Source organism: Brassica napus, chromosome C8, assembly GCF_020379485.1.
Source record: "Brassica napus cultivar Da-Ae chromosome C8, Da-Ae, whole genome shotgun sequence".
NCBI lineage: Eukaryota > Viridiplantae > Streptophyta > Magnoliopsida > Brassicales > Brassicaceae > Brassica > Brassica napus.
This window is the reverse complement of record NC_063451.1, coordinates 16,330,790-16,474,968: the sequence shown is the minus strand read 5'-3', so window position 1 is coordinate 16,474,968 and position 144,179 is coordinate 16,330,790. Positions and strand designations below refer to the sequence as shown.

The following is a 144,179-nucleotide window of genomic DNA, read 5'->3' as shown; positions in this document are numbered from 1 at the left end:
GCTGAGCCAAGCATGTTCAGGCCCTGCAAAAATGACAAACGTAAAGAAAAAGATAAGCGCATGATTCTATCCGCAAAGTTCCTAAAAAAGAAAGAGACTAACCCCGTTGATTATGCGTGATCCTTCCGCGACTACCTTGGACCTTCCCAATTTTTCCTTGGACGAAGGAGGATCGAAACTCAAGGGTAAGCCGGCAAAGAACTCGTCAAAATCCGGAATAGGTACCTCGCTCGAACCACTACTGTCACCATAAGCAAGGTCTGGATCCCATCCTGGAAGAATAGAGTCATCTACAGAAAAATCTATATCACCGAGATCAATGCCTTTACCCTTGGAGGACCTCACGTTCGTCTCCTCCGTGGGAACGTCGCGAGAAGCATGATCATTGGACTCAGAATCACTATCGCTTCTACACCCATTCCAAGATCGGGATGCACAAGTCTCAACGCCTTGCGGACTCTCCTCGGCGTTAATAAGGTCCAGAAAAACGGACCATTCCTAAGGAGATCTCTCATTTCGATCACGTCTTCGGGGAATGGGAAAAGCGGGTTGATGAAGGGACTGTCATTCGGCTTGCTCCGAAACAATGGGATGCAATTCTCTTCGACGGATGCAGCGTTTATACGGAAAAAGAAGAAGAACTTTGTCCACGAGTTAGAGTTGGAAATAAGCCCCTTAATCACCTTCATATATTTTCGAGGGACCAACCGGTAGAGGTGCGGTTTCGAAACAAGGTGCAGCCTAAAAATCGCTTCAAAGTGGTCAGTGGTAAGGGAGAGACCATGCTCATAGCTTAGGATCACGACGCCAATGAGATGCTGAAAACTGGTGGGATTCAGCTGGCTAATCGATACCTCAAAACGGTCCAACACACGGACTATGATTTCAGGGATCGGAAACCACAGACGACAGCGCACCAAGAATGACTCGTAGCAGGTAAAATAACCCTCCGGGGGATTATCAGCACTTTCCCCTCGACAAGGAATCTAAAACTCTACTGCGTCTGAAATCCGGCAGAACGCCCAAACGGCCTTAAGGAATTCGCCTTTTTCGACCAAACGCTGGCTCATGACAGGAAATGACTTCTCGCTGGGGAGAGTAATCGAACCATATCTCGCTATCCAGTGCGCCTCACCATCGGCAGGATCTATCGAGTGAGGCAAGGACTCGGCCTTCGGGACAAGAATATCGTCATCGTGAACACCCTCGGATGATGAACCACGGGAGGTACCTCTTTTCAAAGTCTATTTTCTGCTAAACATCTTTTAAACTTAAAGAAGAAAGAGAAAGAGAGGGAAATAAATTCTTTTCTCAATAAACTTCTTATGAAAATAAGTGAGTGAAAATTATGAGGAAAATTACCTCCCTTCTTATAGGCATTAAAAGTTACTATTTGTCTACAGATTCTTGGATATAAACTTCGTCCAAATACGCCTATCTTGCCTAAATCGCCAAACCACGCGCTAGAATCTCATCGCAATCCACGATTCTAACGGGCTGGGGGCTACCTGTTGGGGTCAAAAACGAACACGACGAAGTTAACATCCAAATATCAGTAAAAGTCAGCATGAACGTCTTTATGAAAAGTATTCTTCGTAAAGAAATATTTACAAGGAACTTTGAGGAGAAACCTTGCACTAATCTCAGTTGATCCATCGAAACTAAACTCCCATAGTCCAAGAACACATTCATAAAACATTGGAAAATCATCCAAACAAGGTCGCCACGTAACGACCGGTCCAAAACGAGCCAGTCGCTACGTGGCGACCGACCAAGCTAATCGGTCGGTCGCTACGTAGCGACCGACCAAGCCCCTCGGTTTGTTGCTACGTAGCGACCGACCCGCGACCGACCAAGCCATTCGTTCGGTCGCTACGTAGCAACCGAACTGTCTCAAACGTCGATCAACAGTACGACCCAAATTCGTGCATTCTCGTATGTTCCTTGATGCTAGCTTCTATGTACCGCAGCCATATCGTTTCTCACTCTCATCTATTGGAGTTATCAATTAAACTTTACGATAAAAATCGTGGAAAGTTTAGTTTTATCGATAAACATCGTAATAAACGTTTCGAGTCGAAAGACGGCCCAAATGGTCTAAAACGTGATTAGAAACCCACTTATGATTTTTTTAAGAAAAAGCCCATAGATACTATGGCGGTTTATGCTTAGTCTGCAAGAAAAGATAAATGTCAAATTTCTGCAGATAAATGTTAAGTTTCCGCGGATAATCATGAATATCTAGAAAAATGGAATATCTCCATTTCTAAGTTATGACGGCTTAAAGGTAGAAGAGTGACGCTCAAACCGACATTGGAGGGAGTATATAAGGAGTCCTAGGCGAGAGGCACAAGAGGAGAACTTTTTCAGAGCAAACTTAGCACTTAGAGAAATTAGGCAACTTTCTGTTTTTGTTATTCCGAGCTGCGACTCAACTAGGTTATGCAGTATTAGGTTATTAGAACTAGGGAACTCGCCGATAGCTCTCGTAGCCGAGGCTCCTACCTTGTTGTAAACGCTCATAGGCAAATTCGGAATAAGACTTCTTTTTGCTCTCTTTTTACGATTTCTTATTTTTCTTGTCTTTATTTCGTGTTCTGATTGCTTGGCGCGTGGTTTAGCAGATATCCGGGACCTCTGGGAAATTAGGGTTTTCCTAACTTTCCAAATTTAAACGGAAATCGACAGTGTGAATTTTGGTTCCCACAATCCCGCTGATCGGAAAAGAATATCAGAATATAATGCGAATCAAAAGAATGAGGTAATCATAATATCTTTGATGAGAGGTCCTTGTCAACCTCGTGGTCATATTTTCAAACAATCAATGAAAGGAGGCGTGCTAAGACGCTTTAATCCTGCTTGGTTTGATCAGTTTCCAAATTGGTTAGAATACAATGTGAAGAAAGATGCAACTTTTTGTCTATATTGTTACTTGTTCAGAGACAATGCTGGTAAAGGTGGAAGAAATGATGCATGGACCATTGACGGTTTTTCTAGCTGGAATAAAGCTAAAAATATATCAGAGCATGTAGGAGATGTTAACAGTTTTCACAACAATGCAGCAATGAAGTGTGAAAACGTGATGAATCAAGGCCAGTCTATCAAACATGCTTTGCATAAACAAGATGATATCGCGAAAAATGAGTATCGCGTTCGATTAAATGCTTCTATTGATGCTTCAAGATTCTTGTTGCGCCAAGGGTTACCTTTTCGTGGGCATGAAGAGAAAGAAGAAACTGATAATAATGGTAACTTTGTTGAACTCTTGAAATACACTGCCGAGCAAAATGAAGATATGAGTAAGGTTGTTTTAAGAAATGCTCCTGGAAACAATCAGATGACTTCTCCAAAGATTCAGAAAGATATTGTCCATTGTTTTGCAGAAGAGCTAATCAAAAGCATTATTGATGAAATTGATCATGATGTATTTGGATTGTTGGTGGATGAGTCTACTGATGTTTCTTATAAAGAAAAAATGGCAGTTGTGTTTCGGTATGTGGAAAAGAGTGGGATAGTCAAAGAGAGATTCATAAGTCTTACTCATGTAAGTGATACATCTTCATCATCTTTGAAATCTGCAATTGATTCTTTGTTTACTAAGTATGGATTATGCATTACAAAGGTGAGAGGGCAAGGTTATGATGGTGCAAGTAACATGAAGGGTGAGTTCAATGGGCTAAGGTCATTTTCTGAATCGAATTGGAGATCAGTTTCTGAATGATTGCTTAATTTGTTTTATCGAGAAAGATGTATTTGAGAAAATTATGAATGTGACTGTGATGAAAACATTTCAGGATATGAAAGATCGGTGCTTTTATAAAATATTTGTTTTATCTTTTTGAATATTTTTTTTTACTTATATACCGACACATGTTAAAAAAATTCATGGGTACGCCACTGCCTATAGCGAACATCCTAAAGGGAAAGGGAGGACGAGGGGCTACACCACCGCTGGGAGACATTAAAATCTTAGCGCTATTGGATGGTTTGGAAAGAATGGAGTAAGTAATTCACTCTGGTTATTATGAATGAAATCAACGAACAGATAGACAATTGAATATAAAAGAGGACTTGGAACGACTTTTCGAGAATCGATGAATTTTGGATTTGAGGAAATATTTTTTTTAAAAAAATTCAATTTGTCTGACATAAGAAATTTTATGTAAACTTGGATTATCAGAAATAAAATATAAAACGAAGATTTGGGCTACAAGCGAACTGTAGTATAACATCGAGATGTATGTAATAGGGGTATAACGGTCATAAAAATTTCGTCAAAAACAAAGAAAACTCTAAATGTGTATATACCTAATTATGCAATATTGTACAAGTCCGGTTTTTCATCTTAGATGTATACGTATATTTTAATAATATTTTTAAATAAGAATATTATTTGTGAACTTTTCTTCATATAAATTATATTATACATATATATATTTTTTTTTAAAAATCGTTTAAAACTTTATAAATTTTTCCTTATTATTATTATAAGTTATAAATTTAGTTTGGAAAAATTTTAAAAATTAAAATATAATTAATAGATACTCCTGAATATAAAGGAAAAAAATAATAAAATTTCATTTTTATTATATATGTTATTTAAAAAAATATAAAAAGGAACTAAAGTAAAATCTAATTAACAGAAAATACTAAATAAAAAATAATTTGTTTTAATAAATGTAAATTATAATTCATTAAGGGTACCTATGTAATCAATCATCGTAAAAACTAATATGCGTGTGACACATAGGAAACTGACTTCTCAAATAATATTATAGAGACAAGTGAATATTGGTTATAAAAATATAATAGGTGTAGTAAGAGGGGTTGTAAAATGATAATTATTCCATTAATGAAAATTATACCATTAATGAAAATATTAGTTTAATTTTCAGTGGCGAAACTTGTAATGTAAGACCCGATCCTGGATTCCCCAATCCAACCAGACCGCAGCCTCACCAAACAATGCAACCAGTTTCATTTACATATTCAAGTTCAAGTGTTAAATAATTCTAAGTCTTTTTCAGAGTTTTGAGGTTCCAACATTCACACTCAAACCATCCAACATCGACTAGGGCAAATAGATATTTCATAGATAATAACCAAGGTTCATACATCATTCATTATCCTAATAAATAGATCACACACTAGAATCGCATAAGTTCACAAGTTGCACAATAGGCTACAATAATTACACAATTTTCCGAATCAACCCAATCACCACACATCTTCCCGTGACCGCGGTCCTCATGGTGCTTTTCCCTTACCACGGTCCATTTCTGGTCCTGGATCCAACACAGACAAACACACAATCACAAGGTTAGATTACAAAACAAGAATCAGTTCACATTGCATGGTCGGATCCAATCTAGTCAAGAACAATCATCAAAAATGTCAAATCTGACCCCTTTAAAAAGAGATCCAAATACCAAATAAAATTCATGATAAAACATGACAATTCAGAATAAAAATATTCCCATAATCAGATTCAAAAGAACCGGCTCAGGTCATAGTGATCTCGGCCATGATCAGCCCACACAAGAACAAGGGGCTTTCATGGGGATTTGATCAGGCCGAGGCCTTAAGATCGATAGATCCTTCCCTGTAATATCATAAAACAATCCATAGTACAATATATATGAAGAAACAGAGTAGAAGAAGTCAGAGTAAGGAGTGGCCAATCGATCCAAACCGGCCAGACTCACACGGCCATCATCTGCGGCCTCGTCCGGTTACTCTTGGCCACACCTCTCACCTTAGGGTTACGATCTCCAGGGGCCGTCTCCTTCTCCTTCTCAATCTCCTTCTCCTTGTCTTTCTGCCTAGTATCCATCCTCTTGATCTCACAAACAAACTCCACCAGAAACAACCAGGAACCACCACGGATCAGATCGTCCAACCGTCGGTTTGCCTCTCTTTTCTCTCTGGAAGTTTGTCTGAGTTTTCTATCTTCTCTGTAATGATATTTTCGACCAGAGACCAGAAAAATGAAGAAGAATTCGGTCATAACCTCCCCCCTAACTGTCTGGACGAGCAGTTACCAAAAAGGTACCAAAAGGGGCAGTTTTTCCCATAACCGCCACCAAGTAACTGCCCATGGCGGTTATTCTTCTTTTTCCTTCCTTTTCAAACGAAACCTGAGCCTTAGCTCACACTCTGGAAGCTTGCCCACTCCCTGTCCCAAGCATAAGACCAATTTGGTCGAACCGTCCCGCACCCGGACCATCGGCTCGCCCAGTAACCGTCCCAGACTCGTCCACACTGATCCGAACCAGAACGCACCGTTCACCGGATTGAGCTTACCTCCAGCAGTTCCCAGCTGAGTGAGCTAGTCCACCAGCTCCCGTGAGCTGAACAGATCTTATTGAACTGAATACCAGCTGAACCGAGCTGATTGAACTCAAACCAACACTCGTTGAGCTGCCTAAACACTCACACAACTCCTTTAACCTTGTTTCCATCCTATCCTGGTTAAGTCTCAGCTGACTGATGCCCTTAACCTTCATTTAGGGCCATGATACGCTTGTCTCAAGGTCCAATGACCTGACTGGTGCGTCTCCCCGCACCATGGCCCGTCCCCCGATCCTATCTAGGATCGGGGACATGACATGTAATATCCCATTTGATTATAAGGTTATTTTCCAAATGTACTTCTATTTTAATAGAGAAGATTTTAATTAGTCAATATTAAAATGTATAATAAAACGTAAAGACTTTTTTACTTCATCACATATATGAAATGAAAAAACTCAAATGAATACATAGCTGTAAGAAATTAGAGAGTAATCACCACATAAATTTATAGTTGTAAAATATACATGCTCGTTATGTTAAAAATATTATATTATTTTCTCACAAACACATGTTATATAATCCATAGAATAATTCCAAAATAACCAAAGGAAAAACAATCCTGCTACATTTCGGAAAATATGATATTTATATGGTATAGATATTTATATGGTATGAAACTAAACTCATTGACTGTGAAACTGAATATAAACTAGGGGGATTGTTCCAGCGCAAGCGCTGAGTGAAAGAATTTTTGTTTCATCTCAATATTTGCTATGGTTATTGTAGCTGTGAATTTTGTGTTTTGGGTTGATCATTGTTTTTCAAGTTTTTTATTGTTATAAGGCTAGAGTTGTGATGATGGACTGTGTATGCATTATTCACTACTTATGAAGAACTAAACTGTGTTAGTAAGGTGATTGACATAGTTTGTTGTGTTGTTTGCTGTGTCATTGAGACTTATTGTTTGTTTGTCTTTTTAATTTGTTTATTGTACTGTTGAGAGTACATAAATTATATTAAGGTTGTTGAGAGTACCTTTTGTTTTTGGATATTTTTTCTCTAATTTAATTGTGTAAGTTGTGTGTATTAAATAATAATTTTTATTATCCTTATTATGTTTGTTATATGTTTTTTTTTACACTTATTGCTTTTACCGGACCTTTAAAACAAATATATGAAGACTTGTAGAAATAACAATAAAATGAGTGACAATTCTGGGTATTTGGGCCTTAATGAGTTTTAAACGAATATATGTATTTCTCATAAGAATACAATAGCATTGGCCTGTTGAGATTGGGCATGTAAGCTATTTTCATAAGACAAGAAAAGTGAGCAGGTGGAGATGTTGTTGCCGCCTTTGTGTCTGTCGGGATTGTCTCTTGTATCTCCTGATGTGTGGATGTGTTTGTTTCTTCTTTATTTGATGGGTAATATGTAAAAAAAAAAATCATTGTTAGTTGTATTTATCAGAGTTCATAACTTACTCTGCTTTTTTTGTTTAGGTCATTTCACTGATTTTGGTTGTCGTCTTCGTCTTCATCGTAAACATCTGCGAAAGTAAGTTTGTAAACTGTTAAATAATTGGTCGTGTAGTTTGTATTTGTTTAGCTGACTCGATGTATGTGTCGTTGAGTTTTAGTTGAGGTGATTGGTTTGGTATATTTGTTTTGAAGTGTATTTATAAGATTAGAAAAAAAAAGAGAAGTGATCATTAATGATTCGTCTTTTTTGAGATTTTAGTTTTTGCTGTTTTGATTGTTTGGGTTGTTGTGGTTTCTTTTAAGCTGTAAAATAAAGGTTTGTGTAAAATTAGTTTGATAAGTAAGGGAGATATATAGACGACCACAGATCTTGGGTAGGAAGTAGTTTTTATTATTGATGTTAGCACAATATAGACAATAATATAAAGGGAATTGTATGTTGATTATTTCTTACGGATCAATGAGCAGATGGGTAACGACTCGAGTTGTTTCTTTGGTGAGGTCAGAGCCCTGGACAGAACGGATTTGCCCAACCACATCTGCGAGTTTATATATCAGCTATGATATCAAAACATAATATAAACCCATATGCAATATGATAATATACCTGGAAGTTCTAGGTTTGTGTTCACAATCACTTGGAGATTGTCGAACAGTCTAATCATGACTGGAGATTGTTCTCAGGAGCACATGTGATGACTTCATCAATAATGGTTGGTGAGATGAATCGAATGAGGAATGGATAATCAGTTATATTGTACATGCTTGAGCACCTAGCAACCTCAAAAATGATCTACTTTCACAATAGAACCGGCTTTCAAAGATGGCATGTAATGATTAGTACGTCCAGCGGAAATAAACCCATGAATCACGGAATCTGCAAATAATATTATTCAACAAAAAATCAGGAAATCAATTAAAAAATTATGTTAAATAAGTATGATAGATCGAAGATTAACTTACATTTTCATCAAGGAAGAGAATTGTGATTCCCATAAACTCCCTGTCTTTCTTGAAGTTTAGAGAATCCCAGAAGCAGAGGAGGCCAGAGGCTATGCTATGACTACTACGACCAAGACGGAGAGACCCGAAGGTTGAGTGACGGACGCCGGAGACACCGGTTTGAGGAACTGGAGAGGCAGAGAAAAACATTTTCTAGAAGATGGTTAAAGCTAAGAGGAATCAATGAATTTTGTGGAGATGCAAATTGGATTCATCAAAGATGAGAATCATATATATATATGGTTTACAGAGGGGCTACAAATCAGGAACATTTATGATCAAGCGATTTAAGATGGGGAGATGAAGAGTTCACCGGTGAAAAAGTAGATTACGAACAAATACACGGCGCAACTCTGTAACTCAGACTTGTCTGAGACAATGATGAAAAGAACCCTAACTCATGTTAAACGACGACAATTTACAATATGGGAAAACTATAATTGTTGCAAACTTGAGGTTTTTTTTTCATATAACGTGATGAATCTCATTTAAAAATGAAACCCATAATACACTTGTAGGTTCGGCCCTCAGAAGAAGCCGAAGAAGCAAGGGATTCCGACCTTCATAAATATATATTAGTTTCAGCCATAAAGTAATAAAGTATCCTTTTGTTTATTGGTATAAATGTTGGTGTTTATATCTCAATAACCCGGGTTCGAGCCATAGACTTGACACTTTTTCACATTTTTTAAAAGTGGAGCCCACAAAACGCTGACGTGGCGCGCTGATGAGTGAGCAAAGTGCCTCATTATAATGTAGATTCTAGTTAATTGAATTTTTTAAAAAATATTGACATTTATTTATTTAAAGAATATTACTTTTAATTCCTCTAAAATCTTCTTAGGATACCTTAAGAAATTTATATTTAAGATTTTATTTTTATATATTACGAGTATATTTAATATGAAGGAATTGTCTTTAACTATATATAAAATTTAAGTTCAAAATTTGATGGCACATTCTATAATATACCAGTAGATGCAAGATAAATTATAAATATAACGATTCTATTTTAATAGAACAAATGCTACAAAATATACATCCAAAATAGATATCTGAAAAAACATGGACTAAGATCATATTGTAACTTCATTTCCATGCTAGAATGGATTGAAATAAACATTGCATTTTTAATAATAAAAACTACATGAAAAAAAATCCCAAAAGATAAAAAAAGTGATTGTTTTTCAGTGATATATAGAAATTGGTGTTCAATATATTATAATCTAAATATTTATATGGTATCACTACAAGAAAACACATGCTTAACGAGGAAAATTAACGAGGAAAAACAATCCTCGTAAATTTGCGTCGAGTTTACGACGAATTTACGTGAAAAACTAAAGTCATCGTTATTTCCTCGTAACGTAACGACAAAACTGTTTCGTCGTAAAGTGGATGTAATTTTACGAGTATTTTACGAGGAAAAACTATTTCCTCGTAAATACGACGTAAACTTTGCGTGGTATTTACGAGGTAATAGTTTACGTGTATTTAGCGAGGAAATTTTTGAATCCACCAACTTTATAGGTGTTACACGTTTTTTTTGCCCACCTAATTAATTTTCGTCGTAAATTCATAGCAAAATTACAACTACCAGATTCGAATTTTCCTATAAATATGGATGTTTGAACATCATTTTAAACACACCAACAACAAAAAACGTGAAAGAAAAAAAATGGCTGGCTCCGGGACTATTTACGAGTTGCGGAAGTGGATGTATATGCATAGAGATGCTAACGGGAGAGTGACGAAAGAATACCTTGCGGGTCTGGAGACATTTATGCATCAAGCAGATTCAACACCGCTCGCCCAAGAAAGTGGTAAGATGTTCTGTCCTTGTCGGAAATGCAACAATTCGAAACTGGCAAATCGTGAAAATGTTTGGAAGCATTTAATAAATAGAGGTTTCACGGCAAATTACTATATCTGGTTTCAACATGGAGAAGGTTTTAATTATGATCAGAATGAAGCAAGTAGTAGTAATAGCAATTTTCAGGAAAAAGAACCGGTTGATCATCATTTGCATAATGAACATAGTTACCATCAGGAGGAGATGGTAGATTATGATAGGGTTCATGATATGGTAGCTGATGCATTCGTAGCTCATGATGAAGATGAAGAACCTAATATAGATGCAAAAAAGTTTTACGAAATGTTAAACGCGGCGAATCAACCACTTTACAGTGGTTGTAGAGAAGGTCTCTCTAAATTGTCGTTAGCTGCTAGAATGATGAATATTAAAACTGATCACAATCTACCTGAAAGTTGCATGAACGAATGGGCGGACTTGTTTAAAGAGTACTTGCCGGAAGACAATGTGTCTGCTGATTCTTATTATGAGATTCAGAAACTGGTTTATAGTCTTGGGTTGCCTTCGGAGATGATAGATGTTTGCATCGACAACTGCATGATCTATTGGGGAGATGATGAGAAGCTAGAAGAATGTCGATTCTGCAAGAAGCCACGATTCAAGCCGCAAGGACGGGGACGTAATAGGGTACCGTACCAAAGGATGTGGTACCTACCAATTACAGATAGATTGAAAAGATTGTATCAATCAGAGCAGACTGCTGGAAAGATGAGATGGCATGCCGAGCATACTCAGACGGATGGTGAGATGACTCATCCATCAGATGCAAGAGCCTGGAAACATTTCAACAAAGTACATCCAGATTTCGCTAGCAATATCCGGAATGTGTATCTCGGATTATGCACAGATGGATTTAGTCCGTTCGGAATGTCAGGGAGACAATATTCATTGTGGCCAGTCTTTCTTACTCCATACAACCTGCCACCGGAGATGTGCATGCAACGGGAGTTACTATTCTTGACCATATTAATACCTGGTCCGAACCATCCAAAAAGGTCCCTGGATGTTTTCCTACAACCACTGATAAAAGAGTTGAAGGATTTGTGGTCAACAGGGGTGAGGACGTATGACTGTTCAACGAAGACGAATTTTACGATGCGAGCGATGCTTTTGTGGACCATAAGTGATTTTCCTGCCTATGGGATGTTGTCTGGATGGACTACACATGGGAGATTAGCTTGTCCATATTGTAATGGAACGACAGATGCGTTTCAACTGAAGAATGGTAGGAAGACAAGTTGGTTTGATTGTCACCGTCGATTTCTTCCCATTGGCCATCCTTACCGAAGAAACAAGAATTTGTTTAGGCACAAAAGGGTTGTGAGAGACACTCCTCCTCCATATCTAACTGGAGAACAAATTGAAGCGCAAATCGACTACTACGGAGCTAACGAAACAGTTCGTTGGGGTGGTAATTGGCATGTCCCTCGTAATATGCCAGATTCTTACGGTGTTCATCACAACTGGCACAAGAAGAGTATATTTTGGGAGTTGCCATATTGGAAGGATCTTCTTCTGCGCCACAACCTCGATGTGATGCATATAGAGAAGAATTTCTTTGAGAACATCATGAATACAATATTGAATGTCCCAGGGAAGACAAAAGACAACATAAAATCGAGGTTGGACTTGCCGGATATTTGCTCAAGAAGCGAGTTACATATTAAAAGCAATGGACAAGTTCCCGTTCCGATATTCAGATTATCTTCAGAAAAAAAGTCGGTGTTGTTCAACTGGGTGGCATCAGAAGTGAAGTTCCCCGATGGGTATGTTTCGAATCTCTCTAGATGTGTTGAAAAGGGTCAAAAGTTCTCCGGGATGAAGAGTCATGATTGTCATGTATTTATGCAACGACTACTGCCCTTTGCATTTGCGGAGCTACTTCCAACAAACGTACATGAAGCACTTGCAGGTACGTAGTGTATTATATCACAATAATTTACAAAATAATATATGACTAACAATGTGTTTAATTTTTTTTTGAATATAAAAGGCATTGGAGCATTTTTCAGGGATCTGAGCACACGCACTCTTAAAGAAGAAGTTGTGGAACAGCTTCAGGAGAACATTCCCATCTTATTGTGCAACTTGGAGAAGATATTTCCTCCCGGATTTTTTGACGTCATGGAGCATCTAGCTGTCCACCTCCCATATGAGGCATTGCTTCGTGGACCTGTACATTACGGATGGATGTATCAGTATGAGCGAGCCATGAAATATTTGAAGGGAAAAGCAAAGAACCTCGCCAAAGTTGAAGGTTCTATAATTGCTGGAAGTTTGACGGAAGAAGTTTCTCACTTCACATCGTACTACTTTGCGTCAAAAGTACGTACACGGAGAAGAGCTCCAAGAAGATATGATGATGGTGGTGTTGCGCCAACATATGCAGTTGCTGGTGTTCCAGACATCTTTAGCCAGATTGGGCGACTCGGTGGGAAGTCTAAAGAGGTTTGGTGGTCGAGTGAACAAGACGCTCATAGTGCACACACCTATATTCTACTCAATTGCGAAGATCCATTGATTCGTTATTTTGAAAGGTAACATATATTGACACTTCGAAACACATATAAGTATAATTAATTGTATAATTGCGAGAGATTCATTCCTATAAAATGTGATTTTACAGCCTATTTGTTTCTCAAGTCGAAGAAACATTTCCTGGTATATCCACAAGTGACGTAGACAAAAGGAAAGATCAACACTTCATTAAGTGGTTGCGGAATCAGGTATTAACTAAAAAAAATTTCATACATTATCTGTATTTCATTAACATTCTCTTTATTTTTGCAGGTTGATTATGACGACGACGATGCAGATTATCCTAAGTGGTTACACGAAGTAATTCAATCTCCACTTGTAAAGGTCACCACATCACAGATGTATTTCACACGAGGCTATACTTTTCATACATATGACTATGGTAGACAACGGCGACCAGTAACTATGGAATATGTGTGAAAGGGGAAACAGATTTCTACGGGATCTTGACGGAGATTATTGAAGTCGAATTTCCAGGGATACTGAAGCTGAAATGCGTCCTCTTCAAATGTGAATGGTTCGACCCCGTCGTCAACAGAGGTGTTCGGTCTAACAAATTCGGTGTAGTTGATGTCAACGGTGGACGAAGGTACAACAAATTCGAGCCTTTCATCTTAGCTTCACAAGCAGACCAAGTTAGCTTCCTTCCATACCCTCGGATGAGAGATTCAGGTATAAATTGGTTAGCAGTAATCAAAGTTACACCTCGAGGACGAATCATCAGTGGAGAAGAACCACCATTGCAAGAAGAACAGATAAATGAAGTTGAGGAACCTGAACAAGAAATTGATGATATCCTTCTCATTGATCCGCATAATCACGAGTACGAAGATCTTACCGATGATGCCACAGACGAAGCTGTTGAAGACGAGTTTAATGAAAATGATGATGTTTCTAGTGATGACGAGAATGTCGATGTATCCGATTGATGTATTTGTTTTATGAATAAGATGAGGGAGTTTGTTTTATGAATAAGGTAATGTGGGAGTTTGTTTTATGAATAAGCAAATGTGGGAATTGTGGTTTGGAATGGAAATAAAGATGGGGTTTGAAATATATGAAGTAGAAAATAAGGAATATGGGGTTTGGGGTTTCGGGTTTCGGGTTTTGGATTCTAGGGATTTAAACATAACACTCGTTAATTCCACGTAAGCTTAAATCGTCGTAAAGTCCTCGTATTCCAACGAGTAAATAACGATGAAGGACTCGTTAATTCCACGTAGGACTAAATCGTCGTAAATACCACGTAGGATGAATTCGTCGTAAAAACCACGTAGGATGAAATCGTCGTAAATATAACGTAATACAACGAGGAAATAACGACGAAACCTAAAAATAAATATGGGGTTTGGAATATATGAAGTAGAAAATAAGGAATATGGGGTTTGGGGTTTCGGGTTTGGGGTTTGGGGTTTCGGGTTTTGGGGTTCCGGGTTTTGGATTTCGGGTTTCGGGTTTCGGGTTTCGGGTTTTTGGTTTCGGGTTTGGGGTTTCGGGTTTAGGTGTTCGGGGTTTCGGGTTTCGGGTTTTTGATTTCGGGTTTCGGGTTTCGGGTTTCGGGTTTCGGGTTTCGGGTTCTAGGGATTTAACCATAACACTCGTTAAAAATAACGACGAAACTTAAATTTAAATATGGGGTTTGGAATATATGAAGTAGAAAATTAAAGATGGGGGTTTGGGTTTCGGGTTTCGGGTTTGGGGGTTGGGGTTTGGGGTTTCGGGTATGGGGTTTTGGGTTTCGGGTTTGGGTTTCGGGTTTCGGGTTTCGGGTTTCGGATTCTAGGGATTTAAACATAACACTCGTTAATTCCACGTAAGCACAAATCGTCGTAAAGTCCTCGTAGGATGAAATCGTCGTAACTACCACGTAAAATGATTTAAACAAAACACTCGTTAATTCCACGTAAGCAGAAATCGTCGTAAAGACCACGTAAACGGATTTATACATAAACCCGTTAATTCCACGTAAGTACAAATCGTCGTAAATATCTCGTAGTGTACAAACTTGAAAAAAAAAGGAAAAGGAGAGAAATACCAGATTAACATGTGGCAAGACTTCCAGCAATTATAATACGTAAGTCTCGCCCACATGAATTCTAATATCTTCTCCTTTTCCTATTTTTTTCAAATATTTATAATTTGAATAGGATTTTTTTGAGGATTGTGATTTGAGATAAGGTGTGATTTGGGAGTTTGTGTGTGGTTTGAGAGTGAGAGTTGTGGGTATATTTATAGGAAAGCAAGCCTCGTTAATTCCTCGTAAGGTAAATCGTCGTTAATACCTCGTATAAAAAAACACGGGCCTTTGTGATTCCTCGCAATTTCCTCGTAAAAAAAAAGACGGGCCTTTGTAACTGCTCGCTATTTCGTCGTAAACTTACGAGGAATTTGCGACGATATGTAATCTTATATATACACCCGAGCGCTCACTCTTTCTTTCCTCTCTACTTCCTCTCTACTTCCTCTCCATTTCGTAGCAATGGTTAGCCTCTCTGATTCCTCTCTAATTTGGTTAGTTTATGATAGATTAGGTGGTTAGTATAGGGAATTTAGATAGGTTTGCGGATTTTATGTTGTTTAGTGTTGATTATGTGGATAATGTTGGGAAATATATTGTTGATGTTAATTTTAAAAATTTCATTTTTTTTCCAGGTTCGAAAAGGAAGACTTACTGCCCATTACAGAGAGATCTTCGGTGAGCCGGGTAGTCGTTTAGACCCGGCCTCTTCTTCCGCTCCCAGTTCTTCGGGCCAGGAGACTGTCCCCGAGACTCAGTACACTCAGAGAGTCTCTGGGTCTACTTCTTCTACTGCACCATCGGCTCCTCATGTGCCTCCTCCGATGCCTCCTCCTGTGCCTCCTCCGATGGCACCTCCGATGGCCGCCGATATTCATCCTGATTTGATGGTGCCTCCGAGTGCTCCTTACTCGCAGTACACTGTAGAGGACATTCTCAGTCTGCCAGGCAGAGAAGGTTTACCAGTCATCGACCCAGACCGACCGGACGGAACTTTGTGGTATGTTGCATTAATTTTTTTTAATTCGTTTAAATTTCTTTTATAACATTAAAAAATAATTTATATTTTAAATTTGTATTTTCCAGGTGGGGGGTTGACGGATGTCTTGCATCGGACGTAACCGACACGATCAAGGGTTACTTCTCCATGCCACATCCAAACTGGAGTAAGACGCCTCACTACGTCAGAAAGACGTGGTTCAAAATTTACGCTGTAAGTTTCCAACAGCAAAAATATACTTGGGCCTTGGGGATCACTGAGAGGGTGAGGAAGAAGTTTAACGCGAAGGCGAAAGTTCGCTTGTTGGACACGGTCTCCAACTGGAAGGGTGACTGGATCGTGAAGGGGTATGAGCGTGGCAAACCCGCTGAGCTCACCACGGATGTGTGGGATGGCCTCATCCGTTATTGGCGCCTTCCTGATTCCATTAGAATCGCCCAGGCTTGCTCTAACTCCCGTAACACGGTCGATGAGCACGGGAACGGGCCGATGCTTCACACTACGGGCCAAAAAACCCACGCCGGTGTCCGTTTGGAAATGGTAATTAAATATTTTATTAAATAATTTTTTTAATATATATATTAATTTATTCTAACTTTCTTAACTGTTTTTTAGGCCAAAGAGACGGGACATCTCCCTTCTCTTATGGAACTTTACGAGAGGACCCACAAGAACAAGGCGGGCGTATTTGTAGATGGCAAGTCCGAGCAAATCTACAACGACGTAGTTGCTCGGGTTGAAGACCGCCAGACTCAGCTGACCCAGCAGTCTACCGACGGATTACCCGTCACCTTATCCACACTTGACGTGGATAAGATTTACGAGGAGGTAAATTTTCAAAAAAATTAATTTTTTATTATTCATTTAATTTAACTTTAAATTTTTACTTACAATATTTATTTTTTGTTTTTAAGGTTGTCCCTAAAAAAAGGGACGGACGTTGGGTATTGGTTCCGTCAACGATGTTCCGAGAGCGACATCGTCTTATGGTCAGCGACGGGATGATGAAGTCACTGAGCTGCGTAGAGAGTCCGCTCAGCTGCGTAACGAGTTGACCGCGACAAAATCTCGTATGGGTGGAGTCGAGGGTTTCTTGGACGTTATTGCGGCCACAAATCCGGAATGGGAGTCCATGTTGAGGAACATGCGACAACAACATCCCATTCAAGGCGAGTCATCCGACGTACATAACGAGGCGGATGTTACGAGGAGGAGTGATGAATTCTACCGGGCGATGAACGACCCTTAGTTTTTTTTTTGGTTGTTGTATTATATAAATTCAAAACTTATTTATATATAAAATATTTTCATTTTGATTTATTTTTATTTTAAATTTTAATTTATTATTAAATTAAATAATTTTAATTATTTTTTAATTATATTTTTAAATTCTGTAAAAATAATAAAAACGAAGTAAATTCGTAGCTAATGTACGACCTCTTTACGTGGAAACCTTACGAGGAAATGACGAGAAACAATTAACGACTATTTTACGAGGAAACATTTGCGAGGAAATAACGAGGAAAAGTTTACGAGTATTTTACGAGGAAATCGTTTCGTGGTTGTTACGTGTATTTTGCGAGAAAACTCTTTCAAGGTATTTACGTGTAGGTTACGAGGAACTCATTTCGAGGTATTTACGAGGAATTGTAGCGACGTCTTTGCGTGGAATATTGACGTGGTCTTTACGACGAATCGCCCTACTTCGTCTTTACGACGAAATATATTCCTCGCTAAGTTACGACGAATTAGCGAGGAAATATGTGTTACGACGGACGAGTAACGAGCAAACGCGCTTCCTCGCTATTTCGTCGTAAAGCCTCTTTTACGACGAAATAACGAGGAAAACCGCCCTCGTTAAGGTGATGTTTTCTTGTAGTGTATGAATTAATCCTACACAGATGATATACCTTCATCTAAGTTTCCAAAAAACAAAACAGAATCTATTAATTAGACATGAAATAGTCATTTTATAAATAGAGATGTATGTTCATATCATGACACATTTATTATGTACCAAATTAATTTCTGCTATTACATATAATAAGATCATATAGTAAGTTCATTTCCATACTAGAAGGGGTTGAAATAAAATTTTCATTTCAAATTAAAAGCTTAATGGAAAATAATCCCAACAAATGAAACATATATAGAGTATTTTTTACAGATATATAGAAATTAGAATAAAATAGATTATAAACAAAATACTGCTTTTATATGTATTACTTACACCTAGATACCATACCTTCAAATTTATTTGTCCAAAAATAAAATATATAAAAAAACTTAATTCTACCAATAAGCAGTCAAGTTATAAATAGGGATGCAAGTTCACTATCATGACATATTCATTCCTATACATTAACCAGAAGAAAAGCACATATAAAAGAAAGATGAGTAAAATTTTGAGCATGGCATGGATAATGATGATGATACTAACATTGATTGTTATCGAAGGTGAAGCAAAATCGGAGTCGGAATGCAATGTGATTTGCCGTCCTCATTGCAAAGCTTTTGGTTCAGCAGGAGAGTGCTCCGACTGTCATAAAAAGTGTAATCAATCTCCACCATCTCTAATGACAAAGATTCTAAAGAATCAACACAACAGCAAACAAGATGACTTAATTAAATGATCTATAATAAATACGATAAATGTATTGATGGACGCTTATCCCAGATTTCTTGTATTGATTATGTATTATCTATTTAATAATAACATAAATATTATTTAAATATTTAACTATACGACATATAAACATAACTACTGGCGGAAATCCATTTTCTTATATCAATAATTGTACACATATTTCTAACTAAAAGACACTTATTTTTGAAGTGATATGAGGTTAATATTTTGTCTAAGTTATGTTATCTTTTATAACAAAATATCAACGTTTAACCCGCGCTTGCAAAGCGAGATATTAAATTTTGTAGATAATTTATGTTTTTAAGTTTTGTTCATATCTTTTATTTTAATTTTGTACACAATATATTTTCAATTATGTTAATATATTAGTTAATCCTTCTTATATTGTTTTAGTTTTCTTTTATGAGATTTAACATCTCTTATTTATTTATTCTTCTTATGTAGTTTTAATTTTCTTAAAGGTTATTATAATAAGAACGAGTTAATATTTTCGTTTAACATTCAAATACCTGATAAAATTTCTGCACGTTTCATAAAATAACCCGCAAAATATCGCAATCATAAGATTATCATATGTAACCCGATGATAACTAAATTATTTAAAGTATTCGTGAATAAATATATAGGATATTTGGTTATATAATATTTATTATTATTGGTTTAAAATACTAAAACTTGAAACCAATTTAAATTTATAAATGATTGTGTAAAACATTGAATGAAATGGCGTATTAATTAAACATTAAAAATATTCTGAAGTTTATATGAGAAATAAGTTAATATATTCATTCAACAAATTTCAAATTTGTAAATATTTTACATGTTTGATAGAAAAATCTGAAAGTTGCATAAATATTAATATACAGTAACTTGACTCGTCATAATTAAATAATATACTTATTAGTTTTTTTTGTATGCTATGTTTATGAAGTCAATATATACTAATCTATTTTTAGTATAATAAATTTAAGAAAATAAAAATATTTTATAAAAAAAAAAAAAAAAAAGTTGTGGAGATCAATTGCACCCAAATATTTATATTTAATAGGCCATATATTGGGTACTTTTTTTGTCGGCAACTTAAACAGACTCATATAGACTCTGCAAACCAAACTTGTAGCTCCGCATCCATTTGGATAACAAACGGAAATTGTTTTCTTGCACTGCATGCGAGATTGTCCGCCCCTTAATTTTGCGTCAGTGGTATATGAATGAGCTCTGAATTATTGAAACTTTTCTTTAAGATTTTTATATCTTCCAAATAACTTGCAAATGTTGGTCATTCTTCTGGCTCCAAAACCATCTTCACTAATGGAGAAAAACCTGTTGCAAATGTAACAGTAAACTGTCTTAGATTCCTTATACATTCTATTGCCCCAATGAGAGCCCATATCTCCGAATGAAGTGGTGACTGACTCGCTCTTGTATTCCTCGTTCCCATTAAACCATCATAACCTTCCAGTGTGCTATACCACCTTTGTCCCCAATAAATTTTCTGAATTTTCAATGATCTATTCGTAAAACACCATCTACTTGGAATAGACGGTACTATTGCTTCGGTAATATTGCTTCTACTAGTAATCAGGTTTGATTGATTCACTATGTAAGTGAACTTCATGCCTCAGCTGAAAATAATATGTTTATGAAATAAAAATATACTAATCTATTTTTAATATAATAAATTTAAGAAAATAGAAATATTTTATAAAAAAAACAAAAAAAGTTGTGGAGATCAATTGCACTCGAATATTTATATTTAATAGGCCATATATTGGGTACTTTTTTTTCTGCAACTTAAATAGACTCATATAAACTCTGCAAACCAAACTAGTAGCTCTGCATCCATATGGACAACAAACGACATTTGCTTCCTTACACTGCGTGCAAAATTGTCCACCCTATAATTATGCGTCTGTGGTATATGAATGAGCCCCGAACTATTGAAACTTCTGTTCAAGATCTTTATATCTTCCAAATAACTTGCAAAGGATGGCTATTGTTCTAGTTCCGAAACTATCTTCACAAACTGAAAACAATCTGTTGAAAATGTAACAGTATACTGTCTTACATTCCTCATACATTTTATTGCCCAAATGAGAGCCCTTATCTCCGAGTGAAGTGGCGACTGACTCGCTCTTGTATTTCTCGCTCCCATTAAACCATCAAAACCATCCAGTGTGCTATACCACCCTTGTCCCGAATAAATTTTTTGAATTTTCCATGATCCATCCGTAAAACAGCATCTACCTGGGATAGACGGTACTATTGCTTCTACTAGTAATCGGGTATGATTGATTCACTGTGTAAGTGAATTTCATGCCTCAGCCGAAAATAATATGTTTATGAAGTCAAAATATACTAATCTATTTTTAATTTAATAAATTTAAGAAATAGAAATATTTTATAAAAAGTAAAAAAGTTATGGAGATCAATTGCACACGAATATTTATATTTAATAGGCCATATAATGGGTAATTGTTTTGTCAGGAACTTAAACAGACTCATATAGACTCTGCAAACCAAACTGTTAGCTCCGCATCTATATGGACAACAAACGACAGTTGCTTCCTTGCACTGGGTTCGAGATTCTCCGCTCCTTAATTCTGCGTCTGTGGTATATGAATGAGCTCTGGACTATTTAAACTTCTCTTCAAGATCTTTATATCTTCCAAATAACTTGCAAAGGCTGGCCATTCTTTTGGTTACGAAACCGTTTTCACCAACTGAGAACAATCTGTTGCAATTGCAAATGTAACCGTAAATTGTCTTAGATTTCTCATACATTCTATTGCCCAAATGAGAGCCCCTATCTCCGAGCGAAATGGCGACTGACTCCCTCTTGTATTCTTCGCTCCCATTAAACTATCAAAATCTTCCAGTGTGCTATACCACCCTTGTCTCGGATAATTTTTTTGAATTTTCCATGATTTATTCGTAAAACACCATCTACCTGGGATAGACGGTACTATTGCTTCTACTAGTAATCGGGTTTGATTGATTCACTGTGTAAGTGAATTTCGTGCCTCACCCGAAAATAATAACTCTATTTCTGCCAATTTGAGAGTATCTCTGGGATCAATATCCAAATTGCTAAAGACTTTGTTGTTTCGTACTTTCCATATGTACCGTAAGATCCATGCAAATTGATGATATTTCAATTCTGGATAAACCCTCCAAAATAAATGATCCATATTTGCAAAAAGTGATTGAGTGGGAAAGATGTCCGGATTCGATCGAATTCGCGAGAGCGCCCAAACCTAAACCGTCGGTGGGCATTCACAAAATACATGATTTATGGATTCCTCAGGTGTTCCACATTGTATCTCTTTGTAGTCCTCGTGCTTTTAAATGATATTGGGTACATTTAGCATTAATGTAATATTTAGTATTTTTAAGAAATATATTACTTATTAACAGATTTCAATAAGTTTTTTTTTTAACGCTGATTTATTATGATCTTACAATTATGATATGAGAAAGATTACATAGACGATTCGACAACCGACAATACTACATGTCTTATGAAGACCTACGCCTAACTGCATCACCTGAGCCGTCCTATGAAGATCCACGCCTGGCCATATTTACTTGCACCGTTGAAGATCTCTTGTAAGCCTTTTTTCCGTAGTCTGCATAATTGTTTAATAAATCGCTCTCTCCGAGACTTGAAACCTGGATTTCCTGTAATCTGCAATAAATTGTATAGTCTGGGATTTCAATAAGTTATAATGACTTTATTGAAATATAGTCTAAGATATTATTTGACAAATTTTAATTTGGAAAGATAAAAAACGTTTACTAAGCGTTTCTACTAAATCACCACTGAAAAGGTCAAATTGTTTAATTGTTTCCCTAATGTACAAAAACGTAGATTGGAAACACCCTTGAAATACTATAGTGCGTAGTACTTTGATAATCCTTCCGTTTTTTAATATAAGTCGTTTTAGAGAAATATTTATGTTCAAAATTATATGACGTTTTCGGTTTTCTATGTAAAATTTATTAACACTTAATGTTATATGACCAATGATAATATACATTCTATTTTATTATTGGTTGATTTGTGGTTAGGTAAATAATCAATGATATTTTTGTTTAGAAAATATAAAAAAAATAATGATTTTTTTAATCTATATGCACGATTCTAAAACGACTTATATTAAAAAAAACGGAGGGAGTACTAAACGTAATAAAACAAAGAAGCTATAAATTGCGAGTTAGTAATTAGGAAAAACTAAGTTAAGCAAGAGTGCAAGACGAAGAAGTAAAACATAAACGCTTCAAACTAATATATGTATCCAATGGGCAAATTAAGATCAATATAATTTTTATAACTAATCTAATTTAATTTCATATGTCGTGTAGTAATGAGTGTGTTAATGGTTTGCTTATATATATTCATCTCCTTATGATAAACTAGGGTCGGCCCGCCCTACGGGCGGGATATTAGTTAATTTGATATTCACTAAATGTTCGAGTTGAAATTTGTTTTAAGATTCAAAAATTTGGTTATCTGTTATGTGTTACTTATTAGTATGCGGTGGTATAGTTGTTTTTCGATTATTCTTGCTTTGGTATTGTATCAAATTAACTAATTGTCCAACTCATAATTATAGATGTACAAATGTGGATTTGTGATAAAGTTTGATGACAATACTGGTTTTTCTTTTTAATTCTTATTCATAGTGGAGTGTGCATGTGTCAGAAAGAGGCATATAACAACTTTTATGTTTTTGCGTATGGATTTTAAATATATATTATTTTGTATAATGCATACTTGCTCTACAACATTTGCTTGTAAACTAAAAAAACTGTTTTCTATATTTTTAAAAGATAAAATATTTAGTCTATAATATAACATGGACATATGTATTGACTATATATAGAAGTTGGGTGTTATTTTAAAATGACATATGTATAGAGGTTTTTCAACCATTACTTCACTGGCACAAAACATTTATAACTGTAAATATCTTCTTTTAAAAGCAAAACTAATAAAAACGTGTACAACAAATGTATTTTGATATATATTATATGCATCAAGTTATAAAGGTTGGAAACATTGCAAAACTGTTTGGAGCAAAGTTTTTAACTTCACGATCTTCATCTTGACGTCAGTTCAGTGTCGGCCCTGGCCACAAGCAGAAGAAGCATGGGCTTCCAGCCGACACGATAATAAGTATTTTCGCGGCCACATATTTATAAAAAGTGACTTCAGCCTAGTGGTTCTAAGAGAAATTACCAGTGCTAGAGTTACTGGGTTCGATTACCCCTGACTGCATTCATTTATTTTGGCTCCAAATATAAAAATGGGACACGTGTCACTCCCATAACGCACGACTTGATGACGTGGCTTCACGGGAGAGAGGCGAACATTTCTTTATATATATATATTAGAGTTATTTTTTACATGTAATTTTAGTTATATATAACTAAAACTTGGTTTTATTTGCAAGCAAAAAACATATATCCGTACATAGCATGGATCAATACTAATATTTATATAAACTTTATAAACACTAATAATTAATTTATGTTTATATTGGGACCATATATTAACTTAAGATTTTTTTAAAAATTATTATCTTATTAATTTATCGAATTGTATCATATATTATATTGGCCCAACTCAAGACCGATGAATTTTTTTTAATTTATAGTATTTATTAATTTGTCGAATATTAATTTAAAGAGTTTCAATTGTATACTAAGATGAGACCACGCTTTGCGTAGGGTGAGACATGCATAAAAATCATATATTCAAATTAGGGTTGTTCAATCTAGATTTTGGTATGGTCTCGGCTCAGTTTTTCGATATTTTGGTTTATAAAAATTAGATACCATATTAAAAGCATATCTATTTTGGTTTGGTTCAGTTTATATATTGTTGGTTTTTGCTTTATTAAATTTTAAGTATTGTCTTGGTTTAGTTTTCGATATTTTACTTTGCTTCGGTTTATATAATGTCGGTTTTTGGTTTATTCAATTTTATAACAAAAAAACTCAAACTATATTTATCTTTTATTAAATTTTGTCAATTAAATTGTGTATGATTAAAAATCAAATGTATTAAATACTACTCTAATTTTTAAATAGAATGTTTTCTATTATTAAAACTAAAGTACTTTTTGGTACTATTTGACAACTTGAATAGCAATATATTTTAGCTGACCAAAAAAAAAAATAGCAATATATTTTAATATTGTTTGGCAACATGGATATCAATACTTTTAAGTATTTTCTTTTATTTACGGGAGAATTGCCAAGTGTGACTCAAAACTTGGAGTCAAACCAAAACAATACCCCAACTTGGGTCAAAGGCAAAAGTAACCTAAAAGGCTATTGAAATTACAACTATCCCCTTGTGACCAAACAAAAAATCGGAATTTTTTTTACGTTTCTACCCCTCGCAAGTCGTCTGTTTAGACGACTTGAAAATAAGTCGTCCAGACGACTTAACTGAAAGTCGTCTGGACAGTTAGTCTTAAACATAATTTAAAAATTTTGTAAAAAATATTTTGATAAGTGAAAAATAGGAATTATGTAATTAACATATGTCTTAGGAGGTATAAATTAAGATATAACAAATTTCAATTGTTTTCAGCATAGATGAGTGAAAGTAGTGAGTCATGATATTCTTTAGTTTATGTTTCATCAACATATGTTGTAGTATTGTATGTGTTCTTAGGGTTAGATTTTGGAAAGCATTAAAACCGTTTTTGAAAATTTTTAAAATTACTTATGCGTGTTCATTTCTATGTATAGTAAACACTATTTAAGTATAATTTGATTTTATAACGTGGTTAGTTAGTTAATCTAGTCATTTTAGTTTAGGGGTTCATTTTAGGGTCTAGGACGACTTAATATTTTGTCGTCTGAAAACAGACGACTAAATATTAAGTCGTCTGTTGTACATTATCAGCCAGAATAAGTCGTCTAAACCGGACCAAACCTTAAAGTTTACCAATGTACTTTTAAAGCTAACCGGATTATTTACCCAATATATAAGGTGATTTTTATTTTTTTTGTTTCATTTTTCACGAAATTCAGAAACCCTAACAGTTCTCTCTCAAAGGCGATTTCGAATTCCCACGATTTCCGAACAAACCATCGTTCTCAACGTCAGCTATCTATCTCACTTCATTCTCACCGTTGTCGCCGCAGCTTCTTCTAACCCTAGCGCCGCCGATTCCTCTAAACCCTAGCGCCGCCGATTCCTCTAAACCCTAGCGCCGCCGCTTCCACTATTTCCGAACAAACCGTCGCCCTCGCCACCGTGGTCACCAACGTTCTCACCGCCGCTTCCTCTAAACACTAGCGCCGCCGCTTCTTCTAAACCCTAGCGCCGCCGCTTCTTCTCTGTAAACCTTAGCGCCGTTTCTCTGTAAACCCTAACGCCGCTAAGTCATCAATCTCGAGGAAAAGATGAACATAAAACGTTGTCTCTATCAATTTACTCATTCTCACCGTTTCACGTTTATTTTTTCAGATCAATAACCGCAATGACGAGTACTCCAACTCCTTCTGCGACTGGAAGACTTGTAAGTAATTTAAGTCGTCTGGAAAGTCTTCCACCTGGACGACTTAGTAGATGACTTAAATATAAGTCGTCCATTTGGAAGACTTTCCAGACGACTTAAATTTAAGTCGTCTACTAAGTCGTCTGGACTTATATTGTTGTCTTTGATTATTTTGCAGACAAAAAGGATGGATATTCCAGAACTCCCCCGTAGGTTATACACATCAGGGGAAGAGCCAGAAGCCCACAATAGCATTTCGTATCATACGGATAACAGCAAGTTGCATACTGCTCTTAGGAAAGCTCTTACTGATGACGAATTTGAAGAGCTCAAGGAGTCGAGTTTGGGAGTTTTCATCAAGTTCAAGGAGCAGGGATTTGGTTGGGCTTCAAGGCTGGTTCACTACATGCTCAGTTTCAAGCTGGACATTAAGAAGAAGTATGAGATGTGGTCTCTCGTTGGTCCAGAACCTTTGAGGTTTTCACTGTTAGAGTTTGAAAACCTCACTGGTCTAAACTGCGAGTACATCGAGGACCTTGAGACACCAAAATGTGACGTTACCCCAGAGATGGTTTCTTTCTGGGGGATGCTGGGAGTTCATCTGGAAGCTGGGCCAACTACTGATCAGATAATAGCAGCACTGAAGAGATGCGGGGATTGGTCCAGGGAAGATCGCAAGCGGCTCGCGTACCTCTCCATCTTCACTGGATTCATTGAAGGGAGAAAGTTTTCAACCGCTACACGATCTACTCTGGCAAGGCTAGTGATGGATTTAGAACGGTTTGAGAATTATCCATGGGGGAGAGTCGCGTTTAAGGTGCTGATGGACTCTTTGTGGAACAAAGAAATTGCTGGCTGTTACACCGTGGATGGGTTTATACAAGTTCTTCAAGTCTGGACGTACACAGCTATGCCGGAATTGGGTGCTAGTATTGGTGGTCCCAGAGCAGACAGTCCGTCTCCACCGATACTGGCTTACGAGGGCAGCAGAGGCCGCAGATCAATGAAAGCTGCTATCTTGAGTCAGGTATTTACTTCAATCCAAAAGACTGCGCAGACGACTTATAATAAGTCGTCTGGAAGGTCGTCCAGCTTGACGACTTATCGGACGACTTATAATAAGTCGTCTGGAAAGTCTTCCCAGCTGGACGACTTATTAGACGACTTATTATAAGTCGTCTGGAAAGTCTTCCATCTGGACGACTTATTAGACGATTTATTATAAGTCGTCTGGAAGGTCTTCCATCTGGACGACTTATTAGACGACTTATAATAAGGCGTCTGGAAAGTCTTCCCAGCTGGACGACTTATCGGACGACTTAATTAAGTCGTCTGGAAAGTCTTCCATCTGGACGACTTATTAGACGACTTATTATAAGTCGTCTGGAAGGTCTTCCAGCTGGACGACTTAGTAGACGACTTATAATTAAGTCGTCTATTTAGTATTTTTTTTCAAATATCTAACTCGATTCTTCTATTTACTGCAGACCCGCGTGATCAACTTTGTTGAGAAGGACATTAGTGAAATGTGGCCAAAATGGGACTCTGAGGTTGAGGACCTGCCCGCGGAGAACATCATTAAAGTCATGTATGAGCGGAGACCGTGGAAGTGGACCATGGATTGCTGGGAAGTCACTGGTACTAAGGTCAATACAAAACCTAAGGTTGTGACTCCATCGAAGAAGGCCAAAGAGATGGTTGTGTTGGAGGAGGAGGAGGAGGAGGAAGACAATCCAAGACCTCGGAAGAAAGCTCGTAAAGAGGCTCCTGAAGAGGCTAGAGAAGAGGCTAGAGAAGAGGCTAGAGGGGTGACCAGAGAGGAGTTGGAAATTATGTTCAAGGGCGTAGCTGAGGCTATGAAAAAAGGGTTTAATAAGTGCATGAGGGAGTTTAGGAAGTTGTCTGATAGATTGGAAGCTGTGGAGAAGAAGGTTGGTGTCACCAATCAGGCTACCCCTCCACCTCTAACCAATCAGGCTACCCCTCAAGATAAACAGCCTACCCCTCTTGCCAAAGAAACCGGGGGTAGAAACAAACAGGCTACCCCTCATGCCAATGAAACCGTGGTTAGTAACCAGCCTCCTCCTCATCAAACCAAACAGCAGCCTCCTCCTCCTCAAAAGAAACAGCAGCAGCCTCCTCCTCTTCAAAAGAAACAGCCTCCTCCTCAAAAGAAACAGCCTCCTCAAATCAAATATGTTAGTATCAAATCCAGGGTTAACTAGTTGTCCAGACGACTGTAAAAGTTGTCTGGACGACTAGTTGACCCTGGACGACTTAAACGTAAGTTGTCTGGACGACTAGTTGACCACGGAAGACTTAATTTTAAGTCGTCCAGGGTCAACTAGTCGTCCAGACAACTTTTATTTAAGTCGTCCAGGGTCAACTAGTCGTCCAGACAACTTTTATTTAAGTCGTCCAGGGTTAACTTGTGTGCAACTTTTATTGCAGAGATGGTTGCCGGAGGATACAGCAACCGAGGCGAACTCGGTAAATAAAGCAGATGGTGTCACCTCCAAAGAGATTGTTGCTGTCACTTCCACCGATCACCAACCGAGCCTCGCTTCCACAGATCAACAACCGAGCCTCGCTTCCACCGAGCCAAGCGATCCAGTTTCACAACCGAGCCTGGTTGTATTGGACAAGCGTGCAAAGAGTAAACGAGCGAAGAAACCTGCTCCTACTGTGAGATCTCCTTATATGGCAGAGAAAAAAAAAGATAAAGTGGCAGCCTATAATCCATTTCCGCCAGTAAACAAAGAAAAGTTGAAGGAACTCGCTGATTGGTTGAAAACTGATCCGTAAGTGATTGCTTTACCCATAATAGCTTGATTTAGTCGTCCAAAACTGATTGCTTTTTTGTTTGCAGTCATTATTTAACTAAGATCGAGGACAAACCACGTACATCACCAACAAGGTGGTACCACTTCCTCCGGACAGCCAGAGGATGGCTGGAAGACTGCGTAAGTCTTCTGCACACGATTTAAGTCGTCTACAAAGTCGTCCAAGTAGACTACTTTCCAGACGACTTAAAGATAAATCGTCTGGAAAGTCGTCTACTTGGACGACCACGTAGACGACTTATAATTAAGTCGTCTTCGTCTGGTAACTTCTAACTTGTTATATTTAATATGCAGCATATAGATGCTTGGATTAATGTGCTAAGGCAGAGGTATCAGGAGAACCCACAAGCTTTCAGGAGCGAGCGAATGTGCTTCCTGGATCACAACTTTTCTCAGTCTTGGAGAGAGCAGTATCAGCTCTTCAAAACATCGGAACCTGATCACAAAGGTTTAGGAAGAGTTCTACCTGGTGGGGCGTCGTATTTTTATGACGGATCAATACCTTCATTTTGCCAATCAAACAAGAAGTGGGGGGAGGACATTGATGATATCTATGCGCCAGTGAACTTGGACGACAAGCATTGGGTTGCTATTTGGATATCGATCCCTAAGAGGCACATAGTCGTCTGGGACAGCATACCTTCATCTAGTGTACCAGACGCATGGGATGCGATAATGGAGCCTTTTCTCCAGATGGTCCCTTATCTGCTTGTTGAGTGCGCAGCCACCGACGAAATGCGGGTCAAATACGGGTTGGAGCCATACACATATGAGAGACCGCTGAAAGGTGTACCCACGGCCAACAATGGTGATTGTGGCGTGTACACTGTAAAGTACATTGAATGTCATGCGCTCGGGGGCTCCTTTGACCCTAAAGACTTTGCTAGGTGCAACGCGAAGAAAATGAGGGATAATATGGCGGTGGATATATGGAAGGAGCTTGTTGATCAGCATCTGAAAGAAAATGTGGATGGTGATAAGTTCGTGGGCATGTATGATTAGATTTGTATTTGAACATGATTTTTTAACATGATTTTTGTATTTGAACATGATTTTTTAACATGATTTTTGTATTTGAACATGATTTTTGAACATGATTTTTGTATTTGAACATGATTTTTTAACATGATTTTTGTATTTGAACATGATATAAGTTGTCTGGAAGAAATAAGTCGTCTGGAAGGTTTTCCAACTGGACGACTTACAAATAAGTCGTCTGGAAGGTTTTCCAACTGGACGACTTACAAATAAGTCGTCTAGAAGGTTTGGACGACTTATTATAAGTCGTCTGGAAGGTTTTCCAACTGGACGACTTACAAATAAGTCGTCTAGAAGGTTTGGACGACTTGAAGGGATAGTAGAAGGTAGTCTAAAAATAAAATACACTTGAAGGGATAGTAGAAGGTCGTCTAAAAATAAAATACACTGGACGACTTAGTAGAAGGTCGTCTAAAAATAAAATACACTTGAAGGGATAGTAGAAGGTCGTCTAAAAATAAAATACACTGGACGACTTAGTAGAAGGTCGTCTAAAAATAAAATACACTGGACGACTAAATATTTAGTCGTCTGGACGGGTAATCAAGACGGGACGACTTAAATTTAGGTCGTCTGGACAACTAGTCAACTGGTTGTGTACATTGTGGTTTCGTATGGCCAGTTTCCTTGCAGTTTGAGCATCTCCGTGCCCTGTGTTTCTTCCTGGGTTTGTGTCCTCTCATCCTAGATAGCTCCAACCAAGATTGCCATCTTGATTTCTTCGGTCTCCCCCGACCACGCTTTAGTTCTGGAGGAAAGCATTCTCGTTCCTCAATATGTTGTGACACGATAGGATATATATTCTCTGAGTATCCTGCATACAGATAATTCTTTGAGTACAGTGGACATACAAGTGTGGAGATATGCAAACCAGCATGTATTCCAGCAGCTATAGCATGAGAGCAAGGTATTTTCTCCACTCCATAGACACCACAATCACACTTTGCATGTTCCAAATCAACCACACAGTCCATTTTGCCACCTTTGACAAAGAAATGCCATCCATCAATTGGTTCGACCGTCATCATACCCGCTATCTCTTCTCGAACAGCAAGCAAGTATTCAACAGCCCGGCTATGTTCAGTTGTGAGACTCAAAGCATCTTGTCTCCTTTTCCAATACCATTTTCCTAACTTCTGCCTTATGAACTCCAGCAGGAACGTAATCGGAAATCCTCTTGCTCGCTTCAGTGCGGAATTAATAGATTCAGCAATGTTGCTTGTTTTTATGTTGAACCTGTTCCCCTTACAATAAACCCTTGACCATAGCCTGACGTCGGCTTTCTCCAAATACGTTGCAAGTTCCGGGTTTGCACTCCGTATCTCAGCCATGTACCGGTCAAAATCGTAAACCGTGTGAGCATAAGCAGCCCCTTTCACCAAGTACATGAGATGTTTCCCTTTAAACTTTTTGACAATGTTATCTTGAAGGTGATAATAACATATTCCTCGGGTTGCCCAAGGAAACACCTTATCACACGCACTTTTAATGGCCTTGTGCCGGTCGGAGACTATCACCAGAGGCTTGTCATGAGATATACAACTAGCCAATTTTGTGAAAAACCATTCCCAAGAAGGTATATCTTCCTCATCCACGATCCCAAAAGCCAATGGGAATATCTGAAAATTGCCATCTTGTGCGGCTGCAACTAACATAGTTCCTCCATACTTTCCACTTAGGTGAGTTCCATCCACCACAATGACCCTTCTCTGATACTTAAAACCTTTGATAGAAGCTCCAAAAGAGAGAAATAGATACTTAAATCTTTTCATAGAATCAAGTTCTATCGCCGTGATAGAATCAGGATTTGCAATGGAGATTTGCTCGAGATATGATGCCAGACGCGAATACCCTTCTTCTGCTGATCCTCTCACCAATCTTTGTGCATATAACAGTGCTCTGTATGAAGTGGTGTAATCAAGCGCCATGCCAAACATGTTCCTCATTGCATCAGTGATATGCTGCGGAGTTATCCCATCAATGATTCCAACACGATCAATGAAAAGACTACCTACATACTTCGGAGTACAGTGTCTCCGCTGAGCGATTCGGTCTCCCGCTGAGCATAAATGTTTTTCCACATACTTTGTTACCCAAAACGTGTTTGTCCCATGTTTGACACTCGCTCTGACCTTCCATCCACAATAGCTAACCGGACATGTTGCCACAACGAGAGTTTTCGTTGATTTGTATAATCTGAAAGAAAACTTACCCCTCACTGCTGCCAACCGCAGCTCTGAAAGCAGTGCACCCTTGCTAACAAAACTCTGGTTGACATAGATGGTACCATTCGATTTTCCTCCTTCAATAGCATTTGTCTTAGCATATGCCTTTTGGATTTCTTCAAAACAAATATTATCATCATCTTCCTCGTCCTCATCTGGAACCTTTCCATAAAGACTGTAATCCCCACCATTCTGATCCGTTTCACCAACAATAGAATTATCAGCATCCTCCTCCCCATTTTCCTCCTCCCCATCTTGATTTTCATCTTCAACAAACTCATTATCACCAACATCTTCATCATCACCACCAACATCTTCTTCCCATTCACCAGCTTCATCATTATCACCAACATCTTTTTCCCATTCACCAGCTTCATCAATATCCCTTTTCTCTGAAACCGTTTCGACCTTGCTGCGGCTTGATACACAAAGACATACTCTATGGGTTTTGAGTATCTCCAGCAAGTTTCGAACTTGTCTATCACTTGTAACATGAATGGGAAGACTGCCTGGAGCCATCATCATTTCTGCTGGTAATGAGTAGCTAATCTCCACACTCACTGTTCTCATGTCCAGGTTATAATCTTCTTGAGCCATTGCAACAAGTTCAGCATGTGTTGAATCTTCATTCAATAAAAACAATCTTGCTCCTTTGAGATCATCAACCACAAAATCCCAACGGAAATCTCTCAACAACCATTCTCCATACACTGCATGTAACTGAAAAATCATCTGCAAATATTCAAAATAAAACACATTAGTAAACATAGAGAAAATGAAGAAGTTCAATAAACATTGCCGCAGACGACTTAGCATTAAGTCGTCCAGAAGACTTAAAGGTAAGTCGTCTAAAGAGGTCACTTTTGCAATTGAAAATTAAAAGGGACGACTTAATTCTAAGTCGTCCGGCTTTGTTTGTTAAAAAAAAAACTTCAGACGACTTATATATAAGTCGTCTACGAGAAACGGGCTAGTTTTGCATTTGACCGAATCGTGTCAGATCTTTGACTATTTCTGGACGACTTATAATTCAGTCGTCTCTGGGAAAGTTAAAATTTCAATATTTTATGAAAACTTGACGACTTACGTGTAAGTCGTCCTAAGGTTAGTTTTGTAATTGAAAAATAAAACTTGAAATTTAACTTTCTCCAGACGACTTAGATGAAAGTCGTCCAGCTAAACGACTTAATTTAAGGTCGTCCGGGATAAGCAAGGTTTGACCAGAAAATTGGGAAAAATTCTGGACGACTTTGCTTTCCCCGGACGACTTTAAATTAAGTCTTCTGGAGGGACGACTTTATATTAAGTCGTCTGGTTAAAGTTAAATTATGAAGTTTTATTTTTCAATTACAAAACTAACCTAGGACGACTTACACGTAAGTCGTCAAGTTTTCATAAAATATTAAAATTTTAACTTTCCCAGAGACGACTGAATTATAAGTCGTCCAGAAATAGTCAAAGATCTGACACGATTCGGTCAAATGCAAAACTAGCCCGTTTCTCGTAGACGACGTATATATAAGTCGTCTGGAGTGTTTTTTTTAACAAACAAAGCTGGACGACTTAATTTAAGTCGTCCGTTTGACCAGAAGACTCATCAGTAAGTCTTCTACATACAGATGACTTACTAGTAAGTCTTCTACGCGAACAGATCTTGAAAAAAAATTCAAATTCGTACCTTAAACTAGGTGAGATGACTTCGTTTGCACACAGGGTCTTCTCCAACCACCCAGAACCTCAAACGAAAGCAACCGTAAGTAAAAACGAAAGAAATATGGCTCTGTCAACCATAGCCCATATTTTGAATCAAAAGCTTGAGTTTTTTGGATGAATATAGAGAGAAAGTGAAAGAAATGTTGTTTTTAGTTCATAACAATTGAAACAGAGAGAGTGTAAAGAGATTTACGTGCATTAAAGGGCATTAAAAGCTCCAAACAGTTCGTACAAGGTTGTTGCCACTATTCATTGCAGTGGCAATATTGTAAATACTTGAAGAAGATGAGGTTGAGACAGTAAAGAAGCCATTTTCGAAAAAAAAAAAAAAAATGTTAATGGCATTTTCGTAGATAAAATGCAGGTGTGGGGTTAAAATCTCAAAAAAAAAAGGAGTCAAAAGAAAAGGTTAGTTTTCTGTTTGACTTCAAGTTTTGAGTTACTTTTGCAAAAAGCCCTTTATTTACACATTTGACCATTGCATTCACAATAAATAACTACTTCCTAACCAAATCGAAATTAAGTAGTTCCTATTAAAAGTAGATAACCGTTTCCTATATACAACTCCAATATCACCTGAAAATATATGCTAATCAATTTACTAAATTGCATGTATTAGAATACGAAAGCCTTCTTTAATAGAATCAAAGCTAATAGAGATATTTACGGTGGAAAGATAAGAGAATAAGAAGAAATCTAGAGTTTAATGTTTTTACGTGGGAAATAAATAGTATATTCAAAGAATATTCAAAGAATAAGGTAAAATTACATTGTTTCGATATCTAAATTTGAAATAATAACTTCTCAAATATAATTAAATGGAAAACTAATCTGCCGTGATATGAAAAAGGAATATACTCAATTAGCTATCAACCCTACAATCAAGCAATGTCTTTTAGATTAGATTTCCCTACTAATATCTAACGTGCACACCAATTTTCCTAACCATATACGTATACATCTAATATGAAGAACTGAACTAGTGAAATAAATAAAGTGGGGCTTATTGGATTAGGGATTTCATAGAAAAATAAAATTTTGTGAAATCCTCCCTTATTGAATATGGTATTAATAAAAACCTTTACAAATCTATAGTTATTGGATATAGCATTTGTAGATTATAAATTTTTCCTTATTATTATTATAAATTAAATTTTATTTATAAAAAGTTAAAAAAATAAAATAAATTAAAATATAATATAATTAATAGATACTCCTAAATATAAAGGAAAAAATTAATAAGATTTCAATTTTATTATATATGTTATTTATAAAAATATAAAAAGGAACTAAAGTAAAATCTAATGAACAGAAAATACTAAATAAAAAATAATTTGTTTTAATAAATGTAATATTATAATTCATTAATGGTACCTATGTAATCAACCATCATAAAAACTAATATGCGTGTGACACGTAGGAAACTGACTTCTCAAATAATATTATAGAGATAAGTGAATATTGGTTATAAAAATATAATAGTTGTAGTAAGAGGGGTTGTAAAATGAAAATTATACCATTAATGAAAATGTTAGTTTAATTTTAAGTGGTGAAACTTGTAATATCCCACTTGATTATAAGGTTATTTTCCAAATGTACTTCTATTTTAATAGAAAAGATTTTAAATAGTAAATATTAAAATGTATAATACAACATAAAGACTTTTTTACTTCATCACATATATGAAATGAAAAAACTCAAATGAATACATAGTTGTAAGAAATTAGAGTGTAATCACCACATAAATTTATAGTTGTAAAATATACATGCTCGTTATGTTAAAAATATTATATTATTTTCTCACAAATAAATGTTATATAATCCATAGAATAGTTCCAAAATTACCAAAGCAAAAAAAAATTCGACTACATTTTGGAAAATATGATATTTATATGGTATAGATATTTATATGGTATGAAACTAAACTCATTGACTGTGAAACTGAATATAAATTCTTGTTCAATTCTTTTTAAAAAATGTTGACATTTATTTATTTAACGAATATCACTTTTAATTCCTCTAAAATCTTCTTAGGATATCTTAAACAATTTATATTTAATATTTTATTTTTATATATCATGAATAAATTTAATATGAATGAATTGTCTTTAACTATATATAAAATTTAAGTTCAAAATTTGATGGCACATTCTATAATATATCAGTAGATGCAAGATAAATTATAAATATAACGATTCTATTTTAATAGAATAAATGCCACACAAAATACATCCAAAATAGATATCAGATAAAACTTGGACTAAGATCATATTGTAACTTCATTTCCATGCTAGAATGGATTGAAATAAACATTGCATTTTTAATAATAAAAACTACATGGAAAAAAATCCCAAAAGATAAAAAAAAGTGATTGTTTTTCAGTGTTATATAGAAATTGGTGTTCAATATATTATAATCTAAATATTTATATGGTATGAATTAATCCTACACAGATGATATACCTTCATCTAAGTTTCCAAAAAACAAAACAAAATCTATTAATAAGACATGAAATAGTCATTTTATAAATACAGATGTATGTTCATATCATGACACATTTATCATGTAACAAATTTCTGCTATTACATATAATAAGATCATATAGTAAGTTCATTTCCATACTAGAAGGGGTTGAAATAAAAATCACATTTCAAATTAAAAGCTTAATGGAAAATAATCCCAACAAATGAAACATATAGAGAGTATTTTTTACAGATATATAGAAATTAGAATAAAATAGATTATAAACAAAATACTGCTTTTATATGTATTACTTACACCTAGATACTATACCTTCAAATTTATTTGTCCAAAAATAAAATAAATAAAAAGACTTAATTCTACCAATAAGCAGTCAAGTTATAAATAGGGATGCAAGTTCACTATCATGACATATTCATTCATATACATTAAAAAGAAGAAAAGCACATATAAAAGAAAGATGAGTAAAATTTTGAGCATGGCATGGATAATGATGATGATATTAACATTGATTGTTATCGAAGGTGAAGCAAAATCGGAGTCGGAATGCAATGTGATTTGCCGTCCTCATTGCAAAGCTTTTGGTTCAGCAGGAGAGTGTTCCGACTGTCATAAAAAGTGTAATCAATCTCCACCATCTCTAATGACAAAGATTCTAAAGAATCAACACAACAGCAAACAAGATGACTTAATTAAATAATCTATAACAAATACGATAAATGTATTGATGGACACTTATCCCAGATTTCTTGTATTGATTATGTATTATCTATTTAATAATAAGATATTATTTAAATATTTAACTATACGACATATAAACATAACTACTGGCGGAAATCCATTTTCTTACATCAAGAATCGTACACATATTTTTAACTAGAAGACGCTTATTTTGAAGTGATATGAGGTTAATATTTTGTCTAAATTATGTTATCTTTTATAACAAAATATTAACGTTTAACCAGCGCTTGCAAAGCGAGATATTAAATTTTGTAGATAATTTATGTTTTTAAAGTTTTGTTCATATCTTTTATTTGAATTTTTGTACACAATATATTTTCAATTATGTTAATATATTAGTTAATCCTTCTTATATTGTTTTAGTTTTATTTTATGAGATTTAACATCTCTTATTAGTTAATTCGTCTTATGTAGTTTTAATTTTTTTAAAGGTTATTATAATAAGAACGAGTTAATATTTTCGTTTAACATTCAAATACTTGATAAACTTTCTGCACGGTTCATAAAATAACCTGCAAAATATCACAATTATAAGATTATCATATGTAACCCAATGATAACTAATTATTTAAAGTATTCATGAATAAATATATAGGATATTTGGTTATATCAAATTTATTATTATTGGTTTAAAATACAAAAAATTGAAACCAAATTTAAATTTATACAGGAATGTATAAAACATAGAATGAAATGGCGTATAAATTAAAAATCAAAAATATTCTGAAGTTTATATGAGAAATAAGTTAATATATTCGTTCAACATATCTTAAATTTGTAAATATTTTACATGTTTGATGGAAAAATATGAAAGTTGCATAAATATTAATATACATTAACTTGACTCATCATAATTAAATAATACTAGGTGACTTTTCTGTACTCATGCACGGGTATATATATTTCTAAAGTAAATGTACCATAATAATTGATAGCTATTTACTTTTAATTTTAAATTAATTTATAATTTGTATGCATCATTTATATTTATAATATTATATTACTTTAATAATACATATGATTTTATATATGTTATATTTAATCGGTTTTGTTGTTTTTACAGTTAATTTAGTTATCATTTGGGTAATTTGGATTGCATCTCTGAATTCAACTATAATATTTTTAATTCTAAATATATTAAAATTTTAATAAATTTCTTATTTGCATTTAGGTGGTTGTTGTCTTAAATATGTAAATATATTTTATGAAGATTATGTATAACTTCAGATATATTGGGCTTAGAATAAAATATAAAAAAATAAACTAAAGTGTCTGATCCAAATTACATAAATTAATATAACGCTAATATATTGAAGTCTCATGCATATATATAAATTTTAGAAAAGAATTAAATTGTAACAATTGGTTAATATTTTATTTTCATTTTAATATGTTTTTAGTCATCCTATGATTTATATTTATAAAATAAATTATTGTTCTTATAAAATTATATATTATTATCGTAGTTAAATCTATGATTTTAGATATAAGTTAGATTAGTCGAATCACTCATATTGTGATTATATTGAGTTATATATATTTTTTAAAAATTCAAATGAAATATAATTATTGTTATTATAACTAAGTCAAATCAAATCAATTTTATTTATCGTTTAAATGTGCATGTATTTTCATAATATTTATTAAATTATATGTTAATGTTTTTAAAAATATATTATAAAATAAAGTGATGCTCAATGGGAAGTTACATACATAAGTATGTGATACATTTTTGGAAGCTCATGAACACATATTAATATTTACAATAATTCAAATAATTAATAAATTTTAAATAACTTTATGCCTTTAATTTATTGAATGGAAACTAAAATTTATTTTAAATAATATTAAAAATGAGAATTCATATTTGCTTTGGTATTTTGATTACGGTTATATTAAGTTCCACAAAGATAAAAACATAAGATTTAAAAGAAAATTTAATATTACGAAAACAAATAACTTTAATAATGATAAAATATAATATATCTACCTCATTAAACTATTTTGCAACTATTTGATCAAACGATTTTTATTTTTAAATTATTTTTAAATATCTCTTAAATATGAGTAGTAAAAAAAATTGTGATTTTATTTGAAAATAATATTATATAAGTGAAATATAATTTATCGATATTTTTTGCTGTAATTGGAAGATATTATAGTCAACAAAATATATGAAAAATAAATAAAACACTTCAATAATAATAATTATAAACTATTTTAAGTCAATTAAACATATATTAGTTTATGTTACTTAATTATTTTATGTAATCATCTAAGAAAATAGAGAGATATATAAAAGTATTTCTATTACTTTGATTTTTTTTTGTATTGTTTAAAATTATGTTTTAAAAGAAATGCTATTTCTTTTTCTAATATCAAGATTATATGTGTAAATTGTTATTAATGAAATCACACTATATACAAATTTATATTTTTCATCTAAGAAAATATAGATATAAAGAAAGTATTTTATTACTTCAAAAGCATATTTTATGTTTTTTAAAAATATTTTTTAAATGTAATATTACTATTTTGTGAACTTTCTTTTTTTTTTGAAATCATATTATATATACATATATTTTCATTTTCAATTTTTTTTTAACTTTATATAAAATTTCCTTTTTTAATTATATGTATATGTTTTGGAAATTTTTTAAAAGGAAACTAAATAAAAAAATAAATAATAGTATTTAATATTTTTAATTCATTAAGGATATCCGTGTAATCAACCATCGTGAAAGTTAATGTGAGAGCAACACATAGGAAATTGACTTCTCAAATAATATTATAGAGAAACTTATTAGTTTTTTTGTATGCTATGTTTATGAAGTCAAAATATGCTAATCTATTTTTAGTATAATAAATTTAAGATAAAAAAATATTTTATAAGAAACAAAAAAGTTGTGGAGATCATCAATTGCACCCGAATATTTGTATTTAATAGGCCATATGTATTGGGTACTTTTTTTGTCAGCATCTTAAACAGACTCATATAGACTCTGCAAACCAAACATGTAGCTCCGCATCCATATGGACAACAAACGACATTTGCTTTCTTGCACTGCGTGAGAGATTGTCCGCCCCTTAGTTCTGCGTCCGTGGTATATGAATGAGCTCTGAACTATTGAAACTTTTCTTTAAGATTTTTATATCTTCCAAATAACTTGCAAAGGTTGGCCATTCTTCTGGTTCCAAAACCATCTTCACCAACTGAGAAAATTTTGTTGCAAATGTAATAGTAAACTATCTTAGATTCCTTATACATTCTATTGCCCAAATGACAGTCCATATCTCCGAGTGAAGTGGTGACTGACTTGCTCTTATATTCCTCGCTCCCATTAAACCATCATAACCTTCCAGTGTGCTATACCACCTTTGTCCCCATTAAATTTTCTGATTTTTCCATGATTCATCCGTAAAACACCATCTACTTGGAATAGACGGTACTATTACTTCTATTAGTAATCAGGTTTGATTGATTCACTATGTAAGTGAATTTCGTGCCTCAGCCGAAAATAATATGTTTATGAAGTCAAAATATAGTAATCTATTGCACCAGAATATTTATATTTAATTGGCCATAAACAGGGTTTGGGGTTTCAAAACATCGATTTTTTGTCGTATTTCATTTCTTATACAATTGTAATGCATACCATTGAGGATTCTTTGTATAGATGATCATAAACCATGAAATAACAAAATTTCAAAAAAAAATTGTAAGCATTCACTTTACCATTTATTAAAGTGTATAAGTGTTTCTCTTATGTTGTGTGGTTTTCGTTCATGCAATCGTAAAAGTGTTTGTTATTGGGTAAAACACCAAAGTTTGACTTCATAATCTGGTTAAGACACTTAATGAAGGTTATATACGTGTTATTCAATCAGCAAAACGTTGTTTTCGGTTAAAAACCCCTAGTTCCTCGGAATTTCCTCGGAATATTCCGAGGGAATTCCGAGGAAACCCTTATCTTCCTCGGAATTCTGTCGGAATATTCCAAGGAAATTCCGAGGAAAAAGACTCTATAATCAAATCCCTAAATCGACATGGTCTATTCCGAGGAAATTCCGAGGAAAACCTATCTTCCCTCGGAATTTCCTCGGTGTTTCTATTAAAAAAAAAAAAAGTCGATGCTAGTCTGTTTCCGAGTCATCATCACCAGATGAATCTAAATCTGGATCTTGGTGAAACTCTCCAATCACTGGTTCATCCTCTACGTGAACGACGGCTTCCTCTCCGAAGTCGGTTAAATCAACTACAAGGCCAACTCCAGCTAAATCTTCTGCTGCACTTAAGTTGCTGGATGTGCTTGGTTGTAGTGGGTCTTCCAGCTCAGAACTTCCCTGAACTCGGCCTCTCGGGTTGAGTCTTGTAACAGTAACCCATGGATCATCTCTGTTCCTTACCCGGGGGTACTTGATATAACAAACCTATAAATTTTAAAAAATTATTAGTAAAATTATAAATTAATACACATGATGATGAATCATTCTGAATAATTAACATTTAATTACCTGATCGGCCTGAGAAGCAAGAATGAAAGGATCATAATATTGCAGCTTTCGCCTCGAATTTACTGATGTAACACCAAATGCATCTGTTCTCACACCTCGATCTAGAGTGTTGTCGTGCCAATCACAATAGAAAACAGTATAGCGCAATCCAACCATGCCCAAATACTTGATTTCCAAAATCTCATGTATGTGTCCGTAGTATACATCATCTCCTGATGCAGAACAAACGCCAGCATCATAAGTCGTACTCGAACGTCTCCTCTTCTGAGTTGTGAATGCATATCCTCGAGTACAAAGTCTCGGATATGACTTCACAACAAAGTTTGGTCCAACGACCATCTCGCGTATCCAATCGTCAAATGTTTCACCTCTGGCCAAACCAGGAGACACCTATTAATAGCACATATATATGTTATATCAATAAATGTGAATTAGTATAAATATGTGATAAATGATATTCTAATTTGTTTAAAGCACTCACATAAGTAAACATCCATCCAGCAAATTCTCTCTGCTTCATTTCTTCTAGTTCGTCCTCTGTGGCGTATATATATTCGAGCCGCTTTTCTGCCATGAAAATCCTGTACATATGATGACAATAATGTAATTAATTAAGATTTAAATTTTAACTTGTTAAAATAAAAATTTGTAAGCTAATTTATTTACCTCTCATATTGAAGAATATCTTCGCAGTTGGTGAGCAAATATGTTTGCAAATTACTGCGCACCTGCTCAGTAAGTCGACGGTCCTTTGGTTTTCCGCTAAGTCGTCCAACGTCTGTGAAAATGTCTGGAACCGTAACATGATATGTTGCCCGTTCGCCTCTATCATCATGCCAAGCAGGTCTTCTGTTTTTGGTCTGAACTTCTGCTGGAAAGTAGTACTCGGCAAAGTTTGAAGTTTCTTCATTGATCATCTGTGCGACTATAGAACCTTCCATCCTACTTAAATTTTTCACCATCTTCTTCAAATGGAACATATACCGCTCATACAGATACATCCATCTATACTGCACAGGACCACCAAGTTCCAATTCTCTTGCCAGGTGAATAACAAGATGCTCCATAACATAAAAAAATGAGGGAGGAAATATCTTCTCAAGGTTGCACTGAATCACGGCTATGTTAGTCTTCAAATTTTCAATACCTTCAAGAGTCACTGATCTCGTGCATAAATCATGGAAGAAACCACTTATCCCTGCAATTGCTTCATGAACATTTCGTGGTAATAGTTCCTTGAAGGCAAACGGAAGGAGGCGCTGCATCATTACATGGCAATCGTGGTTTTTCAAGCCAGTAAACTTTCCTTCCTTTTTGTCGATACAGTTACGCAAATTAGATGCGTAACCGTCTGGAAATTCCACATCGTTTGAAATCCAATCAAAGAACGCATCTTTTCCCTCTGCATCAAGTCGGTATATGGGAAAAGGAGCCCTACCATTCTCATCAACATGAAGTTCTGAACGAGCACATATATCGACTAAATCCAGTCTTGACTTCAAATTATCCTTTGTTTTACCTTGAACATTAAGGATCGTGTTCACGATATTATCAAAAGAGTTCTTCTCAATATGCATGACATCTAAATTATGCCTTAACAGATGATCCTCCCAGTATGGCAGATCCCAGAAAATACTTTTTTGTGCCAGTTATGTAGGCCTCCAATAGCATCTACCGGAAAACGCTCATGTCCACCGACGTCTGGCGTCCTCTCTGCACCAAAATCTCTTAGTTGTGTCTTCAAATCTTTCCCACAAATTTCCGGAGGTGGACTGTCAAACACCCTCTTGTTCTTCGTAAACAAATTCCTACTCCTACGATATGGATGATCAAGTAGTAGGAATCTTCTGTGACAGTCAAACCAACATGTTTTCCTTCCGTGTTTTAGTTGGAAAGCATCAGTGTTATCTTGACAATATGGACATGATAGCCTTCCATGCGTTGTCCATCCAGATAACATACCATATGCTGGAAAATCACTTATTGTCCACATTAGTACTGCCCGCATTTGAAAGTTTTCTTTACACGAAACATCGTATGTTTCAGCACCTTGAGCCCATAGTTGTTGCAACTCATATATTAGTGGCTGAAGAAACACATCAAGTGATCTCTTAGGATGCTCTGGTCCGGGAACGAGAATCAAGAGAAACAAAAACTCTCATCGCAAGCACAAGTTTGGGGGTAGGTTGTATGGTGTAAGAATGACTGGCCATAGAGAATATTATCTTCCACTCTTGCCAAACGGGCTGAAACCATCAGTACATAATCCAAGGTAGACATTTCTTCTCTCATACGCAAAGTCGGGATACTTTGATTGGAAATGCTTCCACGCTTTTGCATCTGAAGGATGTCTGATCTCACCATCTGTTGAGTGCTCCGAATGCCATCTCATTGGTTGCACTGTGCGTTCAGACAGATACAACCTCTGCAACCTTTCCGTCAAAGGCAAATACCACATCCTTTTATATGGCACTGGAACTCTTCCACTCGTATCTTTATAACGAGGCTTCCCACAAAATTTGCATGTAACCGCTGTTCATCCGCCCTCCAATAAATCATGTAGTTGTCGCTGCATACATCTATTACCTGATAAACCAAGACCAGCTACGAGTTTCTGAACCTCGTAGTATGAACGTAGTATGAACCAGGAGCTACATTATCCTCGGGTAGAATACCTTTTACAAAATCAGCAATCGCATCCACACAGTCTTCAGCCAAATTATAATCTGTTTTAATGTCCATCAATCTTGTAGCAGATGATAAAGCTGGATGACCATCTCTGCAACCTTCGTACAATGGTTGCTTTCCAGCATCCAACATATCATAAAATCTCCTACCTTCTGCATTGGGTAAATCTTCCCCTCTAAAATGATCATTTACCATTTGCTCAGTACCTACACCATAATCTACATCCGTTCTAATTGGTTCTTCAAATCTAACCGCTGGCTGAGGTTCGCTAGTACTACCATGTTCATAATCAGTTTCCCCATGATGATACCAAATTTTGTAACTTCGTGTAAACCCACTCAAATATAGATGAGTCCAGACATCCCACTCTTTAATAACCTTTCTATTTTTACAATTAGAGCAAGGACATCTTAACATACCTGTTTTTGCTTCCGGTTGTCGGTGAACTAACCCCATGAATTCGGTTATACCTCGTTGGTATTCTTCCGTAAGCAATCTCGTGTTCGGATCCAAATGAGGTCGATCGATCCAAGAACGAAAATAATTTGAAGAAGACATGTTTTTTTAAGAATCAAATTCGTGTGTAAAGAGAGTAAGAGGGAGGATGAAGATATGGAGTGAATGAAGAGGAAGAGGGGTGCTTGTATTTATAGTTGAAATCCTGCCGACAGACCGAGGAAATTCCGACGGAATTCCGACGCCAACGGCTAGTTCGTCGGAATTTTCTCGGAATTTTTAAAATCCCCCAACGGCTCTCCAACGGCTCTCTAACGGCTATAATATATCCTCAGAATTCATCGGTTTTTTCCGAGGAATACATTTTTCCTCGGTATTCCATAAGAATATTCTGACGGATTGATATTTCCTCGGAATTCCGTCGGTATATTCCGAGGAAATTCCGAGGAAATCAAATTTTGTGTTTCCTCGGAATATCCTCGAAAATTCCTCGGGATATTCCGAGGATTTCATTTTCCGTCGGAATGTCCGTCAGAATACCGCTGTTTTCTTGTAGTGACCGAAAAGGTCAGATTGTTTAATCATCTACAGAACAGTGGTGCCGCCTGGATTGCTCGGGACAATTGTGGCATACCATTGATCCATAGTAGAAAGGCTACTTCACCAGTTTGTACAGCCTTTGAAGGAGGGTTGAGTTCTCTATTATGGACCAGTGAAGCTCTTCGTGATTTGCACTTCAAAAGTGTAATAATTGAAATATCTTCTCCTTTGGTATGGGAAACTATCAACGCACCTAGGTTATTCCCTAATATCCATTTTCTCTTATCAAAGATACTACGTTCCCTGTATCAATTTGATCACTTCCAAGTGATGCTAGTTTCAGAAGGAGTAAACTCAATTGCTCTAAAGAATGCATCGAGTGTAACTTCAGATCATCGCTATCAATCGTACATAGCGAGAGGAGGCCCTTCATGGTTAGCACCTGCTATCAGGAACCAGGCAATGCTGTAGGTCTTTCGTCATGGATCTCAAGTACTTGTTGTCTATGCTACTTTATGGAGTAGGCTTTCCAGCTTTCTTTCTTTTGCTTTTGTTGTGGCGCTAGCCTTATGGCATCTATTGATGTCTTTAGTTATGTTGTTGCTATACTCTTTGGTTTTGGATCAAGTCCTTTGACTTGGAATATTGAATGGAATTCATTGACAACAAAACAATCACACACCGAAAAGGTCAAATTGTTTAATTGTTTCCCTATTGTACCAAAACGTAGATTGGAAACACCCTTGTAATACTATAGTGCGTGGTACTTTGATACTAAACGTAATAAGACAAAAAAGCTATAAATTGCGGGTTAGTAATTAGGAAAAACTAAGTTAAGCAAGACAAAGAAGTAAAACATAAACGCTTCAAACTAATATATGTATCCAATGGGTAAATTAAGATCAATATAATTTTTATAACTAATCTAATATAATTTCATATGTCGTGTAGTAATAAGTATGTTAATGGTTTGTTTATATATATTCATTTCCTTATGATAAATTAGAGTTATATTTTACATGTAATTTTAGTTATATATAACTAAAACTTGGTTTTATTTGCAAGCAAAAAACATATATCCGTGCTAATACTAATATTTATATAAACTTTATATACACTAATGATTAATTTATGTTTATATTGGGACCATATATTAACATAACCTTTTTTTTAAAATTATTATCTTATTAATTTATCGAATTGTATCACATATTACATTGGCCCAATTCAAGACCGGTGAATTTTTTTAATTTGTAGTCTTTATTAATTTGTCAAATATTAATTTATAGAGTTTCAATTGTATACTAGGATGAGACCCACGCTTTGCGTAGGGTGAAAAAAACATAAAAAATCATATATTCAAAGTAGGGTTGTTCAATCTAGATTTTGGTCTGGTCTCGGCTCAGTTTTTCGATATTTTTGTTTATAAAAATTAAATACCATATTAAAATCATATCTGTTTTGGTTTGGTTTTAATTTATATACAGTCGGTTTTTGGTTTATTTAATTTTAGTATGGTCTTGGTTTAGTTTTTTGATATTTTGATTTATAAAAATTAGATACCATATTAAAATCATATTTATTTTGGTTTGCTTCGGTTTACATAATGTCGGTTTTTGGTTTATTCAATTTTATACCAAAAAACTTAAAATATATTTATCTTTTATTAAATTTTGTCAATTTAATTTTGTATGATTAAAAATCAAATTTATTAAATACTACTCTAATTTCTAAATGGAATGTTTTCTATTATATCTATCTATCTATCTATATTATTAAAACTGAAGTACCTTTTGGTACTATTTGGCAACTTGAATAGCAGTATATTTTAATATTGTATGGCAACATGGATACCAGTACTTTTTAGTATTTTCTTTTATTTACACGTTTGACCATTGCATTTACAATAAATAACTACTTCCTAACCAAATCGAAATTAAGTAGTTCCTATTAAAAGTAGATAACTGTTTCCTATATACAACTCCAATATCCTCTGAAAATATATGCTTATCAATTTACTAAATCACCGGTATTAGAATACGAAAGCCGTCTTTAATAGAATCAAAGCTAATAGAAATATTTATGGCGGAAAGATAAGAGAATAAGAAGAAATCTAGAGTTTAATGTTTTTACGTGGGAAATCAATAGTATATTCAAAGAATCTATAATCTTATATAATAAAGCTGAGTAAAGCTGAGTATTCTCTCACCTCCTTCCTCCACGTCCTCAAGGAGAGATGGGCAAATTGAGCCACGTGTCGGCACTAAACCAAACCTCTCTTCCGTCATCTTTTCAGACTGGGCCGTACTTTTTCAAGGGCGAAGTCCAATATTTATGAAGCCCACTAGGACTACTCTCCTCCTGCGTTTCCCCTACTCTGTTCAAATTCACCGAAATCCTCAGCCTAGAGTTCCAGGTTTCTGTAACGCTTTTCATAGACGATGAACAATTTTATTTACTTCTCACCATTAAATCAGTCCTTCAATCTCTCACACTACGTGAATTCAATTACCTCTTTCCCAAAAGTTCAGATAAAAACCGTAAAAAGTCTAAGAAATCTTCAAATCAAGCTGATTCAACAGAATAAAATCTCTTGCTTACAGCACAACCTGCAACAATGGAGGTTTCTCGAGCCCTTTTTCTGATGTTAACACCGGTTGCTGATACCGTCATCACGCGTCTTGTGCGATTCTGGAAAGCCCGAGACGTTAACAAAAGAAGGGAACTGATGGGAGTGGACACGCTCCTTCTTGATGAAAAGGTTTGTCTCCTTAGGTTCCTTCATTGTGGCTGAACTTGACAGCTTCTCATACACTCAGGACCTCTAATTGTGTTTGCTTCTTTCCCAGGCGACGCTTATCCAAGTGTACATGGCTTAATATTTCCCGTCATCTGCTGAGAGAAGGTGCAACTTACGAGATCAGCCGGTTTGATGTTATAAGTAGCAACACCGAATACAAGCAGGACCGGTATGACTACATATGTTACATAATTTATATTTTGATTGTAACATGTAACAACGGTTTGCTGCAGGTCTACAACTGTTAGTGCAAGTGTTTATAACGCACAAGCCGGCCAGCTAAAAGAAAAGTTCTTAGCAGTGGGTGTGCCAAAGGTCATCGTCGCTACCAGCATTAACCCCAAGTTCGTATGAGGTAAACCTTCTGCATATGACTTTCAGGACATACATTTGCAAACCTGCTATAATCACACATTAACTTCCTAACAGTTACATGGAGTCTTTCTGTGGATGCTAATCCTAGGACACGTTCCTACTTTGACAACGAAACAAGAGCCAGTGAGACCTTTGTTGGCAGGTTACTCCCTATAACAACTAAAATTTAAACTTGCTTTTTTGGAAATCAATAACAACTGCAGAGACACGTACGTATTGGTTAATAGTTTTCCTGATGAATTTATCTCTCTTTCCATCTTCATTTCTAATCTGATCATAACAAGAAAGGCATTTTTTCCCTATCATCATCTTCAATTCCTCACTCTCTCTTTTCATTTGCATTCATGATCCTGATTTGATATTTTTTTGATACAAAGGGTGATTTGGTTTCATTATTTATTCTTCATCTAGCTTTGAATTGCATTGTTCGAGTTTGTGTGGGTGCTGAAAGCAAAATAACAAATTGTAGCAGGGACCATGCATCATCTGACCCTGGAGATGCTTGAGGCTGGGCTGCTGGGGAAGAAGCTTTATGAAGCAAAAGTGTTGGTGAAGTCATGGTTGAACTTTAAGGAGTTGCACGAGTCAAAGCGTGTCTGTGATGATGACCCTACCATTACTCCCTCCTATTTTTGTTGCAAATAAGGTATGACTACATATGTTACATATATGTATGGAAGACAAAGATTCATCTTAAGAAAGATTTTAACCATAATTTGGTTTTGTGGATCAGATGAGTATGATTCTGGATGGAGGAAGTTTCTAGAGATGATCCAGGAGTTCAGAATGTTTGCTGATCATGCATAGTTGCATACTAACGCTAAGGTATGTCTTCAAATATTGTCAAACACATGAAGGGCTAAGCAAATGAGAGCTTTGGGAATTCAAATCCAAACCGATAATTTGTTACGTTCACAGATTAAATGGAACAGACAGCTAACATGTATTTCTTTTATAGTCAGTGCTTGTGTAGTGTTATTAATGGTTCTCTCCTGTTTGAATGCACGTACTGGCTTTGATTGTTTATGTTGCCTTTGAGTTATCTTCCCTTGATGAGTCATTACTGTGCTTCAGTGTCAATATATGTCGTTTGGGGATGACTTCTACTTTTTTTTCCATCTTTTTCATTTCCATTCACGTTCTTAGTAAGACCTTACTGTGTCTAATTAATGAACTTCTTACTGGGTAGTCTTTTCTAGACTTTAAGCTAATGGTGTATCTCATGTGTATTTGTGTTTCTGAAATTGGGATGTATTCCTTTATCGAGTTTTTGTGAGATTTATTTAATAGTTATTGGTCATAATTAGACTGGTATTGCATTAGCCTGCAACGAATCGTAATTCGAAATGTGAGCATAACTACATACGTTTGTGAAGCAGTCGTACGTTTGTCATGTTCTTCCTTTTGCAGCATTATTCACAAAGTTACCATCCAATATTTATCAGTGCCTATGAAACATGAGTCATGTAACATTGTGTTCAATAGTTTCTCTACGTCCGCACCCAAACACTTATCAGTCTTCATCCCTGGCTTGCGCAGTTTTAGTTACGAGTATGGATGCCAGTATGGCACTGTGTAGGATGAACAACCTCGGTGGATGTTGTCAGCCTTTCCTCTTCCATCACACGCAAAATAACTACTTACGTTGTATGAAGACTATGGTGCAGTTTGATGTTTGTGGTCTTTTTTCATTCATTACCTCTTAAAAATAATTTTTCATAGTTGGGTTGTCATCGGCAATGCCTATTTGGGTTTACCAAAAATTATTTCCTTTTATTTCCAACCGAATATTTGGATTTCCAATGAATAAGAAATAGTATTTTTAAAATTTCAGTGATTTATATATATTAGCATAAATTTACAGGAATATGAAAAATTATTTCCTTTTTCACTACAAACTAAAATTCTCTTTTAACATTTTTCTACCAAAAATAATAAATACAATTATAATAATATATTTTACATATATATATAATTAGTTTTTTCCTTTTTGGTGATAGTTCATCGTATATGATGTACATCAATTCATTTAATAATATAAATAAGAAATGCCATCTATCATTTTAAATAAGTTAGATACAAAAAATAAATAAGATAAAAGGCTATTTCTTATTTTTACCATAAATTAGAATTATTTCAACATGTTTTATATAAACTTGATTATGCTAATATATTTTAACCTAAACCAAGCTGAATTTTATAAATAACTGAGATGTTCATATGTTTTAAGGCCAGAAAAATGAGAGGAAAAAAAAACAAATAACTCTGAAATGAACCAACAACCAACGATCTATGCCTATCCGAAACCGTTAATTTTATAGTGGATAAATGACTAAATGCAAAGATTTCAAAATTTTTATTCACTGCAAAGAATGCTCGATTCACTATTAACAAGTATTAAAATACACACAACAACGAATTATTGATAAAAAAATATATAATATATTAACCAATCACATGTTGCAAAACAAAATGACAACAGAGAATATACATTTCTTAAAGAACACTACGCCAAGAAACATCACCCCAACATCACTTCAGTGTAACTAAAAAATATTTCAAATTGATTAATGAAGTTATTAAGTTTTAAAATAATTTATTTTAATTAGTGAACAACTTTTAAAATATTAGATCATCAAACAATTGCTTTTTTTTGTATCAATTATTCAAAATTATTTACTATTTATGCATCAATATTTATTTTGTTAGTAAATATAAAATCTGAATAATGTACTATCAAATACATGTTAAAAATAAAATAATGTTTATTTTCTAAATAGTAAAGACTAATGTTAGGTTATCATAATGTCTAACCAATTAAGATACTTTTATCGCGGTAAATATTTTTTTTCCACATCGTTTAAATAAATAATTAAACATAAAAATATCAGTATATTCGGTGACACAAAAAATCAAAAATAATCTACATTCTTCGTTTTTAATCTAATGCTTGCAGTTTTAAAAATAATCTTCTACTTACTATCCTAACTAAAATAGAAAAGTATTTTTCAAAATTATGTTTTCATAATGTTTTTTAAAATGAGAGATATACTTGCAAAAAAATTAATGTTACAAGATTATACTTATATCATAAATACTAATTACAAATTTATGATGTTTATATGTTTAACATTTATATACTTACCCGGCCCGCCCGTAGGGCGGGTTAACCCCTAGAAGTATTATAAACATGACGAGAAAGCTATCTCCAGCCCCCGTAGGATCCACCTGCTTCGCCTTAAACGGAGGTATCATCACCGTTTCATCATCCTTCCCATAAATCCTACACTACACCCTTTCTCACCGTTAGTCACCTCCACACAGCACAACTCCTTCATCTCCTCGTTGATGATACGCATGACATTCAAACCAGCGATGACACCAGCGTCTTGGTTGCTTGACGCTGAGAGTCGTTGAAGTAAGCGGGAACAGTGACCACAGCGTTCTTTATGGTGACACCAAGGTGAGCTTCAGCGATCTCACGCATCTTGATGAGAACCATGGAAGAGATCTCCTCAGCGGCGAACTGTTTCTCTTCGCCTTTGTAGTTGACGACGATCACGGGTTTGTCGGCATGACCAGGGATGATCTTGAAAGGCCATAGCTTCATGTGGCTTTGGACAGATGAGTCACTGAATCTTGAAAGGCCCCATAGCTTCATGTCGCTTTGGTTTAAGAATTTTTAAAGAATTATAAAATTTTAAGAATACATGGTTATTGGTTTATGGATTTTAAAAGTCTTTTCAAATTGCACTGTTATTGGTTTAAAGACTTTTAAATTCTATTCAACCTTTGTTATTCAAAAACTTTAGTAGGGGTTATTGGTTGTTGTATTTTAATGGTTTGTGCAAATTCTTAATAAAATAATAATCTATAGAAATCAATACAAAATATTTGATAGAAATTAGGAAACATTTGTGAAATCTACTAAACTTTTAAAAATCTGTCAACTTCTAAAATCACTTCCAAATTATATATCATACATTATAAAGTTGGTTTATCTGCCCTCTCAACTGTCCACGTCATCATTCACATATGAGGGTTTTATGCCACGTGGCAACTCAATCACTTCAGCTTCCTCGAACTTCAGCCGCACCTTTTCCTCTTAGCCTCGGTTCTACGAGGTAACGTCGAGTTGAATCAATGAAACCCATTACCTCTTCTTAAATGACTCTTTCCTCCGATAAATTTCACAAGTGAGTTTCATAGTTCGTCTGTCTGCTAACGTTTTTTCAAGAGTTCTCCAGAAAGATCCAAAAATGAATGGTTAATTTCCAGATTCTATTTTCAGAATTGAAGGAAGGTCATTGCAGAGAAAAGGGGTAAGTTCATGGGTGTTGACATGGTTCTGATTGACGGGAAGGTTATCTGATTCTCTTTAATCTCTTGTAAGTTACTTTAATCCATGATTTTATTTTAATGCTTCACCATCTAGATTCAAACACCTGCTCAAACAAGGATCCCTTTTATGAACTAACTGTTTTTTATGTCACCAGGAGCATCCAAAACTTCAGATTCGCTGATGCCCCTGTTTCAATCAGATTCATAGAGCAAACAGGTTTCATAATTTCGACCAGCTATTGTCACTGGCTAACACAAACACTGAATTGCCAGTTAGACACTTCATTACCTGACCTATAATTAATTTCATCCTCTAAAATCTGCCATTAATCCTTATGTTTCTCTGCAGATAACATTGGGGGAGGTGCGGGGCATAAGGACCACTTAGACCGAGAAACCCAATCCACTCGACGCCTCATGGCTGAAGCCTGAACTCATTACTTGCTTCACATAGATCCCCTTAGCGGTTTGGTTGTTGTCATCTGACCTTACGTCGTTTACATGACATCTAGCTTACATCTTCAGGTTTCGTTAACAGGCTTCCCTGAAGTATTAATTAAGTCTGTGTGTGGTTAGGGAAAAGGTTCATTCTCTGTGTTGTTGACTGCTTCCTGCTATTCTGAGATATCTAATTTTAGGAACTGTGGATCCAATTTAATATATACAACTTTATTTGTCTTTGGTACATAACAGAGGAAGAAGCTTGGAATAGGAAAACATTCTCTCTTAACCCTTAGTTTTTCTGTATCAAACTTAAAAAATATATATATATATATATATTATGTGATGAATGTCATGATAAATGTCTATAACTTTGTGTAGTGGTATTAATTTTTATTCATTTTTCTCTATATCTTTTGCTATTTTCATGTGGAAAGGTGGAGGCTATGGGTTGCAAAATGTCATTTAATTGTTAATGTCCGACTGTCTGAATGCTCAATTTTGCAGGGACGGACCTCGATGAGGAATTAGTAATGTCAGGTGTGGAACCAAAGGTTGCTGTAGCCACCAATATCAACCCTAAATTAGTTGGAGGTAACCATTTCTAACACTCATCTGTTATTTTAGGCCAACTTTTTTCTAAATGCTACTCCAGAAACACATTTCTTTTTTGACCATGAGAGTGTTGCCAGCCAAAGATATCTCACAAAGTAAGGAGTTATAACCTTTGTTACTCTGCAAATAACTTACATTTCTTCATGTTATAAATCATATACAGAGTTGGTCACCACAAGGTTGGTCTCGGTAGGAAGGTTCCTCCTCAACGTCTACAAAATATGGTGGTGTTATGAAGATCGAAACGTTAACACTGTCTGAGCTAAATGCTTATATCACATCTCCCCACAGGTGACCACTTTCACGTAACCCATCTGTTAGTGCGTTTTTTGACCAACAGTTACTTTCACTTTCGTTGGTGCCTTATCCAAAGGTTTGAAACCAACTTCTCTGCTCTTCCACTGATGAAATACTGAATATATTAAAAATATTAATTGGATCGAACTGTTCTCTTTTGTTTTGAGTGTAGTGTCCCCGAGAAAAAGAGCAAACGAGGAAAGAAAGCTTTCTTTTACATGGTATCTCACCAGAATCAATCTTGTTTGGACCGTGAGTATCTCCAAACACAGAATGTAATGTCTTCTTTTTTTTTTAATTTTCGAACACAGAAATAGTAATCAGCTCGATATAACTTTACATCGAAAAAATTCAGGACATAGATCAAAATGTTGTCTCAGTTCAGACGCATTCATTTGGTTTCTTTAATCAGGTATTGCAATGAGGAAAGCAAGATGATCGTTGTGTATGAGTATATGAAAAAGGGAACGCTTAAAGACCATCTGTATGACTCAGATAATCCTAGGTTGAGCTGGAGACAGAAGCTTTAGATATGCGCTAAAGGGCTTCACTATCTCCATACATGTTCCGCAAGAGCCATTATACGCTGCGTGTGAAGTATGCTTCAGGTAAACAGTTAGGACCAGCTCTTCTTCTATAGAACCTGTTGAAGGAGCTTTACTCTTTACACAATGTTATAATCTCTCTACAGGCCATTGAAGCTCTCGACCCGAACCACAAACTGGTAGTTTACTAGAATCACAAGAAGCAAACTCAATTTGAATAGAAAGACAACTTCATATCATCAAACTGATCCGTGGTTTGAGCAAACTTGATGTAACAAAAGCTCCAAGAGCAACTCCAAGACAACAAGAGTGACTGACTACCTTTTGGATAGATAGAGAACATTTTTTTTCTTTCATTTCTTTTTTGTTGCATTCATCCAGAGTCTTTTGTTCTTTTTATTATCATCAAAATTTTCAGTAAACAAATAGCCTACCTTAGCGTTATAAACGTACAACTAGGAACAATAAATGTTCGATTCTTTCGCTAATGCCATCTGATAATAATACAAAAGAAATTCAATCCTTTGTATTGCTCAACGTGTAAACTAAAGAATTTAACCAAATTTGAGTGTTTTCAAAAACTGAGATACAAGTTTATTCTGTAACAACTTCCTTGGTCGGGGTGGGGTAGGGACCATATTATCTCATTTGTCCTGCTCTTGGTTGGGAGGTCGGGATAATGCTTCTTTCTTGGCAAAGCAGTTGCTGGAGCTTTGTTAGCGTAAATCCTGGGCCTTTTCGAGGAAAATTTCATGGGAACGTTCTTAAGGGTGACAATCGTTACTTTCTTGTGCTCTGTTAAGCTTCACATGATGTCCAAGTCTTTCTAATGACTACACTTTGTTTAGATACGTTTTGGGTGCTGTACTGGAGACTTTTTTCAAAGCATTTGATGGGAAAAACATTTTCTAGAAGATGGTTAAAGCTAAGAGGAAATAGAGAAAATGAGTGGAAGATTAGATAAATCTACATTTATAAAACACACAAAAATACATATCTAAAATTAATAGATTTACCTTTAAATTAGTGGAAGATGAGTACCATTTGATTAAAAACATGCAAAAGAGATAGATTAGTAAGAAATACATGAGACAAAACTGAAAAATTCATATAAAGTTTGGTGTTTTCAAATCAAAGAGATTAGAGAGAGGTTGGAGAGTTTTAGAATGATGAACATTACATTTTTGTTGCAGCCATTTGAGAGGAGGAGAGATAATGTGTAAATTTTTCTTTATATAGGGAGACAAAAACTCCAATTAGGTTAAATATTTTTGACTCAGACGACTTCCTGGACGACTTACATTTCAGTCGTCTGGTGAAGAAATTAAAACAGACGACTTACATGTAAGTCGTCCAGAAGAGTTTAATATTTTTAGCGAGAAATTAAATATTTTTAGCGGGAAACTAAAATAGAAGACTTTCCAGACGACTTACAAGTAAGTCATCTGGTTTAAATTATTTAAGCGTGAAAATAATTTTTTTAAAAAAATTTAGGCGGGAATATTTGGACGACTTACATGTAAGTCGTCTGTTTTAATTTCTTCACCAGACGACTGAAATGTAAGTCGTCCGAGTAAAATGATCTGGTTAGGTTAAAACGTACATTGGTAAAATGAAAGGTTCGGTACGATGTGAACGACTGAAATATACGTCGTCCGAGTAAATTATTCAACAGACGACTGAAATATAAGTCGTCCACACCCTAAACATAACCCCTAAACTTAATTATCTAATTAAAGACTTCATAAAATCAAATCAAACTTGAAAAGTGTTTACTATACACATAAATAAACACATATAGGTGAAAACTAATTTTGAAAAAAACATTTTAGTTTTCCAAAATCTAACCCTAACAATACATACAATACTACAACATATGTTTGCCAAACTCCTAAACCAAAGTATTTCATGATTCACTACTTCCACTCATCTATCTTCAAAACAAATCAATTTTATCATATCTTAATTTATATCACTTAAAACTGTTTATAATTGCTTGATTTTTATTTTTCACGCATCAAAATATTTTTTTACAAGATTTATAAATTATTTTTAAAATAAACCGGTACCAGACGACTTACACTTCAGTCGTCCATACGATTTACTAGAGCTATATTCGTAAAAATGGCTTCTGTTTTTTTGTTTGGTCACAAGGGGCTGGGCTGTAATTTCACTAGGCTTTTAGGTTAGTTTTGCATTTGATTCAAGTTTGGATATAGGTTTGGGGTTAAAATCAAGTTGTGGGTTAGTTTTGGCAAAAACGCCTAATATTTACCTCATACCGAATTCTTTATCAAGTCTATTATATTGGATATTTATGCATACAGTATTAAGTTAATAGTATTTAATTCTTTCTCTTAATAAGGAAACTATCACTTATACATAATTGTCTACATGCCTAGCGATATGATCTCGAGTTTGGTTTATTAAAATTTCTTATCATATACTTTTATGTTTGGGTTAATATAAGTTTCCTAGCGAATTGATTTTGGACTTACAAATTATTAAATCGATTCTTATGCTGACACATAAGGTAAATTGACATTTTAATTAAATGACACCTAAGCAAGCCTCTTTTCTAATTAGAAACTCAAGGTTACAAATTTTTAAATATTTCTCAATTAATATATAAGAGATAATTTTTTAAATATTTTTTTTTTTGAAAATTTAAAACTTCCACCATTATACTTATTGCAGTTTTCATCATTTTCAAAGTTTCTATAAGTTACAATTATATTCAAATCTAAAGTAAAACTTATAGATTCTTTTTTAATTTTATTTTGGGTTCTAATTAATTTCTAGTAGAGATAATTTTGTTTTTCATTTCATGTATTCTTTAAGATTTTAATACAATGGAAGATAATTCAAGTCTTTCACTTTCTAACCTTAAAATTATGAGTGTTTTAATTGGCACTTTCTATTGAATTTATATAACTATGTTCCAAATAGTTTATTCATAGGTATAAAATTAATTATGATGTTATTCTTAATAAAATTATTAAATATGATTGAAACCGGTTAGACCACAATAAATTATGAATCAAAATCTTTTTCTAGTTCAGTATCCGGTCCGGTTTTTTATCAAAATCAAAACTATCGTATCTACACTTTACTTAATGGAACAGACCCCATGCCAAATATAATGGACTCACAATATTTTGACATTAACGTCATATACTAAGTTCGTTCTAATTATTCAAAATAATGTTACGTACAATATTTATTGTATATTTATACTATAAAAAAAAGAGTTTTAATCTCTTCTCATCGAGCCACGTCACGGAGAAATAGGAATCACCACGTGTCATGCCATAAATCTTCTTCGGCTGTTTCGGTAATGTGTTCTAATGACTTTGGGCTTAGAAACATTTGTTTCATGGGCTGTTAACATAGATTTGGTCTGAGCCCAGTAAGTTGTCGTATTTTTTTCTCTTTCACAGGAAAGTCCGACAATGGAGCTCCTTCTTTGGTGGTGTCCGTCTTCTTCTGCGTCGATTAGCTAGCAACTCTTCTCATCTTCTTCTGAGAACTCGCACAGTTACGTAACTCCACTGCATCCATTCATTATCATTAAATTTACAATTAACGCCATCTCCCCATTCATTCCACGATTTGACAATCAATATGTCCCTTTTACCTTCCAGTCGGTGAAGCTGCAGGTATATATAGGTTAGTTTGCTTCTGTAAAATTCGTCAGTTCTCTGCTCACAATCAATATTAGCAGATAAACTCTTGCTGGAGGATTAACTGCGCGGACCAACCAGGATCGTATTTATATCTCTTCGAAGACGGTTTAGTCATCATGTACTAAACTCGGTAAAACCAAGCTAGATTCTTTCTTTACTTTTTTTTTCACCGTAATCTAGTTCTTCTTTGTGATTTTAACACCATCATTTCTGTAACATCCGGAGTTGTGATATATGAAAAGGCTTAAGGGATTGATCTGGCTACTTATGTCACCAAAGTTGACTTACCTTTTCCGGAGCACATCCTGAAAGAACTCCAGAGTTAAGCGTGCTTGAGCTTGAGTAGTGGAAGGATGGGTGACCTATCGGGAAGTGATTCGTGATAGCGTGCGAGTGAGACCAAAGCACGGAGAAAGGTTGGATGGTGATTGCAGGGTCGGTAAACAATGATTCGAGCCTTCAGAAATTAACGGATCGACCGTCGGATGGGATGGGGCCCACGGGCCGAGAGAGCGGGCGTGGGTGGCCCATTAGCCGTGGACGGGTCGGGGTGTTATAAGTGGTATCAGAGCCAGGTTAGCCATCTCGGTTCTGACCCGAGAGGAGTTTGCAGAAAATAGAAAGCGTCCGTTTGGGGCCTAAGGTTGTTGTTTGAAACAATATTTGAAGGATGATCAATATCGTAAACAGTCCTCTGTCTCTGTAGAGCATGATCAATATGCTAAAGTAAGAAACCGGGAAGGATGATATAGAAGGGGGGAATATCCGAAGGACTCACTAAAATGTGTTTGGAGAAATAAAAAGAAAGGTATTTATCTTACTGGTATTCAGACTGATGAACTTCAGAAGCAGGGACAAGCCTATCGAGCATTCAGCGATTGTATACATATCATACTTTCTGGGACAAAGAGGTAAGAATATCACAAAAGAACTGGTTTTAGGTGTGAGAGAGTTTGGTGAGTATGAATGTTAAGCCAGCAATCTGGGCTGTATCACAGCGATAGTAGTACGGATGCTCCATTCCTATGGTGAAATGAATTTCAGATTAAGTTGTTTAAGTATTCCGAAGTTGTTGAATCAGTTTGTACGCTTTGTTTTCATTTGAAATAAATAAATACAGTTTTTACTTCTTTTTCTTAATGAATGTAAAATTAATTTTGATAGTGTTTTCCTAATATTTACTAACAATGAATCTGAATAATACAAAATTCCTAAGATCTTTGCATTCCGGTACCAAGCCACAATATGAGGCTATCATATAGAGTTTCCACACTCCCATTTCCTTTGAATAATACATTTTTTACTTTAATTTAACAATGTCTCATTCACACACAGCTTTGAGATCAATACCCAAATTGAACCAGCTTAACCCAACCCAATTTGATTTTAATTAAGACTCGATTATAACTTAGGCTTATTTTGTAAAGTGTTTTTAAGACAAATTCGATGGTACCATCAATCAAGTTCTTGACTTCGCCAATAATATTTGGTAACAAACAATTTAACCAATAATACGGATATTCAAAATATCAATTTAACAATTTAACAATTTAACCAATAATACAATTTATTGGTTAATACAATTTAAGAATTTAACCAATAATAAATTGGATATTGGTTAAAAATATATTAAATTGGTTATTGGTTAACAATTTTACCAATAATACAATTTAAATTATTAGTTAACAATTTAACCAATTAAATATCAGTTTAATAAAAATACAGCTAAATATACAAATGCTATTAATTTTTTTAAAAAAAAAATACAGATGGTATATATACTACAGTAATATATATATTCAATCTGTTCGTAGTAAAAAAAAAACGTATTCAATAATTCACAAATTATTTACGTACTATGTATATACGTTTGCGTTAAAATAGAATTCATAGTGTTGTGTTAACTATTAAACTATATGCATAGGTCGTTGAGATTTATTTGAATTTATGATAATTTTATATAACTTTACGCACACAAAATTTGATAAACGTATCTCTTCCTTTACATATTTATAAGGAGAAATGTTGGGTATTTATCTAGCGAATCCATGCGAAATGTCCCTAGCGAATCCGATAATCGATTTTGGACCAACATATTATTCAATTAATTCTTAAAGGTGACACGTAAATAAATTAACATCTTAATTAAGTGACAACTAGGTTTAGACTCGCGTCTTGCGCAGAATGAATATTATATATATATATATATATTATTTTAAGTATTATATGTTTTTTATATATCATGAAATAATAAATATATATTGAATAATTAAAAATTCAGTAACTATTATATATATAATTAAATTAGTGCGAACATATAAATTTTATTAATCTAATTTTTTATTTGATAGGATATATAATAAAATTTAAATAATATTAACTTATATAGTATATTTTTAATATTAATTTCTATTAAATGATATTTTCTACTCATATGTTTTTTTTGATCATTTGCCTATTTTATAACAAAAAATTAAAATTACTGATAGTAAAAAAATTATTGTAGGATTAATAGTCTTAGTAATTTATGTAGTATTTGTGGCAATTTTTCAAAAATTTATTATATAATTACATGGACCAACCTATTTTTCTAAGGATTCTGAGAAATCATTCTAGCGATGACACGTGATTACAAAAGAAGTTGTAATGCTTCTCAATTAATATATAGGGGATTCACCAAGTTTCTTTTGTAATTAATACAAACTATAGGTTGCAACCTTTTAAATGTTTATGTGTTAATATATACGAGATTATGTTGCTCACACATATTTCTCTCTAGTGTCTTTATTAACTTTCTTAATCAGCTCTTCAACATTTAGGAAAGGTTTTGGGCGCTAAGTTTCAAATTTCAGCGTTTCAATGGCTTCACTGCAAATGGGGAAAACAAGAGTCTACACGAATTCCTCTTCCTAGTAGGTTAGCCGCTGCGGCCACTCCACAGTGAGTTCAATTGATCCCGTTTGTTACTTTAACCATCTTTACAGCATATACTACACTACTAGATGCTTCAAAATATCCATGAAGTTAACTAAAATTATTGAGAAGATTATCCTTGTTTCAAAATACTCTTTTTTTTTTTTCACTCTAGAGCAAACAGATTGCTTCTTCTACCTACATAAACTAAAAAAGACATATTGACATATTTTCATCTTTATGTCAAAACTTGAGCTTCATATGGAGAAAATGTATACTTGTAATCATCTCTATCATCAAACCCTTCACCACCATCCTTCCCTTGTCTCATCACCTCTCTAACTTCTTCAATCTTCTCTAACATTCCCTTCACAGCCAGCTCAAATGCGTCTTCACTCCCTTCCGATCCATAACTCGGATTAGCGTAAACCACACTCGGTATCAACTTTATCACCTCTTCTCTCAATTTCACCACTCTTTCCTCTGAAATCTCAAGCAACCTCTCCTTGATCTTCATATCCCACTCCTTCACATCCTTAACCGGTAGATAAACCGAGTAACTGTTGTGGTTCTTGGGCAAATGCCACTTGTACTGAGCGTACGCTGTCCCCGGATGGAAGAACACGGGGATGCAGCCCGCGAGTATGGAATCAAACATGGATCTTCTCGTGTAAGAATCTCCCGGTGGCTGAAGACAGAACACCGAGTTCCTGAAAACCTTCATCACATTGACAGGGTTGTCACAATTCACTTTCCCATAGTTACAGTCTAACAAGTAACATTGATCATCCGACTCCAAACACTCATCTATGATTATCCCTCGAACCGAGTCTTTATACTCAGGCCTTGGAGCGCCCGCAAAGGCGAATAGATACCTCCGTTTTTGAGACCTCATCCGATCTTGCCACTCCGAGATCTCATCCACAGATGAAGGATGGAAGCAGGTGGGGTAAGGGATAGCGTAATCGTTGTTCCAAGAGCTGGATTCGATAGACATCATCGACATGTTCTGTGACTCGGGTAAGAACCTGAGCTTGCTCCCCCAGTCTGATTCGTTATCAGTCTGTCTCCTGAAATCCCAAGCGATCCTTCCCGCAACGAAGAAATGGTCTCTACCGGACATCCGGCTCCACTCTCTCTGTTTCACAAGCCAATCCATGAGCTCGTGGGACGAGGAATCTCTTACGGTAATGTTGAAACCCCAGAGATACCTGCTCATATCGATACCTGCGTAAAAGGGAATGAAAACCGCAGAGGCTAGAGACGAGTTGTGGGTCAAGCAAGTGTATTTCTTCATCTTGTTGTGGAAAATCACTTCGAGCATAAACTGATTCGTCACAAACCAGCTCTGTTTCAACAGAATATTATCGGGATCCTGAATCTCAGGACCGAAACCAAAGTTTTCGAGATACGGACATATGTTGTTCTCTGTTCCTCTAGTAATCAAACTGCAACTCTCAAGCAGATCACTATTGAATCTACTAGGAAGATCGTAGAGATAGATGTACCGACCGGAGCAGGAATCGGGAAGTGGGTCGTCGAGTAATCGAGAAAGGTTTACGTCTTTCGTGGATTCGCGAGAAACTGAGTTCTGGGTTGTGTCGGAAAAGGAGGGAGCGGCTTCGTCGGTGTCGGTGATGTAGAGAGCGGAGTAGTCGAAACAGAGGAGAATGAAACAGAGGAGGATGAAGAGAGGGACAACGAACCAGACGTTACTATGGTTGTTGTTGCTGCTTCGGAATTTCCCAGTCACGACGGAGATGGGTTTCTCCATCGGAGAATAATTCTTCGGCTTCATCAAAACCAAAAAGGAAATAAAGGAAAGAGAAAATTATATTGCGGGGAAAATGAGAAAATAATTTGTTGAGAGGTTAAAGGAAGGGGGGCATGGATTGCGGGGAAAGAGTTAGAGAGTTAAGACTGACATATGCATGTGTCGAGTGAAGCAAAGTGCCCGTTTCTCTGTCGGCAAAAATTTAAATAGAGAGAGAAAGAGAGTTTCAGTTTCACATTGGGTCGGTCAACAAAAGCCCTTTTCTCTTTTCTCTACTTTTTTCCTTTCTCCCGGCCTAACAATACTACTCTATAAATGGTAATCACCAGTATAAGCATTTAACAAATTAGAACCATAATTTTGTATTAATTAAAAAAAAATTTCAATCATAGGTGGCACTTCTAAATGCTTTCTAAATTTCATTTCAAAAAATTCTAGAGCATCTAATATAAAATATAGTTTAAAATATTCTAACAACATTATATAACCCAAAATATAAGAAATGTGTATTCTTTCCTTAAATAAAAGTTACGGAATTACCTAATATGATTAACATATATATAATAATTAATGACTGTGAATTATAAATATTTGATAACAATTTTTGCATCCTTCTTCATTTTTGTTTAATTTTATATTATTAAAAAGATTAAACAATCACATTAACCATATAATAAAAAATTAGATTTTTTTTCTTATATGTTATATTTTGATTTTTTTTAAAATGACTTTGAAATTACATAAATGAGGAAACTTTATATGTTATATTTAAAAAAAAATAAAACGACTTTAAATTACAAAAATAAGGAAACCTTATATTTTTTATTTTTCTTATATGTTAGATTTTTTCTTATATGTTATATTTGAATTTTTTAAAACGACTTTAAATTACAAAAATGTAAGTTTTTCTTAACCAAACAACTAAAAACATTAAAATAACATGTATCAATTCGATGGTTGGTCTGAAACTTTTCAAAACCATATGGAAGATAAATGTCAAAATAATTCAACTATGGAAACAATACTGTTCAAATTTTTCAAAAATGTGTTCGGTAGAAAATAATAAAGTTTTTGTGTTATAATTTGTTTAATGTCCAATCTGATCAACCCATAAAATATTAATCATAATCTAGTTCCACCATTTTAATAAAAAATGATCCGGTCCATCTAGGGATGTAAATCCGGATATCGGTTCGGTTTCGGTTCGATTTTTCAATTTTTCGATATTTTGGTTTATGAAAAATAGCTACCATATTTACTTTGGTTTGTTTTGGTTTATATACCATTGGTTTTTGGTTTATTCGGTTTTATATCAAAATACCAAAATACCATAAATTTGTTTTAAAAAAAAAGTATTTTATGGATTTTATTTATATTATTAGATATTAGTTTTTATATAACATGAAGATATTTCGGTTTTTACTATTTAAAATGTTTAGCAAACATATTAAGTTAATAATTATAATAGTTTTTACATAATAGAAATTAGTAATCCATAATATTATAAATAACTAAATCTAAACACTCATATTTGTTAACAAAAGGGTAAACGTTATGTTTTATTTAATTTGATAAAAATAAAACATAACTTTTAACTTAAAACAAAATATTAAGTTACTAAAAATAACGTTTCAATATAAAAATCAAATTAATAAAATAAATTATGTATATCTTACAATAATAAAAGTTGAATATACTCATCAGCTAGTGTGTCCACGTCAGATTAATAATTCAGACCAATCATAGAGTTTTAAAGTGCCGTGTCAGAATATCTTCAAGACAAAAATAGTATTTCGTTTGGGCCGTGTTTATATATTTTTCAAAAGGCAACTCAAGGCCATATTTGGGCTGTGTTTATATTATTCAAAAGGCAACTCAAGCCTATATAGCCTTCAGTCTAGGAAGCGTTCAATTTTGATTTCCTGACTCTTCGACTTAAACGTCACAGCGTTACAGTAACTCAACCCACTCTACATCATTCATTTATTGGCCGTTATCACAACCCACTCTCCATCATTCAATCATGTTCTTTACTACTCTTTTCATGCTTTCGTTTCAAATCCCTTTGTTTATCCTCTCCTATATAAATCATTGAATATCAAAATTTTGATCCAAGCAAAATACTCTTGAAACGTGTACTCGTAAACATTTAACAAATCTTTTTTTTCGATTACTATTTTGTCAAGGGTAGGTATATTCAGTAACGGATAAATATTCGGCTTTAAGTGAATCGGAGAAGGAAAGAAGGAGACCATATTGACAGACATGCGTTTGAAAAACGGATATAATTTTCGCAGACGATGATAACATCGGATTTGTGGATCTTCCAACCAAGATTAGAGGCGAGATCCAGAGCGGCAGACATGGACATGAAAATATGTACGGATGAATTTATATTATGCTCTTTAATCTTTTGTAATTGTTCCGTTCCACCTCCCCCTCTTCCTCCTTCGGTATAAAATGCTCCATTTGATCTTCAGTCCAACCCTAATCAAAAACCTCCTCTGAAGAAGCTACCGCTACAGCCATGAAATCCAACGGAAAGTCTCCCGTCTCCACCGGAAAGTCTACAAATATCATGGTACTTAAATATCCCCTCACACAATCGGTAATATGTTCTTTCTTATATTCTAAAGTTTTTAGTTTTCAATGAAAGATAACTTCTGGAGAAGAAATTCACATTGACGGTATGGTGCCAGGTGCCCACACATCACTACCATAACTTATGATGATTGCCTTCAGATCAGGCTCTGTTTTTTATATTTAAAAAAGATTGTCTTTTAAGTGTTTATGCAGGATGAAGAGAAGCGTTGAAACAGCAGAATCTGTGACAGGCTTTTCATAGCAACGTCTCATCGCCTTGCTGATTTCATCTTCTCTCTTGGCAACCATTGCCTGCAATTGAGTGACAGAGAGAGAATAGACGTTAAGCTGAAGATCACATCTGATCTCAGGTTCGTAAATCAAATGAAAAATAACCTTCTTATCTTTTCTGACTTCATGGTGGAGAATAGGTTCAATAGAGGTATCACCGTGGAGAATAGGTTTCTTTTACTGCCGCTCTCTCTTTTTTTTGTAACTGTGACTTGGGAATTATCTTTTCTTATTGATTTTTTCTCCAAAACAACACTTATGAGGCGTGAGAGTGCCAGTGTTGTCATCGTAGTAGTAAAGTACGTTGATCCAGCTGGAGAGTGGCATGACTTATTAACCTTCTTCTTCCATTATTGTTAGAGTTCTCAAGTATTTTCCCTGTTAAACCCTCTGTCCCCATGTTATCTACTTAATGACAATTTAGTTGCTCATTTTTTCAATTAGACAATTTCTTTTGTGTGTGGTATGTACGTAGCAATGATCCTTCCCAATGTGCATGCAAGACTAAAGTTGCATTCATTTCAGACTCGGATGCTTTTTCTGTCAATAAAAGTGTTTCTCTTCTCTTTTACAGTATCTCTTTTATTTACAATGTTCTGTAACTTACCACAACAATGGGGAGGAATCACAAACGATAGAAATAATGTTGTAGTTCTTGCACTTTTTTTTTGTCGCTTGACAAAATACAAATTGTTGTGTTATCGCGAAATGTAAATGAAATTGCAAAATATCACTTTTTCTTTATACAAGCTGGAAGATGAAGTGGTACAAATATTTTCTTTAAAGGTCACTTAAGTTAAAGAAAGGGGATCAAATGATCTCAAGTGATTATGACGACAATGTAAAGCCTAACTAAAAGCGGTAAAAGGTGAAGAAAAGTTAGTGTTCAAAAGTGTGCATATTTGTGGAATAGTCCAATAAAGCTTATAGCTTTCAATTTTTTTTTTTTAAAACACGTGAGTGTTGTTACGTATTTGCATGTAGAAAAAAACTTGCAACCTTTCAAATGAGGTATATATAGAGCAGTATCTCTTGGAAGTTTTTGAGAAAGATAATTTACTTCATCTTATATATATCTTTCAACAACCACTAGACCTTCTTCTGGCCGACTGAATGTATCCATGTATCATCCACTGTTATATTGGAGTGAGAGATTGACGATGATAGCTTTCACTCGGAAACGATCTTATTTGATTCACTACAAATCAAAACATAGAGGAGAGGGGTTGAGTAAGTTGAAGCTTAAGAAGTAACTTTGGAAAGCGTTCTCTCTGAATTCCACAAACAATGATGTCTAAAAAGCCATGATTGCTAGGAATATCTAAGAATATATAATATATAGCTCTAGAAATCATGAGTAAGATGAAATCATGCAAAAAATATTTTTAGAAATCGGATGATTTCCCAAAAAATGAATGCTAACTAGCTAAGACCGGGTTCAAAAAGAATTATATATTTCACGCATTCATTTACATTATATTAGGTAACAAAAACTATAAAGTATAATTACATCACGCAGTCTAATATTGTATGAAGCATAAATATAAAGTTTTATTTTTCAAAAATATATTAAATTTACTTTATCAAGCAAAAACATATATATATTTTAACATGTTCTATTAGTATTTTATAAAAATATTTTTTTAAATAACAAAACCTGCGTGTAATATTTAAAAAATGAGACATCAGCAGTAATGGGTAATTTTATCCATGTTAAAACAAAATGACATCTCCAAATTATTTACCACTTTAGGTCTCTCTAGAATTAATCTAAAAAGTTTTACACCATTAATATGTTTTAAATACATCATAAAAATGTACAAAATCTCTAGCCCAGTAAACTGGATAAACCAGTAACCACATTGTTTATCTTAAGTAAAATTCTAGAAGAGAACACCATATTTGTTTAGCCTCATACTGAAAAAAATTATGAAATTTACAAAGTCTTAAATCTAATGGTACGTCCGAGTGACATGTAATTCAGTCTAAGACCGCATCCACATATTAATACAGATCATTCAAGTAACAACAATACAAAAAAAAAAAAATTATCGCTGATATATATAATGTTGGAGATAGTCTATTTTCAAACGAAAAAATGTTCAAACCAATATAATTCAGTATAATATATATTAACATGCAAAATTATATAAAAAATACGATCTTAAGATACATAATATTTTATATTGTTAATAATTATTTAATTCATCGTATATTTACATATAAGACTATACAGAATTAAAATTTTCAAATATTTATCATCTTACATAATTAATAATACATGTTTTTTTTTAATTTCACAAAATAAAATAATGATAATATAGTTGTCCAACAAGTAAATATTTTGAAAACAATATATTAGTTCATCACAACAAATAAAAACAAAAACATCCACTGCCAATGAAATTCTCTAAATAGAATTATTAATTTATGGTGTGAAATGAAAACCGTTGATAATAGTCGAAATAATATGGACTACAAGGTTAAAACTCATAAGAGTTGAAAATTTTAAAACGTGTTTGAATATCATTTAATTAAGTTATTATTTACATTATTTAGCCTGAATAATATGTTACATTGAAAATACCCAAATTTAAGTGAATTAATCATATAAGCATTGTTTAATTGCTGCTAAAACATATCTCAATCGTTATTATGCTAGATGATTCATAACAATCATTAACCCAAAATTTTATAAAAAAAATAAACAAACAATACTTATTATGCTAGATGATTTATAACTATTTTTCTTATCAATTTTTGGAAACATTATTAGTCGCTTAAACACCAGTAACACAATTTTATTTCACGACATAACTAACATCACCAAAAAGAACAACTCAGTACAAAAAGACAGTGTTGAAAATTCAGCTTCATCCAATTAAAGAAGTTCATCAACAAAACCAAAACAAAATACACTTCAAAACTAGAAATCGATCAAAATTATTGCCAGTATCACTTTTCTTTGTCAAACTCTAAGGAAATAAGAGTCAAGTCAATACATGAGTTAGAGCTACATTTCCCATCTACAGCTCATAAAAAATAATCGAGAAAACACAACTAAGAAAAACTTTCCGACGTCATCTGAGCTGTCTTTGTATTCTAATAAAATTTTGGTAGTTTGGTAAACTAATAAAAAAATCATTACAAAATAATGAGAAAAAATTATATGCAACATTCAAAAACAACAAAAATCGCAGTATGTTTCCCCTCATATATTATATACCCTACATACTACATAGTTTATATACATAAATTTTTTTGTAATATTTTATATTCACACACCAAAATTAATTATAGAAATTAAAGTAATTATCCGCGCGTAGCGCAGAAAACGATCTAGTATTCTTAATTATATTATAAAATTTACATATAATTATACTACTATATTTTAAATGATCGGTTTATTCGGTTTGATCGGTTTATATACCAAACCATATTCATATACCGCGATTTTCAAAAATGACATCCATTCGGTATATTTGGTATTACCAAATCCAAACCACTTTCTCTAATTCGGTTCGGTTCGGTTTTAATTGGTTCGATTTTGCTGGATTACATCCCTAGGTCCGTCTATCGGAAATAAATTATATAATAACAACAAAAAATATTGTATATGTATAAATAAAATAATTAAATATATAAAAAAAATTATCGATAATATATACAAATAAATTCACCATGCGCAACGCGCAGGTCTTATCCTAGTCAATAGTATAATAATAACACAGCTAAGTAATAGCCCGGACTTTGCATAAATGATATATTTTATAAAATCTTTTGTAAATACTCCCTCCGTTCGTTACTATGTAACGTTCCACAAATTTGCACATAAATTAAAAAAGATGATGCAATTTCTATTGTATCCTTTTTAGTTAGTGTAACGTTAAAATTGACTTCGTATCACTATCGGTTGTAACTACTAACTTGTAAGGATAAAATGTCATATTCTATAATTATTTGCTTGAAATTCCGTAAACGTCAAATAAATTGATACAAAAAAAATTCTTAAACATCAAATATTATCGAACATAGGGAGTAGATAAACTTTCAATTTATTTTTTGAAAATAAAATAATTTAAATTTGTTGTATCTATTAATAATAAGAATTTAATTAATGTTGAAAAGTTATGTTGTTTTATTCTAAAAAATTTGTAAAATTATGTTTTTTCAACAATTAATATTAAAGGTTGTGTTTTTTCATCATAAAAGTTGCATTAATTAATAAAGAGTTGTCAAATTATATCTATATATATATATATATATTTTTTTCAACATTATCTCTAAATGTATATATTTTAAACAATTGTGTCTTTTTAATTAATTTAAAAGTAGTTAAAATATCTTAAAAAGTGTCTTTCTAAAATTTTAAGAGTTGTGTCTATTCATTTAGTTGTGTTATTTCATCCCAAGAGTTGCATTACAAAGTTGTATTCCAATTGTTGTTGTCTTGTTGATTGTAGTCTTTGATAATAAATCACTGCAACTTTGATATTAATTAACCATCTTAACCCTTAGTTCTCTATTTAAAGAGGTGTATCCCTTAACAAATCACAACAATCATAACTAGATTAGACAAACGAGAGATTCATTGTTAAAAAAATCATCAAAGATCTTTAAAAAAATACATATAAACAAACCGATAAAATTCAGAGTATTTATAGCTCAATACCAATTCTACTTCGAAAAGTTATTTAAAATCTAATAAAAGTCACTCATGATTTCAAAAAGGTAAATCCATAATTTATGAATTTAGTTAATTTTATTTGTGTTATTTTAATATAATAAGTGTTGATTTTTATAAAAACTCTCCTATAAATTTAAGACAATATTTTTTTTCATAATTTAAGACAATATTATAAATGAAAACAGTCATATCAATATAAGTCAGAATACATCTACTACGATATCCAATTTTCTTAATATTCTTTCACAAAAAGGTAAATAAATATTAAAATAGTAATATATAAAATTTGTATTAAGAAGTTGTCAAATTATATGTGTCTCTTTTTAACATCATCTCTAAAATGTATTAATTTTAAGAGTTTTGTCTTTTTATTAGTTTTAAAAAAGAAGTTAAAATATCTAAAAATTGGTTAAAAATTTAAGAGTTATGTCTTTTCATTATAAAATAAATTATTTTAAATAAAGTTGTTAAAAATCGCTCAATAAGTATCTCTCTACAATTATATGTGTCTTTTAATTATCCAATATAATGTTTTTTTTTTAATGATGTGTCTATTCAAAATATATTGTAAATATACTATTTAAAATAACTATCCAAAATTTGAAAGTTGGGACTATTTCGTATAGTTCTTAGAAAAACTGTAAATAGATGAGGTACATAAGTTTTTCATTGAAAATCTTTCACAAATATTGAAGAAGAAAAATTGTGTGCAGTTACCTAATTACAAATTCTTATAAAATATTCAAATGAAAATTTGTAAATAAAAGATAGTAGGAAGAATGCCAATATAATTCAAAATTAGACTCGCTGAAGTAGTTAAAGATGTACATATTAAAAAACTCTAAAGTTTGGATCATTTAACTTAGAATCATTATAATTTAAATTATTATTTGATTAGCAAATAATTGTTTTTAGCTGAATCATGAAAAGATGCATCTGTTAATTTTCAATTTTAGAATTTTGTATTTATTATTTATTATTTTCATCACGAAAAAGTGCATCTAATGGTTATGAACATTGATATGAAAAGTTGTATCTAGTGCCTACATCTTTTGGATGCCAAAAAAAAAAAAGTGCCTATATCTTTTCATCTAATCTTGATATTGCGTGCTGTAGAACATTTTGGCTACAAACCCGTTATTTTCCTATTTTTGAACTAGTACATTTTATATTTTTTATTTATCAAATGAGTAAACGTTCAGTCAAACAAAATTAATAATTATTTTTTTCAGAAAAACATAATTATACTAGAGATTACAAAATCAATATTCAGAACTTCCAAAAATCTAATCTATTAAAACAGGAGTACAAAATTAGACTAATCCTGACACTTTCACAATATTTACAATAGCATGCCACTGAAGTATTAAATAACCATAAGTTTAAGCTATTAATGTGTTTTCCTAATTTAATTACTATTTTCCTAAATAATTATTCAATTTATTAAAAACATCCTTCCACATATCACTCTTATTAAAAGCTATGATTCTATTATTACAATATTTAATAAAAATCATAAACGTGTAATTTGAAGAAACAAACAAAATTAAGAATATTTTCTATTTATTAAAAACATCATTTATTATTAAAATTGCAATATTTTCATATATTGGGGACTAAACTAATTCCAATAATGTAGCTAATCCCGCAGTTTAATATTATACCTTATTTCCAAATCTAATAATAAGTTAAAATCAGTAAAAACCATATTTTATACTCATATGTAATATAAAAATTTTTAATAGTTTTATGATAATTGAAAGTATTTTATTCATTTACCATGGCTTATGACATAATATTTTTTAAACCTTAAATTTATGTCACATTATTTCTATTTTAGAAAGGAAAAATTTGTAGAAATAAATATCATTTTATATAATATTAAATATCCAGTAAAATACAATTTACATAAAAATTAAAAATACAATTTTTTAAATGTGATATTTTTTTATATGATACCAACGTCGGTCATAAAATTGAAAACACTAATAATTAGTATAAAATATTATATGGCGATCATATTTTAAATGTTAGAATAAAATTGTGAAATATGTGTAAAATTATAAATATATATTTATAAAAAAAACAAAAGTTTACTTATAAAAAATAAAAAAAAACACCCACGCGGGTTAAATTTTAATCTTAATTTGTTATATTTTGCAAATTTGATAGAAGTTGAACAATCGTTTTATTTTCGTACAAATTTTATAACTAATATATTATTTTTAATAACATACTAACTATATAAATGTTGGATTTGTTTATATGATACCCAATATCGGTGATACAATTTACAGTAAAACGCAAAAAAAAAAAAAAAATATTCGATATAATTAATAAATTATTTATCTTTCAAAATGTTACATTATAACAATTTTGTAATACAATTCCATTTACAAATAGAACATTTAGTAAAAACAAAAATTAAATTTGAAAATAAATATCCACGCGGTTGTGCGGGTCAATGTCTAGTAAGTTATTACATAATCAGATATGTGCACCATATTTTGAGAAATTACAACATGAAAGCGAACTTGACGATGTTTTCCAAAGAGTAGTCTTACACGCTAATGGAATATTCAATCTGTTATTTCCTTTCCATGTATTTGATGTTTCTCTTATGCTAATTGTGTGTTTTACTTGCAACTTCTGAATGAACTTCTGAACTAACACGCAACATGAAAAAACCCAAAGTTTTCGTATGAAAGTTTGAATGTTCGTCAAGATACAAATGTCTTTGTATCAAAATATTTCCAACAGGGGTTTGCATTGAGTTTGTCTTCTTTAATGGTAATATTGTTTGTCATAGGTTGGCTCTTTCCTTTCCACAAACAATTACTCCACTAAGAACATCTTCCTGTATAAAAAATGATGCCAAATCTTACTTCGTATGTTGCATTAAATTCGTCATTCACCCCCCCCCCCGCCCCTCCCATGGGAGAGCAGTATCATCGCAAGCACTACAAGAAAACAGCGGTATTCTGACGGACATTCCGACGGAAAATGAAATCCTCGGAATTTCCCGAGGAAATTCCAAATTCCAAGGAAACCCAAAATTTGGGTTTCCTCGGAATTTCCTCGGAATATACCGACGGAATTCCGAGGAAACATCAATCCGTCGGAATATTCCGAGGAAATTCCGACGAACTAGTGATCGATCGATGCGTTTTTGGACATATACCCATCGATCGATCACATTGTTACGCTTTGGTCCATCTTAGCGATCGATCGATGCGTTTTTTGACATAAATCCATCGATCGATCCGTTTATAAAAAAACATTCGAGATTTTGAAACCCCAGACACTAGTTCCTCAGAATTTCCTTGGAATATTCCGAGGAAATTCCGAGGAACACTTGATATCCTCGATCGATCGATGGGATAATCTCATCGATCGATCACATTGTTACGCTTTGGTCCATCTTAGTGATCCATCGATGCGTTTTTGGACATTTTGGACATATATCCATCGATCGATCCGTTTAAAAAAAACATTCGAGATTTTGAAACCCCAAACACTAGTTCCTCGGAATTTCCTCGGAATATTCCGAGGAAATTCCGAGGAACACTTGATATCCTCGATCGATCGATGGGATAATCTCATCGATCGATCACATTGTTACGCTTTGGTCCATCTTTGTGATCGATCGATGTGTTTTTGGACATATATCCATCGATCGATCCGTTTAAAAAAAAATTGACGTTTTGAAACCCCAAACACTAGTTCCTCGGAATTTCCTCGGAATATTTCGACGGAATTCCGAGGAAGAAAAGGGTTTCCTCGGAATTCCCTCGGAATATTCCGAGGAAATTCCGAGGAAATAGGGTTTTTAAACCGAAAACAACGTTTTGCGGTTTGAATAACACCTATATAACCCTTATTAAGTGTCTTACGTTCATTATGAAGTCAAAAATTTGTTCCTTACCCTATAATAAACACTTTTCCGATTGTATGAACGAAATCCCCACAACATAAAAGAAACACTTATACACTTTAATGAACGGTAAAGGGAATACTTACAATTCGTTTTGAAATTTGTTATTTCATGGTTTATGCTCATCTATACAAAGAATCCTCAATGGTATGCATTACAATTGTATAAGAAATGAAATACGGCAAAAAAAAATTGATGTTTTGAAACCCCAAACACTAGTTCCTCGGAATATTCCGAGGAAATTCCTAGGAACAATATAAATTAATAGAAATACATGCACAGGATATTCTTTTTCCTCGAATTAATGAAAATATTCCGAGGAAATTCCGACGGATATTTAAGTGGCCGTCGGAATTTCCTCGGAATATTTTCATTTAACCGGGCAAACAAGCCGCCAAATATTTCGCGAAAATTGAAATTGAAAATACTGAGGGAATTCCGACGGATATTTTCCGTCGGACCCAAGGTTTTATAAACTCGAAACGCATCTTCTTCCCCATTTCTCTCTTCTTCCTCTCCGGCGATCTCTCTCTCCTTCCGGCGATCTCTCTCTCCTTCCGGCGTTCTCCACCTTCTCTCGCAACGATCTCTCCGGCGAATCCTTTCCATTCCCTTACAAATCATGTAAGGACCCTATCCCACTCTCTTAGGTCCTATTTGTTAGGTTTTTAAGTATATTTGATGATTTTAGAAGGTTTTTGATAGATTTTTGTTAGGGTGATTGGGTAGGATTGTGATTTGTTGTGTAATAGGTTTAGAATTGTGATTTGGTTGTGTTGAATTGATTTAGAACTTTTTTTTATAAATTGTTCATTATTTTTGTATTTACAAAACGTTTTTTCTATATAAATTCGATTTTACAAAACTTTTTTTGTATATAAATTTGAATTTTGGATTTATAAAAGATGATTTCATATTTATAAAAATTTTATATTTATTAAACTAATTTTGTATTTATAAAACATTTTTTTGATTTATAAACACTATTTTTTTTATTTTTGTATTTATAAAAACTATTTTTAAATATACAAACCGTTCTTTGTATATAAATTCGATTTTTGGATTTATAAAATATGATTTCATATATTAAAATTAATTTTGTATTTATAAAATATTTTTTTTTGATTTATAAACACTATTTTATTATTTTTTGTATTTATAAAAACTATTTTGTATTTATAAAAAGATGATTTCATATCTATAAAAATATTATATTTATAAAACTAATTTTGTATTTATAAAACATTTTTTGATTTATAAACACTATTTTATTATTTTTTGTATTTATAAAAACTATTTTGTATTTATAAAAAGATGATTTCATATTTATTAAAACTAATTTTGTATTTATAAAACATTTTTTTTATTTATAAAAACTATTTTATTATTTTTTGTATTTTAAATATGTTTTCTATTTCAATTTTAATTTTATATTTTCGAATTTCAATTTAAAAAAATAAATTTATAATTTTTTTTTTAATTTTGGAAATATTCCGAGGAAGTTTATCCCTCGGAATATTCCGACGACATCTTCCTCGGAATATTCCGAGGAATTTCCGACGAACTTGTGGTCCTCGGAAATTCCGAGGAAATAGGGTTTCCTCGGAATTCCGTCGGAAATTTCCGAGGGATTTCCGAGGAAAGATGAATTTCCGAAGAGTTATTTCCGAGGACTTTTTTTCGTCGGTATGTCGTCGGAATAGCGTTATTCCGACGACATACCGACGATTTTTTCCCTCAGTATGCCGCTGTTTTCTTGTAGTGAAGATAGCTTTGTCTTTGTGGATTAATTGGTTTCCCAATTAAACTGAAATGAGTTTCTTGTGCCGCTTCATCATAGGATAGTCTTCTGACTTCATCTTCAACATCCAGGGAAATATCCTGCAGTTTATTTTTTTTTTTTTTTTTTTTTTTGTTTAACCAGGTGGTGGGTTCGGGCCTTCGGACTTACTCCCTCCCCTAGGCCCGGAGCCAGCCTGCGTCTGTACCGGTTAAGGCCCTGGACACTTCTTCCACGGTGGATCGAACCCAGGAGCGCAACAACACCAACGCCTGCGCTTAAACCAACTGGGCTGCCACGTCCGTGGTAAATATCCTGCAGTTTCTCTTGTATTTTCTCATCCATGATCAGAATAAACTATGGAAAACAGATTCCAAAACTCGATCAACACATAGGACAAAGAAACATAAAATGATATACATAGAGCACTTAAATTGGTAGTTATGAAATCAATAACCGTCCGATGTTTACTCCAGCCTTACATAACCGTCACTGAGAGACGGACAGAACTCTTCGGAGAGATACAACGCCATTTAGTGGTGGAAGGGCATGACTCTTCAAGAAGCGTCTTTATGATCGCACCCAGAACCATGCATCTGTTTAAAACTTTAAAAGAGAACAAAACAGTTTCATCTTATTGATGGAAGCATTGATGAGAATTTTGAAATTTTTATACACTGAGAGAAGAAACTGAACAAAACTAAATAAAATGAGGAAAATGGAACTCCGACAGAAGGCCGGTGGTCCTATACCGAGACTCCAATTTCCACCAGAAAATGGTATTTTTGTTCGTTCGCCTACAAGAGCGAAAGAGAGTGGTTACGAAATTAATAATTCACTAGAGTTGGATCTGCGCGGGCACCCGCGCAGGAGTTCATTTTTTTGTTTGATTCCATTTTATTATTTTTGGTAAAATATGTTTTAAACAGTTGACAAAAACATTCTTTAGTTTATAAAATTTTGGTTTATAATACAAATATTCATTTGTTCCTTTTTATGAATTGCATAAGTCGTTAGTTTATATACTTTTATTGAATTGAATATTAGTTGGACTAATATGAAATAAAATTCACATAATTTATATGGAAACATTTATTTTAGTTTAAAAATATCAAATAAAAACTTAGATTATGAATTTAAAAGTAAGTTTAAAAACGAACGACATATACAATAAGTTATACATAAGCTTTATTTTTGAAATTTAAGTTTATTGTTTTATTAATTCATCTCCTATATATTAATTGAGAAGCATTTGAAAAATTAGAACCTTAATTTTGTATTAATTAAAAAAAATCTCAAATCCTAGGTGGCATTCTAAATGCCTTCTAAATTCCATTTCAAAGAATTCTAGAGCATCTAATATAAAGTATAGTTTAATCTAATGGTGTCACATTATTCCATAATTATATAACACTAGAAAACATTATATTAATATAAAATATATGAAGTGTGTATTCTTTCCTTAAATAAAAGCTACGGAATTACCTAATACGATTTACATATATACGGAAATTAATGATTATGAATAATAAAGATTTGATAACAATTTTTGCATCGTTCTTCATTTTTGTTTAAATTTATATAATTAAAAAAACCTAAACAATCACATTAACCATATAATAAAAAATTAGATTTTTTCTTATATGTTATATTTTGAATTTTTTTAAATGACTTTAAATTACAAAAATGAGAAAACTTTTATATGTTATATATATTTTTTAAACGACTTTAAAATACAAAAATGAGAACACCTTATATGTTATATTTTTCTTATATGTTAGAATTTTCTTATATGTTATATTTTGATTTTTTTTTAAACGATTTTAAATTACAAAAATGTAAGTTTTCCTTAAGTATACGACTAAAAACATTAAAATGACATGTCTCAATTCGATGGTTGATTTGAAAGTTTTCAAAACCATATGGAAGATAAAAGTCAAAATAATTCAACTGTGAAAACAATACTGTTCACTTTTTTCAAGAATGTGTTCGCTGAAAAAAATAAGGTTTTTATGTCATAATTTGTTTAATGTCCACTAGATAACATTATTATTATTATTTTTTTTTTTTTTACAGCAAACAATGCACAGACTCATATTGACTCTGTGAACCAACTTGGAAACTCTGCATCCATGTGTACGACGAAAGACGGTTGATGCCGGGCACTACGTGCTAAGCTGTCCGCCTTTTGGTTCGCCGTCCTTGGTACATGAACAATGTCTGAGTTATTGAAGCTTCTTCTCAAAAGCTTGATGTCTTCTAAATAGGCTCCAAATGCAGGCCATTCCTCAGGTTCCGAAACCATCTTCACCAACTGAGAACAATCTGTTGCAAACGTAACCTGAAATTGTCTTAAATTTCTCATGCATTCCATTGCCCAAATCAATGCCTCCACCTCCGAGTGAAGAGGTGATAGACATGCACAAACATTTCGTGCCCCTAACAAACCATCAAAGCCTGGTAAAGTACTAAACCATCCTTGCCCTGAGAACACATCCTTATCTTTCCAAGAACCATCTATAAAACACCATCGTCCTGTATTCGTTTGGATGGAACTATTCTGTGTAACTGGTGCCACTCTCTGATTCCTTAAAACCTGAGCCTCAGCCCAAAGTTTTGATTCCAGTACAGCCATATTAAGTGTATCTCTCGGATCAACATCAATATTACTAAACACCTTCTTATTCCGACTTTTCCAAATATACCATAAGGTCCATGCAAACTGATGGTCATCCATCTTTGGATTAACTCTCCAGAAAAGATGATCCATATTCGCAAAGAAAGAGTCTAGAGGGAAATCATTCGGATTCGAGGGTATCTTAGATAAGACCCACACCTGTCGTGCTGGAGGACAATCAAAAAACACATGATTTATCGATTCCTCCTGATCACCACAACGTGAGCAAAATATATCTCCATGTATTCCTCTTGCATTTAGGTTCTTCATAACCGCTATACATCCTGAAAGTAGTTGCCATGAGAAATGCCTTATCTTCGGAGGACACTTCAATTTCCAGCAATAGGCTTTAAGAACATCAACTGTGGGTCCATAAAAATCTGGTGGTTTTTCCTTATCTGGATAGACTCTTTCCACTTGATACCCAGATTGGACCGTATATTTTCCATTGTTAGTAAAATGTCATCCAAGCCTATCATCCATCTGATTTGTACTCAAGGGTATACTTGTAATGATCTTAATATCCTCCGGGGAAACCAAAGTGCTTATAGCCTGTAAATTCCATGTACGAGATGCCGAATGTATTAAGGAATCCACGGTGAGATCCGGGTAACAGTGATTAGGGTTTTTCATTATATTAGATAACATTATATTAACCTAAAATATAAGAAGTGTGTATTCTTTCCTTAAATAAAAGCTATAGAATTACCTAATATGATTTACATATATATGACAATTAATGATTATGAATAATAAAGATTTGATAACAATTTTTGCATACTTCTTCATTTTTGTTTAATTTTATATTATTAAAAAATAAACAATCACATTAACCATATAATAAAAAATTAGATTTTTTCTTATATGTTATATTTTGAATTTTTTAAAATGAGTTTAAATTATAAAAATGAGAAAACCTTATATGTTTTTTTTTTTTAAAACGACTTTAAAATACAAAAATGAGGACACCTTATATGTTAGATTTTTTCTTATATATTATATTTTGAATTTTTTAAAACAACTTTAAATTACAAAAATGTAAGTTTTCCTTAAGTATACGACTAAAAACATTAAAATGACATGTATCAGTTCGATGGTTGATTTGAAAGCTTTCAATACCATATGTAAGTTAAAAGTCAAAATAATTCAACTATAAAAACAATACTATTCACTTTTTCAAAATTGTGTTCGAAGAAAAAAATAAGGTTTTTATGTCATAATTTGTTTAATGTCCACTAGAAAACATTATATTAACCTAAAATATAAAAAGTGTGTATTCGTTCCCTAAATAAAAGCTACGAAATTACCTAATATGATTTACATATATATGGCAATTAATGATTATGAATAGTAAAGATTTGATAACAATTTTTGCATTCTTCTTCATTTTGTTTAATTTTATATTATTAAAAAAATAAACAATCACGTTAACCATATAATAAAAAATTAGATTTTTTCTTATATGTTATATTTTGAATTTTTTAAAATGACTTTAAATTACAAAAATGAGGAAACATTATATGTTATTTTTTTTAAAAAACGACTTTAAAATACAAAAATGAGGACACCTTATATGTTAGATTTTTCTTATATGTTAGATTTTTTCTTAGATGTTATATTTTGAATTTTTTAAAACGACTTTAAACTACAAAAATGTAAGTTTTCCTTAAGTATACGACTAAAAACATTAAAATGACATGTATCAATTCGATGGTTGATTTGAAAGCTTTCAAAATCATATGGAAGATAAAAGTCAAAATAATTCAACTGTGAAAACAATACTGTTCACTTTTTTCAAGAATGTGTTCGATGGAAAAAATAAGGTTTTTATGTCATAATTTGTTTAATGTCTAATCCGATCAACCCTGTATTAATTATAGTTTTGTTCCATTATTTTTAATAAAAATTGATACGATCTATCGGAAAGAAATTATATAATAACAACAAAAAATATTTTATATATATAAATAAAATGATCACATATATAAAAAACTATCGATAATATATACAAATAAACTCACCCTGCGCAAGCTTATCCTAGTTTATGATTAAATCAGTAGTGTGATTTTTTTGATTAAATCTACATTAACATATAACGAAAAATATGGTTTTGATCATTAGCCCATAATTGATTTATTGTAACAGATTATTTGGGGGGGGGGGGGAATCTACAAACATACCTAACAATTGTTTTTTTTTTCTTTTTACCTAAGCTTTGGTGCATTAAGTATTAAAAGTAGCAAGAGTTACAATGGAGCAAAAATGTGCTTTTGAAGACTCTAGAAGATGAAAACAAAAGTGATTGGTGCGGTTTAAAAACGTTGGAAAATCCTTATAGTGTGGCCCATATTAGATTGTTGAGGCAAGGCCCAACAAAGTGGCACCTTAACTGAGATCCAGAGAAGGATAACGATTGGATTGCAAGGAATAGCGAAGCCCATGTAGTGAAAGTCAAATTTTCCGAGTATGGCGAGAAGATGTATGATCGCCTGAAGAGGGAGATTGGAAGCTGCATGCATTTTCTCAATAGGTGAAAAACGATCGGATCAAAAGAGGGAAACCAAAACTGAATGCAATTACTGGAGCCGACTGGATCTGAATCTCTGAAGGATGAGATCCTGTCTTAAATCAAAGCAGAGATGTGGTCGCCGATTAGTTAAGTCGATTTGAAGATTCGATTGTGGAGTCATTGATTTCGCTAGGCCTGGCAAGCTAAAAGTGAGAGATATCGAAGATTCTGGTCACCAGAGAGAGAGATCAGACCAGAGATAGTACCTTCCCATTGATCAGAAGCGAGGTTGAGGTGTAGATTAGAGTTGGAGGGCCCCGAAAACAATTAATCTAAGTGACTTCACCGACATAAACGAAAAAGATAATCATCTTTTAAGTTGAAGAACTTCATCTATCTTTCGTATGTCGATCCTTAGAGGTTAAAGTCGCTATATTTTCTCCATTAACTGATGAGATTTCGTTTTTTTAAGAACAGTTGATTTAGTCGGTTTCATAATTATTGATTAACTATGTGACATCGTTGTATAGGTCTTGATCTTAAAGTATGTGTTGAGAGAAAAGAATTTCAAAGTACCCACGGTGATAGAGTGAACGAATCGACATACTGCAAGTAAGTACATGTGTTTACAGATTAGATGAAGAATCTTGCGACTTAGTCTCAAAATTATCTCTCTCTTTTAAAGTTTTTTCAGATATAGAGCATCGCTAATTCTAAAGATCAGTCTCATATTTATATAAAAAGTGAAAGATATGTTGTTTCATAACATGTAGTTTTTAAGCTTTGATATATTTATGATGGGTTGATAAAGAACTCATATATTTAAGTTTGACTGGTGAATTCAACCTAATTGAGAAGGCTAAGAGAGATGTATTGCAGGTTATGTTCTGATTTACTCTCACTCTGGCTAAGATTTCAGGACAGTGACGGTTGAACTTGATATCAAAGGACAATAAAGATGAGCCTTAAGTTGACCCAGATAGAGACCAAATATCTTTTGTTGCATAACAGGTAATTTTAAAGCTTTGGTATAGTAATTGATAGGGCAAGATAAGTTACCGATTCATCTGTTGTTGCTGTACATTACAAACGTCTAGAAAGAGAAGTTACTGATGCATCAGTTAGAACCATTTCAAGTGACACTCCCCCATAGGAGGTGTTTTGTTTCCACGTATGTAAGCATTTAACTTGAACTCACCATGATGTTTTAAAAGGTTTGAGATTTTTGAGAAGAGTAAAAATTGTTTTCTTAGACATGTTTAGTTTGTTTTGTGAATAAAGATGCGCTTAAACATAGCATGAATGAGATTATATATTTTTTGTTTCAAGTGTGAAGGTTAAATAGAAAATCTTAACTAAATCGTGATTTGAACGTACTGAAAACAGAATATACGTTTTGATATTTTTTAATTTCCAGTCCTTAAAGGTTTACCATTATTGGTTAGCTAATATAGGAAATCTTGATTTACTAACAAAATATAATAGCATCCAATAAGAATGTAGTTAAAAAGGTATATTCGTATATTTAGTTAAGTAAAACTTGATTCACACGTTTTGAAAACAGAATATGAAGATCTTTACGTGGTGAGATTAATATGGTTTTAGTAGATGTGGTTGCTTAAAAATAGGGAAGGTGTTTGAAATGTAATTGATTTTAGTAAAATACGAAATTATTAGTTTGTTTTTGTGCATCGAAAATATATGTTGACTAGATTATCTCCCGTGCTAATGCACGGGTGTTGTTTTGTTTTTAAAATTAACAGAAATGTTATTTTTGAATTATATAATTTACAATAGAAAAAAAATTATATTGTGAAGGTTGTGTTTAATAGTAATTAGACCATTATAAGTGGACAATCTCTCAAACTTAGGATTATTATAAATTTCTCTAAATTATTTAATTATATAATTAAAAATAATAATAACACATAGATATATATTAAAAAAAACATGTTTCTTTAGAGTTTCTAAACTGTTGACCGAAATCTCTTCCCAATGGGAGTTATATATAAAATAACAAATTTTAGGGGAAATGTCTTCTAAACATGTTGTTTTAGAGTTTCTAACCATTATGCAGTTTTTGCCATGTCTAGAGAGCATAAAATGAAAAGGATATAAATAAAGGTTCATGAAAAATAATTTCACTAAGCAAAAAGAATAGGCGTTTGTAGTTTCACTAACCTGGGCTTAACCTTCATCCAGAGGCGGACCTACATTAGAGGAAGGGGTGTCATCTGACACAGGTTAAATCTTATAATTTTGGTGTTTGTAATACTAGCAATGGAAACTTCTGCAGCTCATTTGGTCAATTTCCTTAATATCTGACACACCTTTCCCTAGTTCAACCCAACCCTCATACATATTTTTTGTTTGTTTTCTTTTCTATAAGAATTATGTTGGGTTTTGACACCCCTTAAAATCAAACCTGGGTCCGCCACTGCCTCCATCTCCTACCTTGAAGTACACTTAGTCTTTCAATCGTAGCATCAGTGTCCTTCTTTCTTTTCAGTTCAGTGAAAGAATGTTTTTTACAACTATTGTTGTGCAATCGTTTGGCCGGAATATATTTTTACTCGGATCTAGAATTGTAGATATGGGAGTGTGGATATGATCATTAGAAGTTTTTAATCTATCTGGGTAGAATCGTAGAAACTAAGATTTTACAGAGAATCAAAGGAGTAGTTGCAAGGAATTTAGGAATTTATTATTTTGACATAAATTTATAGCATCGTTAGTTTTCTAGAAAATATTAGTAGTTTCAAAAGTTAGAAGATCGTGGACATAGTTGAGAAATATTAGGAATTTTTCTATTTTATATAGCAAGCAATAAATAAAATTACGGATGTTTTTTGTATTTTTTATATTTGTTTTTTTAAATTATAAATTACTTGCCACATGTCAAAATTTGATTGACTGTGTGACTTGTGATTTAGTATATAAAGGATACTAACTAACCAAATAAAGTATTTTAAGTATATTTTATATTTTATACAAACCTACTGTTTGATTTGTAAATTTTTTGAAGAACCCAGAAAAAAACCCGACAATCTAATCAGTGTTTATTTTATGTTATAGGTTTTACTCAATTGGTGTATAATAGTAGTCAATCGAATTATGATAGATTGGTATTGATACAGCAGACCAAACTAAACCGAGGTATAGTTGGTTATGAAACACGTTAATTTTGGGTGAGTATGTAAATTTAGTTAAGCTGGTTTAGTAATATTGTAAAATGATGCTGCTAAAAGGCAGTGGTAGATTTTGTAATATTGAACATGAAGGAATGGTTAATTACCACTTGAAACACGTTTGTTTTGATTTCTGCAGACTAAATTAAACCAAGGCAATACTGGATAACAAACCACGTTATTTTAGGTGCACTCGGTTTTGAAAAATTTATTACGCAGGGTTAGCAAGTTATAAAACGACTGTGTTTTAAGGGAATGGCATAGAACGGTAATTATTAAGAAAAACTCAGGGTCAAATCGTATTTGTGATCATGTTTTAATAGTTTAGATATTTTGTTTTTTCTGTAGGATAAATCTGCCTTAAAAAATAAGAAAAATTTCATAATTACCACTTTCATGGTACCATTATTCATTTTTACCACCACTAAGGGGACATTTTCAAAAATATTTTCTTCATTAAGTGGCAAAAAATTCTTATACATTTATATATATATAACAAATAATTATTTAAATGAAAAAAGTAAAAAAAATATTATGTTTTCGAATTATACTTTTTCAAATTCAAATTTTTTTTATAAATTTTCTTTTTTGAAGTTTTTTCAAAATTTCTTTTTGAAAATAAAAAAAATGTTTGAAACTATTTTTCAAAAAAATTTGATATTTTTATAAGTATTTATTTATATATGTATTAGAATCCTAAATTTAGTTGAATTATCCAAGATAACTGAACTGGAACCAAACAAGACCCTAATTCTTTTGAATATTAGATGGTTCCTAATTTTATTATTTGGACCGATCCAGATTCAAAATTATCTGAACCGGTAAAAACCAAAAATTAACGATTCTTAAATGAACTTTAAAATTTTTCTAACTGAACTATTCAATATCCAAAATAACCGATCGGAACCAATACGGGAAAAAAGCTTTTTCAGACCCCAACAATTTACGTCATGCCTTTTTAGACCCAAACAAAACATAAGTGCGAAATTATTTCTGAACTGAGATTTAAAAAAAAAAATCAACTCAAACTTGACTCCGTAACATGAAATCCTACCTTGACTAACTTATCGTTAGTCAACCGTTAAACCATGCTTAGTCGGATAAGAGAAAAGTGCTGATTTCAACCTGGACAATTTTGGTCGTGCCTTTTCAGACCTGAACAATGAGTAAGTGTAATTTCATACCCAAACTCAACAATAATTTGAATTTCATACCCGAACTTTAAAATTAACATAAAAACTACTTTGACTAATGTTTGGTTAGTAAACCTTTAACTAAACTAATTAAAAAACACTCACTATAAATCGTACCCACGCTTAGAGAAGCCCTAAACTGAGCATTAAACCACTGTACTAAGACAAATTTTGTAAAATCTACATATATACTAAATTATATAGGTACCAAAACGAGTAAAGAAATCACTAGCTTCTTCTCCATGTGGCTATATCTCTCTCTCAGTTGCCAATTTCAGAAGTTTTAGTCTTTAGGAAGTTCTATTTTTGATAGTAATGAACATTTTAAAATCGCATTATAATGTAACGTTGGGAGCCAAAAAGATTAGCTCAGGCTATAACACGTAGACAAAAGCGGAGATTAGTTTCTTCGTCTAAAATGGATTAGCATGAACAGAGGCATTATCAAACCCAATAAATCGAATCCATTTGATCAGGGATCGATCCGCGACGAATCCGTGAGCAAACCTAGTATCGAGAAGAAGTAAAACAATGGTGTAACATGAAAGTAGATATAAATTAGTATATATGTAAATATGACAAAAGTTACTAACCTGATGGTAAAGTGTTCATTTAATTCACTTGTCTGTGTCTGGCGTGGGTTCGGCCCTCCAGGTGACAAAATTTTACTATTTTAGCTAAAACGACGTCGTTTTAACTCTCCCTCGAATGTCATCTCTGCCTAGACACTGATGCGCTCAAAAATAACGGTCGACTAACCAAACATTAGTAAGAGTAGTTTTTTTATGAAATTCAAACTCACTACAAGAATTCATTAAATTAGCTAAGGGTTGGCAAAGGCATTTTCGTAGCCAAATTTTTTACCTAAAGATATAGTGACAAAACACATAATTTTAACTTTGTAGCTAAATATGTGGCTAACTGTAATAATCCATAGCTATATACCTATAGACGGTTTCCATTGGTGGTCTATAGCTAAATAGCTACACATTGGCCAGAGATAAGTGGTTGCTATAATTATTCTGTTGCTACTAGCATCAATTTTTTTATTTATATAGCTACGACTTAGCTAAAGAAACATAGTAGCTAAACTCTATAGCCATTTAGCAATAGAGCACTCTACAACTATGCCGTAGTTATTAAGCAACAAAACACTTTGTAGCCATGCAGTCGCCAATAGCTACAGCTAGTTTTCTCGCAAAATTTGTTGCTAGCAAGCTACAGAATGGCGACGGATCGGGTTTAGAATCGACGATGACGCCACGGTTCCAATCTGTAGCAATCCGTCGCATTTTGCATTGTAGCTACAAATTTTTCTTTCTAGATACGAAAAAAATTGGTAGCTATATGATTGATTTTTTATAGTGACTATCGTTAAGTTCGGGTATGAAATTCAAATTATTATTCAGTTTGGGTATGAAATCGCACTTACTCATTTTTCAGGTCTAAAAAGGCACGACTGAAATTATACGGGTTGAAATCGACACTTTTCCTTTAGGGTCGAAATTTTTTTAAAAATCTCAGTTCATGAATATTACACTTATGTTTTGTTTGGGTCTAAAAAGGCACAACACAAATCGTGGGGTAAATGCCCTTTCCCCGAACCAATACCCCAAATGTCTGGGCCCAAATATCAATACTGGACAGAAAATGACAAAAGGAAGACTAGGGATGGTTAATCTAATAAGGTAGATAGTTGGAGGGTCGTATACAAAATCTCCAAAGACGAAAGTAAAAAAAGTAGGCAGCTATAGAAAACTCATCAGAAACGCGAGCGAACATGGAATTCTAGCGTTTTCTATAGTCGCCTAACCATCTTCTTCTGACCCTTAGAAGCTGCAATCTGCATCACAACTCAGGTGTTTTTTGACACGATATCAGTAGTTTTGATTTCTGATTTCGGATTTCGACATTGTGTGCCTCTAGGGTTAATCGATTAGAACTCGGGTGGATTCCGAGGTTGTTCTTGTGATGATGGGGCTGTTTGTTTCACCATTTGTCATCTCCATCCAAATGATTCATTTGTATGATTTATTCAAATGATCCATTCAGATTTTTGTGATTGTTTGTTTGTCCATCCACATAGTTCATCTAGATGAATCATCTAAATAGATCTTATGTTTGTTTTTTTATTTTCATTTCCATTCAAATGAGTTTAGTAAAGAAATTACCAAAATATCCTTGTGTTCATTTAATCATATGTTTAATATTAATTTTAACTATATTACATTTAATTATTTAGTTTAATATATTTACATTAGAATTATTTCAAAATTAACGAGTTTTCTTTTTGCGGTTTGGGCGGGAAAATAAGTTTTTTCGATTTTAGCGAGAAAACACATTTTTTTATGTTTTGGCGGAAAACAAGATTTTTCGGTTCTGGCGGGAAAACGATATTTTTCGGTTTTGACGGGAAAATAAAAATTTTTGGTTTTGCCGAGAAAACAAGTTTTTGCGGTTTTGGCGGGAAAACACGTTTTTGGCGAGAAAACTCGTTTTTACGGTTTTGGAGGGAACCACGTTTTTGCGATTTTGGCGGGAAAACACATTTTTACGATTTTGGCGGGAAAACACGTTTTTGCGGTTTTGTCGGGAAAACACGTTTTTGGCGGGAAAACGCATTTTTTGCGTTTTTGGAGGAAAACACATTTTTGCGATTTTGGCGGGAAAACATGCTTTTGCTGTTTTGGCGGGAAAACGCATTTTTGCGGTTTTGGCGGGAAAACGCGTTTTTGCGGTTTTGGCGGGAAAACGCGTTTTTACGTTTTTGGCGGGAAACGCATTTTTGCGGTTTTGGCGAGAAAACGCGTTTTTGTGGTTTTGGCGAGAAAACATGTTTTTGCGGTTTTGGCGAGAAAACGCGTTTTTACGGTTTTGGCGGGAAAACGAGTTTTGCGGTCTTGGCGGAGAAACACGTTTTTGGCGGGAGCACATTTTTACGGTTTTCGCGGAAAAACGAGATTTTTCGGTTTTGGCGGGAAAATACATATTTTCGGTTTTGGCGAGAAAACGCATTTTTTGGTTTTGGTGGGAAAACACATTTTTTGGTTTTGGCGGGAAAACACGTTTTTGCAATTTTGGCGGGAAAACACGGTTTGCGACTTTGGCGGGAAAACATGTTTTTTTTTGTGTTTTGACGGAAAAATTTATTTTGGGGTGTTGGCAATTTTTTTTTGTGATTTTGGCATGAAAACATGTTTTCGGTTTTTGCAGAAAAACGCGTTTTTGCGGTTTTGGCGGGAAAACGCGTTTTGCGGTTTTGGCGGAGAAACACGTTTTTGGCGGGAACACATTTTTACTGTTTTCGCGGAAAAACGAGATTTTTCGGTTTTGGCGGGAAAATACAAATTTTCGGTTTTGGCGAGAAAACACATTTTTTGGTTTTGGCGGGAAAACACATTTTTTGGTTTTGGCGGGAAAACACGTTTTTGCAATTTTGGCGGGAAAACACGGTTTGCAACTTTGGCGGGAAAACATATTTTTTTGTGTTTCGACGGAAAAATGTATTTTGGGGTGTTGGCAATTTTTTTTTTTGTGATTTTGGCATGAAAACATGTTTTTGGTTTTTGCAGAAAAACACGTTTTTGCAATTTTGACGGGAATACATTTTTTTGCAATTTTAGCGGGAAAATGTGTTTTGGGGTTTTGGCGTGAAAAAGTAGTTTCTAGCACGGGAAAAAGTGTTTTGTAGTTTTGTCAGTTTTCTTTTGTGACAAAAATGATATTATGTTTAGGTTTGTAATTTGTGAATTACATTAGGGGTATAATAGACATTATATCATTTTGAATGAACCATCTCCATTCAAATGATCCAAATTGGTTCAGCTGAATGGACTTTAAAATTAAGCCTAAATTTTCAAAAGTCATCCGGATGATCCATCTGAATGAGTTGCACTTTTAGTGCCTAAACAAACAAAACTCTCATCTTCATCCAGATGGTCTATCCTGATGGAGAAATTTTTTGGTTTTTACAGGTTGAAATCAGCACTTTTTGAAAATAAAAAAAATGTTTGAAACTATTTTTCAAAAAAATTTGATATTTTTATAAGTATTTATTTATATATGTATTAGAATCCTAAATTTAGTTGAATTATCCAAGATAACTGAACTGGAACCAAACAAGACCCTAATTCTTTTGAATATTAGATGGTTCCTAATTTTATTATTTGGACCGATCCAGATTCAAAATTATCTGAACCGGTAAAAACCAAAAATTAACGATTCTTAAATGAACTTTAAAATTTTTCTAACTGAACTATTCAATATCCAAAATAACCGATCGGAACCAATACGGGAAAAAAAGCTTTTTCAGACCCCAACAATTTACGTCATGCCTTTTTAGACCCAAACAAAACATAAGTGCGAAATTATTCCTGAACTGAGATTTAAAAAAAAAAAATCAACTCAAACTTGACTCCGTAACATGAAATCCTACCTTGACTAACTTATCGTTAGTCAACCATTAAACCATGCTTAGTCGGATAAGAGAAAAGTGCTGATTTCAACCTGGACAATTTTGGTCGTGCCTTTTCAGACCTGAACAATGAGTAAGTGTAATTTCATACCCAAACTCAACAATGATTTGAATTTCATACCCGAACTTTAAAATTAACATAAAAACTACTTTGACTAATGTTTGGTTAGTAAACCTTTAACTAAACTAATTAAAAAACACTCACTATAAATCGTACCCACGCTTAGAGAAGCCCTAAACTGAGCATTAAACCACTGTACTAAGACAAATTTTGTAAAATCTACATATATACTAAATTATATAGGTACCAAAACGAGTAAAGAAATCACTAGCTTCTTCTCCATGTGGCTATATCTCTCTCTCAGTTGCCAATTTCAGAAGTTTTAGTCTTTAGGAAGTTCTATTTTTGATAGTAATGAACATTTTAAAATCGCATTATAATGTAACGTTGGGAGCCAAAAAGATTAGCTCAGGCTATAACACGTAGACAAAAGCGGAGATTAGTTTCTTCGTCTAAAATGGATTAGCATGAACAGAGGCATTATCAAACCCAATAAATCGAATCCATTTGATCAGGGATCGATCCGCGACGAATCCGTGAGCAAACCTAGTATCGAGAAGAAGTAAAACAATGGTGTAACATGAAAGTAGATATAAATTAGTATATATGTAAATATGACAAAAGTTACTAACCTGATGGTAAAGTGTTCATTTAATTCACTTGTCTGTGTCTGGCGTGGATTCGGCCCTCCAGGTGACAAAATTTTACTATTTTAGCTAAAACGACGTCGTTTTAACTCTCCCTCGAATGTCATCTCTGCCTAGACACTGATGCGCTCAAAAATAACGGTCGACTAACCAAACATTAGTAAGAGTAGTTTTTTTATGAAATTCAAACTCACTACAAGAATTCATTAAATTAGCTAAGGGTTGGCAAAGGCATTTTCGTAGCCAAATTTTTTACCTAAAGATATAGTGACAAAACACATAATTTTAACTTTGTAGCTAAATATGTGGCTAACTGTAATAATCCATAGCTATATACCTATAGACGGTTTCCATTGGTGGTCTATAGCTAAATAGCTACACATTGGCCAGAGATAAGTGGTTGCTATAATTATTCTGTTGCTACTAGCATCAATTTTTTTATTTATATAGCTACGACTTAGCTAAAGAAACATAGTAGCTAAACTCTATAGCCATTTAGCAATAGAGCACTCTACAACTATGCCGTAGTTATTAAGCAACAAAACACTTTGTAGCCATGCAGTCGCCAATAGCTACAACTAGTTTTCTCGCAAAATTTGTTGCTAGCAAGCTACAGAATGGCGACGGATCGGGTTTAGAATCGACGATGACGCCACGGTTCCAATCCGTAGCAATCCGTCGCCTTTTGCATTGTAGCTACAAATTTTTCTTTCTAGATACGAAAAAATTGGTAGCTATATGATTGATTTTTTATAGTGACTATCGTTAAGTTCGGGTATGAAATTCAAATTATTATTCAGTTTGGGTATGAAATCGCACTTACTCATTTTTCAGGTCTAAAAAGGCACGACCGAAATTATACGGGTTGAAATCGACACTTTTCCTTTAGGGTCGAAATTTTTTTTAAAAATCTCAGTTCATGAATATTACACTTATGTTTTGTTTGGGTCTAAAAAGGCACAACACAAATAGTGGGGGTAAATGCCCTTTCCCCGAACCAATACCCCAAATGTCTGGGCCCAAATATCAATACTGGACAAAAAATGACAAAAGGAAGACTAGGGATGGTTAATCTAATAAGGTAGATAGTTGGAGGGTCGTATACAAAATCTCCAAAGACGAAAGTAAAAAAAGTAGGCAGCTATAGAAAACTCATCAGAAACGCGAGCGAACATGGGATTCTAGCGTTTTCTATAGTCGCCTAACCATCTTCTTCTGACCCTTAGAAGCTGCAATCTGCATCACAACTCAGGTGTTTTTTGACACGATATCAGTAGTTTTGATTTCTGATTTCGGATTTCGACATTGTGTGCCTCTAGGGTTAATCGATTAGAACTCGGGTGGATTCCGAGGTTGTTCTTGTGATGATGGCTTTTCTAGGGTTTTAGATTCATCTGTTACGCTTCGATTTTGTCGAGTTGTTAGCTGTTGCTAATCTGCAATTGTTCTCATAGCTTGATTAGGTTTCTTTGGATTGCTTACCTGTTTGTTTGTGTGAAAGTAACATTTGTGATCTGAATGTTATTGTAAAGGAGCCATCTTTGAAAGCAAAACATATAACTTGTTGAATGGAGTGCAACCGAGACGAGGCCTTAAGGGCCAAAGAAATCGCAGAGAGCAAGTTCAAAATGAGAGACTTTGCAGGAGCCAAGAAATTCGCCTTGAAAGCTCAATCTCTCTTCCCAGAGATGGAAGGCCTTTCTCAGATGCTATCCACTTTCCATGTCTTCATCGCTGCTGAGACCAAAGTGAACGGGGAAGTCGACTGGTACGGGATACTCGACGCCAATCCGCGTGATGACAACGAGACGCTGAAGAAAAAGTACAGGAAGCTCGCTCTTATGCTTCACCCCGACAAAAACAGCTCTCTTGGAGCCGATGGAGCTTTCAAGCATGTCTCCGAAGCTTGGAAGTTCTTGTCTGATAAGGAGAAGAGAGCGGCTTATGATCGTAAGAAGAGTTTGTACACTATGTATAACAAGGTTTCAGTCTCTTCTTCTAACAGCGGCTTCTGCAATTTCGCCAACGCTAGTTTTGCTTCAAACGTTAGGCCGCCGCAGCCGCCGCCGCCGCCGCCAACGCAGAAGAAGAACAATCCTCCACCCACCCAAAAGAGCAATCCTCAGAAGCCAGCACAGAAAACAGGACAGAGTGATCATCATCATACAACTGCAGCTGATACTTTCTGGACAGTCTGTAGGAGATGCATGACGCAGTACGAGTATCTTAGGACATATGCCAACTGTAACCTTCTCTGTCCTAACTGTCTACAGTCGTTTTCAGCGGTACAAGTCCGTAAACCGGGTATGTTAAGCCACTGGAGCCGTCTCAACAGTGCAAAGCCAAAGTCAGCTGATGCTGCTATTCCAGGTGTATTCAACAACTCCAAGTGGGCATTCTCAAGAACCAGCAGTGCAGCTCATGCTGCGTGTATGGTTCAAAAGGTTTATGAGAAGGTGAAGAAAGATCGTGAGGAGGCAGAAGCAACTGATAAAAGAGGAAGGAAGAATGCCAAAAGGAAGTGCACTACTACTGATTCGTCTCTTAAAAAAAGGAAGGTAATAGGAGAAACCGAGACAGGTGTCTCCGGTGGAAGAAAGGTCGTTTACTATGCGGTTGCTGGTGAAAACGGAAGGAACATGGGAAAGTTACATGTAACGAGAGAGAGAGCATCTCCCAGACTCAAGAAAAAGATTAGCAAGGAGGCTGTAACAAGGGAGGTCAAGTCGCGTTAGCGTTCTGAATCAATTGAGGTAGATTTTTTTGAGTTATCAAGGCATAACTGTGTGGTTGATGTGTCTACTATATATCAGCTTCAGGCCATCACTCCTAGGATACATATATATTTTGTAATGCGGGTCATTTGGTAATCTCTTGGTTCTAACATTGTAGAGAACAAGATGGATCTTTTTTTCTGGGGGGTAGATGATTGCAAACTACTTCAACATTTTTAACAGACTCAGTGTTGTGTCAAGTTGTGTTTGTAGCAAACAATCATCACTTGTTCTTATGGTCTTTTTTCATCTCAGTCACTTGGCAAAACGTTTTGTCTTCTTCTACTTCAGAATCTGAAAATGGTGATTATATATGAGCATGATCGAGTCGATGACACTGACAGTGAGTCCAGAGAGGAGGACGAGTATTATTCCAGCGAGCTGAGTAAAGAAGAGAAGAAGTTTATAGTTTTCAGAGAAAGGCTGAACAAAGAACAAAGCTGGTTTTGGTTCCCAGTCAACATCTAGGTTTCAGGCTCTTGCTACGAAGAAGCCTTCTGGTGTTGATGTGAAGAGTTTATCTAATAATAATTTGAAAAGTATATGTGGTAATGATTTTAAAGAAAAAATAGGGAAGACGACGTATCTCCCCACCATAACTATCACATAGTAATAAGTGTATACAATCTTTCACCCTCGTCCCAATTGTCCACTTTATAAGTATAACAACCTATTTCCACACAATATGAAAGTTCGAAACTCGTTTCCACACAGACGAAGATTTGAGTTGGTTTTAATGGTTTTCGAATTTAACCGGTAGTAAACCAGTTTGTATCGGTTGACAATGGTACGATCCAACTCAAAAATAGATTCAACTTAGGATCGACCCGAAACCCTTAAACCCCCAAAATCGATTTCATTCCCTAAGAACCCTAAAAACCAAAAAAAAACTGAGAAGAGATTTAATTTCTTACGAAGAAAAACCCAGAAAGTATGAGCAATGAATCTGGAAATTCGAGTGGAGCCAGTAGTGCGCGAGCAAGAGGTCGCGTTGTTGGTGTGCCGAAGAGATGTTGGTGTGGAGAATTGGTTGTCTCCTTGATGTCAAAGTCGACCGCAAATCCTTACAGAAGATACTTCCGGTGTGCTTTTGCGGCGGAGAAAATGGTTAGTTTCTTGGTATAAATGTGATTGAGTTTTTGTTTGTTTGATGTCAAAATCGAATTTTTGTGTGTTTTGTAGTTGAGTAATGATAATCACACTTATAAATGGGTTGATGAGGCGTTGTTGGATGAGGTTGAAGCATTGTCATTTAGGATAGGGAAAGTTGAACAAACAATTCTTGCTGAGCGTGGTGAAGAAGAGAGGAAGAAGTTTGAAGAGCTTGAATTGAAGTTGGAGACTGAGATTTGTTCAAGAATGGAAGATGTTGTGAGTGAAGCCAAATGCGAGGTGAAGAAAGCGCTTGTGCTTGTTGTTTTAGGATGTTTGACCATGGTTGTGTTGTCTAAGGTTATATAGCTTGTTGCAGTTGATTCAAAACCGATGTTTGTCTCAGTTTGTTATGTTTAAGTCTTTAAGTTGATGATGGTTGTATTGTTAAGTGTTTGTTTTGTTTAGGATGATGATTCCAAGTATGTTAAAAAGTTTCAGTTGTTTTAAAAGGCGAGAATCAAAGTCTAAAGCATACATAAGAATGACCAAAGCCATTAAAATATTTTACATTGAGTCTAAAGGATATATAGAACACACCAAAAAAGAGTCACAAGCCATTAAACTAGTCCAAATACCCGAGAAACAAGGTCCTAGAACGTGCAAAAGGAATCAAAGCCGAGAAACAAGGTCCTAGAACCTCAAAAAAGACCATTAAACAACTGAAAAATCGACCACTTCTTCACATCCATCTTCTCTTCTTCACTTCTAAGGCTGAGTGGCTTGAGTGAAAACACCTTGTGAGGCGTCAGGCTGAGATGATTCACCACTCACAAAAGGCTGAAAACATATCACAATAAACACAACAATCTTCACTCAATCATCCCACAGTGCATGATCCGCTTCAAGAACTTCTCTTTTTTCTTCGATGGTGATACATTGACTCCCTTCTTTCTCTTTTTATCTGCTTTAGTCACCTTCTTACGGCCTGGTTGATCTGGGACCTCAGGTTCAATTATAGATGGTTCCGGTCCTACGGTCCAGAACTTTGCTCCACGCAAAGGTACAATCCCTTCAGCATACGTACGCCTCCACGTAGCTGTCCTAAACCAGTGAACCACAAAGTCTTGAGCCTCTAAACCTTTCTCATGCAAACTCTCGAGCATCTCAATGACATACGGTGTGCAAATCCCTTCGTGGCTGCTGCAGATGACATCTCTTCTCGCTATACGAACCATTGCCAAGCGAGCTATTGTCTCTAACATAGGTACAAAGGGCTTGTCTCGGGTTTTACATATGGAGTTGTTGAAAGATTCAGTTGAGTTATTCTCCACGTCTTCACAAAAAGGTCCAAGCTTGTAGAATGCCCTACACCACTTCTCTGGCTTTGCCTTCATCACGTCGTCATAAACATCTTGATCATACCGCTCAATGTCTTTGAGATTTGCTTTGTAATCAGCATCATTGTAGCTCCAAGCAAGGTTCCAAATCTTTAGCTTCATTTCAGGTTTCTTCCCATGGTGTTTCTTCAAGTTGCCATAGATGTGTCTGACACACATCCTATGCTCAATTCTCTCTTCACAGCTGCAATCAATCCCTTTTGACGATCTGAAACCATAACATAACCCTCTCCTACATCAAGTCCTAGATCAACCTTGATCTTTCTCACAAACCACAACCAATTGTTGGTGTTTTCTACTTGTACCACAGCCCATGCGATAGGGTAAATGGCGTTACCGGCATCACGACCCATAGCCACTAGAAGCTGTCCTTTCATCCTAGACTTCAAGAAACAACCATCTACTCCAATTAGTGGCATGCACGTTTCTTTCCAGGTTCTCCTCAGAATGTCAAAACAAACATAAAATCTGTTGAAAACTTCGATCCCATCATCATTTCTCAGGCAGTCAAGCTCAACAGAAGAATTAACATTCGAGCTTCTTATCTCAGCGCAGTAATCCCTCAACCGTCCAAACTGCTCATCATACTCTCTTTCAATCCATCTGAGCGCTTTGTTCCTAGCATGTTGGCATTGCGGCCTACTAACACTGAGCTTCCACTTCTCCATAACCAGCTCTTCAATCTTCATGGGCATGAAATACTCTGGCTCTTCTCTGATCTTGTCAACAAACAAGCGAGTTATTTGTGGAACTTTGAGCATCTCACGAGTACCGTAGGAACACATGTATGATCCTTCTTCAATATCTTCACCTGCCATTTGTTGGGATACTTTGCTGAGGATGCTGAGGATGAGCAGTAAATGCGCCAAGAGCAACCTTTACCTTCACATACAAAGGCAATCTTTGTCTTGTCATATCTATTTTGCTTGATGTTCAGACCCGTTTTCAGAGCATAGTCGAGCACTGCTTCCTTAAATGCAATTCCACTGATAAACACTTGCCCTACATACAACTCCCCACTGCCTCTCCTAATATCATTGCGCCGCCTGTAGATAGTCCTTTGAAGTTCTTACCCCTCTTCATCTTCATCATCTTCTGTCTCTGGATACAAGTTATGCTTCACTTGAGGTTCATCAACAAAGTTGAAAGCTTCTTTCTCAATGTTGTAGTCGTTGCGCTCTCTGCGATCTTCTCCATCAGAGTCAACATCAGGAGAATCGGAGTCAACATCAGGAGAATCGGTAGTCCCTGGGTCGAAATCAGGTACATCATTCCACTCAACATTCACGTTAGTCCATGATTCCATTCTTGATTCCTGCAAAACAGAGAAACACAGCGTCAGTACCAGAAAGAGAGATAGACAAAGAGACAATACAATAACGAGAGAGAGAGAAAGCGAGAGAGTTAGAGATAGAATTCTCGAAATTACTTCATAGAGAACAATCAGAGGAGCTACGAGGCGGAGGAGGAAGAGCAGCGACGTTCTTCACGAGAGAGAAACAAAAGATTTACGTTTTCGGATCTTGGGTCGGTTTCTTAGTTCCAATTGGTATTTAGGTTGATTTAATCTGGTTTATATCTCTAATCGGGTCGTTTTTGGTTTACCTAAGTTAGCCATTGGTTAAGTTTAGGTTTAGGGAATACTAACCAACTTTAAACCGCTATTTGTCGGTATTAGTCCGTCTTTCAAAGTTTGTGTGGAAACGGGTTTCGAACTTTCATATTGTGTGGAAATAGGTTGTTATACTTATAAAGTGGGCAATTGGGACGAGGGTGAAAGATTGTGTACATTTATTACTATGTGATAGTTATGGTGGGGAAATACGTCGTCTTCCCGAAAAAATATAAAAATAAATAAATAAATCGAGTACAGAACTGTTAAAATTTCAACATAGATGTGAATTTTGTATAACGGTAACTACTACTTTTTATGGTCAACTGTGAGAAAACTCTTGTTGATGAATAACAGAGTTTGGAATGAAATAATCACAGCACTCAAAACAGATATTCAAGCAACTGCTGATCTTAAGCTAAGAGACAAGTACCAGTCTGTGTATGGTGAGAAGTGGAAAGAAGTAAAAGTGTAAAACGTTTTATTGGGCCGTTGACCTACTGGAATAAAAAAGCCCAAAACAAGAACTGATAACGAACAAAACACGTGTGACTCACGTGGGTCTTTCTCCTACCCTCTCGCCGTTTCTAGAGCTTTTTTGAGGTGGCCAAGTTATAAAACCTGCAAGTAGTAATGTCCACAATACAGTTTGGAAGATTTTGAAGGTATTTATCTCTTTAATAGGTACGTTTTTTTTATTTATTTGGCTTCAGATGAATATAGGATTTTGATTTCTGTGATGGGTTTATAGAAACTGCTATTGTTTTGTTTCAGTAAGAATATTGTGAAGCTTGTTATATCTACAACTATAACCGATTGTCTGTCAGTGTAGCACTCTTCGCTGAGAAAAAGCTGCTTTGTGATTTAATACTATCATTTTCTTCATAATATTAGGGTTTTGAACTTTTTCAGGGATTGTTTGGAGAAACATCAGAGATGTCAGACACTGGAAATGATGAACAGATGGATGTAGGATCGGTGGTTGAAGCTGTTTCCGCTGATCATTCCTTTGGTGCTCCTCTCTACGTAGTCGAGAGCATGTGCATGCGCTGCGGAAAAAATGTATCTCTCTCACCTTGACTGGCGCTTTGTAGCAAGTTTGTCTGTTTTTTTTGTAGCAAATTGATCGAATTTACCATAAGTACATTACAATAGTGTACTTTAGCAATAGCATTGGTTTTTTGGTTCTCTTGGTTCTTTCTACACTCCAATGGTTCCTGAAGTATGTTGGTATTTGTGGTTTTGTGTCAGTCAATTGGAGAAACTTTGTAAGCTACTAGTGTACTTCTGGATTAGTTGTAAAAGATTTTCTTGATCTTTTCCAGGGAACAACTAGATTTCTGTTGACTTTAATTCCTCACTTCAGAAAGGTATGTTGTCTACTCTGTTTTGAATAGTACTACTATCTCAGATTTTTTTTTCCTCCTTCAGTCACGCAAAGTTTTTATTGGTTGTATGTTTTATGCAGACCATTTCTCTGCGCTAACAAGTTTGCTGTTAACCTACAGGTCTTATTATCTGCATTTGAATGTCCTCATTGCGGAGAAAGGTAACAACTACTTTTAATGATTTTGAAATGCTTTTCAAGTATTCGTTTTTTGGCAGGGTGAATTTTGTTTTTTTTTTAAACAAATCATTTTAAATTTTGTTTCGGATCTATTTTATAGGAACAATGAAGTTCAGTTTGCTGGTGAGATTCAACCCCGAGGATGCTCTTACCGTCTAGAGGTTTCAGCTGGGGATGACAAGGTTGGTGATGGCATTGGTTCATTTTGTTCTTTTTAATTTTTAGTTGTTCCTCATTTCCTAACCAAGAGCTTTGCCTTGTTGTTTCTTTCTGATTACAGATATTTGACCGGCAAGTTGTGAAATCTGAATCAGCCACTATTAAGGTCAGTTTGCTTCTCATAATATTAAAAAAAAAAAATGCAACTGATTTGAAGCAGGAAACTGATAGTAGTTCGCATGAATGAATACCTTGCTTTCAGATTCCTGAACTGGATTTTGAGATACCACCAGAGGCCCAACGTGGAAGTTTGTCAACGGTAAGTCCTTAACCATCTTTATTTATTTCCCAGTTCCTTGTCAATAACTGCCCCTCTTTTTCTTTGATTTCCAGGTAGAAGGGATATTAGCGAGGGCTGCTGATGAACTGAGTGCCCTTCAAGAAGAACGCAGGGTATGTTTCTCATAAGCCCAATTTTGATTGTTTTACAAGGACCTTTTAACAATATATTTTGCTTTGACACAGAAAGTAGACCCTAAAACTGCTGAAGCAATAGACCAATTCTTATCTAAACTGAGAGCTTGTGCTAAAGCAGAGTCATCCTTCACCTTCATTTTGGATGATCCTGCTGGAAACAGTTTCATTGAGAACCCGTAAGGATATTATTTTTACTTATATTTCGTTTTATTTTTTTTCTTCTGACAAGCTTACAACTTATGACAGGCATGCCCCATCGCCAGATCCTTATTTACACATCAAATTCTATGAGCGAACACCCGAGCAACAAGCAGCTCTTGGATATCTTTCTAACTCATCTCAGACTGGACAGCCAGAGAGAGACCACCCTCCTTCTGCTGCTGCTATACCCCATGGAGCAATCGGAGCAGCAGCTGGTCATCGGGCGATTGCTCAAAGTAACAGCACTGATATTTCTGATAATTTGTTCAGATACACTGCACCTGAAGAGGTAACTTCTGATCACTTGAAAAATTAAATAGTTCAGTGAAATATATATTTCATATCACATTACTGTTGTTCAGGTGATGACTTTCCCTTCAACTTGCGGAGCATGTATGAAGCTGTGCGAGACACGCATGTTTGTGACTAGTATCCTTTTCAATCCCCCTTGGTTTTATGCAATATTGCTGGTTGACTCATACATGTTGTTTAGCACTTTACATTGAATAGAAATCCCGTATTTCCAGGAGGTTATTGTCATGGCATCTACATGTGATGATTGTGGCTATCGCAACTCTGAGGTCTGGTTCCATTGGCTTTGATCCTAATAATGATTTAAGATGTGCCTGGTGGTCTTTAGGTTATTTAACTTCTTCTTTTTTTCTGGTTCTATTGTGAGCAGTTGAAGCCTGGTGGTGCAATTCCTAAAAAGGGAAAGAAAATTATCCTCTCTGTGAGGAACATCGCTGACCTTAGCAGAGACGTTATCAAGGTTAGTTTTTCACATTCTCTTTGGATAAACGGCGGACAAGGATAGATTTCTCGTTCTGTGCGCTTTAAAGTAGCTGAGAATGTCACGTTCCGGTTATGTTTTTTGTATAGGTTTCACAATTTCCCTTCTAAGTCTATGTTATATTCTAATGCCCTGAGAAAAAAAAAAAAAAAAAAGTGGTTATGTAAGTGTCAGGTCAGGCGGCCAAACTTACGAGATTGTATGTAGAATAGGCTTGTTTGATCTTTGTGGGCTTTTATTATGGCTAATATAACACATCTCATTGCGACATCTATAGTAAAAAATCTTATGAACCATTCATGTCACTAACGGTGAATTTTTGTGTGTATTATTAGTCTGACACTGCAGGAGTGAAAATCCCAGAACTTGATTTGGAGCTAGCTGGTGGTACACTTGGTGGAATGGTGACAACAGTCGAAGGGCTAGTCACACAAATCAAAGAAAGTAAGTATGACCTTTCAACATCTTGACGTTAATTATCCTTGTTGAGTCTGAACTCGTCTTGGTCTAAGTACTCTACTACTCTTATAAACGTTATCTATATCTTATCTGTACTGATCTCAGGCTTAGCGAGGGTTCACGGGTTCTCATTTGGTGACAGTTTGGACGAGAGTAAGAAGAACAAGTGGAGGGAGTTTGGATCCAGACTAACCAAGGTAGCAACTCTTATTGATTTTCTTTTTTTGTTTATTTTTAGCCTTACTCTTGTTCTTGATGTTCAAGAAAAAGCAAAGCACTAAGATATCGTTTGTATTATGAAGCTGTTCAGTTTATTTTCTAACCTTGTGTGTTCTTGCAGCTCCTAAGCTTAGAAGAGCCATGGACTTTGATTCTTGATGATGAGTTAGCGAACTCCTTTATTTCACCTGTAACAGATGATATCAAAGATGATCACCAGCTCACATGTAAGTTCCTCTGTTTTCATCGACTACACTCAAGTTGGATCATAAAAAAGATCAAGAAAGTCAGTCAGTATGACAGTATCTGTCTTAATCCATTTCTTGACACAAAAGTTGCTGTCGTGTTGTACTGCAGATGAGGAGTACGAAAGGTCATGGGAACAAAACGAGGAGTTGGGTCTCAACGACATAGATACTTCTTCAGCTGATGCTGCTTACGAGTCCACGGAGACAACTAAATTAACTTAAACATGAAATGCTGTTGTCACTTTGATATTTGTTAGTCGGTGATAATCTGAAGATATCTTTTTATGGTTTATGCACACAAGTTACAGAGTAAACCAAGTCGTGTTATGTAATGTTTGAGCTTGTTTTTCTTCTTGTGAATCGTGTCCGGATCCTTGAATACGACCTCGTTCCTTTTGCGTTGTATTACAGTTTTGTATGGAAACTTGGCTACATATGCTTCATAGCCTTCCATTTCTTTATCTTCCTATACACTATTCGCCATTTTAATCTATCACATACTATAAAATTATAAAATCTATCACATACTATAAAATTATAATTATAAAATCTATAATATGTTATAGATTTTTCATGAATTTATATTGTCTCTTTTCTATCATTTTTTGTAAAATAAATATATAATCTATTTATTTTTCAAATCATATAGCACAATTATTTATTTTTTGGTTTCAATTAGGCATGGGCATTCTGGGTCTCAATCGAGTTTGAGTTTTATCCATTCGGGTTTTGGTTTTTCGGGTTTATCAAAATCAGTCTCATTCGGGTTATATAAAAGTTCGGTTCGTGTTCTATCGGGTTCGGGTCGGGGTTAGTAAATCTCCAAATAACCAGTATAACCTATTGTGCTTTCGGATTCGGGTCCCAATCGGTTCTTCGATTTAAAAATACATGATTTGTACCTATTTTGTAACTAAAACATAAATGAAATTAGTTCTTCGGATTTAAAATACATGATTTGTACATATTTTAATAGCCAAAACATAAGTAAAATCGATTCAAAAATAAATAAAAACATCAAACGTGATCATTCACAATCAAGCGAAAGATAAACATAGTTAGTGATAGAAAGAAAACCAGATAAATGAAATCATAAAACAAAAACTAAGTTCTCATGAAATGAGAAACATTATTCAATGAAAACAAAATCAAAATCTAAAAACTTCAGGCTTCAACCGCCACATTCCACCATCAATCTTCGTGTAATAGATAATTATTTTAGAAATTCAATAATATTTTAAAGTATTTTTGGATACATATTAAGAATTAAGATCATATTTGGTAGAAGTTCTTTTTGTGATTTTAAATGTTTCGGGTTCTATCGGATATCCATTTAGGTCCGGGTTCGATTCAGATAATACCCATAACCCAAAATACCAAAAAACAAGATTCATTCGGTATTTATGTCGGGTTCAGATCGGTTCGGATTCATTTTTATCGGATCGGGTTCAGTTCGAATTTTCGGGTTCGGTTTATTTGCTCAGCCCTACTTTCAATTAAAAAGAAAATAATACAAATATATACAAAATTGAACAATTTTCTTAAATAGCCATTTTAAAAGATTTTGTCACAAAAAGAGCATTAAAAAAAGAAAATAACCAAAAGAAGTTTCATTAAAAATGTAAAAGACTATTTTTACCCCTTATTGTATAGATGTATAAGTAATAAAACATAAAAAAATAAAAATAAAAAGTTGTTTTTATACAATTTCAAATTATATGTTTTCAAATTCGAACATTTTTATTATTATTATTATTATTATTATTTTTTAAATATTTTTTTTCAAATTTTCTTTTTGAAATTCGAAGATGTTTTTTGAAACTATTTAAAAAAATACTTTAAAATTATTAAGATTTTTAATGTAATTATTAATAATTATATTAAAATATTATATTTTAAAAAATAATTATGTATTCAAAAATGTAAAAGCATAGAAATGTAATGAATTATACTTTTGAACATATAATTTGAATTTAAAGTGCAATAGATATTTGGTAAGAATAATTATTTTGTTTTCTAGTTTTTTATCACAAAGATTTTGAAAATCACATGGATACATATGATATTTTGAAAGTTGAGTCTTATGAGTAAAAATGAATAGAATTCATCTCCCAATAACACTAGATTTAGTTAGAATTATAGAATCAATAATAACTAAACTTTTTGAATAACAAGAGATTTGAATAGATTTTGAAAATTCTTAAACCAATAACAATGGATTCTAGTAAGATTTTTGAAATCTAAGAACCAATAACAATTGATTCTTAAAATTTTCAAAATTCATGAGAATTCACTTACCAATAACTCCCCCTAAAGCAAAATAAGTTATGTGAATCCAAGATTCCAAAAGATCATGTTATGCTGGTGATAGATTACATCCAAAAAGTCCGTCCATATTATGTGTTCAAAATAATATAAAAGAAATCCATTTCACAAAAATCTGTGATTGGATAAAAAATATATTTTTGAAAAACAAACACCAGTTTTTATAGGAATTTCTAACAATTTTTGAATCACTCACATGTATCGTATTAATTTTAGTAATTCAAACGTATTTTTCAAAAGATTCTAAAAATCATTTTGGTGACGCTAGATGATACAGTTAACAATTATGTTGTAAGACCATTTACAAAGGACTAATTGAATATTTTATTTCAACTGTTGAACTATTTTGGTGAGTGTGTTGAAAAAGTAAAAAAAAATGATGCAGTAATTCAGTAGAATGTTTAAAATCATAAAGTGGGATGACAATGATAATTTGTCATTAGCTAATTGGTGAATGAAATTGCTGAAAATATTTATAAGTTGTAACTATTTCATATCAATTATATTATAACAAATTTATTTATTTATTGAAATATTTTATATAAGAATTTCATTTTTGTGTGTTTATAAATAGAAACTTGTTTCGTTTGATTTGGACATGACTTTTTAATCATAATTTTAATTACTTTTAAGAAATGTCTTTATATCTTTAGAAATGTTTTTAAATAATTTAATTATTTTAAAAATTAAGTTTACTTATTTTAGAGTACTTAACTCTTAATTGTCAACTATTTTTTATAATCTTAAAATTTCAGATAATTATTTTATTTTAATAAACATTTTGGTGAAATAAAAGTAGATGGGTATAATAATATTTATTTAAAAAAAGGTATTGTAAAAATAAAAAAAAATGTGTTAAATTATTAGGTGTAAGAAAAAGAAGATGACGTGGAAGGGTAAAAGTAAAAAAAAAAGTAGGATGTTGAATTAAAAAAAACTAACTATAATATTACATGTGTTGAAACCAGGGGCGAAGCTACGTTGAGAGGTAAGGGTGCACGTGCACCCCTAATTATTTAGAAATTAAATTCTTTACAAAGGACATATGAGTTTAATTAGCTTATTTGAATATGTTGCATCCACAACTTCCATGGGACGTGGATTCGATGCTCCACCTTTCAACATTACTTTTGTTAATATTAATTATTTTGCACCCACTTAAAGAAAACTCTGGCTTCGCCCCTGGTTGAAACACGGATTATTTTTTCGTATCAAACCGATAAAGGTATGTATTAATATGTGTACAGGAAGTTATTCGGTTATTCATATTGTTTTATCTTAAATTTATAATTTGCTTAATAAATATTTTCAGTTTTCTTCTAAAAGCGAGTGATTGAGGTTGAATTAGTATACAACATAAATATCCATGTGAGTTTATCATTAAAATAAATTATTTGTTCTTTTCAAGTTTTGCATTAATAGAAATACTTATGAATCTCATATTGTGTGTATGGTCTCTTGAGACCATTCACACTTTGTGGAAATATATTAATAATCTTATGGTAAAGAGATTTTATAAAGTCATAATTGAAAGGCAATATCATCTTTTGATTTGTAGAACTTTATTTTTATTTCTTAGTTGATTTAATTACTTATATTTAAATTTTATTTGTAGATTTATTATAGTGAATCAAGTAACTAAGGTTCCTTTACTGTTTGATATTTATTCAGATGAATTTAAATATGTCATATTTCGAATATCCATAATACATTATTTCTATAACATTTAATTGTTTTTACATCTTTACATTTAATGACTTAACATTTATATGTATGTAGTTTTCATATACTATATATACACACACACTATTTAAACGATATTAAAATAAAAAAATATTTTAATATAAATATCTATTAAATAAGATTTTCTTCTCATAAGGTTGTATGATCACTTGTATCTGTAACACCTCTGATTTAAAAAAATTCAATGTAAGAATTTTTAAATTTAGTAATTTATAGTCATTTAAAAAATTAAAATACAATATATGCAAATTGTAAATTTTATTATGTGGTTACGGAGATTTTTAATTTATTTTAATAATATAAAATAAAATAAAATGATAGAAGATACATAAATAGTTATCAAATATTTATCATTCAAAATAATTAAATGACATACATATATTTTTAATATTATGTAATTATGTAACTTTTATTTAAGGAAAAATAATATTTTTTAGATTACTAAATAAATTTATGATTAGTTGAATGAGAATTTATTATATGTTTAGATGGAACAAATAATGAAATACATGTATTCTAATTATTTTAGTAATTTAAACGTATTTTTGAAAAGATTCTAAAAAACAGTTTGGTGATGCTAGATGACATAGTTCCCAATTATGTTGTAAGACTATTTACAAAGGACTAGTTGAATATTTTTTTCAACTATTGAACTCTTTTAGTGAGGGTGTTAAAAAAGCAAAAAAAAATTGTTGTGCATTAATTCATATTGAATGTTTCCAAATAGTTGAAAACCATAATGTGGGACCACAATGATAATTTGTGTTAGCTAATTGTCAAATGAAATTGCTGAAAATATTTATACTTCCTAACTATTTCGATCAGTTATATTATAAACAAATATTTATTTATTGAAAGATTTTAGATAAAAATTTATCATTTTTTTGTTTTATGAATAGAAACTTGTTTCATTTGATTTAGACATATAATTTTAAATCATAATTTTATCTAATTATAAGATTTTTTTTTATATTTAGACATGTTTTTAAATAAATAATTTTTTTAAAAAAATAAAGTTCACTTATTTTAGAGTAGTTAACTCTTAATTTTCAACGATTTTTTATAATTATAAAATTTCAGAACTAATTATTTTATTATAATAAACATTTTGGTGAAATAAAAAGTAGATGGGTATAATATTGATTTTTTTTTAAAGTATTGTAAGATATATAAAATACGTTAAATTATTAAGTGGAAGAAATAAAATATGATGTGGAAGAGTAAAAGTAAATAAAGTAGGGTGTTGAATTTAAAAAAACCAACTAGAATAGTACCTGCATTGAAACACAGATTGTTTTTTCTTAACAAAAAGATAAATATATGTATTAATATGTGTAGAGTAGGTTAGTCAGTTATTCATTTTGTTTTATCTTAAATTTATAATTTATTCAATAAATGTTTTTCAATTTTCTTCTAAAATTGAGTGATTGAGGTTGAATTAGCATACAACATGAAAAATATTCAGGTGAGTTTACTTATCGTTAAAAATAAATTATTTTTTTTTAAAGTTTTTGTATTAGTAGAAATACTTATGAATCTCATATTCTGTGCTTTTGTGAAAATATATTAATAATGTTATGGTAAAGAAATTTTAAAAAGTCATAACTGAACGGCCATATCATCTTTTGATTTGTAGAACTATATTTTTATTTCTTAGTTGATTTAATTGCTTATATTTAAATTGTATTTGTAGATTTATTATAGTGAATCAAATAACTGAGGTTCTCTTACTATTTGATATTTATTTGGATGAATTTAAATATGTCATATTTAGAATATCCATAATACATTACTTCTATAACATTTAATTGTTTTTACGTCTTTACATTTAAATACTTAACATTTACATGTATGCAGTTTTCATATAATATTATATATATATATATATATTTATTGTTTAAACGATATTAAAATAAACAAATATTTTAATCTAAATTCTATTAAATTAGATTTTCTTCTCACATGATTGTATGATTATTTGTATCTGTAAACTTTTGATCTAAAAAATTTCAATGTGAAATTTTTTAAAAATTTAGAAATTTAAAGTTTAAAAAAATATTAAAATATAACATATACAAAATTAAAATATTATTATATGATTAAGGAGATCCCTTAATTTATTTTAGTAGTATAAAATTAAATAAAATGATAGAAGATACATAAATAGTTATCAAATTGTTATTATTCAAAATCATTAAATTACATATATATTTTTAATCAGATTATGTTATTATGTAACTTTTATTTAAGGAAAACGAATATTTTCTATATTACTAACTATGTTGTGGTTAGTTGAATGAGAATTTATTATATGTTTAGATGGAACAAATAATGAAAGACATGTATTATAATTATTTTAGTAATTTAAACGTATTTTTCAAAAGATTCTAAGAATCATGATGATATATATCTATAATAATAAATTTAGATTATGCTCTCTCCACAGGCCGCCACGTCAGCAAGGAAGATGGTGCTTTTCGTGACACGTGTCGAGCTACCTATGGTTCACGCGTTTATTTTTTAGTTTTTTAAAATTTCACCTGGATTTGGGCTTCGATTTGGGCTTCACTTATATTTTTCTTTTACAAACTTTTCAGCTTGATTTGGGCTTCGATTTATTGATTTGCGGCCCACATGTTAGAGTTCTTCTTCCTTTTTCTTCTTGCCGCTGATTCTTCGCCGACGAAACCACCCACAGAACACATGACGCCCTTTTGCTAACCGTAACGTCTCGCAAATCCTTAAATCCGTCATTTATTTTGTGTTTTCCCTTCATTAGTCCACAACTACCACATTAAGATTTCAATCTACCTATCTCTTCGTTTCCACTGTAATCCCCTGAATCTACATCTATAAATATCAGACTTTACTAGCATGCAAAGTCTATAATTTCTCTCTCAGACCTGCAAACTCTGCAACAATGGCTTCCACGGCGTCTCACATCCTCCCAATCTTAAGTTCCCAAACCGTTCCCTCCCCCGCTCCTTCTTCCGTCGAATCTCAACCACCCATCACAACCCCTGCGTTCCCGCCTTCATCAACCGAGTCTAAGAAACTGTCACATTCGGATATTTGTGTTTTTCTTCACCGATGTTGGATCTGTTTTACACCTAATAAATCACAAACTTATGTTGACTAAGCCGGAATACATACACGTTTGGTCAACTTTTTTAATCGTTAATAGAACCTTATACGTTGTTGTTTCAAAAAGCAGAACAAGTTTACAAAATCCCCATATCGATACACTATTAGAACCCTAACCCCAAATTGATTTCACCTCTTCTTTTCTTCAGTGCAAAATACAGTGTTTTATTTAACTTCTTCTTCTTCTTCTTCTTCTTCTGTAGAGGAATCACTGTCTTTTTCTTCTTCTTCTTCTTCTTCTTCTTCTTCTTCTTCTTCTTCTTTTTTATTTTTACAGTGGGTAGAGGAATCACTGCTTGAAGAGGTTGAAGATTAATTTCCAAAACTTCAGAACATTCAGTCTGAGATTTACAATATGAAAGGCGAGGTTGATTGCGTGAAGAAAGTGATTGATGAGTTAATAGAAGATGCTATTTTGACCAAGTTTTAGATGAGGAAGTGTAGACTTATTACTGAGACACGTTATGGATTCATTTTTATGTTTGTTGTGATTGCAATTGTCTATCTCATATATTAATCTATGTTTGTGTTTGAGCTCTTGTATCTCTAACGCTGTCCATGTGTTGTGTTATGAAATAAGAAGAATTAGAGACTAATCAAAAACATACATAAAATTGCATAAAAGAAAGAATCCAACGACATCAAAGTGACTACAACATAAGTTCTACCTTACCCAATCCACAACAAAAAGAAACAACATCAGTGGTAGTCTAAATTCCAAACCGTGATATCTCCATCATCACCTTTAATTGCAATAGACCCTATTTCATCACGAACAACAAGCGGTGGACATCGAGGCGCAGGTTCTCTACCTATGTTGAAAGCTTATTCCATCTCATCGATTGCAGAGAAAAGAGTTGAAATCAGATTTGGAAGTTAGGGTTTTAAGAAGAAAGAACGAGTATTGATTTGGGGGTTTCTAGTTCTTTGTTCTAATTTGAGAACGACGTCATATTTGTTCCTGTGAACTATAAACGGAGATTTGACGATTAAAAGAGTTGACCAAAAGTGTATGTATTATGGCTTGGTCAACATAAGTTTGTGATTTATTTGGTTTAATAAGAAGTTTGTACTTTTTTGGAGAATTTGACAAAGTTTAGTATTTAAATGACAGTTTTCTCATTTTAATAGTGTCAAAAGTGATGATGGTTATATCTACATCTTTATTAAGAGAAAATTTTAACTGCCGTTTCATGACTTATTTATGTTCAACTTTGTATAATCAAAGGCATGAGGAGGCCGATTACTAAGAAGTTGAAGTTTGTGGCATGAGTATAGATAGCTGCAAAATCTCTATTTCTTTAAAAAAAAAAAAATCTTTTTCTTAAAATGTTATGGACTAATTAAAATGTCGTTCTTGATCTTTTTTTCTGCTTCAGTACTTCCGCAATACATATTTTAAAAATGTTAGTTTGTTTTTCTTGCCTCACAATTCTTTATCAACTAAGATTTTACATTGTGTTTATGAGTCGCTTCAAGAGTTTTGACCTATAATTTATTTAAAAAAATACATTCCTCTTCGGCCTATAGCTTTGTTCGAAGTCACGGTCTTTCTTGAATTTTGTAGTTAATAGAAAGGGAGATTGCCATTTCAGATGGATAGATTATTTTAACAAAATATCACTGTTACCCAAAATAGATAATATGTAGAAATTTATAGTTGTAATTTTTAGAATTTGAAATACATGTATAATTGTAATCTTTTGTATAATTGTAAGTTTTACCAGTGATAAAAATAGCAAATCCTACATATTGAAAATAGAGATTACTTTCAGTTTAAAGTAAACTAACCATTTTAAAATATTCAGTAAAATTAATAATATATTAAGTAACTTTTTAAATTACTAACTTGTCCGGGTGGGTCAAATCTAGTATGACATTGTTTACAATTATGTTGTAATATTTTCAACTAATAATAATATATAAGAAAGTAACGTGTTGCCAGCTACCATTAAGACCCTATTTCACTTGATTTGGCAGTGTAGTCACCTCCTGAATATAAAAGTAGATATAGAAGAGGAAAAGTAACCTTTACTCATAATACCGTCTGATGATCCCAACAGCTAACCTGGAGTTCAAATGTCATCATCGTTGTTAGAGTATCTCTATTGCGTATTTATACCATATATTAATTTAGTAATATATCTTAATTTTAATAAAATATAGACTTATCAGTAGGAGGGTTTCTCATTTAGATAATTAGCGGTGGCTTGGAAGTCTAGTTACTTATTTTAGGGTGATTTAGAGCCAGACCGGTATAACTGCATCGGTGCGTTACTAAAAAATTTGTACGACTGATACAACGGATAGAAATTAGTGCATTTACATGATATTTATGACTAGCTATCTACCAAACGCATCAGTGGTTAAATAATAAATTAGCAGTATTTACATTTTACATAATTATAAAAATATTAAAAATTATATTATTATAATAAATATAAAACTTATATTTATAAATTACTTTTAATTTTTTTAAAAATAATTGAGAATATTTTTGTTTAAAATATTTATAGTATAAATTAAAATATAATATATATTTTAGATTACTACTATTTAAATTTTAAAATTTATTTGAATATATTTTTAATACCCCATTTTAGGACCCATATTGGAGAAGTAGAAATGACTTCACATAAAGGTAAGCTCTCTTACAATTTTGGTTTTGGTTTGATATTTTTACTCCTCTTACATCCTTTTACATCTCACTTACACCCTCTTACATCTTTAACACTCTCTTTCTTTCTTCTGACACCTTTTCCTGTTTGATTCTTTTCCTCTTTTGACATTTTTTTTCTTCCCACCTCCACTCTTTTTATTTTACTTCCTCTATGGATCTCCTTCTCGTATTTATCTCGTCATGGCCATCATTTCTCAATTTTTGAATCTTCTTTTATATTCATTCTTTGGTATCAAACAATGTTGCATCTACCAAAATATGTATCGGGTAGCAACTGATGTATCAGATAACGAACAATTTAACAAACACTGTATTAACTTATAAGCAATGTATCAGCTAACAAAAGCATGTACCAGATAACAAATCATTTATCTGATAACAAACTATTTACCAAACAACTTAATGCCTCACAAACCATACACCAACCCATTCGATAACTACCAAACCAAGTATCAAACGATATACAAGATATCAAACAATTTATCAGCTACACAAACTGTGTATTAATTAATGATAATTTTTTTTCTATCAACTAATAAAACATGTACTCGATATCAAATCATTTATCAGATAACAAATAATTTATAAAACAATATATTATATAATCAATCTTAGACCAATTTTAATCTTAGAATGATCAAAGTGAGAAATTAAATCAAACTTGAAATAGAAAATATTAAATATAGAAAATAATAACTTTAATTATGAGAGATAAGCAAGGTAAAAAAATTACTGGTGGATTGGTAGGGAAAAGAAAGAGATTGATTTTGATTCGGTGGTAGTGGCGTCGAAGATGGCAGAGGTTGGTGTTCTTCGAGCGCTTGCACGCAGGGGGATGAGTTGTAGTGAATCTCTAATCATCACCAATGTTAATAATAATCTCGAATCATCTCTCCAATTCAAAATTTGTTAATAGAAAAAATAGAAAAACTCGAAAATGAATAAGATAAGAAAGAAGAAAGAAGAAAGAAGAAAAGAAAAGAGAAGAGAAGAAAAGCATGTGTGTTAACAGACATAATGATTTACCAGAGACAAAGGAACTGTGAGACTGACACTAGCTAACGTAGGTATGCAAGAGGACATAGGGAAGATAGGGGAAAATTCAGAACGATTTTAGTTTCCTTAATGAGAGTACATGGCCTTAACTACGAGTGGAGGATTTGAGTGTATAGGAGCCAATTTTCTCCTTATTGTAAGGTTACTAGGTAGTTACCTACGAATATAAGTATTGTATAAAAATATATATTATATATACAATGTTATATACTTTGAAAGATTAAAAGTATAATTTTTAACTTCAAATAGTTTGAAAATCAGTCGTAATATTTATATAAATTTGATGTAAATATAACTCATGAATATTTACTAATAACAAATGCTTGCGAAATAATATATGTAATTATCACATTAACTTCACCAACACATATCATGCATCTCGTGTGACTCTTCTTATTTATCTCATTATCATTTCATTCTTTTTATTAAATTTTTGTTAATGTTTCCTAACTTTTTACATATATTTGCTAAATATTTATTTCTCTCTCTAAATAGTAATACAAAACATACAATTAATAAACCAAATATTCATCTTAGAATTCTTTTCAATCATAACATTACCTTATTCACTATATTATTTGACTTAAATGCAAAACATTTTTTAAATCAAAGTTCTCGCATGTCCCGTTAAATATAATTCGTCCAATTTTCAAAGCCTAATTATTTATAAAGCATATATGGATATTATAAGAGATTAGTTAGTATTATATATACGACTATATTTTTATAAGAATATGAAATCATTATATCGATTTCTAAATTGTTTTCTACTCATTATTTTAGGTAATATATAAATATAAAAATAATTGATCAAACATTATTACACTTCCTATAACTTTGAAAATTATCTACCATTAGTTATTATTTGTAATATCATTTAGGTTATTTGGCATGTGATAATAATTAGTTTATGACGTACCTTTTATTTTTGATATAATTAAAATAATTGAAAATTATAAAAAAGTTTCATTCATTATATTATTTAGTTTATAAATATAAAAATAATTAATAACACGTTGTTATTCTTTTTATAATTTCAACAATTAGTTTCATAATCATTATTTGTAATATAATTTAGATTATTTTGTAAGTGATATTAATTGGTTCTAGATTTTTTTATTTTAAATCTAAGCTAAAATAAATAAAATTAAAATTTTTCGACCAAGCAAATCATAACAATTTTCTTAAGACTTCACAAATGACACGTAAGAAAATATCACTTAAGTGACTTCTCGTTTAATATATATGAGAATCTTTATTTTTTTATAAATATTTTATAAACTCATAAAAATAATTTAAAGTTAAGATGGAATAATTTTTTAAGCCATGATAGATAATTTTATAAATGATTTATTTTTTTATAAATAACTTATTAGACATATATGGACATTATAAGACATTAATAATCCTTAAGTAATTCTTTGTATACGAATATAATATTTTATATAAGAACATGAAATCATTAAATTGATTTCTATAAATTGTGTTTTACTAATTATTTTATGTAGTATATAAATATAAAATAATTAATCAAACATTACTACACTTTCTAAATTTTGACAATTAGTTACCATAAATTATTATTTGTAATATCATTTAAACTATTTGGTAAAAGATATTAATTAGTTTTAGACTCACCATTTATTTTAGATCTAATTAAAATAATTAAAAATTGAATCCTTCAACCAATAAAATTATTACAAAAAACTTAAATTCTCTCTATGATCGACTCCTAAGCAAGAGTTACTTAAGTGATTTTTTTTAATATATAGGATAATTTTTATTTTTTATAAATGTTTTATAAGCTCATATAAATAATTTAAAATTAAGATGAAATAATTTTGTAAGCCATGATAGATAATTTTATAAATATTTTAATTTTTTGTATAAATGACTTATAAGACATATGTGTACATTATAAGACATTAATAATTATTATAATTCTTTATATACAAATATAATGTTTTATATAAGAACATGAAATCATTATATTGATTTCTATAAATTATGTTCTACTAATTATTTAATGTAATATATAAATATAAAAAAATAATCACACATTATTACACTTTCTATAATTTTGAAAATTAGTTACCATAAATTATTATTTGTAATATCATTTAAGCTATTTGGTAAGTGATATTAATTAGTTTTAAACTTACCATTTATTTTAGATCTAATTAAAATAATTAAAAATTCAATATATTTAACTATTCAAATTATAACAATTTTTCTTATATTCTCTCTATGATTGACACCTAAGCAAAAATCATTTAAGTGACTTCTCATTTATAAAAAGGAGGAGAGGATTGATTATAAATGTCCTTGTATGTTTTCTTTTTTTGGGCTAATATTTCTACTGTGTGGGATTTCATTTTAAGGGATAACCCGTTTTCCGCCGGTTCAGCTAATCACAAATAGTAATTTCGCCTGTTGTTGTATCAATCTCATCGGTTGAAAATTTTTACCCAAAAAAATCAGTTGGAAAAGGTAGAAGTGTGGTCTTATTAAATATAGAAAACTAGTGTATCGGGTAAATCTCTTATGTACTTAATATTTTTTAAAGATATTAAAGACATGATTCGAATTAACAAATTGAAGTTAGATTAAATACTCACACAAACTAAAATTACATATTTACAGATATTAGTTTTCATTATTCGAAATTCATGTCCATCTATAATCTTTCTTAGTATGTTTTCTGAATAAAAATGACCAGAAAATTACTTATCATAAAAGTTACTTGGAAATTCTAACATACCAATTGCATAACTTATCACGTGAATCATGATTCCTCTACAAAAAAAAGTGTTAAAACTGTAAAACTGAAATAACTAAATGTTGAGACTTAAAACACTTGCTCGCTTGTTAAATAACTATTAATTATATGAATTAGTCTACACCACTAACCAATGTAATCCATAATAAGCTAGAGATCGTGGGTGTACTATATGAGGGGGTTAAAATAGTTATTTTCTTTCTTTTGGTTTTACGTTTTGAAACTGATTTGTTTCAACTGTTTTTTTTTTGAAACTAACTGTTTTTATTTTTAGTAATTGTCGTTTTTGAAAAATAAAATATTATCTATGTGTCAAAATATTATTGGATAAGTGACTTGTGCTTTAGTATATAAGGGATTAATTATTATTTGTAATATCATTTAAACCATTTGGTAAGTGATATTAATTACTTTTAGACTCACTATTTATTTTAGATCTAATTAAAATAATTAAAATTGAATCCTTCAACCAATCAAATTATTACAAAAAACTTAAATTCTCTCTATGATCGATTAATATATAGGATAACTTTTATTTTTTATAAATGTTTTATAAGCTCATATAAATAATTTAAAATTAAGATGAAATAATTTTGTAAGCCATGATAAATAATTTTATAAATATTTTTTTTTTTTTTATAAATGACTTATAAGACATATATGTACATTATAAGACATTAATAATTATTATTATTCTTTATATACAAATATAATGTTTTATATAAGAAAATGAAATCATTATATCGATTTCTATAAATTGTGTTCTACTAATTATTTTATGTAGTATATAAATAAAATATAATAATCACACATTATTACACTTTCTATAATTGATGTTAAGAGTTTTCAAGGCTCCTAAGACAAATGATGTAGTATAAAATTCTAAGGGATTTCAATGCACCGAGAATGCAAGTACGTACTTAATCTAAGTGCAACCGCTAATTTGGATCGTTTTAAACTATTACTAATAATAGAATGCAAGAACAGAACAATAAAACAATAAAAGAAGTGACTTTCTTGTTTATGATAAAATAGAACTCATAGGTATAGGAATTAGACTTTGGGTGATCAAGTTTCGAACTAAGGATTGCAAATGATCAATCAAACTATCAACATTAAGCTTAGACACAATCTTAAACAAACTCTATGTCTAGATGAATGTTCATTTACTAACATATTTCAAACATCAAATGTCTTTGGTTGAATAATATGAAAGCAATCATTACTAACAAGTGTATTGGCTATCTTAACACCTTTAACAACAAATGTCTTTGGTAAAGTATGTTAAAAGCTTAGGAGAGTTGTCTCAAGCATTTCATCAAACACCTTGTGGGTGGGAAATGCCTAAAGATCAACTTTTGAGAGGCCAACTCAGAAGATGCATTATGAATACTCTATTAGCAAGAAATAAGAAGGATCTACACTATAACATCCTAGATCTAGCCTAATCACCCTTAATCTTCCTAACCCATGAATTCAAGAATGGATTACTCACTACTCTTCATGATTCCTCTTAAACCCATATTGGATTTCAGATTAATCATGTAGAGAAATACAGATAATAGATATGAAAACAACAGAATTGCAATAACAAAATGATCAATTGATTCCAAGAGATGAACTTTCCAAGAGGTTTTGGTGGTTTTCTTTTGATCAAAGATAATCTGCCTCTAATGGCTTACAAAAGATACTTAAACTTAGGTTTAGAAAGTAAAAATGTGCATAATAAAATGACCAAAAGGCCCTTGAGTAAACATGAAGTCGAGCAAACAAAAGGCGCGCAGCAACCTCTAGTAGTCGCTCCGAGAGGTCGCTCCAGGCTTCGGGAGCGACCTGGAGGGGTCGCTGCGAGACGTCGCTCCGGGTCGCTCTTCGCGAGCTACCTGGCTGCGTCGCTCCGGTCACGTCGCTCCCAGCTGGAGCGACCTTATGGTGTCGCTGCGGAACGTCGTTGTAAGGTCGCTCTCGTGCCTCCGAGCGATGAAAACGCGAGCGACATCGGGGTGTCGCTCTGGCCAAGTCGCTCTGAAGGGGTGTCACAGTGACTTCACGGTGTCTCTCCGGTGAGGTCACTCCCATGCACTGCTCGTACAATGATCACCTTTATCACCTCTTTTGAGCTCCAAATGCACCCAAATGTCTCCGAGAACTCCATGTGGTACTCCAATACCTGATAAAGACTCATGTATGCAAAATGCAACCTAAACATGGCTAAATCATAATCTATATGATCAAAATGCACATGGGTGAATGGATAAAGCAATGGAAATATGCAAGATATCAACTCCCCCAAACTTGTTCTTTTACTTGTCCACAAGTGAACTTTCTAGAACTCATAGGGAGAGAGGGTTGAAGGTGGGAGCTCATAGCCAAAAGAAACACAACTAGCACTCAATTCAACATCTAATCCAACATGAGCACACTCTCTTATTACACTCTAACTTCTCTAGGCCTATCTCAACTCCTTTTGCCCTTACACTCATCATCAAGCATCCACACATTCAAATCAACCAACTCTCACATTCATTAAGCATAAAACATCAGGTGAATTCTTGCAAATGGTCAGTTGGTCCAAATCATTTGGTTGGCTAAGAGAATGCTTTTTATTCAAGTGAGTCAATAGGTTCAAGATATATGATCTTTAAGGTGGTTTACTCTCGAAACAAGTAGCCTTGACATTGCACATAATATATCTAAAAAAGGGACCAACTCATGCATACAATGCTCAATCTCCATTGTTCTACCATTTTCCCAAACATACAAGTTACACAATCACTTCCCAATGTCAAACCCAACTCACATCTCTCACCAAAGGAACCCAAGAACACTTTGCACATAAAACTCTTTTTCTTTGTAATCTATAAAGGATTTTTCTCAACTTCAAAACAATCTTAGCTCCTAACAACTTTGCTAGCCCCATTTTCTTTCTTTTTCTTCCTTTTTTTTCTTTTCTTCTTTTCTTATATTTTTCTTCTCATTTTTTTTTGGGGGGCCAAGACTTTTCATAAACTCGAGCTAGATGTTCATCTACTAATTCCAATAAGATTATCCATTTAAACACAAAGAGTTTATTCTTTTCCTTCGAACTTCTCATGCTTCCAAATCATAATCACAATAGAGTGCCTAATCTAGCAAAAATGAAGATCAAGCATTGTCGTTCCCGATACTCTCAACATTATGCACATGTAAGACTTTCCAAAAAAAGGCCTCACTCATCAAACAATGAAAGCTTAAAAGGAGGAAAGAGTTTTGGGAGTGGTGTACCACTCGAGTTTGTCAAAAAGATTGGCATAAAGGATGTGACAACTCAAGTGTGTATATCCATGACTCAGTACACAAGGGACCATAAGCAAGAAGCATTAAGTTCGTTCAGTTCAAATAAGGTTGTAGTTGGCTTCAAAGATTGAGTTTCAGCAACTAATGAGATTCATGAAGAGTTTTCAAGGCTCGAAACATACAAGGCTTTTTGAGAGATGCAATAGCTACTCGAGTGTGAGATAGTGTTCTTTACAAGGCATATTAAATCATTGCTCCCAATGCAAGTGAATGCAACCTATATGCTCTAGACTCTCCTAAAATGCAAGTGATGCAATCTATATGTTTTTTTTTATTATGCAAAAAGGTATGTGTGCAAGACTCAATGCAAATTCATCAAAGCAAACATGATCAAATACTTGGTACCTCCCCCAAACTTAAGTTACACAGTCTCTGTATTGTCAAGTAGAGGGAGATACCCACAAGAAAAAGCTAATATGCAAAAATGAAATGGTATATACAAGGGAAAGTAAGGAAGTATCTTCTACGGGTAGTAAGTAGGGGCAGATGCCCCAACATCGTTGTCGTTCGGTGGGAAGGTGGTGTAGTAACCCCTAGGTGCTGAGCTGTAGTCTCCATACCATTGTTGGCTCTGAACCTCGTCAATCTCAACCTCACTATCTGAAGAGGCTAGGGATGGAAACTTGTTTCCTGAGGTGGAGGGTTGAATGGGTGGGTTCCTCCATGTTCGCTGGAGCTGTCTATCAGTGAGGGGGAAACCAAGATCAGTAGGCTGAGGTGGGGGCTGGGGTACTGATGTGTTTGTGAAAGCAAAGTCCGCTGAGCTACATCCAGCTATGCCTCCTCTAGTCAAGACATCGGCCACTTTCTTCATGAACTTGGCTGAAGTCTTTGCTTGCTTCTTCACCGTCTTGCTCAGCGCTTTGCACTTGTCCTTCAGCTTTTCTATTGTCGTGTCTTGTGCCTTGTTCCATCTCTGAAGTCGACCAATATGCTCATGAGCGTCACAAAGCGCACCAGGAGGAAGAACCCCATCATGTGGCTTGAAGTAGTAGCACGGAGGTCCATAGACGGTTATAGATGCTTCCCTAGGAGGTTCGTAATGTCTCGTCGGAACACTCCTTTTCCTTGGTGGAGCAATGGGACCGAGAGACCCGTGTTCTCCAAGAAAGTCTTCCTGGGATATGTTGAAGCTGATAGCTCCAGGTCTCTCTAAGCTCGTCAGGTTCTGGTTTGGGAGAACCACTTCGACCGGCTTACCCTGCAAGTAGTAGTGGTAGACATAGTCCTTCCCATACATCCCACTAAAATAGGTGGCAATCCTCAAGTAAGTGCCATCGATGAACTTAGGCCCTGCTGCGTCCTTTCCCAAGGGAACATTCAGAAATTGGAGCAGTGGTGTGATCATCCCGCCTATTCCAACCTTTGGGTGCGAATCAGTGGTGTACCATGCCCAGTCTCTGTAGTGCTCGAGACGATTCACGAAGAAGCTGACCATCCCGAAGGTAGCATAGATGTCGGTGCTTAGAAGGGGCAACACTCCAGGTGGGGCGCATGGGCGGATAGCCGGGCAGAGCACTCGCATGTCTTCCTCGGTGACATTACCAGCTTGCTTCCGTGGGTAGAATGCATGGACAAGCATCCTATGGAGGTAGCGTACAGACGGGTGCCGGATATGTGAGTTCTTGTCAGCCCCGGTAGAGTGCTTGTTTCCAGTGATCAACTTCCAAAGCTGGGTGGGGAGGTTTTCACACTTGGGAAGGGAGTAATCTGCCAAGTCTTGGAAACCCATGACTCTCCCAATGTCTTTGAAGTTCATGTTGTAGTCTCTCCCATTGACCTTGAACCTGATTTTGCCCCATCCTTGCCTCACGTGCGGAGCGTCATGGTAAGTGACCTCAAGGGAAGACAAGAACTGACAGGAGACATCCCTGTAGACAGGGTAGGCCATGGTGAGGAGTTTAGTCATCTTCAGGTGCCCCAGCATTGGCTCAATATCAGAATCGAGACCCAACTCCTTCAGCAAATCAAGGTCGGTGAATCTGGTTTGAGTCCAAGTCACCCCATTCAGCAAATGATGATACAGCTCTTCCTCAGATGGAGTTTTCGCTCTGTCTCTATCAACGGCAACCTCCTTTCCTTTTGACATCTTGGCCCTCTTTGTAGGAGCCTGCTCATCCGCACTTTCATCGGCACTCTCCTCGTCTGTGGCAACTGCTACACTTTTTCCTGCCCTCCACTCCTGCTCTTTTGTCTTCTTTGCAGCCAAGGTTTGCTGTCGAGAAGTCCTATGTGTCCCAGAGCCAGTCTGCTCCGAAGATAAATCTTTCCCTCTCAATGCAGATTCTCGTCTCTCAGCTTCTTGCTTCTCAGCATCCGACTTTCCCTTAGTTTTCTTAACCATTGGTGCCTGAAAAATTCAAAACTTGGAAAGGGATAAGTGGATGAACTTTGCAAATGAAAATGGCAAGAGTAAACTCAACAAATGAATAGCAATTTAAACTCAAGTTAATTATGCTGTCAAGCTAAAAGTAAAGAATCACACTTCTCAATCTTTTAAAAATTTGAAAATCACAAGACAAGTAAAATTCAATAATCAAAGTGGTTCTAAAATGAGAGAATTCTTTAATCAAACCTTTCAACACCTTAACATACTAACTTACTCACTAGCACACTCAATTGGGGGGGAATTTTGAAAACCCCCAAATCCATGAACCCTAATTTTGCCAAAGTTCAAATTAAACTCAATTTCACCATTGATTCAACAACCCAACTTGATAGATAAGCATTTCCTAGTCTATTCTACCACAATCTAGCAAGAAAATGACCAAATTTTGATTTTCAAATTCTAGGGTTCATGGACCTACAAAATTTGAATTTAAAAACTCAATACCTTGCTTTGGGTGAAAGGAAATGGTGAATGGGTGGTGAGGAATAGACTACAGGGGCGAAAGCTTAGATTTAGAAACAAGAACTTGTTAATTTGGGTGAGAATTGAGAAAGTTTGGGGATTTTTGGTGTGGGTGAGTTTGAGAGAGTATGAGTGTTTATGAGAGGAGGAAAGGGTGAAGAAGATGAAATCGTGGGTGTTGGGTAGGTTTAGGGGCGTCCGGTTCGGTTTAGGTAGATTGGGGATTGGTTTATTTTAATTAAACCGGGTTTAAAACGAAGAAAACTTACCTGGACCGGCTCGGGAGCGACTTGAGGGTGTCGCTGCGAGAGGTCGCTCTTGGGTCATTTCTTCACGAGCGACCTGGCTGTGTCGCTCCGAAGACGTCGCTCCCGGGTCGTTTCTTCGCGAGCAACCTGAGCGTGTCGCTCCGAAGACATCGTCCATGGTCGTTTCTTCGCGAGCGACCTGAGGGTGTCGCTCTGGGTAAGTCGCTCCCAGCCCATTTTTCACGTTCCAAAACGTCACAAACACGAGCGACCTCGAGGTGTTGCTGTGATAATGTCGCTCTGGACCGGAGCGACTTCGTGCTGTCGCTCTAGGAGGTCGCTCCGAGAGCGTTTTCGAGCACCCAAACGTCATAAACACGAGCGACTTGAGGCTGTCTCTGTGGTGACATCGCTCCCAGATGGAGCGACCTTTCATCCTCGCTCCAGGCCCTCGCTCCCACGCATGATTCTTTGATCAATCCGAATCAATCGAGCCCCTGCGCACAACTTCAATTCTCCCCCTTTTTTTTTTTTTAGAAAATATGATGAAAATGAAAATACTAATGAAATATGTACAAGGATATACATGGGACTTTCTCCCAAGTGAGCTTGTTTTAAGTCTCTAGCTTGACTTTGCCTCCTTTTAGATTAGGCCGGAGTAGGATCAGAAAGTGGAGTTGAAACCCCATCTTCCTCTGGTGCAGTAGCCATGTAGAGCTTAACCCTTTGCCCATTGACTGTGAAGTCTCTCCCATCAGTACTCCACAAAACTATTGCCCCATATGGCCTAACCTCTTTGACCTTGAAAGGACCGGACCACCTTGACTTAAGCTTTCCTGGAAACAACTTCAGCCTAAAGTTGTAGAGAAGAACTTGATCTCCTTCTTTAAACTCTCTCTTCAGGATATTCTTGTCATGGAAAGCTTTAGTCTTCTCCTTGTAGATCCTTGAGTTTTCAAAAGCATCCATTCTTATCTCATCAAGCTCATGTAGCTGAAGAAGTCTTTTCTCCTTGGCACTCTTGATGTCAAAGTTCAGCAACTTTACTGCCCATATTGCTTGTACTCAAGCTCCACTAGCAGATGGCAAGCTTTCCTGTACACTAGGTTGAAGGGTGTGGTCCCCAGAGGTGTCTTGTAAGCTGTCATATAAGCCCAAAGCGCATCATCAAGCTTAATTGACTAATCCTTCCTTGTAATCCCCACAATCTTCTCCAAAATGGACTTGATCTATCTGTTAGAAATCTCAACTTGACCACTTGTTTGAGGGTGGTAAAGAGTTGCCACCTTGTGCTTAACACTGTTCTTCTTGAGAAGTCCCTCAAGCAGTTTGTTGATGAAATGAGACCCTCCATCACTGATTACAACTCTTGGAACCCCGAACCTTGGAAAGATGGTGCTCCTGAACATCTTGGTTACAACTCTGCATCATTGGTGGGACTTTCAATAGCTTCCACCCATATGGAGACATAGTCAACAGCTACAAGGATGTATTTGTTGCCAAAAGATGATGGAAATGGCCCCATGAAGTCTATACCCCATACATCAAACACTTCAACTTCAAGGATTGGATTTTGAGGCATCTCATTCCTTTTTGTGATGTTCCCTCTCCTTTGGCATGAATCACACTTTGAAACAAAGTCCTGTGTATCCTTAAACATATGTGGCCACCAGAATCCAGCTTGTAGCACCTTCGCAACAGTCTTGAAGGTAGCAAAGTGGCCTCCATAGGATGATCCATGACACTGTGTAAGGATCCCATCAATCTCCTCATTAGCAAGCCCTCTCCTATAAAGTTGATCCTTGCAGAGAATGTAGAGGTAGGGCTCATCCCAGTAGTATCTCTTCACATCCCTGTAGAACTTCTTCTTGGCATAGCCCACAAGATTCAAAGGCTCTTTTCCTGTGGCTAGGTAATTTACCAAATCAGCATACCAAGGTTGTTTCTCCTCTGTTGCCTTGACTTCTTCAAGCTTTCTACCAGTCTCACAAACTGCCATCACTGCTCCAATAGCCATGATCTGTTCCTCAGGAAGTCCTTCGTCAATAGGAATGCCACACTCCACTCTCAGCCTGGACAAGTGATCAGCTACACCATTCTCAACTCCTGGCTTGTCCTTGATCTCCAAATCAAACTCTTGAAGCAAAAGAATCCATCTCAAAAGCCTTGTTTTGCATCCTTCTTCGCCAAAAGGTGTCTCAGCGCAGCATGATCTGTGTAGACAATGACTTTAGATCCCACCAAGTAGCTCCTGAACTTCTCAAAGGCAAAGACAATGGCTAACATCTCCTGCTCTGTTGTGGCATATCTCATCTGAGCATCATTCAGGGTTTGGCTCGCGTAGTAGATCACATGGGTCTTGCCATCTTTCTTCTGCCCCAAAACAGCTCCCACAGCATAATCACTAGCATCACACATGATCTCAAAGGGGAGATCCCAATCATGTGGCTGGACAATCGGAGCACTGATGAGTTCACCTTTCACCTTTTTGAAGGCTTGTAGACATTCCACATCAAAGCTGAAAGTGGCTTCCTTGCACAGCAGCCTGGTCAATGGTCTAGTGATCATGGAGAAGTCCTTGATGAATCTTCTGTAGAATTCAGCATGACCAAGAAAACTTCGGATGTCTTTCACAGTCTTTGGTGGGGGCAAACCAACCATAACATCGATTTTGGCCTTATCCACCTCAATCCCCTTCTCTGAAATCTTGTGTCCCAGCACAATCCCTTCCTTAACCATGAAGTGACACTTCTCCCAATTCAGCACAAGGTTGGTGTCTTCACATCGATGTAGGACCCTGCACAAATTTGACAAACAAGCAGAAAACGAAGATCCAAAGACAGAGAAATCATCCATAAACACCTCCACAACATCCTCAATTAGATCAGAGAAAATTGACATCATGCACCTTTGAAAGGTGGCTGGAGCATTACATAGACCAAATGACATTCTTCGATATGCGAAGGTACCATAAGGGCAAGTGAATGTCGTTTTCTCTTGATCATTGGGATGTATGGGGATCTGGAAGAATCTTGAATATCCATCAAGAAAGCAACATAATGGATGGTTTGCAAGTCTCTCAAGCATCTGATCAATAAATGGAAGTGGAAAATGATCTTTTCTAGATACAGAGTTCAGTTTTCGGTAATCAATACACATTCTATGACCAGTGACTGTTCTTGTTGGTATCAATTCATCCTTGTCATTTTTAATTACAGTTATACCACCCTTCTTTGGCACAACATGCACAGGAGATACCCATTTAGAATATGAAATAGGGTAAATAACACCAGCATCTAAGAGTTTAAGAATCTCTTTCTTTACAACATCCTTCAGGTTAGGATTTAACCTTCTTTGATGCTCGACAAAAGTCATTGATTCATCCTCAAGACGTATCCTATGCATACACAAAGAGGGTGATATTCCTTTGATGTCATCAAGAGAGTAACCTATTGCTTTTCTAAATCTTTTAAGTGTTTTCAAAAGTTCAGATAGCTCAATTTCAGTAAGTTCACTACTCACAATGACTGGGTAAGTTTTATTAGGACCAAAGAACGCATACCTTACACCATTGGGGAGAGGTTTAAGCTCCACTTTAGGTGCCTTAAGCTCTCTCCAGTCGTCTTGCTGGGTGTCCTCTTGTTGAATGACTGAGGTTTCTTGATGAACCACTTGTGGCAGCTCCCCATACTGATACTTACTACCAAATCCTCTGTGTGAATCCATCATCATCCCATAGGCAGCACTCTCCAGGTTCTCAATCACTTCAGCTTCTCTCTCTATCGTCAAAGCATGCTGTAGAGGGTCTTCTAGTGACAACTCTTCAAGGAGCTCATCAGCAAGGGCGTCCATCTCTTCAATGTAGAAAACTTGCCCTTGAACTGTTGGTTTCTTCATTACCTCCTTGATGTCAAAGTGAAGAACATGCCCTTTACCCAAGTGGAGATCAATCTTGCCCTCTTTCACATTAACAATTGCTCCTGCTGTAGCTAAGAAAGGCCTTCCAAGGATTAAAGGATCTGCAGCTTCCTCACCCATCTCAAGCACCACAAAGTCTGTAGGGATCTCATATTTTCCAACCGTAACAGGGAGGTCCTCCAAGATACCCACAGGGTACTTCACTGAACGATCAGCCAATACCAGAGACAGTCTACACTTCTTGTACTGAGTGAAACCAAGCTTCTTAGCAACAGATAAAGGCATCAAGCTGACACTAGCTCCCAAATCGCAGAGACATCTATCAAATACCATAGGTCCAAGAGCACAAGGTAATGTGAACCATCCTGGATCTTCTAGCTTCTTTGGAACAACAAACCTCTGGATGATGGCATTGCACTCATGAGTGATAATCATCATGCCCTCCATCTCCTTCTTCTTTGCAGCTACAACATCTTTCAGAAACTTGCTATATTGAGGAATCAGCATGAAAGCATCAATGATGGGCATTGTGACTTGAACTTCACTCATTTGCTTCTCAAATAGAGCTTTGTACTTCTCTAGCAGCTGCCTCTTGAATCTACCAGGGAATGGAAGTTTGGGTTCATAGGGAGGAGGAACAAAAGAATTCTCACTTGCTGGAGCAACAACTTCGTCATCTTTCACTGGTTTCTTCTCTTCCCCAACCTTTCCTTTACCTTTGGCTTCCACAATCTTCTCCAAGATTTCATCATTGATTTTCTCATCAACAATCACCACTTCATCATCTATGTTGATGGCAACCCCCTCACCTTGTTTCTCAGCATCCTTGGTGAGAGCTCTCTGAGGTAACTCCTTACCACTCCTGAGGGTGATAGCTTTCATGGTCTCCTTGGGGTTTTGCTCAGATTTTCCAGGTAAAGAACCTTGTTGGCGATTTTGTTGAGTGTTCATGGCAGCAAACTGGTTCTCCAAGGTTCTGAACTTGTTGTTGAGCTCATTGTAGCTTCCATCAATCTTTGAGTGAAGGTTCTTCAACTCATAGCCAACATGCTTCTCACTTCTTGTCTGAGACTCCAAGATTTGTTTTAGTAGGGCATCAGTGCTGCTGACTTGAGGAGTAGAGGTAGAAGGATTAGCTTGTTGTTGGGAAGAATGGTGTCCTTTGTTGTTGAAACCAGGAGGAGGGTTTTGTTGAGGCTGATAGCTGCCTTGCTGGTTGTTCCGAGGCTGATAACCACTCTGTTGGTTGTTAGGATAGGATTTTTGTTGGTAGTTGTTGTACTGAAAGTTGGGCTCTTTTTTGTACCAGCTACCATTGTTGTTGATAAAACACAGCTCTTCTTGACCTTCAAAACCCTCAACCTCATGGACAACAGGTGGTGTCTCTTAGCTTGGGTTACCAACAAAGTGCAGCTGCTCTTGGGTGGCTTTATCAGCAATGAGGATGTCTATTTTATCCTGTAGAGCTTTCAACTCTTTCCTCGTCTGCTTGTCATCTGATCTACTGCCTCTGTCGTGGTCTCCACTGTAGACTGCATCACTCTTTACCATGTTGTCAACCAGCTCTTCTGCATCTTCCTCAGTTCTCTCCAAGAAGAACCCATTGCTAGCTGTATCCAGTCTGACCCTGTACTTAGGAAGAGCACCCCGGTAGAATGTGCTCAGCAAGCTTTCCTTAGAGAAGCCATGGTGTGGGCATTGAGCTTGGTAGCCCTTGAATCTCTCCCAGGCTTCACTGAATCCTTCCAAGTTCTTCTGTTGAAAGCTGAAAATCTCATTTCTCAGCTTAGCAGTTCTTGAAGTAGAGAAGAACTTCTCCAAAAATGCTTTCTTGCAGTCATCCCAGGTGGTTATAGAGTCGCTGGGTAGAGACTTTTCCCACTGACGTGCCTTATCCCCCAAAGAGAAAGGGAATAGCTTGAGCTTTAAGGCATCTTCGGACACACCATTGGTCTTTGACAACCCACAGTAGCTGTCGAACCTGTCCAAGTGATCAAATGGGTCCTCTAGAGCCAAGCCATGATACGTGTTGTTCTCGATCACGTTGAGGAGTCCTGATTTGATCTCAAAGTTGTTGGCTGCTACAGCTGGTGCTCGGATTCCCAATCTATGACCATGAATGTTGGGGCAGTCATAAGTGCCAATGGGTCGAGCTGCTCGCTGTTGGTTTTGTGGAACGTTGTTAGCTCCATTGACGTCCGCATCATTTTGAGGTATGTCTCCCATATCAGTATCCAATCTCTGCAAGTGAGCCTGCTGCTCTTCTTCTCTTCTCTTTCTAGCACACTCTCTCTCTAAAGCTCTGATGTCTGCAGCTCTTGGAACTAGGTTTGATGGACCCCTGCTTCTCAAGTTCATACACCTGTAAATTAAAGGGAGGTGAAGAAGGAGAATCAGTAACAAAAGAAAATAAAAATGACTTAGTCTCAAGCAACTGACTAAATCTCAATGTTCAAATCTACTCAGAATTTGGCAACGGCGCCAATTTGATGTTAGGAGTTTTCAAGGCTCCTAAGACAAATGATGTAGTACAAAAGATTGTCGAACCAATTCTAAGGGATTTCAAAGCACCGAGAATGCAAGTACGTACTTAATCTAAGCGCAACCGATAATTTGGATGGTTTTAAACTATTACTAATAATAGAATGCAAGAACAGAACAATAAAACAATAAAAGAAGTGACTTTCTTGTTTATGATAAAAGAGAACTCATGGGTATAGGAATTAGACCTTGGGTGATCAAGTTTCGAACTAAGGATGGCAAATGATCAATCAAACTATCAACCTTAAGCTTAGACACAATCTTAAACAAACTCAATGTCTAGATGAATGTTCATTTACTAACATATTTCAAACATCAAATGTCTTTGGTTGAATAATATGAAAGCAATCATTACTAACAAGTCTATTGGCTATCTTAACACCTTTAACAACAAATGTCTTTGGTAAAGTATGTTAAAAGCTTAGGAGAGTTGTCTCAAGCATTTCATCAAACACCTTGTGGGTGGGAAATGCCTAAAGATCAACTTTTGAGAGGTCAACTCAGAAGATGCATTATGAATACTCTATTAGCAAGAAATAAGAAGGATCTACACTATAACATCCTAGATCTAGCCTAATCACCCTTAATCTTCCTAACCCATGAATTCAAGAATGGATTACTCACTACTCTTCATGATTCCTCTTGAACCCATATTGGATTTCAGATTAATCATGTAGAGAAATACAGATAATAGATATGAAAACAACAGAATTGCAATAACAAAATGATCAATTGATTCCAAGAGATGAACTTTCCAAGAGGTTTTGGTGGTTTTCTTTTGATCAAAGATAATTTGCCTCTAATGGCTTACAAAAGATACTTAAACTTAGGTTTAGAAAGTAAAAACGTGCATAATAAAATGACCAAAAGGCCCTTGAGTAAACATGAAGTCGAGCAAACAAAAGGCGCGCAGCGACCTCCAGTATTCGCTCCGAGAGGTCGCTCCAGGCTTCGGGAGCGACCTAGAGGGGTCGCTGCGAGACGTCGCTCCGGGTCGCTCTTCGCGAGCTACCTGGCTGCGTCGCTCCGGTCACGTCGCTCCCAGCTGGAGCGACCTTATGGTGTCGCTGCGGAACGTCGCTGTAAGGTTGCTCTCGTGCCTCCGACCGATGAAAACGCGAGCGACATCGGGGTGTCGCTCTGTCCAAGTCACTCTGAAGGGGTGTCACAGCAACTTCACGGTGTCGCTCCGGTGAGGTCACTCCCATGCACTGCTCGTCCAATGATCACCTTTATCACCTCTTTTGAGCTCCAAATGCACCCAAATGTCTCCGAGAACTCCATATGGTACTCTAATACCTGATAAAGACTCATGTATGCAAAATGCAATCTAAACATGGCTAAATCCTAGTCTATATGATCAAAATGCACATGGGTGAATGGATAAAACAATGGAAATATGCAAGATATCAAGAATTTTGAAAATTGGTTACCATAAATTATTATTTGTAATATCATTTAAGCTATTTGGTAAGTGATATTAATTAGTTTTAAACTTACCATTTATTTTAGATATAATTAAAATAATTAAAAATTGAATATATTCAACTATTCAAATTATAACAATTTTTCTTAAATTCTCTCTATGATTTACACCTAAGCAAAAATCATTTAAGTGACTTCTCATTTAATACATAGGAGGAGAGGATTGATTATAAATGTCCTTGTATATTTTCTTTTTGGGCTAATATTTCTGCTGTGTGAGATTTCATTTTCAGGGATAACCCGTTTTCCGCCTGTTCAGCTAATTACAAATAGTAATTTTGTCTGTTGTTGTATCAATTTCATCAGTTGAAAATTTTTACCCCAAAAAATCAGTTGGAAAAGGTAGAAGTGTGGTCTTATTAAATAGAGAAAACTAGTGTATCTCCCGTGCTACGCACGGGGTAAATCTCTTACGTACTTAATATTTTTTAAAGATATTAAAGACACGATTCGAATTAACAAACTGAAGTTAGATTAAATACTCACACAAACTAAAATTACATATTTATAGATATTAGTTTTCATTATTCGAGATTCTTGTCCATCTATAATCTTTCTTAGTATGTTTTCTGAATAAAAATAAAAGTGACCAAAAAATTACTTATCATAAGAGTTACTTGGAAATTCTAATATACCAATTGCATAACTTATCACGTGAAGCACGATTTCTCTAAAAAAAAAAGAGTTAAAACTGTAAAACTTAAATAACTAAATGTTGAGACTTAAAACACTTGCTCGCTTGTTAAATAACTATTGATTATATGAATTCGTCTACACCACTGACCAATGTAATACATAATAAGCTGGAGATCGTGGGTGTAATATACGAGGCGGTTAAAATAGTTATTTACATTCTTTTGGTTTTGCGTTCTGAAACTGATTTGTTTCAACTGTTTTTTTTTTGAAGCTAACTATTTTTATTTTTAGTAATTATCGTTTTTGAAAAATAAAATATTTTATACAATAAAGTTGCCTTGTCTCTCTCCTTATGCATCCACATCATCGTTCACATAGGGGCATTTACTGCCACGTGGCAGCTTAACTTCGTTAGTACAAATAAACCGAATTGTGTTGTGTGTTATTTAATGGGCTTATGTACCGTAAGTTCCATTTGATTGCATACACTGAGCCTTATATAACCAGTTAGGACCCATTAATTTGTGATCCTTTATCAGACCTATTTCTTCCTGACGCAGAGATCTCCGCCTGAGCTCCGTACCTTTTGAACTTCCAATTTCATTTTCACATTTGCCGGTGACCAGTTTCTGTGTATATATAGGCCGTCTGAGAAGCGTTGGTAAATCATGCTCTTCTTCCAGGTTAGTAGCTTACTTTCTTTCTCAAACAAAATCACAATTGCATTCCTCTAAGTTTAGACATATCTTGAAAGAAGCTTTATGAACCGAGTGTTTGATGTTACAAGAAGCAACCTGAGTTTTTGGTTTGATGATGCCCCTGTGTCTATCAGATTTTAGAGATGAAACTGTGTTCGTTGAAGTTGCAGAAACTATTCACCCAATCCCGACGGAGGGCTTCTGGTTCGGTAATTCCGACCAACTCATGCTCTTGCATAACACGAACACAGAATCGCAAGGTCCTTTTTTTATTTTCTAACCTTTTAACAAATTTATAGAGTTATTTAAAAGTTAAATCATGTAGGAAACTACCTGAAATTATAGTTTGTGGTGTTATATTTTGGTCAAGTCAGTTTGAGGTAAGAAATCGTCTCCGATAGAGCTTCATCGAGATACCTTGGAGATGTGTCGAAATGGAGATAACCGAGCTTGATGGCGTCGAGGACCGTCTGTTTCAGCAACAACTGCTCTGGCTGTGGAGATGCGGTGGTTCCGAAACCTATAACCGTATTAGGTGATGAACAGATCCGATTGGGAGGTTGGAGACTAGGACTGTGATCAGAGCCATTAATTGCAAAAAGGTTCAAAAAATTTGCGAAAGTTTTTTCCTATAGAATCGTTTGTCAATTTGCCCAAGCTATACTGAGTAGCCACCTTGACTGATGCTAATATTATTAATATACTCACTTCTACTTCTTTTTTTTTTAAAGACTATGAATCGAATCTTCATGTATGGTCTATGTTCAGTGTTTGCTTCAGTGTGATGCTGTGACAAATGTCGAGTCTTGCTACAGCTTGTGCTGCTGTGTCTTTCCTTTTCGATTCTTTTGATGAAGACTCTTCTGTTAAACCTACGGACTTTGGCCTCTCTGTTTTCTGCAAACCAGGTTTGATTTTTATTTCATATTCTTGCCTAATCTTAACCTGATTTTCTTGTCACTATTTTAGAGAAAATCTAGCTTGGTAAATGATGTTATGAGTATCTGGTTAGCTGCTTATTTAGTAACATGTATGTATTTCAGTTGTTTACATGTTCATTGTTTTCCAATGCCGTAATTCCAGATCGCCTTTTCGTTAAAGCAACCTCTGGAACTAAATTTTATTTCGACCATGAATTTATTACAAGCCAAAGTTACCTCAAAAAGTAAGGTTTCTATCTTTTATTTGCTTTGTTAACACTTAACAAAAACGTATCAGTGATCTTCTGCAACCATTGGTATCACCGGGGTCTCTTCAAGTAAAGAAGGTTCCATTATACCAATTGTTAACTGGTCTCTTATATTTCAGAGAACATAAACCTAAAGGTTTCAAACACATATGCAAACAGCCTTGGTTAACAAGTCTCTTATATCCACATGGTTAAAAAGTCTCTTATATCCACTTTATAGGAGTCTCAACGTTGAAAAATCACTGGATGTTTAACAGTCTTGGAGATGTATACAAAAAACTGGTGGCAAAAAAAGTGACAACCACAAAGGTTGCCGGTGTGAGAAGTTTTGTTTCAGTCTTTGTACATGAAAGGAGAACAACAATATAACAACTAAACTAGATTTCGTTTGCCTAAACGGTTTATTGTTGTTAGATCTTCTGTGTAATCAGTGCTGTATCAGCTGTAAATATAATATTAAATTGTAATAGATAAATTGTTAAAACCAAAAGCTAACCAAAAAGATCCGCAAGACAAAACACTAATAAGTGATATATCGAGAGTGGACCATTAGCCTTGACAACATGCACATCATTAATACTCAAATTAACAAACCATAAATCACAACATATATACTAAGCTTCGTCTTCCTAGCCACTCTCATATCTATTGGACAATGTTGAAAAACAAACAAACCGAGTCGGAGAACAGAGCATAGTGAAATACTAAAAGTTAGAGAAGTTAGCTCTTTGTCAGATAACTTCCCCCTCGTTGCACTACAACTCAACTGTTTCTTATAAATAAACATGAACAACTAAGGTGGGGACGTTAGATGGTCATGGTTAAACAACAGCTACGTGAACTCAAGTGGCAACCACCCAAACAAGTTCAAAGTCATGTTGAAGTCATCGACAACTTAAATCCAACACACATTATAATCAATAACAATCCGCGCAAAGCGCGGACAAACCACTAATTTTGTATATTAGTGGACAAGTGAGTTGGTATACAAGGGATACTGAAAAACAACGGAAGGAAAATGACAAAACGGCAGCGTATGATGAGTTGCATCGCGGAGAAACAAAATCACTCGCTTTCTCAGACGTTACCTACTCATGATCATCGAACCAACCGCTTAAACCTCTTTCTCTTTCTCTTTCTCTTCTCTCATCGTCGCTAATCATGGAGAAACCACGGCCGCGTCTGCTGCTTCTACTTGTTTTCTTCATCTACGGCGTTTCTCCGGTGATATCGGACGGTTCCGATCACCGGTACAAGGTCGGCGATGATGTTCCCCTTTACGCCAACAAAGTCGGCCCGTTTCACAATCCGAGGTCTGTTGCAAATCTCTATTCAGATCTGATCTCAGCTTCGTTAGCTCCGCTCCTCTGATTTCTGATTCCGATTTTAGTCAGTAGGATTCGAATAGTGATAGTAGCCATGGTCGATTGAATCAGTCAGCAGTGAATGTTAATTGGTAGTGTAAAGCCAAATCGCCTTTGATCCGCTATCTTAGATTTTGTTTTCAATCGTATTGGTTCTTTCTTAAGCTGAGGTGAGAGCTAACCACTATGTTTTTTATATGCCTTTTTTGCAGTGAAACATACCGATACTTTGATCTACCCTTTTGTTCTTCAGGTACCTACGGATTCTCAATTGCTTTGTTCCATTATTGTGATTCTGATACCTGAGGCATATGTTTTTTTACAGCTCCTGTTAAGGAAAAGAAGGAAGCTCTCGGGGAAGTTCTCAATGGAGATCGGTTAGTCACTGCTCCTTACAAACTAGAGTTTTTGGGTGAGAAGAACTCTCAAGTCGCATGCAGAAAGAGGTTGAGTAGAGAAGACGTTGCTCAGTTCCGAGATGTCATCTCCAAAGACTACTACTTTCAGATGTATTATGATGACTTGCCCATCTGGGGATTCCTGGGAAAAGTTGTCAAGGACGGCAAATCTGACCCATCCGAGTACAAATATTACCTCTTCAATCACCTGCAGTTTGAGATTTTCTACAATAAGGACCGTGTTATTGAGATTATTGTGAGAACTGACCAGAGCTTCCTCGTGGACTTGACTGAGGACAAGGAAGTCGAAGTGGATTTCACTTACACAGTTCGGTGGAAGGAAACAGAAATCCCATTCGAGAAGAGGATGGAGAAGTACTCACTCGCTTCCTCAACGCCACATCACTTGGAGATCCACTGGTTCTCGATTATTAACTCATGCGTCACTGTTCTTCTCTTGACTGGTTTCCTTGCAACTATTCTCATGAGAGTCTTGAAGAATGATTTTGTTAAGTAAGCTATTAGCTACAGTTCATTGAATATGCGTGTGACGTTTTAATATATTCACTAGCTTACCCTATAAACTTAATAGGTATTCACATGATGAAGAGACGGCTGATGACCAAGAAGAGACCGGGTGGAAATTGCTCCATGGTGATGTATTCAGGTTCCCAAAACACAAATCGCTGCTGGCTGCAGCCCTTGGTTCTGGCACACAACTGTTTACACTGTACGTGAGTTGTGGTGCGCTTCCTGGCATGCTCTTGTCTTTTTCACTCAGTAACACACACATCTTTTTCATTTATATGCAGGGCGGTTTTCATATTTATGCTTGCATTAGTCGGTGTCTTTTATCCTTACAACCGTGGAGCATTGTTTACTGCATTGGTTGTCATATATGCTCTCACTTCAGGGATTGCTGGATATACTGCCTCTTCTTTCTATTGCCAGCTAGAAGGAACTAACTGGGTAAGTAGTGATGTGCCAGTTTATGGGTTTACAATTTGTTGAACAGTTTTTACAATTCAATAGATTGATTAAGAATGATTGTCTTGTCAGGTTAGGAATGTTATGCTGACTGGAAGCCTCTTCTGCGGACCTCTTTTACTCACGTTTTCCTTCCTTAATACCGTTGCGATTGTTTACCAAGCCACTGCAGCGTTGCCGTTCGGGACAATTGTTGTTATCTTCCTCATATGGGCACTGGTTACCTCTCCACTGTTAATATTGGGAGGTATCGCCGGGAAGAACAGAAAATCTGAGTTTCAAGCTCCTTGCCGCACCACAAAATACCCAAGAGAGATCCCACCGATGCGCTGGTACAGAAGAACACTTCCGCAGATGGCCATGGCTGGTTTTTTGCCGTTCAGTGCCATTTACATCGAGCTTTACTACATATTTGCCAGCGTTTGGGGTCACAGAATATACACCATCTATAGTATTCTGTCTATCGTCTTCCTTATTCTCGTCATAGTCACTGCTTTCATCACGGTTGCATTAACATACTTCCAGCTTGCTGCCGAAGACCATGAGTGGTGGTGGAGGTAATGTTCTTATAGAAATCGTCTAGTAGTAACAATACTTGATTCTTTGTTAAATCAATGCTTTATGTTTGTCTAATGATTGCTAACTAAACTTTCTCTCTCATTTGTTTCTTGAAGATCGTTGCTATGCGGGGGATCAACAGGCGTATTCGTTTACGCATATTGCTTGTATTACTACTATGCACGATCGGATATGACAGGGTTCATGCAGACCTCATTCTTCTTCGGCTACATGGCATGCATCTGCTACGGATTCTTCCTTATGCTCGGGGCAGTTGGATTCCGTGCATCCCTTTTCTTTGTCCGTCACATCTATCGCTCCATAAAGTGCGAATAAGAATTGAAGATTCTTCTTGTACTCCTCCTCTCTACTGGTGAAGAAGGTAAAGACATTAGTTTATGTTCATCTGTTGTCTTTGGCTTGTTGATTTAGGAGTTCCGTTGCTTAATTTTCACTTTCAACTTTTGATGGTCGTGTCATAACAGCGATGTTGGATGCGGCCGTGGGCAATCGATCCGGTGAAGTTGTCCAGTTTTTTTTTTTCTTTTTCTTTTTTGAGGTAATTTTCATTTTCTTCTGATCTTTTATTTTTGTTGTTTGTATTCTCTCCTGGGATCATGTCCTTGAGAATAATAGTGAGACACTAAGAAAGAACATTTCGAGCTTCACTTGGATTTGTAGATTGATCGACATACAAGTTGCCCGTTCATATACATCTGCAGTCAATTGCTATTATAATGATGATCACTATTCACTAGATTGTTAACTTTTTCTTAATTTTAGTTTAACAAATTAACTCAAAAGAGAGTTAAAGATCAAACACGAAAAAACCTGTTAAACCATACCTTTGTATTTCTATATATATGTATTGTTTTATATGGAATAAGAATAAGAATAAGATTAACATATTTTTTCTTTCTTTCTATTCACAACACATTATTAGCACGAAACTAAACTCTAACTTTACCAGTAAAAAAAAAAAAAAATCTCTTAACTTAGCGACATCTTCGTTTTGATCTTAGACGTCGTCTTCGTATCCTTCTTTGACCCCTTCGATTGATGTTGCTACCACTATCTATCAAGATAAGGATTACTCTCTATACTCTTATGTCATACTTAATCCATCATGCTTTAACCAATTATTTAGATCTGATTATTATGTTTATTATTTCGTTAGATTGCAACGAGTAGTTTGTTTCAATATTTAATTATTCTTATCAGATGATTTGCAACCCAAGCTTTACAATAAATTATCTGTATTTGTTTTTATTTTCTTACTTGTTGATTAATATGATTAAGAAAATTAAGATCTATACTAATTACTTGGAATGCGTTAAAGAAAAAAAAAAATGTTTGATTGAACTATCGCTGTTACATGATTTTTCTTTCTTTGATTGATCTAATTAAATTAACAGTGACCAATAATTTGATATTGCTTGGTTTAGTTGGTTATATTATCTTTGGTATGACTATTTAATTTTACGAAAACATGCGTTGTAAGTTCATGCATTATGCCTTATTGCCAATCTGTTTATAATATATAATATAGATATGAGATGATTACATATTTCATTGTTTACGTCTATATCATCTTAGTTTAACTGTTTATAAAATTAAATTCAGTACACATGAAAATAGATAGTTCAATTAGTCATATAGTTTTTGCGAAATTTATACAGCCTGCAAGTTAGTTTTTGGCTTGACTTTGTCATTATTGAACGATAGCATGAGTAAAACTTATTGCACGACCGTGTGAGAACATATGTTTGACCGTAAAACTATATCAACAGATTATTATCATTATTAGTTTAATCAAACTTATTTAACTTAAGAATTTATGGAAAAAAAAATTAATATCTTGATTTTATGTGTTATGACTATTGCTTGTAGTAAAAAAGGTGTCCATTCGATGAATACACTTATACACATACGAGAATCGCTCTCTCTCTCTCTCTGTATCTCTCACGGGGGACGAAGAGATGAGAAGCTTCATCTTTTGGATGTAAATATTTTCAATCTCAGGATCGATTTTGTCTTTCGCATGGCGATTTCACTTTTCGCTACGGCGATTTAGTTATATCCGGAAGCGGAATTTTGTTGTGTGTTCATCCCGGACGTATCTGTTCTTCACGCTTATCTTTATACGATCTGAGTCTGAACTAAATAAAGTTTAAGTTCTAAGTCCTCTTCTCCTCTGTTTTTATGTTATGTCCAAGAAATTGGATATTCCGTTTGAACCTTTGGCTTTTCTCTTCATCATTGGTTATCCTCAAAATCCTATTTCAAACAAGAGTCAATCTTTGCTTTCAGTATATTAGCAATGTATCTTTAACGGGTAGGAGATTGAGTTTTATCGATTTAGCTTCGAAGGTTATGCACAGATTCAGCAGATTGAAGCTTTCCATAAGGGAAAGTGTTTCAAAAAGGATCTGGTGTACGTCTTTTTGAAGTTTCGGTGGTTTTCATCTCTGATGATTTAGATGAAAGGCTTGAAGATTCAACGGTGGTTATGAGGAGAGAGTTTATAAGTGGATCTATGGGAGATTGAAGCCTGTAGGACGATGACGTTCTCTGTCTTCAACTGCGAAAGGAGGAAGAACGAGAAGCAACGATTCCGGCGAAGTTTACGGCGGAGATGCATCTGGCGGTGGAGTCTGCGAAGCGGCGGAAGCTTTTCTGCATGAAGGACGCGTGGGCGCGACGCAGGGCTTTGAGGACGTGACGTGTGGCTTCACATGCGTTGGTTGCGATGAGATAGCCAAATCGTGTTTTTCTTTGGACCTTTGTAATATATGGGCCTCGTTTGTAATGTTAAAACTCATATCTACTTGTAATAGCCTTCGGGCTTTAAAATGAAATGGGTTGACAAAAAAAAAAAATTCGATGAATACACATACTCATAATCACCATGTAATGGAAACATGGTGACTCACCTTACGTCATCTATCTCTGCAGCCATAAAGGTTAGTTTTTGTTTAATCTAAAATGGCTAATATCGAATACGACAAACATAAGTAAAAGAAGTGATATATTCATTTCTAACTGGTTTAATAAATCACTGGTTAATTTGAATAGGTTGATAAAATAACAGATTTGAATATTCATAGTCATGTAGTTTGATATGCTTTTCATTTAGATATAAACAATAAAGTAATTAGTTATTATCCTTTTTATTTCGTAAATCTGAAATACTATATAATATGATATTGCAATAGATTTCCTTGATTAAGATTCATACGACTTTAATAATATATTATTGATGGTGTATGAATATTTTCTAAAATCAATCAAAATATATTATATGCAAAACTGTTTTATTTACGCACTACACAACGTTTTGTTTTATTTGAATCTACAAAGGAGTTTAAACATCCTTTACATGATTTAAATAAATTATTGTTTTGCCATCACTTCTAAGAAGGTTTTAATACCGTCTGACCATAAACCCACCGTATGATCACAAAATTTGATAAAAACTCGTTATGATTGACAATCTAAGAGTACAAGACTAAGTCTGTAAATGAGTACTAATACAGAGATATTAGAGAGAAAATATTCTATATTTTATGCAAATATTATTATCTTGGAGGCAATATAATGAAAAGTAAAGTAAAAGTACTCTAAATTTATAATTTGTCTCATCATTAAGGTCGAGCAAAATAAAGAGTTATTGAAAAAAGTTAATGAATTATGTCTACTTGATTATGCTCCATTCCCTAGAATGAATGTGACATTATATATTGAAAAACAAATGGTCACATAGTCGTAGTCGTAGATATGGATATGGTCAAGGTAAAATCTAAGGAGTTTCTTTCAAAAAAATATTTTCACAAGAAGTGAGAAAATAAGCATGGTAGTAAATAAGAGATATTTCTCTGATCTTATAAGAGAAGAAACTAGTATGAGTACAATATTTTTTAGTATCAAAATTATTAAAAGCTCAAGACGAGCAAATAAGTGTATACAATGGGAACGCAATTTAAAATCATCAATGCGTTATACTTTCCAAAGTCTCAAAGATCAAAAAGATCAAAAATATAACACATGACCTTAAGTTGGGTATGTTGTTGATTCTAAAGTGGGATCCAATTCCAAATATATGAATTTGAAGTGTCATTATCTCGAGGGGGAGAACTAGAAAATCTCACAACTCTAGTAAGTGAACATCCAGAAATATGTTCAAACTGGAAATATATTTAAAGAGTCATTTATAAAATAACACCATGATATTTAGAATATAATATTGTTGAGACAACAAGTAAAGTGAAATGTTGAATACCTTCAATCAGAAGTATTACCCAATGTACTATTGTATTGTACTACACAATGATTAAAAATGGAGATAAATGTAATAGTAAACCAGAAGTTTACCGAAAAGGTAATGTTTGGCAAACCAGATATGCCCATCCCGGTTTAGTAATTAAGCGAAAGACAATCATATGGACATTCGTTAAAAAAACAGAAGATTCTTACGAATGATCTGTTATATGCTGCTTGCGTACAAGACAATATAATAATATGATTTTCACCAGCTGAATAGATTTGGAATCTATTTATACAAGGAGATGTTTGTGGGCTTGATCACCCACTGGTGGACTGATCATCCACCATATGTTTATAATTAAAACATCGACAAGAAGGTCGTATGTATCTTTGTCACAGATTCGTAACCTGATGTTTGCGAGACTTATTGGTAATACTGGTGAATTCACAAGTCTTTGATAATTATTTTATGCATGTGGAGATACATGATAAACATCTTGTAGCTAATGTTCATACTTAAGATGCAGCAGCACTGATTCGCATAGTGCCAAAGAGTAATTAAGAACTACCCCCATCAAATTTGTTTTGGGTCAAGAAACAAAGATCTTCATCTAGAGAATTTGGATAATTTGTAGTTTCTCCATCACACCGCTAAAATATGGGACCTCAAAAGAGGTTATTAATATGTTGCATATGATCTCCATTGATGATAAAATCTTGAAGATTTTATAAATTTTATTTAAAGACTCATAGTTAGTCTATCCTACATTAAAGGGATAAAATAAACAGTTGGAGAATGAATGAGTTGAATGAATTATCATTGATCCTCAGACTAAAGAGCGTAAATAGTAGTCCAAAATGAATGTATGGAGATAATTCTATTACAAAGATTAGCATATGAGTTGACAGGCTCATTTACTGATCCTAAGAAAGTGATTAAGTTCCAAGTACCAGCTGTAAATGCTTCAATTAAAATGGATGTCTCAGAAGGACAATATCAAACGGCTAATGAGTCTAAAGAGCGCTTGAAGCGTGAAAGACCTATCGGTTCCAAATAAAATAATCCTCGGAAAAGAAAAGGAGCATGAATAAGAATGACAGAATCGAGGAATGAAATATTAAGAATCTTGAAAAGAGATAGAAAACATGACAAGAAAGAATTCAGGTACCTGAGAATAAAGAAATCTCAAATAGCTATATCGTGTCTGGAACAATATGAACCGATATCAAATCGACGTCGTGAATACTTATGCAAGCAATGTAGCAATTGATGAAAATGAGGATCATGAACCATCTATTGAAAAGTGTACACAAATGAAATGATAGACCAAAAATGGAAATAAGAAATAGATGAATGATTAAATCTCTTGGAAAGAGAAGAGTATTCAGACCGATAGTCCATACACCTAATGGTGCAAAACTAGTGGCACACAAATGGGTTTTTATGTGAAAGAATGAATGAGATGATGAAAAGTTGTGAGATGCAAAAGAGTAGTTACACAAGAGTTCTCACAAAGACCTGAAATAATTATAAGAAACACATCATCATGTGATGGAAGCATCAACTTTCAAGTTTTTAGTCTGGCAAGAATTGAAAGCCACTGGAAATGACAGTTATGTCAATGATCCAAAAGAATTTAAACTGCAAGTAGCAGTAAACTCCATAAGAATTGGACTGCTAGAACCAGTAAATGATAGTTCTCGAGAACATTTCCGCGTGAGTACATTGAGCATATAAATGAAATAATTCTTGGTCATGAAGTACCATAATATTATAAATTTGCTGATCTCTTTCATGATTGAAAGATGTGATTCCGTATAACAAGAACGATAGTCATACTTGTAACTTTTACAAGAAGAGAAGGATAACTCGTATGTATAAGTATGCATAATGTGAAAGTTTACAAGATTGTCAATAAAAGAAAATTTGGATACAAAGTCCTAATAGACCAAGATATGATATTTTGTGTGAAAGATACTACGGACCATAAGTCTAATGGTCTAAAAATTATCTGACAATGAAACGAGCTTATTTATTCAATAAGGATATGCTTATAGCAATTCATAAAAGGATGATATATATGATGAGAATACATCTCCCGAAGATGATGCTTCCAGGGGGAGAATATGATGATGTGCGTTGTACTCTTTTTCCTTATCATGGTTTTGTCCCATTGGATTTGCCATGTCAAGGTTTTAAGAGGCAACAAAGAATACGGAAATGATAGATACCTTGAGAAGAATGTTATCACTTAAGTGATAAAGATATATCAATCTTCTAATATATTTTTGAGACTAAGAGAAGGAGAAGAGAGTGATCAAGGTCAATCATACTTGAAGAAAAATAAGAGATGAATGCATTCCATTCGTGTAACAGAATCAAAGGTCGAAAGTTTTCCAATCAAAGGAGACCTTCTAGATGGAATTAAAATATGAAATTGGTGTCAAGAGAAATATCTTTGAGTCTATTTTCATCTCCAATTTTAATCAAGTCATTCTCCAGGATAGAACTCGAGATATGGCTGTTTTCGTGAGACATGTACAAGATGTCTCATAATACCTAATATCGTATGATATTCAAAATACCACTCGATATATCCATCTTAACAGAGCCAGATCGGTGCCTAAAGTTAGACATGGATGTTAGTTTTGATTTCCAAGTGGTTTGAAGTAATTTTGTCCTACGGTTACCAAGATATTCAAGTTTTAGTGAGGAGTGTCAAATCTACCGAGCGAGTGAACCGGTCCAAACCCAAGACCAAAGAGTTAATTTATCACACTGGGTTGTCCCCTATCAGATATCTCAAGTTATGTTCTCATCAGAGAGAGTAGATGCGCGCTGCACTCTTTTTCCATCAACCATGGTTTTTTCCGCTGAGTTTTTTTGGTAAAGTTTTTAACGAAACATCATCTTATGCGTTTTAAAAAATATTTTATATAATGTACATCAAAGGAAAAGTGTTATAAATTATTATCTGGATGTCTATATAGGCTCAAAAATTCATGTTCTAGAAGTTTTAAATCCTACCTTTGTATCCCTATATATATGTATTGTTGTATGTAGAATAAGATTAACATATTTTCTCTTTCTCTCTATTCACTTCACGATTTAAAGAAAAAAAAACATTTCCCCTCGAGAATATGTAATAAATGTTTTTATTGTATATGCAAATCATCAAATGAAATCTCGGTATCACATCTTTTGTGTCAAAAAAGCCAAGAGAAGCTCATAGATTCTAGACGAGACTTGCCAAAGTAAATCATGTCACAACTTTGAAAACTTATATGTATGTGGCTCTTGATAAAAACTAGCCACCCCCCGGCAGTATATACAAACTTCAATCATATATTTCTTCTGCCGGTTTACTCCCATCCAAGAGCGAAGGAATGTATTTCAGCCCAGCTTGATACCGTGTAAAGTGTGCCAGAGAGCCCCTTCCAGGTTTCTTCTTGTTTCTGTTTTTGCACAATTCCAGAGAACAAAGGCACAAATGAGACCCCGAAATGGCTTCCCACTCTCCTGAGGCTCGAGCTAGAGGCGACCACTATTCCAATG

General features: G+C 34.3%; 9 protein-coding genes, 4 long non-coding RNA genes and 1 other non-coding gene across 17 annotated transcripts in view; 11 read left to right on the top strand and 3 right to left on the bottom strand.

Moving 5' to 3' along the window:
* The first annotated feature begins 2,824 nt into the window (after positions 1 to 2,824).
* On the top strand, positions 2,825 to 3,721 carry LOC106412796 (zinc finger MYM-type protein 1-like). The gene has a single exon (XM_048766769.1). It carries the CDS (start codon positions 2,825 to 2,827, stop codon positions 3,719 to 3,721), a length of 897 nt encoding a protein of 298 aa, XP_048622726.1.
* A 14,815-nt stretch (positions 3,722 to 18,536) lies between these two features.
* On the top strand, positions 18,537 to 18,940 carry LOC125591391. Its single transcript, XM_048765556.1, has one exon. It carries the CDS (start codon positions 18,545 to 18,547, stop codon positions 18,836 to 18,838), a length of 294 nt encoding a protein of 97 aa, XP_048621513.1. The 5' UTR covers positions 18,537 to 18,544; the 3' UTR covers positions 18,839 to 18,940.
* An 18,137-nt stretch (positions 18,941 to 37,077) lies between these two features.
* LOC125591390 lies at positions 37,078 to 37,470 on the top strand. The gene has a single exon (XM_048765555.1). The coding sequence runs from the start codon at positions 37,079 to 37,081 to the stop codon at positions 37,370 to 37,372; it is 294 nt and encodes a 97-aa protein (XP_048621512.1). The 5' UTR covers position 37,078; the 3' UTR covers positions 37,373 to 37,470.
* Positions 37,471 to 52,803: 15,333 nt separating this feature from the next.
* Positions 52,804 to 55,547, top strand: LOC125591389. Of its 2 annotated transcripts, XR_007327377.1 has the most exons (7): positions 52,804 to 53,150; positions 53,284 to 53,400; positions 53,478 to 54,163; positions 54,348 to 54,557; positions 54,654 to 54,733; positions 54,894 to 55,089; positions 55,173 to 55,547. It is a non-coding gene; the product is annotated as an uncharacterized LOC125591389 (long non-coding RNA). The 2 variants fall into 2 exon arrangements; XR_007327378.1 differs by having other exon boundaries at positions 52,804 to 53,400; positions 54,654 to 54,756.
* A 1,875-nt stretch (positions 55,548 to 57,422) lies between these two features.
* On the top strand, positions 57,423 to 59,843 carry LOC125591388. The gene is made up of 2 exons (XR_007327376.1): positions 57,423 to 58,685; positions 58,751 to 59,843. It is a non-coding gene; the product is annotated as an uncharacterized LOC125591388 (long non-coding RNA).
* Positions 59,844 to 61,725: 1,882 nt separating this feature from the next.
* LOC106411716 (probable xyloglucan galactosyltransferase GT14) lies at positions 61,726 to 63,584 on the bottom strand. Its single transcript, XM_013852525.3, has one exon. It carries the CDS (start codon positions 63,421 to 63,423, stop codon positions 61,864 to 61,866), a length of 1,560 nt encoding a protein of 519 aa, XP_013707979.2. The 5' UTR covers positions 63,424 to 63,584; the 3' UTR covers positions 61,726 to 61,863.
* Positions 63,585 to 81,520: 17,936 nt separating this feature from the next.
* Positions 81,521 to 83,116, top strand: LOC106414335. The gene is made up of 3 exons (XR_001282852.3): positions 81,521 to 82,280; positions 82,391 to 82,472; positions 82,773 to 83,116. It is a non-coding gene; the product is annotated as an uncharacterized LOC106414335 (long non-coding RNA).
* A 9,391-nt stretch (positions 83,117 to 92,507) lies between these two features.
* On the top strand, positions 92,508 to 94,451 carry LOC106411709. Its single transcript, XM_013852516.3, has 2 exons — positions 92,508 to 92,675; positions 92,956 to 94,451. The coding sequence occupies exon 2, from the start codon at positions 92,992 to 92,994 to the stop codon at positions 94,156 to 94,158; it is 1,167 nt and encodes a 388-aa protein (XP_013707970.2). The 5' UTR covers positions 92,508 to 92,675; positions 92,956 to 92,991; the 3' UTR covers positions 94,159 to 94,451.
* A 679-nt stretch (positions 94,452 to 95,130) lies between these two features.
* Positions 95,131 to 95,799, top strand: LOC106415054 (uncharacterized protein At4g04775-like). Its single transcript, XM_013855668.3, has 3 exons — positions 95,131 to 95,304; positions 95,380 to 95,649; positions 95,758 to 95,799. The coding sequence occupies exons 1-3, from the start codon at positions 95,131 to 95,133 to the stop codon at positions 95,797 to 95,799; spliced, it is 486 nt and encodes a 161-aa protein (XP_013711122.2).
* A 3,067-nt stretch (positions 95,800 to 98,866) lies between these two features.
* LOC106412411 (zinc finger protein ZPR1) lies at positions 98,867 to 102,829 on the top strand. 3 transcript variants are annotated; one of them, XM_013853333.3, is made up of 17 exons: positions 98,867 to 98,966; positions 99,214 to 99,363; positions 99,627 to 99,671; positions 99,810 to 99,850; positions 99,969 to 100,050; positions 100,149 to 100,193; positions 100,290 to 100,346; positions 100,421 to 100,480; positions 100,553 to 100,680; positions 100,751 to 100,994; positions 101,068 to 101,134; positions 101,216 to 101,286; positions 101,388 to 101,477; positions 101,834 to 101,942; positions 102,063 to 102,154; positions 102,298 to 102,403; positions 102,534 to 102,829. In XM_013853333.3, exons 2-17 carry the CDS (start codon positions 99,238 to 99,240, stop codon positions 102,644 to 102,646), a joined length of 1,476 nt encoding a protein of 491 aa, XP_013708787.1. In that variant the 5' UTR covers positions 98,867 to 98,966; positions 99,214 to 99,237; the 3' UTR covers positions 102,647 to 102,829. The 3 variants fall into 3 exon arrangements, with proteins under 3 accessions (XP_013708787.1, XP_013708786.1, XP_048621511.1); XM_013853332.3 differs by having other exon boundaries at positions 98,881 to 98,985; XM_048765554.1 differs by lacking the exon at positions 99,627 to 99,671 and having other exon boundaries at positions 98,881 to 98,985.
* A 7,378-nt stretch (positions 102,830 to 110,207) lies between these two features.
* Positions 110,208 to 114,933, bottom strand: LOC125591387. The gene is made up of 2 exons (XR_007327375.1): positions 113,050 to 114,933; positions 110,208 to 112,564 (listed from the first exon to the last, which is right to left on the bottom strand). It is a non-coding gene; the product is annotated as an uncharacterized LOC125591387 (long non-coding RNA).
* A 13,252-nt stretch (positions 114,934 to 128,185) lies between these two features.
* On the top strand, positions 128,186 to 128,292 carry LOC125592089. The gene has a single exon (XR_007327939.1). It is a non-coding gene; the product is annotated as a small nucleolar RNA R71 (small nucleolar RNA).
* A 5,798-nt stretch (positions 128,293 to 134,090) lies between these two features.
* Positions 134,091 to 137,117, top strand: LOC106415639 (transmembrane 9 superfamily member 4). Its single transcript, XM_013856396.2, has 8 exons — positions 134,091 to 134,366; positions 134,630 to 134,670; positions 134,743 to 135,328; positions 135,408 to 135,545; positions 135,628 to 135,784; positions 135,875 to 136,359; positions 136,477 to 136,742; positions 136,846 to 137,117. Exons 1-7 carry the CDS (start codon positions 134,215 to 134,217, stop codon positions 136,694 to 136,696), a joined length of 1,779 nt encoding a protein of 592 aa, XP_013711850.1. The 5' UTR covers positions 134,091 to 134,214; the 3' UTR covers positions 136,697 to 136,742; positions 136,846 to 137,117.
* Positions 137,118 to 143,765: 6,648 nt separating this feature from the next.
* LOC106412780 (bifunctional TH2 protein, mitochondrial) overlaps positions 143,766 to 144,179 on the bottom strand; it is a 3,182-nt gene continuing 2,768 nt past the window's right edge. Inside the window, exon 6 of the mRNA XM_048765553.1 lies at positions 143,766 to 144,179. This exon is cut by the window's right edge and continues 214 nt beyond it. Within this exon, the coding sequence (XP_048621510.1) occupies positions 143,987 to 144,179 (193 nt within the window). The 3' untranslated portion in view covers positions 143,766 to 143,986.

What these genes read in the sequence shown, in the direction of transcription:
- LOC106412796 (XM_048766769.1), top strand. Translation starts at nt 2,825, where the DNA reads ATGAAAGGAGGCGTGCTAAGACGCTTTAATCCTGCTTGGTTTGATCAG.
- LOC125591391 (XM_048765556.1), top strand. Translation starts at nt 18,545, where the DNA reads ATGACATATTCATTCCTATACATTAACCAGAAGAAAAGCACATATAAA.
- LOC125591390 (XM_048765555.1), top strand. Translation starts at nt 37,079, where the DNA reads ATGACATATTCATTCATATACATTAAAAAGAAGAAAAGCACATATAAA.
- LOC106411716 (XM_013852525.3), bottom strand. Translation starts at nt 63,423, where the DNA reads ATGAAGCCGAAGAATTATTCTCCGATGGAGAAACCCATCTCCGTCGTG.
- LOC106411709 (XM_013852516.3), top strand. Translation starts at nt 92,992, where the DNA reads ATGGAGTGCAACCGAGACGAGGCCTTAAGGGCCAAAGAAATCGCAGAG.
- LOC106415054 (XM_013855668.3), top strand. Translation starts at nt 95,131, where the DNA reads ATGAGCAATGAATCTGGAAATTCGAGTGGAGCCAGTAGTGCGCGAGCA. An exon ending in CTTTTGCGGCGGAGAAAATG is followed by an intron (nt 95,305 to 95,379) that starts GTTAGTTTCTTG and finishes TGTGTTTTGTAG; the next exon opens with TTGAGTAATGATAATCACAC. An exon ending in CCATGGTTGTGTTGTCTAAG is followed by an intron (nt 95,650 to 95,757) that starts GTTATATAGCTT and finishes TGTTTTGTTTAG; the next exon opens with GATGATGATTCCAAGTATGT.
- LOC106412411 (XM_013853333.3), top strand. Translation starts at nt 99,238, where the DNA reads ATGTCAGACACTGGAAATGATGAACAGATGGATGTAGGATCGGTGGTT. An exon ending in GACACGCATGTTTGTGACTA is followed by an intron (nt 101,135 to 101,215) that starts GTATCCTTTTCA and finishes TACATTGAATAG; the next exon opens with AAATCCCGTATTTCCAGGAG. An exon ending in TTGGATCCAGACTAACCAAG is followed by an intron (nt 102,155 to 102,297) that starts GTAGCAACTCTT and finishes GTGTTCTTGCAG; the next exon opens with CTCCTAAGCTTAGAAGAGCC.
- LOC106415639 (XM_013856396.2), top strand. Translation starts at nt 134,215, where the DNA reads ATGGAGAAACCACGGCCGCGTCTGCTGCTTCTACTTGTTTTCTTCATC. An exon ending in TTGAAGAATGATTTTGTTAA is followed by an intron (nt 135,329 to 135,407) that starts GTAAGCTATTAG and finishes TAAACTTAATAG; the next exon opens with GTATTCACATGATGAAGAGA. An exon ending in GACCATGAGTGGTGGTGGAG is followed by an intron (nt 136,360 to 136,476) that starts GTAATGTTCTTA and finishes TGTTTCTTGAAG; the next exon opens with ATCGTTGCTATGCGGGGGAT.